Source organism: Zea mays, chromosome 4 (genome assembly GCF_902167145.1).
Source record: "Zea mays cultivar B73 chromosome 4, Zm-B73-REFERENCE-NAM-5.0, whole genome shotgun sequence".
Taxonomy (NCBI): Eukaryota; Viridiplantae; Streptophyta; class Magnoliopsida; order Poales; family Poaceae; genus Zea; species Zea mays.
In genome coordinates, this window is record NC_050099.1 from 1,319,647 (window position 1) to 1,462,005 (window position 142,359).

Sequence of the window (142,359 nt, forward strand, 5' to 3'; positions counted from 1 at the left end):
GCGCGCAACTACTTTGGATGAGGCAAACCCTCAGGGACTTTGGCTACAATCTGAGCAAAGTCCCACTCCTATGTGATAATGAGAGTGCTATCCGCATGGCGGAAAATCCTGTTGAACACAGCCGCACAAAGTACATTGACATCCGGCATCACTTTCTGAGAGACCACCAGTAAAAGGGAGATATCGAAGTGTTTCATGTTAGCACCGAGAACCAGCTAGCCGATATCTTTACCAAGCCTCTAGATGAAAAGACCTTTTGCAGGTTGCGGAGTGAGCTAAATGTCTTAGATTCGCGGAACTTGGATTGAATTGTAGCATACATGTGTTTATGCCTTTGATCATGTTCCTTTTGCATTTTGTTGCTCATTTATGGTGCTCAAGTTGTCCAAACACTCCCTGGACCTCACAAGTCTGTTGCAAAGTGATGCACATGTTTAGGGGGAGATGTGTTACAACTTGACCCTTTGAGACTAACCATGTGCTTGAGTTTGATGCTTTAGTCTCGAAGGAGAATTGAAAGGGAAAAGGTGGACTTGGACCATGCAAGACTTCCACTGCACTCCGATGAAAAGAGTAACTTTTACAAGTTCATCTTTTAACTCTTCTTGCCTATTTGCTCTTAATTGAAGATTTTGGTGAGGCAATGGGGTTAAAGGGCCAAGATTGATCCCGTTTTGGTGCTTGATGCCAAAGGGGGAGAAAATAAAGGCCAAAGCAATAAATGGATCAGCTACCACTTGAGAAATTTTGAAAATAGTAAAATAGAGCTTTTTGTTTTGTCAAAACTCTTGCATTGTCTCTTTTGTCAAAAGTTGGCCTCTTGTGGGGAGAAGTGTTGATTATGGGAAATAGGGGGAGTTTTTGAAATCCTTGATCAATCTCTTTTGGAATGACTCTCGTTATGCTTCAACATGTGTGTTTGACTTAGAGATAGAGATTTGAGTTTGATTTGCAAAAACAAACCAAGTGGTGGCAAAGGATGATCCATATATGCCAAAATTGAATCAAAATAACTTTGAGTTTTATTTGAAGTGATATTGCACTTGTTCTAGTTGCTTTATGTTGTGTTGGCATAAATCACCAAAAAGGGGGAGATTGAAAGGGAAATGTGCCCTTGGGCCATTTCTAAGTATTTTGGTGATTGAGTGCCAACACAAGTGCTTAAATGTGAATTTATGCTCATGGATGGACAAAGTGCAAATCAAGAGTAAAGGTATGTTTCTAAGCCTTAGTACATTGGTTTTGTGTACTAATATACTTGTCTAAGTGTTAGAAACAGAAAGAAGAAGAAAAGAAAAGAGATGAAAAAGGCTTGGCTGGGTACAGCCAAGACTCAGCTCGGTCTGGCACACCGGACTGTCCGGTGGTGCACCGGACAGTGTCCGGTGCGCCAGGCTGACTCGGCGCGAAGTGGCCGCTCTCGGGAATTCGCCGACGGCGTATGGCTAAAATTCACCGGACTGTCCGGTGTGCACCGGACTGTCCGGTGAGCCAACGGTCGGCCGGGCCAACGGTCGGCCGCGCGATCTGCGCGGGACACGTGGCCGAGCCAACGGCTAGAAGGGAGCACCGGACTGTCCGGTGTGCACCGGACATGTCCGGTGCGCCAACGGCTCTCTGGTGGCCAACGGTCGGCTTCGCTAGTTAAGGAAGGGAATCGGGCACCGGACAGTGTCCGGTGTGCACCGGACTGTCCGGTACACCCGACGACAGAAGGCAAGATTGGCCTTCCAGATTTGCTCTCAACGGCTCCTAGCTGCCTTGGGGCTATAAAAGGGACCCCTAGGCGCATGGAGGAGTACACCAAGCAACCTTAGAGCATTCTTGATCATCCACACTCAGTCTTTGCGCATTCATTTGTCATTCTCAGTGATTCGAGCTCCGTTCTAGTGAGAACTTTGAGATAGTCTTTTGAGCTCGATTCTTGGCCGTGTGTGTGCGCATTTTGCTGTGGATTTGTGTGTGTTGCTTCTCTCCCTTACTCCGTGCTTCTTTGTGAACTTCAAGTGTAAGGGCGAGAGATTCCAAGTTGTGGAGATTCCTCACGAACGCGATAAGAAAAGAAAAGCATAACACTGTGGTATTCAAGTTGATCATTGGATCACTTGAGAGGAGTTGAGTGCAACTCTCGTCCGTTGGGACGCCACAACGTGGAGTAGGCAAGTTTTGTACTTGGCCGAACCACGGAATAAATCATTGTGTCTTCTCTGTGTTGAATTCCTTGTGGTTATCGTATTGTGCAAGATCTTCTCTCTAGCCACTTGGCATTAACTGTGCTAACGCTTAATCAAAGTTTTGTGGCTTAAGTTTTTAAGTTCTACAGGATCACCTATTCACCCCCCCCCCCTCTAGGTGCTCTCACTTTTGATGACGAGCGCCATTTCCTCGTTGTCGAGCTTTGAGGCATCGATTGGTTGTCTACTCGGTGTAGACTCCTCCTTCTTCTCCTCCATCGCTTTGAATGCGACCGGTTGTGCTTCGGACGTGGAGGGATCATCTAGCTCGTTGATTTTCTTTGAACCCTTGATCATATACTCAAAGCTCACAAAATTCCCGATTACTTCCTCGGGAGTAATTAGTGTATATCTAGGATTACCATGAATTAATTGAACTTGAGTAGGGTTAAGGAAAATAAGCGATCTAAGAATAACCTTAACCATCTCGTGGTCATCCCATTTTTTGCTCCCGAGGTTGCGCACTTGGTTCACCAAGGTTTTGAGCCGGTTGTACATATCTTGTGGCTCTTCCCCTTTGCGAAGCCGGAAGCGACCGAGCTCCCCCTCGATCGTCTCCCGCTTGGTGATCTTGGTTAGCTCATCTTCCTCGTGCGCGGTCTTGAGCACGTCCCAAACTTCCTTGGCGCTCTTTAATCCTTGCACCTTGTTATACTCCTCTCGACTTAGAGAGGCGAGGAGTATAGTTGTGGCTTGGGAGTTGAAGTGCTCGATTTGGGCCACCTCGTCCTCATCATAATCCTCATCTCCTACGGATGGTACATGTGCTCCAAACTCAACAACATTCCATATACTTTTGTGGAGTGAGGTTAGGTGAAATTTCATCAAATCACTCCACCTAGCATAATCTTTACCGTCAAAGGTTGGCGGTTTGCCTAATGGAACGGAAAGTAATGGAGTATGTTTAGGAATGCGAGGGTAGCGTAGGGGGATCTTACTAAACTTCTTGCGCTCATGGCGCTTAGAAGTTACGGAGGGCGCGTCGGAGCCGGAGGTGGAAGGTGATGACGTATCGGTCTCGTAGTAGACCACCTTCCTCGTCTTCTTTTTCTTGTCGCCACTCCGATGCGACTTGTGGGAGGAGACTTTCTTCTCCTTCCCTTTCCCTTTGTTGCGGGACTCTCCCGATGAAGCCTTCCCATGGCTTGTAGTGGGCTTGTCGCCGGTCTCCATCTCCTTCTTGGCGTGTTCTCCCGACATCACTTCGAGCGGTTAGGCTCTAATGAAGCACCGGGCTCTGATACCAATTGAAAGTCGCCTAGAGGGGGGTGAATAGGGCGAAACTGAAATTTACAAAGTTAATCACAACTACAAGCCGGGTTAGCGTTAGAAATGTAATCGAGTCCGAGAGAGGGCGTAAAAACAAATCGCAAGCGAATAAGGAAGTGAGACACAAGGATTTGTTTTACCGAGGTTCGGTTCTCGCAAACCTACTCCCCGTTGAGGATGCCACAAAGGCCGGGTCTTTTTCAACCCCTTCCCTCTCTCAAACGGTCCCTCGGACCGAGTGAGCTTTCTCTTCTCAAATCAACCGGGAACAAAACTTCCCCGCAAGGACCACCACACAATTGTTGTCTCTTGCCTCGGTTACAATTGAGTTTTGATCACAAGAAAAGAATGAGAAAGAAAGCAATCCAAGCGCAAGAGCTCAAAAGAACACAACAAATCACTCTCACTTAACACTAATGCTTTTGTGGATTTGGAAGAGGATTTGATCACTTGGGTGTGTCTTGTATTGAATGCCTAGCTCTTGTAAGTGGTTGGAAGTTGGAAAACTTGGATGACTTGAATGTGGGGTGGTTGGGGGTATTTATAACCCCAACCACCAAACTAGCCGTTTGGTGGAGGCTGCTGTCGCATGGCGCACCGGACAGTCCGGTGCGCCACCGGACACTATCCGGTGCGCCAGCCACGTCACCAGGTCGTTGGGTTCCGACCGTTGGAGCTCTGACGTGTGGGCCCGCCTGGCTGTCTGGTGGTGCACCGGACAAGTCCTGTAGACTGTCCGGTGTGCCACCCGCGCGTGCTCTGCTCCTCTGCGCGTGCTGGCGCGCATTTAATGCGTTGCAGTCGACCGTTGGCGCGAAGTAGCCGTTGCTCCGCTGGCTCACCGGACAGTCCGGTGTGCACCGGACATGTCCGGTGAATTATAGCGGAGCGGGAATCCGAAGCTGGCGAGTTCATAGTCGCTTTCCTCTGAAGCACCGGACATTGTCCGGTGAATTATAGCGAAGCTCTTCTGAAGATTCCCGAAGGTGTGAAGTTGGGCGTCGAGTTCCCTGGTGCACCGGACACTGTCCGGTGGTGCGCCGGACACTGTCCGGACAGTCCGGTGCGCCAGACCAGGGCTGCCTTCGGTTATCTCTTGCTCTCTTTTTTGTTGAACCCATTTCTTGGTCTTTTTATTGGCTAAGTGTGAACCTTTAGCACCTGTATAACTTATACACTAGAGCAAACTAGTTAGTCCAATTATTTGTGTTGGGCAATTCAACCACCAAAATCAATTAGGAAATAGGTGTAATCCTAATTCCCTTTCAGTGTTCTACATTATATAATGCTACAAAATTTTACAATTGCCTTTTCTTGGGTTCCTGACGAGGTGGCATGTATCTTCGTCTCTTCTATCGTGAGTTCTTGGCAATAAACTGACAGCAGGACTGTCTTCATTTCTTTTTTGCGATTTTGCTATTCCATCATCTTAGAAAAATGGATCGAGTAGAAGGGATTTTTCAACTTGTAATTCAACGAAAATTCTCTAATCATTGACACCGATATATTGGGGCAAATTTTCAAACTAAAACACAGCGAAAATTTCTTGGCCAAGACTGCATACATCCCTACTACATAAGCTCCTCGTAATCTAGATGCATTAAATACCAACAAATTTACCATTCCTAGACATAAACCACCAGATAAGTGTGGCACTACACTGCTGAAGATCAGAACAAATTAATAAAACATGTCCCCATCCACGGTTTAGCATATGAATATTGAATATAACTATTGGTATGACAATGCATATTAGGCTAGGGAATTATCACCTAATGCGACCAAACTAACGTAGTGATGCCAATATCACTCCATTGAACATTCCCATCAACTCGCATGCTCGTGGTCGATTTACAAGGAAACAAGAGGTTGAACGAGGATGCACGCTCACTTGCGCGAGCACCTGGTGCGCATCAGCATCGAGCGTTGCGACCGTGGTGACACCCTTAAGCACGCCATCAGTGCCAACTTTTTTCTGGGTAGGCGCCAGCTGCTTGTAGTGCCTGCACCACGACGCGAAGAACTCAACCAGCACCATGCCGCTCGAGTTCAGCACTTGCATGAAATGTGATACACGCCACACCGCTCGGAGAACCTAAATGGAGGCACCAATCTGGTGGCTGAGGGACAGTAGGAGTCACCTCGATTTGAAGTTGTTAGGGTTGGGCTGGAGGATAGGGAGGCGTCGTTCGACTCTGATCCCACACGACAGGCCGGCAGGGTGAGGCGGACCACGGCGGCGCGAGAATGGTTGGCCTACCTAGGGTTTGGCCATTTGAGAATATGGGCGGAATGGAGTGTCCTGGTGCGGAAATGGAGGTTGTGTGGGACGATGGGTTGATTACAAACAAGTCGAAGGACTTTTTTCGCAAAAAAATGGCGCGGGACGACCGTTGAAACTGGTGCTTTAATATAGTATAGAATTAGTGTCATGTCATGTGTACAACAGTACCTAGTTCCCTGCGATGTTATAACGCAGGATGATCGTTGAAACTGGTACTTAGTTCCATGTGAGATATTTGTAAACAGTAGTACTTAGGGGATGTTCAGCCGTAAAACTGCTGCATGTATTGTGCCGTGCGGTACACAATTTGGTTTTGGGATCAACTTCATCGGTATTGTGATGTGAGCTGCATTGGGCACAGGAAGGATGCATGCAATTCAACCGCAAGGCCGGCCCGAGTGATGTGATATACACACCATACATCTGTATCTGTACTAACTATTAAGGGGGCAGTGTAGACTGCCCCCGCCTCCCACCCGCCGCTCCGCCTCCCCCGCCGTGGAACCCGCCTCCACCCGCACCCCGCCTGCGGAGCCACTCCTCAATCTCCCGCGAATCGCTCGCCGCTCCTCCAGCCAAATCCTTGCACGCGCCCCTCGCCCTACCTTGAGTCCCAACTGCTCCATCTGCGCAGGCAATCCACATGTCGCGCATGGCGGTCGCACCTCCACCTCCACGCCGGAGCACGCGCCCACCGGCACGCCCCTCACCCAACTTTCATCCCCAACCATCCCATCTGTCGATTCCACCCCATCCGTGCAGGCCAGCCACGTGCCGTACAACCACCCCGCCAAGCGCAAGCCCCCCCCGCCCCGCCGCCTAGAAGAAGGAGGACAAGCCCCGCCGCCGCCTGGAAGGAGGAGGACAAGCCCCGCCGCCGCCACCCTCGCATTGCCAGCCCCCGCCCTGGCGACTTGTCCGGCCAATGTGGGTGTTTAGCTCATGTCGTTGCCGCTCATCCACATGCAGGAGGAGGGAGCCGCCATTGCCGCATATCCCTAGGAGCTTCTTGAGGGTTAGGTCAGTACGCATCTCCACTCTCCATAGAGATGCATCTCTGTGTCGTCGTCCATTAAATCAAGACCCTTTTGATGATTAATCTACCATCTGTGCTGTTTGATCATGCCACATTGACCTCCTGCTGTTGATGGGCAGCAGATACGGGAGGATGACAGTTAGAGTAGTGATGAGGTACCTTGTTAACAAGCTGGGCCTTGAGGACGATTCACAGGTATGGCATGCATTGTCTGATGTTTTTTTTTGCTCGCCATAGTTTTAAAATTTTTCCCTTCTTGATTGATTACCATCTATGCATATATGTGTGTGTTTTTGTTTGTGCAATATGGGTGCATGATGAATCCTTGCTTGTGTTTTAAACAATAACCTTTATGGGTATGGTCGGCATGATCCTGCGCGCGGGGCTCCCAGCATACCTAGCCCCTGCTAGCCCCGGTTAACTAAAAATGGTGTGCAAATGGAAAAGGAGATCTGTTTTCAGAGCAATTATATGATTGCTGCTAATGGGGTGTCAGAGCATATATTTCTCCTTATGTTAACTAAATTCTATAAAGACGCAATATAAATGCATTTTAGCATAGATTGACTAAGAACTTGGGCGAGCCGCACAAAGCACAAGCCACCTCACATTTGTTGGAGAGTCGAGAGAGCTACAGACAGATGGCGTACTGCGGGCTGTGGGAGTTGGAGAAGCAAGCGACGGTGAAGTAGCATAGGAACCTCCGTCAGATAGTGGTGAATCTAGCTTAGAATCAAAGCTTGGGCACCGTTATAAACCTCTAAATTTCACCAAGAGGATATTAGTCTGAAAACTTCAATGTCAGATAATAAAACAGATAAGGGTATATCGTACTTTTGTATCTAAGTTGCTAAATCCAGATCCTAAAGCAAGGTCAACTTTGGTTGCGCCACATCATGTAGTTAAATTTTGTCCGACCATAAACCTATGTCTTGCAACTTTTAGAATCTAAGCATGACATAATAGGAAATGTAAACACAAAATGACACATAAGAAGTATATATGTCACATGCAACAATAATATCATCAAACTGAACATCAATAGTTTGTTGTGATTAAATCCTTGTTTTGGTGCTCTTCGTTTGAGAACTAAACATTATCTTGTGTATTCTGCTGTAACCGTATACCTGAAGCTGCATTACTGGCACGTTCATATCTTTCTAGAGATAGTGGCAATTTGGAGAGACGACCTGAGTAAAGTAATTTCTTAATGTTCTCATCTTAAGTCTTCTTTCTGAAAAGTGTCGTGTCATTAGAAAAAACTGCATGCTATTATCTTATTCTTTTTGTCTGTATGCAGATTAATCCAAAAGCTGCAGAGTCTCTAGCAGATCCTTCTGAATATCCAAATCTATTTGAAGACTGACAGGTTGCTCTAACTGTAGAAAAAAGTGTTGCGTCTCAGAGGTACACAGTATCACACAAACTACTACATTTTGTTCTAGAATATTGCTTACCAGAAGTTAAAAAAATACATTGAATCTCAGAAACTTCTTATTAAATCCAAGGAGTAATGTACTAATATTTTATTGCATCTGCTCTGAGAACTGAGTCCTGACCACCTCACAGTTTTTGACCAAGTAAAAATTTTGCAATAACATGTCTATGTGCAGGGGCAATTATCTTCCTGCTGACCAGTATGATGCTAGGGTCCCCCTGGACACTGTGTTCACAGCTTCAGTTATCCTCTGTACATGAGCAGATTGAGAATCAGCATGCCAGTTTGCTTAATCTTCTCCAGGTAGTTATTCCCTTGTTACAATGTATCATACATCAATAATTTGTTGAAATTCTTTATTCCTCATAATGAATTGGATACTCCAATTTTTAATTCTATTTTCTCTCTGTTTGCTTTAGAATATCCTCTGTACATGAGCAGATGAGATGCCCTACACGGTGACATAGAAGCTAAATATAACGAATAAAAGATAAAACCTTGTTGCTTGGTAAAATTTTACACGAAGCAAACTTTTGTGCAAGCTCACTCATTCCCTATGTAAAATAGTAAAAGAACCAGGACCTACCAGCACCTACTGGAGTCCTTTTTTCTTTTCTTTTTTGGTCCAATGTGGACAGATTTGTGCAGGACGGAGGTCTCATCCTGTTCTTGTACCAGCATATTTAATAGGAGCTTATTATTTGGTCGCAGTGAGCAGCACTGACCGTTTGGTATGAATCATGCACCCATTCAATGAGTCCTCCAAGCAGTACTCAAATCAGTATGCATTCAGGCCTGATCAGTGGCATGGTGTGGGTGGAAACCTGGACGGCATTACAACATTCACTAACATCGGTATAGATATTGGACAGGTGGGCCTTGTCTTGATCTGTACCTTTTCCATTCACGGCCATCTCCTTTGACGAAGGCAGATATTCCAGTTCATAAAAGTAGCTAGGCAAACATAAAAATTTCAGCATTCCAGCCACAAAATATCGAAGTTTACCAAATTTCTTTTGATATTTCTCCGAAAGTTCTAGGACAGCAGCATAGTAGTAAGAAAAGTTTCAGCTTCTCAATGTCCACAAATTTCCACTTATGCAAACATTGGAACTTAGATCTTGAAAGCAAATACACTCACATAAATAATTTTAATTATTTATTTCTGTGCGCATGGCCAGTTCAAATAAATAGTTTTAAATAATTATTCATCACGAAATACGAATGCACTCAGATCTTGAAAAGCATGAAGAATACACACAAGTATTAATGCTATATAATACCTTTATAAAACTTCATCTCCTGCAATAAATAAAATAAAGCTAATATTTGTAACAGGCTTAACAATATGCATGTTGTCAAATCACATATTTATTTAAGATTTGGAATTTGGATGACCATTGTAAATTAGCAGAAATGTAGTTGTGAACGTGCAACATATTTCAAATTAAAAGTGCAACTAAAGAACAGATTTCTCTCTCGCAACTTAGTGTCCAGACTCAGGCAACTAATTCTAGGTGATCCATTCTAGGTGATCCGTGAAGAATTCCCAGAATCTTTTCAAACTTAAGTCTCAAAGTGTTAATGGTTTCATCTAAAACCGTTTGCAACAGAACTTCGTCCTCAGCTAAATCAGCAGGTGCTAGATCTTTCCCCATGCCTCAGTTTTTCTTTGTGCTTTAGCAATGTTTTTCTCTCCTCCCCTGATATCTAGCTTCCCCCATCAGCTGTTTGCTTGCAATTGATGTGACTTTGCTAACACTTCAAAATCCTCATTCTTAATTCTCTTGTGAGTGTTAAAATAGAGACCACAAACCATTCTCCGCTTCCTGGTACCGCTTCGCTGCTTCCAGCTTCCTGTTGTTATCTAGACCATCATCGTAAACCTTTGGCTTTGCCAACTCTAGCTTGGCTCCTGTCGAAGGTCGAGCGTCGGGCCTTGATTTCTACAGCAAGGAGAACAAATAATGTGAGTCATGAGGTCTTAACCATGGTCAAAAACATGTGCCTGAGTTGCGTGTACTTACATCTGTCTGGCTTGCCATAGGTTTTCTTTCGACAGCAACATGCTCTCAAGTTTGTTTAGGTTTCATGTCACCAAATGGTCTCTGCTGAGCTGCCTTTACTGGTTCCCCGGTCCAGATTCATAACTTGAGGGATTATTAGACTGCTTGTTGAGCGCACCGTGAGGTTTGGCTTGCAAACTTGAACTTTGGAGGGTTTGTGGGTTCGCTTGCCTCATTGGTGGCTCTTGCCTTGCCAGTTCTAGCCTCCTGGGTTGAACTTTTTCGACAACTCCAGGATAAGAGCGAGGTGGATCTTGCCTTGCAACCGTTGAATGGCTTGCAAGTCTCCCACCATTGTTACCCCTCTTGTTTACAAGGCTCGGGTCATTACTATGTCTCAAATCTGGCACCGTATGCGCAACGTTAATAATTATCATAATGTTAAAGCCAAGCAATAAGCATGGAAAATTAAGAACTGCTAAATTTGTTGTACTCACTTCCATCTTCATCCATTTCGTCAAAGAACTTCAGGTTGGGGAGATGGGAGGAAAAACAACAGATACAGAGTCAGATTGTTGTTAAACACCAACCCCAATCAGATGGCATGAATTAACTATATCAGTACCTCAGAGAGTTGAATAGAAGTGGTTGAATTCTGCCGTAATCAAGCACCATTTCAGGTCGACGCACAAAGAGCACGAGCTCGCCTGAAGTTCCGCGAGCGGAGAGCACGTAGGTGATAGATGATGATCCATATACACACAATCTACTGAGTGACATTATGCCGGCTGATCTTGAGTTGTCACCTACTGACAAGCATATCTTTATTGAGGAGGTATTTGACACTAGGTTACGCACTCCTCTCTCTATTTCAGTTCAAGCTTTGAACTTACCCAAAATATTTTCAATGCAGTTGCTTCTGAATGCATTGAATAAGCAAGTTAGGCATGGTCTGAGTGGTTTTATAATAAGGTAGCTATTCAATATTTAGCTTCAAAGAACCTTCCTTCAGAATAATGATTCTGTACTGACATTTTTATTTCTTAGGTAATGTCAAATTTACTGTATTATTATGGCATGTGTAATGTCGTGAAGGATATTTTGTTGCAATGCTACTTTAGAAAGGTAAATAAATATGGCTTAGGTTATGGCATGCGATGTGATATTTGTGTAGCTGCTTAAAACTTGTGTTTGAACTTTATGATCCTTAGGGAGTACGTGGAGGCTCAGCTGAACCTGAATCAGATATTGTGCAGGCTTGCAGAAGCGTATGCGCTAAGACATCTCATCCCTTATCAGTTATGGTGTATTTGTTTATGATCTTTAACCCTCCTTTTATTCAATGAAGTTTCTAGATCAACAGCAGTGCATTAATGTGTGGCGATTTATCTAAACTATCAACGAGTATGTCCTTTTTATCTCTAAAGCTTATATGTTCAACTCCTACGGTCATACGGTGCCTGAGTCAGTGGATGAGTGAAACCAGATAATATTATTTTGCGATGCTTTATACAGGAGAAAAGACTTGACAGAGAACCTGAAGCAGCTACAGTGCAGGACACTAATTTTTGTTGGTGAGAATTCCCAGTTCCATGCTGAAGTTGTGCACATGACTGCAAAGCTTGATAGGCGATATAGCGCTCTTGTGGAGGTACCAATTTGTACGCAAATTTTATTTTACGTTGATTTTAGGGTTTTTTACATACCAAGTTTGGTGTCTCTACAGGTACAAGCTTGTGGCTCGGTTGTGACAGAAAAGCAACCACACGCAATGCTGATACCAATGGAGTACTTTCTCATGGGATATGGACTGTATAGGCCAAGACAGATAAACTATAGCCCTCGTAGCCCTCTGAATCCGTTTTGTATATCACCAGAGCTCCTCTCTCCTGAGAGCATGGGGGTTAAGCTAAAGCCAATCAAGACACGAGCCAACCTTAAAGCATAGGAACAGGTGATGAGAATGCGTAGGAACTGATGCGCATCCCTTGATTTTTTTGTGCTGAAGTGACATAGCTATTGTTTCCGTGATGTACATAAGACAAGAGGTTAGTCGGGTCAGGGTTGGGTGGGTGGTCGATTCCATTGATTTGTAGCCTTTAAAACAGTTGTACATTGTCACAGATTTATTTGTTGAAGGGAGAAGAAATAATAAGGGGAGATGAGATGTTGCCAAAAGTTAGTTCCTCTACATTTCCATTTTTTATCTTGTAAGTTAGACTGGCGAATCCTTGCGGCTTTCTAAATAAGTTACGATGGCAGTCAATTGTTGCAGAAGCTTCTCTCGTGTTAGCATGGATAATATATCTTGTGAATCATTTCTATTCTCATTTGATATATCTATACTTTCCATTCCTACTTTTGCTAATAATCTTCTATCTGTTTGCTGGTAAATTTGTTTTTCCAATTCAAAATATCTCGTGACTCATTTATATTGAGCATGTGTTTACAAATAATGTTGTCATCGGCTCATGTGGTCTTTTAAGCCCTGCCTCTACATGGACTTCGGCCTCGCTTCCGCTGTCACCACGCTCTGGACCTGCACCGATGTCACGCACCTCATGCACGTGCTCCTGCAGTTCCGCCTCGCCTGGTGCGACAAGCTAATCTGTTATGCCCGCGCCGTCGCCGCGCACTACGTCTGCTCCGTCAAGGGCCTCTGCTTTGACCTCTTCATCATTAGGGGTGGAAACAGAGCTTTCAATGCATGCTGGAGGTGCACGATGTGATCAATATTATCCATGCTTGATAAATGATGACAATGGTGATGGCCATGATATATGGTCAACATTGTATTGATCTTTTTCCGAGTTTTAGGCTATCATGTTGTTTGCTGGAATGGATATATTTCATTGTTCACTTGGTTCTTGTGATAGAGTTAATTACCTTATTTCGGTGCTTTCTTAGTACCTTTTTCTGATATTTGAGTTGTAAATAACACTTCCCCAATTGTGATGTCATTATAACTCAATGACATTATTAAAATCATATATAGAAATCAATATGTTACTAATTGTTGCAATGTAATGGTGAAATAGCTAGATTAAAATAACAAAATTTATATATGGGTAGGATCACAATGAATTACGAAACATTTTCTCATAACAATATAACACACATTTGTACATAAGTTGTTGTATTATTATACGTTCCCGTTGCAACGCACGGGCACTCATCTAGTAAATAAATAAATAAAAAGGAAGCACGCATATATGGTGAAGACTGGAGAGATGAGATGAAGAGAGGAGGATGGCTTGTGTGGATGGATCGGCTGGTCCTAGCTAGCTAGTCGTGCTTCCAGCGCACGAGCATGGAGACGCAGCGGCGCATGATGTAGAGGCGAGCCCTCTGCTCCCTCGCCGCGCTCGCCAGCCGGCTCCCCATGGACACCGACCGCCGCAGCCGTCGTCGTGGCGCCGCAGCGTCTTCTTCTTCCTCCTCAGCCTCAGCCTCAGCCTGCAGCTGAACCCTGTTCTCCCTCTCCTTCCGTCGGCTTCCCAATCCCTCCTCTCCCGTGTTGGGCTTCTCCTTCTTCTTTCTTGTTAGCAGCTTCATGTCGCCGTCCCAACTGGTGCTGGTGCTGGTGGAACTGCAGCGGCTGCTCCCTCTGCGGTGCATCTTGCCAATCAATTGTTCTTCTTCTTCTTCCTCGATCCTCGCTCCGACGATCCTCTTCGTTCTTCACGGCACGTACGCGATCGATCGCACACACACAAAGTAGAAATGAGTTCAGCAACCACCATGTACATCGTCTCTATTTATATGTGTCTCGATCCATGCATCTGTAGTTAGTTAGGAGCTGATTGAGAGAACATGCATGATAGCTAGGTAGGCTGCAGCAGGCCACCTGCCTAGCCTAAAATATCATGTACCGTCCGCTAATGCATGTGTAGCTAGGTGCCCCTCTCTAAGTCTCAGATCGATCGATTGTCGGAATAATTATTTAGTTAACACGACCTTGTCTGCCGGTGTCCACATGACTGCAATGCAAACTGATGCATGCATATATGCTCCGTTGCTTTTGCTTTGCTTTGCTTTGGACCTTTAATTTGTTTCCTTTCAGTACATTTCTACTACTTACTATACTGCTCTACTAAGATATGATAATGCGTGAGTACCATTCGTATAATTTTTTTAAGTGAATCGGTTTAGTGTAGTCGCTGATTATTCTGTCTTTTAATTTAGTGATCTAACAATTGTTTTGGTCTGATATGATCCTAATACCCATTCGTATAAGTTTTTAGAACTAACCCTAGTTTAGCCTTCCTACACCTTAAATCTTCCCTCTCTTCGGCTTTACGTCGACTAGAGATGTCTTGCGTGGTCTGCCGACGTCAAGACGACACACCTTAGGATTTTTCCTCGTGATGGGGTCTCTTCTGGGAGGCGAGATCTAGGTCTACTACGAAGAAGACGATTATCTGCGCCATCGTGTACCGTCCAAGCCCCAGGTGCGGACCGTCCGGACGTACTTTGAGAAGGAGCCGCTCCTGCGTAGAGATGACAATGGGTACCCGAAACCCGAATACCCGACGGGTTTTACCGGATATGTTGGCGGGTACGGGATGATTTCTCTACCCGCGGGTATGTTAATGGGTAAAAACCTCTACCCGTTGGGTAGACGGGTACGGGTATGAGTTGGTACTACCCATACCCGTCTACCCGTGGGTAAAATATACCCGCATCAATAGCACTATAAACATCTAATAGAGTCCAACTTAGCTAGAATAAAATCTTCTTTAGTTATCATTTGTCTAGATACCAAGTTATGTAATCATATAATTTGTTATATGTGAAATTGAAGTTGTTTTTATATGTTTATTTAATATTTTGAGTGATTGGTATATTGGAATTTAATTCTTTTCTAGCGGGTACGGGTTACTCGACGGGTAAAAATACCCGCGCGGGTACGGGTATGAGTAAGATTTTATACCTGTGAGTATATATGGGTAACCCGACGGGTAGAACTTTTTTTGATAGGTACGGGTATGGAATGGTACTACCCGACGGGTATGTACCCATTGCCATCCCTACTCCTGCGCCTAGGTCGCGGGCCGTCCGACCCTATGCCGTGGACCGTCTGCGCCTCTGCATAGAGCACCGCCAGATGGTTCATTCCAGTGTTTGGTATCCAGATCGACACCAACACTATGGTTATATATATACACACTATATTGTCCAAAGAACTTGCTGAATCATTTGACCATGTACGTGTTACAGTTCTAAGCCTCATGATATCATGCATTATATTAGCATGAGGGGTTGTTAGTTGGAAACAATGTGATGACCATGTGATCCTGTGGCCGGCAGAAAAGGTGCATGCTAACATAGATTACGTCAAAAGCGTACACATATTTTTAAAAAAAAAATCCAGCATAGGGTATCTATTTCAAAAGCATGTCATATAAGTATAATCTTAATGTGCTACCTTGATTGAATAGTTTTTTGCAGTCAAGTACTTCTATATAAATATGACAGTTCTCGGACGTACATAGAAATCAAAATGATGAGCTGTGTTAGTTGTTTGCCTCATGATGGAGAGAGAGAGAGATGAAAAATGTTGCTCAACCGTCGTCTTGTCCACTTCGAAAGTCCAAAATCCTCAATTTGCAGAACATGCAAGTAAGCACCACTGTACTCGTAGCTAATTATTAGTCTGCTTTGTACCTAGCTTTCTTTAAATAAAACGTTTCCTCATATTAAGTGAAATCTGTGCAAATTCCTTCACATAAAAAATGACTCTGTAAAATATTTCAGTAACAAGCCAATTTCAACTCATGATGCCAACTCAAGCATCTGAAAAATCGAAAAAAAAATCATGCAAACAAAGCATGGAGCCATGGACTAAGCAAGATACAAGTTTTACAGTGATTGAGAGAATAGTGTGGAAATATGAGGTATGTTCTCCATTTCAAATGCTAAGTCATTATGCCTTTTTTAGATACATAGTTTTTATACCTTGTTGATATATTCAGACACGTAACAAAAGAAATGTATGCTGTTCATTTTAAGTATTTTCCCTTTATTTTCTTAAAAAAAACGGAAAAGCCAGCCGAGCTGGGCCGCTCCAGGCCCACGGCCGAGCAGCCCAGCAAGGCCAGCCAGCCGAGCGCAGGCCGAGCGGAACGCGCATGGGCGAGCGCGCCCACGATCGAGCGGCTGAGGGCTTGCGCGTTTGGATCGGACGGACGCGTACGAGATGGGGTAGAGGGGCTAGCGGACGGTTCCAGCGGATTCGGAGAAGGCCAAGCGTCTGGGTGGCGGCGGCGTTCAACGGATGACGATCCGCGCGGCTCGCTCGTCCGGAATCTCGGTGAAATCCGTTTGCCTTCTCCCATCTCAGCTCCTTAAAATGGAACTCGATCCCCTGGTTCTAGGGCTTCATCCCTCAGAGACGCAAGACTCTTTCTCCTCTCTCTGTTCGCTACTGTGGTTCGGCTCGGTTCACTGGTTTGGTTCCCAGCCATCCGGTGGTGTTCCTAGCTGATAGAAATTGAAGGAGGAAGGAGGTGGTGCTGTGCTCGTGACTTCTTGTGCTCTGTTGCTATTCCAGTGCGCCTGTTTGGGTGCTCTGTCTGCTCTGATTATTGTCCACCGTGGCCTGGTGCTTGGGCTCTCTGCTGCGCGGTGTTCATCTTCTCGGGCTGGTGTCGTGGACGTCTCCCTCGGCTCCGGCAGCGGCTCTAGTATCTCCGTCCACCTCCCGCCGTGCAGGCCCGGACGTGGGCGGCGGAATTGGTTTTCTGGGACAGAACTTCGTGTTCGCTGAGCTGGTCTTCCCACGTAGACAATCTACGTGCTGTGAGTTACCCGTTGCCTCGCTTATTTTTTGAGTAATTTTGTGCAATCTGCTAGTATTATTTACTTGGGTGTGATTGCACAATTTGTGGGCGGATTTGATTGCTCGATGATGATAGCGGTGTAGTGAGACGACGTGACAGTCTGGGTTTTAGTGTGTTGTTATTTTCAGCATTGATATTATTTGTGCCTAGATACTATTGTGCAAGCTGATTATTTAAGTTCATTATTGTTCCTTAATTCTTATGCACACTGTTTTGATCTTAATATTCATGATTGATTTCTAGGCTCATAATATTTGTTCTAAAACCATGTTTTGGTAAGATAGGACTGTCACGTTAGTCGAGGATCTTTGATCACTTTTTAGCGTTGGAGGGCTGTCTATTGCAGCAACCCGCTATTTTGAGAGTAATATTTTAATATAAACAATCATGTTTATTTGTTTAATCTGCCTTCTTCATCTACTTGCCATGTTTAATTTGCAATTGGATTTGAGTAGCTATATTACATGTTTTCATGTCCTGGAATTGCTACTGTTCATTGCTGTTATAATTACATATGGCATTTATCTGAGTTATATGCTTGTTTTATTCGGAATTAGAATATTTAATTTATTTAAATATGTTGAAAGCATGTCACTTATTTCTCTAAATTTACAACAATCCAGAAAACCAATTCGTATAATGGCCTCCAGTTCTGATGTCATTAAGCCTGAAGCGTTCGACGGCGCAAGCTTTAAGCGCTGGCAGATTAAGACTCGCATGTGGCTCACTGACCTAAAATTATTTTGGGTAGTGACTTCGGCTGTTCCCCAGGCTGCATCAGATGATTCTGATGATGCAGCGAAGGCCGCCGCACTAGCGGAGAAGGCCAAGTGGGACGAAGCCAATGAGGCATGCTTGTCTCGTCTGCTGAACGTCTTGTCGAACCGCTTATTCGACGTGTACTCTGGTTTTATCTCTGCTAAGGGTCTATGGACTGAACTTGAGAACGAGTTCTCTGAAGTTGACAATGGCAATGAGTCATTCACAACGGAAAACTACCTTAACTATAAAATGGTTGAGGGAAGGTCTGTTATGGAGCAGCTACAGGAGATTCAACTCCTTGTTAGGGACTTGGTCCAATATGGTTGCGTCCTACCAGACAGTTTTCAGGTGAATGCAATACTGGCAAAGCTCCCGCCTTCTTGGCGAGACTTTGTGACTTCACGCCGCCACATGAAGAAGCAAATGACTCTCACTGAGTTGTCAGCTGCGATAAATGTGGAAGAGCGTGCAAGGTCCAGTAACAAGCCATCCCAGCAACTCCAGGCTCACGTTGTTGAGAAGGGTGGAGATAGAAAATTCCAGAAGAAGAAGAAGAACTCTCCACAGAAGAATATGAACCAACCTAAGTCCAAAAAGATGAAGAAGAAAAAGGAGGACTTTATCTGCTACGTTTGTGGTGTCTCCGGGCATACAGCTCGGAGGTGCAAACTTAGGAAGGGAAAAGGTCCTCCACCTCAGCGCAAAGAAGGGAACGTGGTGGTTAACTCCACCCCAGGGTATGCACCTCAGGCCTTTATGGCAAGTCCATCAGATGACTGGTGGATGGATTCCGGTGCTACTGTTCATATTTGTGCTGATCGATCCATGTTCTCTTCATTCCAGGGATACAACAGCGCACCAGTCTTGATGGGAAATGGTGTTCCGGCAGCAGTTCGAGGTACTGGACAGGTCTACCTGAAGTTAACTTCAGGAAAGACGCTCGTGCTGAAGGACGTACTCTATGTGCCCTCGATGAGCCGGAACCTCATTTCAGTGTCGCTGTTATGTCGACAGGGTCTCAAATTAGTGTTTGAGTCTAATAAAGTGGTCCTGTCTAAGTTTGGTACTTTTGTTGGAAAGTCATATGAGTCAAGCGGTTTGTTCCGTCTTTCTGTTTTGAACAATCATTCTTCTTACCATGTTAATGTGGTCTGTAATAACGATTCCATTAATAATATATGGCATTCCCGTTTGTGTCATGTGAATTTTGAGGCCATTAAGAGATTAAGTGACATGTCTTTAATTCCTGAATATAAACATGTTAAAGGTGTAAAATGTGGTATTTGTGTGCAAGCTAAGCAGCCTAGAAAACCGTTTCATACGGTTGAAGGCAGAAGTACCACTCCTTTAGAACTAATTCACTCAGATATCTGTGAGATGAATGGTATAATCACAAAAGGCGGTAAAAGATACTTTCTTACCTTGATAGATGATGCTACCAGGTTCTGTTATATTTACTTACTCAGAACTAAAGATGAGGCACTAGAACACTTTAAGATCTATAAGACTGAAGTTGAAAACCAGCTAGACAAGAAAATTAAAAGGTTACGGTCTGATAGAGGAGGTGAATACCTTTCCAACCTTTTTGATGAGTACTGCAAAGAGTGTGGAATCATTCATGAAACCACTGCTCCATATTCACCTCAGTCAAATGGGGTAGCTGAAAGGAAGAACCGAACGGTGTGTGACTTAGCTAATGCTCTGTTGCAAAGTTCGGGGATGCCTGACATCTGGTGGGGCGAGGCAGTACTCACGGTGTGCTATGTCCTGAACAGGGTGCCGCCTCGCAACCGTGAGGCCACGCCCTATGAAGGATTTAAAGGAAGGAAGCCAGATCTTTCGCATCTTCGGACTTGGGGTTGCCTTGCAAAGGTGAATGTCCCGTTGCCGAAGAAGAGAAAGTTAGGCCCTAAGACCGTAGACTGTGTCTTCCTGGGTTATGCACATAACAGTGCAGCTTATAGATTTCTAGTGGTCCATTCCGAGACAAGTGAAGTTGCTATAAATGTAATAATGGAGTCTCGAGATGTGACATTCTTTGAGAGCATCTTCCCTATGCGGGATAAGGAAGTAGTAGCCCCAGATGGTCCATCTCGGACATATTCTCTGCCCTCGAGTGTCAATGACCAGACTCCAGATTTGGAGTTAAGGAGGAGTAAGAGACAACGGACTGAAAAGTCTCTGGGTGATGATTATATTATTTATCTAGTGGATGAAGAACCACGCTCCCTCATAGAGGCATATACATCTCCGGATGCAGAGTACTGGAGGGAGGCTGTCCGTAGCGAGATGGATTCAATCATCTCGAACGGAACTTGGGAGATAATTGATCTCCCAGCTGGTTGCAAGCCTGTGGGCTGCAAATGGATCTTTAGGAGGAAGAGGAGACCCGATGGTACTATTGAAAAGTACAAGGCCCGTCTTGTGGCTAAGGGTTTTACTCAAAAGAAAGAGGAGGATTATTTTGATACTTATTCTCCGGTGGCTCGATTGCCCACAATCCGTGTGCTTTTAGCGCTGGCAGTTGCTTATAAACTTCTTGTCCATCAAATGGACGTAAAGACAGCATTCCTAAATGGAGAGCTGGAAGAGGAAATTTATATGCAGCAACCAGAAGGATTTGTGGTTAAAGGACAAGAGAGCAAAGTGTGTCGCTTGATTAAATCCTTATACGGTCTTAAACAAGCTCCCAGACAATGGCATGAGAAGTTTAATAATACTCTGACCACTGTCGGGTTTTGTGTAAACGAAGCCGACAAGTGTGTGTATTATCGCTTCTCTGGGGGCAAAGGTGTCATCATGTGTTTATACGTTGATGACATATTGATATTTGGGACCGATTTGGAGGCTATCATGGAGACAAAATTATTCCTCTCCAAGAACTTTGATATGAAGGACTTGGGTGAAGCTGATGTTATACTGAACATCAAGCTGATAAAGGGTGAGGATGGGATTACTTTGTCACAATCCCATTATGTGGAAAAGGTCCTGACTCGCTTTGGACATATGGACTGTAAACCAGTCACCACGCCCTATGATCCATCCTACACGCTCAGTAAATATGAAGGCGAGCCTGTGAACCAGCTACTATATTCGCAGATCATCGGATCTCTCATGTACCTGAGCAGTGCAACTAGACCAGATATCTCATATGCAGTATGCAGACTGGCTCGTTATTCGGCCAGTCCAGGAGATAGACACTGGGTAGCCTTGTACAGAGTGCTTCGGTATTTGAAGGGAGCGATGAATCTTGGTATTAAATATACCGGATTTCCGTCAGTACTTGAAGGATTCAGTGATGCAAACTGGATCTCTGACTCGGATCAAATGAAGTCTACAAGTGGCTATGTGTTCACTTTAGCTGGTGGGGCCGTGTCATGGAGATCGTCTAAACAATCAGTGTCGACACGTTCCACCAAGGAGGCTGAATTAGTTGCACTTGATTCAGCAACATTGGAGGCTGAATGGTTGAGAGACCTATTGTCAGACCTTCCAATGCTAGCAAAGCCGATACCGGTTGTCCTAGTATACTGTGACAACACTTCTGTGTTGCTGAAAGTGAACAGTAGAAAGGACAACCAAAAATCCTCGAGGCATATCAGAAGACGACTTGATTCATGTCGGCATGCTAGAGAGACGGGTGTAATAACAGTAGATTACATCAAGTCTGAAAGGAACCTTGCTGATCCTTTCACCAAAGGGCTGGCTCAAAAGCCAATCCAAGCAGCGTGCATGGGAATGGGACTCGTACCCTGTTAGCGGTTTCAACTGCGGATAACTGTCCTGTGTGACCGGAGATCCCGAGATCCAGGCTCCAGGAAACGAAGCACTGTGAAACCAAGAGCACAAACGATAAAGAGTCTCATGAGCTGCTGTGCTCTGTCTGTATGGCAGGTTGAGCGATATGCTCTTAATGAAGTCAATGCTATAAGCAGGGAAATTGTCCTACAGAATTTCCTTAACGATTTCACCTATATGAGCTGACTGTGGGGTCGCAGTCCGGGAGAGAATGGGGTTTTCTCTCTAGTGAGCTCATGAAAAGATATCAAAGGGCATGACCGTAACGCCCTGCCCCGTAAGAGAAGCAGATAATCTGCCTAGTACTATGTGCCCTTTGTGCGAAGATTCTCACACTAGGGTTTGTGGATCAAGGCGTAGTCCTCCGCTTACTCGTGCAGGGTTGGAACACTCTGGGATAGGCTTTGGTTCAAACCTAACAAGTACCTCTGCCGAAAAGTAGTATATAAACAGTACGGGAGCTCAATGACATTGATCAGAAAATAAGAGTGAAAATGGTGGGGATTGCTGTTCATTTTAAGTATTTTCCCTTTATTTTCTTAAAAAAAACGGAAAAGCCAGCCGAGCTGGGCCGCTCCAGGCCCACGGCCGAGCAGCCCAGCAAGGCCAGCCAGCCGAGCGCAGGCCGAGCGGAACGCGCGTGGGCGAGCGCGCCCACGATCGAGCGGCTGGGGGCTTGCGCGTTTGGATCGGACGGACGCGTACGAGATGGGGTAGAGGGGCTAGCGGACGGTTCCAGCGGATTCGGAGAAGGCCAAGCGTCTGGGTGGCGGCGGCGTTCAACGGATGACGATCCGCGCGGCTCGCTCGTCCGGAATCTCGGTGAAATCCGTTTGCCTTCTCCCATCTCAGCTCCTTAAAATGGAACTCGATCCCCTGGTTCTAGGGCTTCATCCCTCAGAGACGCAAGACTCTTTCTCCTCTCTCTGTTCGCTACTGTGGTTCGGCTCGGTTCACTGGTTTGGTTCCCAGCCATCCGGTGGTGTTCCTAGCTGATAGAAATTGAAGGAGGAAGGAGGTGGTGCTGTGCTCGTGACTTCTTGTGCTCTGTTGCTATTCCAGTGCGCCTGTTTGGGTGCTCTGTCTGCTCTGATTATTGTCCACCGTGGCCTGGTGCTTGGGCTCTCTGCTGCGCGGTGTTCATCTTCTCGGGCTGGTGCCGTGGACGTCTCCCTCGGCTCCGGCAGCGGCTCTAGTATCTCCGTCCACCTCCCGCCGTGCAGGCCCGGACGTGGGCGGCGGAATTGGTTTTCTGGGACAGAACTTCGTGTTCGCTGAGCTGGTCTTCCCACGTAGACAATCTACGTGCTGTGAGTTACCCGTTGCCTCGCTTATTTTTTGAGTAATTTTGTGCAATTTGCTAGTATTATTTACTTGGGTGTGATTGCACAATTTGTGGGCGGATTTGATTGCTCGATGATGATAGCGGTGTAGTGAGACGACGTGACAGTCTGGGTTTTAGTGTGTTGTTATTTTCAGCATTGATATTATTTGTGCCTAGTTATTTCTTACTATTGTGCAAGCTGATTATTTAAGTTCATTATTGTTCCTTAATTCTTATGCACACTGTTTTGATCTTAATATTCATGCTTGATTTCTAGGCTCATAATATTTGTTCTAAAACCATGTTTTGGTAAGATAGGACTGTCACGTTAGTCGAGGATCTTTGATCACTTTTTAGCGTTGGAGGGCTGTCTATTGCAGCAACCCGCTATTTTGAGAGTAATATTTTAATATAAACAATCATGTTTATTTGTTTAATCTGCCTTCTTCATCTACTTGCCATGTTTAATTTGCAATTGGATTTGAGTAGCTATATTACATGTTTTCATGTCCTGGAATTGCTACTGTTCATTGCTGTTATAATTACATATGGCATTTATCTGAGTTATATGCTTGTTTTATTCGGAATTAGAATATTTAATTTATTTAAATATGTTGAAAGCATGTCACTTATTTCTCTAAATTTACAACAATGTATTTATAAAAGTCATACATAATTATAATTTAAAATGGAGGATTACTCAAGGAAAAGTACAAGAAAGTACCAAATTCATGTGACAACTATCTATATCTTATATTTTAATAAAAATAAAGGGTAAATTAATAATGTATGATTGAGAAGGCAAGAAAACAGTGTAGGGACGAAAGAACAATCACTTGGTCGAGAGTATGAAGCAGTTTGCAGTGGGATTTTCTTGCAAATTAGGAGCAAAGGGAGTTGGGGAATTAGGCCAAATGAGATAATAATAAATAAATAAAAATGGGAGATGACAGAAAAAGGACGAGAATTATTTGTTTTTTAAATATTAAGTGGTAAATGACGACAAATTGAAGGAATAAAAAAAAAGAAAGCATGATATAAGTGAGAGACAATATGGACCAAGGGACAAAAATGAAGAGGAGTGAAGGATCGTCTAGTCTCAATTGTTGGGCCATGCTTGCTTGAAGCCCAGAAGGGCAAAATGATCCAAAGCCTGAAAAAGTGGTATCCCACTGCATTATCCAGAACCGAAAAAAAAAACTCTGCGGAGATTGACCGACCACCACCACCGCCTGCGTTCCCGCGCCGCCACCGCCATGGCTGCCGCTGCCCCCCATGCATACTCCTCCCTCGTGCCTGTTTCGGCTGCGCGGCCTCTCTCCGGAAGCACAGGTGAGTCCGTTCGTCCCACCCTCGTCGCTCGAGTTAGAGATTTATTATTATATCAATCGGTTGTGAAACAGATAAATCTAACGCTCACTTCGCGATCTCTACTAGTTTCTTTCGGTGCTTCGTGCCACAAGTGGAGGAAGGTTCCGGCATGGCGACTCCACTGTGTTGCTGAAGACGAAGGTCAGTGTAGTGGCATCAGATCTGGAATTCTCAGAAATGGTTATCTTATCTCATGATTTCTTTAAGCACTTGGTTTTTTTAGAAGATAGTGGATTGAACATTGTTTCTTGAAATTTAGTTGTTTTTTTCCGTATACTTCTCCAAACAGGCCTGCTTGACTACATTATGTGCATATTGTGATTCTCAGCAGAGGAAGTCAAAGATTTTGGAGTCAATATGGCACTATCCATGCTAAAATTTTACAAACGTAAGTTCATTTGTAGTTTGCAGTCTGAGTTTTTTTTTCCTGCTTCATTCCTGGGATTTGAGAAATAATAATTAACATCACAATAATTGTGAACTTGCTTTTAAGAACAATCCCATTTCTATATAGATTAATCATCAGCCCTGCTTTGCGTGAACAGGAGAAATATCACCTTTACTACCTTCAAGCTGCCGATATGTACCAACTTGCAGTGAGTACTCTATGCAGGCGTACAAACGATATGGTGTTGTAAAGGGTTCCATCTTGACTGCTTGGCGCCTTTGCCGTTGTAATCCTCTTGGTATGTAGTTTTTTTTCTCTATGTGCTTAGTTATCTCTGTTGTTTGACATTTTTCATATATGTATAGATCTGTGTCACATAACATTTAATTTGTGGGACTTAGACCTCTCTGATTTATATGCAGGTGGATATGGGTATGATCCTCCAAAATGGTTTGGCGAGGAAGATGTACCTCTGCAATAGTAATGCCTAGTAATTGAAAGTACAGGCATTGTAATTCTTCAGATCCAGACTTGCAGCAGTTTTTATGTAATTTACTGAAACTAAACCCAGAAACACAAGGATAAAATTCTGCAATATCTATGCACCTCTGAAGGAGCATGTATTTTTTTTGTGTATGCCTGTATGGTTATTTTATCTAGTTCTCGTGCAATTCCTCCAAGGTGATTGTATGAGCGAAATTCATTTATTACCTACAATTAACATCCATAATTCACCATATTCGCCTGTGTATTCTAGTCCGAGGATCCAACTATTTTTTCTCCAAAGATACTGATGACCCAACTGTCTTTTGCTGCTTCTAAAATCCATAAGGGCTTGTTCGGTTAGTAATGGATTGAAGGGGATTGGTGAGGATATTTCGAGAAAAAAGGGGATTGGTGAGGATTAAATCCCTTTCTAGTCAAAATTGAGTAGAAGGGGATTTAATCCCCCTCAATTCTCTCCGATCCAGATGCAACCGAACAAGGCCTAAAGAATTTTTCAGTGAAACAGATAGATGTATGGTTGTAGCTTGTAACACTTGTTAGGACAGCTAAAGGACTAGCATCGACATATTTGTTATTGAACATGATGATCATTTCAAAATTCAAAACTACCACTTCGTTAAAAAATTCAATGCATTGTAGGAACAATTGTAGTTAAGGAGTTCAAGGGAAGACTGTATTCTTGCAGAGTTTGTACCATGTTGTAATCTTTGGCTCACGGGTATGTGCTACACCTGCCGTACATTTAAATATCTTCCTTAGGTATGCTCATCTGAACTTCAGGTCACCATGGCCCCATATCCTTGTATGTGGTGCTTATTTAATTGTTTCTTCTCGGGGTATCATATCTGTTCTTGTCCCTGTCCAATATTTTATACGGTACATGCTGTGTAGATTTGGATACGTCGTCACATCGATTCATATATCCCAGTGGACCTATCACTGGTCAAACTTTTTTGTTTTTCAGATTGATTATTTGGTGTCCATTTTGATGTTTTGTTTACCCATTCCCCATTTCCTTTTTTCAGGTTCTGGTCACTGTCAGAAACAATGCACAACTGTATGTGGTAGTTTCAAGGGAAAGCCTCCCCATCGACTATACTGCCAAGGAACTTGATTGGATTTCTGAGATTTCTATGCTGAAGATACATAAATGGTAATGGATTTTCTTCTATACAAACATGGCCCAAAACAAAGCATCTTCTATAAACTACTAAGCTACTTGGTGACCAGTCTATCAGTATAGTTGAGGATTTGTATTCTAGGAATCCTATTGGTATAACATGAGGACTGTGTAGTTTAGTTTAGTTAAAAAAGTATACTATCTATGATCTGGAAGAAAACTGATCAGAAAATTCTTTTGATGCACGATTTTAACATGATCATCATGCTAAATTTATAATCTGGTAAAGTTTATTATCATATTCAGAATCATGGATTCATATAGTAGCTTCGCCTCCATATCCCAAGACCACTGATCTCTCAGAACACAAAGAAGTTTCACCATGACTGATATATACAAGCAGCAAAATTCTTGTCGTCTCTGAATTTGCTTCCCAGTTATAAATTTGTAAAATAATGAGCTCACTGATCATTCACTCAAGCCAGATCTAACATCATCTGCCGTCCACGTGGAGAAGGCAGAGAGCACTCGCCCTTTCCATCCAGTGAGGAGCCACTCGTGATCCTCATTGATCACTATGTATTTGTGGTATTCCTCTTTTACCTTGTCTTTGGACATCTGAACAATGTTCGGATCCAATGGAAGCTGCCTCAGCCCTGCTCGTTTGCTTCTCACCTGCCACTGCTTGTAGCTGTGAGGCCGCGACACCCGGTCGACACCCTCACACGCGACGATGTTCATGACACACATTGCTAACCACTTCTCAGCCAGCAACCTATTCTGGTTTTCCTGCGGCATAATGGTGTCCATCGCGTCGAACATTGCAGCAAAGTATTTGAGGGCCTCACGGAACCTTGACACAAAGAAAGCCCCGCTGTATGATCCATTGAGGATGTCATGGATGAACACTTCTGGCCTCATATTGGCGATGTTTTTGAGCACCGTGTCTCTGGGGTTTGGCCTGTCGACAGTGACACTCTCATCCATCAAGTTTTTGAAACAGAAATGGGAGATGACGACAAGCACCTCATCGGGATCTATGTCCAGGTCCTCGGCACATACCGCCTCTAACTTTGCCGCGATTGCACGGAACTTGAATGGGACCCTAAACTGACGAGCGCAGTCGCTGAGGCGGCGCCCTGTCTCCTCAATGATGTGGCCCGGATGGAACCCGGGCAGCGGGTTGTCAATGCCGGTGATCCTTACCTCTGGGGGTCCACCCTCCCTGCTTGAGAGCATACGGAGTAGGTCCGGCAAATGGAAGCCATGGCCCAAACCGTAGTGGACAATGTGCAGCTTCTGCCTCCCTGCGATCGCATTGTAGGCGATCCTGTTTGACAAGAGGAAGCTCACCGGAAAAACGGAGCTTGCGGCCATGTACATCTGGTAGACCTTGAGGGTGCTGGTAGCGGCTCTGCACTTTGCTAGAAGCAACTTGTACATGTGGCTTCCCGTGCCCATCAGCCGCGCCTCCAGGCCCTGGGTGAAGCAGTGGGCTAGCCGCCGCGTCGCATCCCCTGTCGGTGACGAGTGATGCCTGATCCGCAGCAACAGGTTGGCTGCGCCTTGCTGGTCGTTGGTGGCCATGGCTTCTGCGCACTGGATGAGCAAGGCGTGCAGGTCCACCGTGTGGCTCAAACCAGCAGCACCACCACGCCTTCGTTCTTGTGGCTTCTCCAGCTTCATGGAGCTAATTAGCTCCCGCTGCTTTCCGGCATGGCTGGGTTCATCGCTAAGCATCAACTGGTCCAGCATCTCGCATGCCGCGGCTTCCTCCTCTGAGCCAGGTTGCCACTGCACTGCCTTCTGCTTGCTGCTTCTGCCCATGGCAACGCCCACGCCATCTTTGGCTTCTTGAAGCCTCTTCTTCCGGCCCCTGTCACGATCCAATGTATCGCTGTGGGTTTTGGAGGTTATTAAGAGTTTGGTAGCGTCCTCCATGCCTTTGTAGAACGCCATGCTGATCATGTCCATGCCGCTGCTCTCCGCCTCGTGCGTGCTGCCATTCACCAACAAGGAGGATGCATCCTGATGGACGTGCATGCTGTTGGAGGTTACCATGTCACTGTAGGAGTAGTACTCGGGAGTTGGCACCGACGACTGCAATGGGTAGGGCTGGACAGAGATGTCTGTAGCGATTGCATCAGAGGTGGCATTGGCGCAGAGGATCTGGGCAAAGGGCTGCTCGGCGCTGAGGAGCATGGGGTGGTTGCGGTACCGGTGGTACAAGTTGTCAACAACAATGTCTTCCTCCATGAGCATGTGTGAGATGTAGGAGAGATCATCCTTGGCATTGTCGGCGTGGGGTGCTGGGGGCAGGTCAAGGTAGGGGGAGGGGGAGGGGGAGGGTGGCGCCGCTGTCTGGGGCTGTGTCTCTGATGACAACAGCTCTGGGGGGATCCTCATGGTGTTTCTGGCTACTGCTGCTGATAGATGTATCCTTCCTTGCACAATATAATGCAGGCAAGGGGAAGAGGTGACGCACTCATGCTTGGCATTAGAGTCAGGTGCTCGGTGGTTCCAACATGCATGGCCTCGTATGTTTGTTGGCTTTGTGCGTCATCTGTGATTTGTGTCCCTTTCAGTACTTTGGCAGTACCACCATGCTGATCGATGATCCCGTCCAATTTTGTTGCTTGCTCCGTTTGTCCTTAATAATTATCATTGAGTGCCTAATGTGAAGGCTATGCCATCCTTTGTTATGAATGCCCATCAATGTAAAAGTCTAAGGTGAGGCTCCCCGGTTGGATAATATAAACACTGTCATGCATGGTTGTATTCTGGCATTAACATCAATACATGTGTGTGTGTTTTTTTTTTTCATTGAGTAGAGCTAACAATCGGAGCTAGGATCATCTGCCCACTGAGGGCTGATTTAGTGGCCGAGGATCACCGAGCGGAGGAAGAGGATGCGGACCATTGCTGACCCCCCCCCCCCCCCCCCCCCCCCCCCCTCAATGACAAAATCCTTTGGGAGGTCGATGCTGGTGATCCTGAGCTCCGGTGGCCCGCTGTCCCTGGTCCGCAGCAGGCGCAGCAGCTCTTAGTCCACGACCCGCAGCTTGCTCCTGCCACATCAAGAGCCGTCTCGCCATGAAAATCAGTACTATAGTTAAAAGGAGAATATGAAGAACTAATGTGGCCCTCTTTCACTCTGGGCAAACATCTTGATCACGTTAAGTACGTCCACTCTAGAAATGCAGTGCACATGGCAAACAATAATGAGAATTGGTGACAGAGATTTTAGGCCCCTTCTATTAGTTTTTTTAGGAGCTCCTCTCCATTTCTAGAAAAAGCCCATCAAGAAGCTTCCCCGTTATTAGATTTTTCTAGGAGCTGTTGGAGGCCCACCATAGAGGGCCTTTAGTCATGGGTCAGCATGTTGTGCAACCCATGTGGATAGGCCATAGAGAACACGTCCCTTCCACGTGTGTAGCAACCACCCCTGGTCCTCGTCGATGCCGAAGTCCCTATGGTACTTGTCCTTCACCTTGTCCCTCACCACCTTCACGACGTCAGCCTGCAGCTGGAGCTGCTTGAGCCCCGCCCGACGGTTCCGCGCCTGCCACTGCCGGTAAGTCTCGGGGCGCTCCACTCGGTCGGCGCCCTCACACGCGATGACGTTCATGGCGGCGCGGCCGAAGATGTCCCTCTCCAGCAGCAGCCTCTCCGGGCTGTCCCGAGGCACGGTGGCGTCCAGCAGGTCGAACTGCGCCGAGTAGTGGAACATCGCCTCCCTGAACCGCGTCGGGAAGTAGGTCGTGCCGTAGCCGCCACTGACGACGCCGTGGATGAACACGTCAGGCCGCATCCGGCGGATGTTGCAGAGCACCTGGTCCCTGGCGGTGGGACGACGACGCCCACTAGGCCCGGCGGCGGCGGCGGAGGAGCTGATCTCGACCTCGATCTCGTCCGTGAGCAGCCTGAAATGGCAGAGGCTGATCACGACGAGCACCTCGGCAGCTGGGTCGATGCCCAGGTCCTCTGGAGACACCGCCTCTCGCTTGGCCGCGATGCCCCGGAACTCGAACGGCACGCCCAGCTGGCGTGCGCAATCGCTGAGGCGGCGCCCGGTGTCCTCGATCTGCTGTGCGGGGCGAAAGCCAGGCTGCGGCAGGTCAATGCCGGTGATCCTGACCAGCTCCGGCGGTCCGCCCTCCCTGGCGGCGAGGCCGCGCAGCAGCCCGGGCCACTGGAAGCCGTAGCCGAGGCCGTAGTCGACGATGTGCAGCCGGCGGCGCCTGCCGGCGAGCGCGAAAGCGTCGTGGATGGTCTTGTTGGCGAAGGCGAACGCCACCCTCTTGCAGCAGCAGGTGGTCATGTAGAGGCGGTACGCCCTGAGGAAGTCGGCGACGGAGGTGCGGCGGAGCATGAGCGACTGGTACAAGCGGCTGCCCGTGCCGGCGAGGCGCGCCTCCAGGCCGTCGGCGAAGCAGTGCGCCAGCCTCTGCGCAGCGTCGCCCGTGGGCGAGGAGTGCCGCCGGACCTGCGCGAGCAGGTCCTTCGCGGCCGCACGGTCGTCTGTGGCCACGGCCTGCGCGCACCGGAGCAGCAGAGCGTGCAGGTCCACCGCGTCGGCGGCGGCAGCCGGGCTCCGGCGCCGCCGCCGCCGCGTGGCCTTCTTCTGGGTGCTGGCAGTGCCGTGCAGCTGCACGCCCTTCATGCAGATGTCGTCGCGCTCGTGGGTCATCAGTTCGTGGAACATCTGGCGGGCGTCGGCGTCGTCTGTCGTGTGCGCCGGCAGCATGAGCTTGGTTGCTCTGCCCGACTCCGGCTCGTCGTCCCGGGCTACAGCATGCTTGTTCTTGCGGCCCCTGGAGTTGTGGAGGAGAGTAGCGTCGCTGGTTGGCAATGGCAAGAACCTGGTGGCCTCCTGCATGCCCTTGAGGAAGGCGGAGGTGGCCATGTCTGCATCTGCGTCCCTGCCGTTGGGCGAGTGGTCAGCCTGAGCCTGCAGAGGAGCATCACCATGGGCGCCGTCAGTGGTGTCGACGGAGGAGGACGATGGCGAGGCAGCAGCAGCGATGTCAGCTAGGATGTCGGCGAAGGGCTGCTGCGCGTTGAGCAACGCTGGGTGGTCGGGGTACTGGTAGAAGAAGCTGTGGGTGTGGGCGTCCTCCTCCTCCATGAGCAAGCGCGAGATGTAGGGGAGCACCATGTCGTCGTCGTCCAGGTAGGTGGGCGGAGGCGTGGGCGGGAGGTCGAGGAAGACGGAAGGAGAGGGTGGATCGGGATGGAGGTGAAACAAGTCCAGCTCCAGCTCCAGGTTCTGCGATGGCAGCGGCGCGGCGGCCATGGTAGGAGAGGGCGAGGTATCACGCGCGGTGTGCACTTGCAGTATGGTCAGGTCAGCTCAGCTCCCAATGCACACGGTTACATTTGATCATCAGGCGGTGCGGGCAGGTGGGCTCGCCGGAGTTTCCAGGCAAGTGCTGGATCATCGGAGGCACTCGTCACGGCTGATGATCGTCAAGGCAAAAGCAACTGATGATCGTCACGATGACAAGACAACCTCGCGCTTATATATAATTTGATATTCCGGTAGTTAGGCAAATCGAAAAGCACCAGGGTGCACCGTACCTAATTCCCCACCACCCACGGGAAGATAACGAATAATATAGTATGGTTACGCGGGCATTGTCACCATGAACCGCCACACACATTGTCATATAATAACTTGGTGTATTCGTGTATAGAAAACAATGACACAAACTTTATTATATAAATAAAATGGTTTTATAAAATAAACTAAATAAAAAAAAATCTAAACGAGGACGACCATTCACAGACTGACTGGTTGATCGACGCGACGACGGCCTAAAACTCTTCATAGCGGTCCTATTGACCTTGTTCTAAGTATCAAATGCAGTAGGAATGAGTACGAGCTGCATCCGGGTATGATCTATGATGCAGCTAAGTAGTTTCCTTTTTCCAGACCCAAGGAAACTCCGAGTGATGTTACAACAGATAGGGAAGTCCTTCACGTGACCAGACTTGTTAGGACAGTCAAACAAGTAATCCATAAAATTAATTATATACTCTTTCTACGTCCCTTCATAAAAAAGAAGAAGAAAGATTACAATTCTCGGAATCAAACGTTTTTTGAACATGAGCCATAGATATTAATGGTGTTTTCTTTGAACTTTGTTAAACTAGTGTACGTATCATTTTGCAGCCCACGCAGACATGGCGTAGAGTACTCGTCCCTTCCACCCTTGCAGGAGCCACTGCTGATCCTCATCGATGAACAAGTCCCTGTGGTACTTGTCCTTCACCTTCCTTCTGATGGCCCGAACCGCATCAGGATCCAACGGGAGCTGCCTCAGCCCTGCCCGTTCGTTCCGCACCTGCCACTGCCGGTACGTCTCCGGCCGCTCCACCCTGTCCGAGCCCTCGCACGCGATGGCGTTCAAGGCGCGCTGCCCAAACAGGTGCTGCTCCACCAGCACGCGGTCGTCGTCGTCCCGCGCCGCCACCGCGTCCATCATGTCGAACAGCGCCGAGTAGTAGAAGAGCGCCTCCCGGAACCGCGTCACGAACAAGGGCGCGCCGTACGAGCTGTTCTCCACGCACAGGACGAACACGTCGGGCCGCATCTTCCGGACGTTACCGAGGACAGTGTCCCTAGGGCTCGGCCGGCTATCCCTATCCACGTCGTCCTGCTCCTGCTCCTGCATCCTACCGAGACTGAACAGGCCGTTCACGACGAGCACCTCGTCGCGCTCGATGCTCAGCTCGTCCACCGAAACCGCGTCCCACCTGGCCTCGATGCCGTGGAACCTCAAGGGGACGCCATGCCGGCGAGCGAAGCATGTGAGCCGCCGCCCGGTCGCCTGGAGCCGAGCATCCGGGCGGAACCCGGGCTCGGGGAAGTCGATGGCGGTGATCCTCACCTCGGGCGGCCCAGCCTCCAGGCTACCCCAGTAGCCCAGCAACGACGGCCACTGGAACCCGTAGTAGTGGTCGCCGTAGTCCACGATGTGCACCTTCTTCCTCCCGCCGCCGCCGACGGCCTTGCAGATGGCCAGGTTGGAGAACTTGTACGCCATCGCTGTGAAGCTGCAGGCCGCCAGGTAGAGCTGGTAGGCCCTGAGGATCTCCACGGCGGAGGCGCGCTTCGTCGCCGCCGTGAGCTGCTGGGTCCCAGTGCCCGCGAGCCGCGCCTCCAGCCCCCCGGCGAAGCAGTGCGCTAGCCTCTGCGTGGCGTCTCCCCTCGGCGAGGAGCGCGCCCTGATCTTGCCCAGCAGGTCCGCGGCGCTGGGGCGGTTGCCGGCGGCCACGGCCTGCGCGCAGTGGATCAGCAAGGTGCGCAGGTCCACGGCCTCGTTGGCGCTCCCTTTCCCTTTCCCCTTCCCTTTCCTGCTGCCGGCCGTGCTGAGGGTCATGGCCATCATCTGCTCGTGCAGCGAGTCGTATCCGCTCTGGACGAACTCCTCCACCATCTCGCTTTCCTCTGTTTCGACCGCCATCACCTTGCAGCTCCTCCTGCCTGTCTCGGCCTCCTCATCCTCACCCCAATAAGGAGCGTGCCTGTGGTTCTTGCGGCCTTTGCTTGCACTCTGTTGGAGCAACGGCGACGATTCGTCCACCCGCTTGTCGCATGTTTCCGTCGCTTGGCGCCGGTGGTCATGGTTGTTGCTGGTGGCCGGCAAGAACTTGCTGGCCTCCTCCATGCCCTTGAGGAACGCCAGGTTGAGCATGTCCATGTTTACCGTGCCAGCACCGGACCCGGCAGAGGACGCCATCGAGTCGGCGGCGGCGCTGGGGTATGCCGCCGTGTCGGCCGGGTAGGTCCTAGAAAGAAGCAGCTGGGAGAGCTGGACTGGATCGTAGGGCCAGATAGCGTTGGCGGCGAATGCAGGGGAGCCAGCTACAGAGGTCCCTCGGCTGCCGTCGGCGGCGGCGGCGCCAGCGAGGATGTCGGCGAAGGGCTGCTGGGCCTGGAGCAGCGCGGGGTGGTCCGGGTGGTACTGCTCGAAGAAGCCGTCCGTCTCCTCTTCCATGAGCATGCGCGAGATGAAGAGGAGCACGAGGTCGTCATCGTCGTCGTGCAGCTGCAGGGCGGGGCTGTCGAGGCGAGGCGTTGGGGGACCAAGGTTGAGGAAGTCCGACGGGGAGAAGGGCTCGGGCTCGGAGTCGCCGACATCCGCCGGCTCGGCGGCCATGGTCGGGTCCCCGGGACGGGAGGCGGTAAAAAAAGAAGCTGGATCTTTATGCCGGCGACTGCGTGCGCACAGCGTACCACACTAGTCCTAGTCGCTCACTGCACTGGTGACGGGAGACATGGATGGGACGCCGTGCTTAAAACAAGAGATCTTTGAATTTGATTGGTCGGAGCTGTTCCTTCAAGAAAACAGACTGGGAAACGGATCTTCTGCAGGGACTGTGGAGGAGGAGAAGGTTCCAGGAAGGAGCAGGTGGAGCAGACGACTGTGGACGATGTAGACTATAGATGTCCAATAAGCACGAAGCCCGCGAGCCCGGCACGAAGCCCGTTTTTTAGGCCCGGTCCGAGCCCGGCACGGCCCGGTTATATGCGGGCCCGGGCCGGCCCGGCACGAATAAGCGGGCCGGGCTCGGACAGGAAATTAGGCACGGTGGGCTAGCCCGGCACGGCCCGTTTAGCTCTAAGCCCGTTAAGCCCGCTTTTTTACACTAAAACGTGCTTTTCGGCCCGCTTTTTTCGTGTTAAACGGGCCGGTCCGGCCCGTTTAGGCCCGTTGCGGGCCGGGCTTGGACAAGGAATTAAGCCCGCGTGCTTAGCCGGCCCGGCCCGGTTTTTTAATCGTGCCTAGCGGGCCGGGCCCAAAACGGGCCGGGCTTCACCGGGCCCGGGCCGGACCGGGCCGGGCGGCCCGTTTGGACATCTATAATGTAGACCAAGGAAGACGAAATGCCGTTTCAATCGAAACACTGATGGATTGATTCTAATCCACGTGTGTTGAGGTGTGTTAGGGTATAAATTAGTTTAAATTACACCACAATTCACCTCAATACATATCGATTGATCTTAATACTAGTATGCACCTATTTCTTAATGAAATAGGGGGTATCCCATTGTCAAAAAAAATACTAGTATGCAAACTAGGCTTGAGTGATGACTCAAACGCACCACCAACACACGCTCGGTACTGTTTGGTGACAAAAGAATTGAGGGGATTGAAAGAGAAAAGAGGCATTTCATCGGGAGGGAGATGGGAGGGGATTTAGAGAAAATTAAATATAATATCTCCTTCAAACTCATTTAATCTCCTTCAATTCACCTGTCACCAAACAAGTACTAGACAGTAAAGCCTGTTTGGTTCGTTGCCTAATTTGCCACATTTTGTCACACTTTTGTGTCTAAGGTTAGTTCTTCAATTCAAACGACTAATCTTAGGCAAAGTGTGGCATAGTTAGCCACAAACCAAACAGGCCCTTATTTCTCTGATGCAGCAAACCTCAACGTTTTCGTCTTAACACAAGTTTGTTGTACATTTCCACAGGAAAGCTAATCTCAGATCCTATGCAGCATCTACTAGTGTAGGAGTATTACATCATTAGAAGACATCATCTAGATGAAGGGTGCTGAGCGACATACCATACCACATAGGCATATATCTATCTCCGTAGTATACTATCTAGTATGTGTATGTGTGGTGATGTTCTGAGACAGCATCGTCATCTGCAACCCATGTCGACATGGCGTAGAGTATGCGTCCCTTCCATCCTTCCAGGAGCCAATCACGATCCGTATCGATGACAAAGTCCCTGTGATACTGCTCCCTCACCTTCTCCCTCAACGCCCTCACGGTGTCCGGATCCAGCGGAAGCTGCCTGAGCCCCGCCCGCCGGTTCCGCGCCTGCCACTGCCTGTACGTCTCAGGGCGCTCCACCCTGTCCACGCCCTCGCAGGCGACGACGTTCAGGGCGCACTGCCTGAAGAATCCGCGCTCGACCATGAAGCGCTGCCGGCTGTCGCGCGGAGCCGTGGCGTCCAGCATGTCGAACATGGCGGAGTAGAAGAAGAGCGCCTCCCGGAACCGCGTCACGAAGAACGGGGCGCCGTAGGACACGTTCATGACGTGGAGGATGAACGCGTCAGGCCGTGCCTCGCGGATGGCTCCGAGGACGACGTCTCTAGCGCTCGGGCTGTCTATGTCGGCCCCCTCGTCCATCAGGTTTCCGAACCGGACGATGCTGTTGACGATGAGCACCTCGTCGGGGTCGATGCTGAGGTCGTCGGCACCGACCGCGTCCCACCTCGCCGTGATGCCGCGGAACTTGAACGGCACGCCGATCTGGCGAGCGTAGTCGCTGAGCCGCCGCCCGGTCTCGTCGATCCGCGCGGCTGGGCGGAAGCCGGGCTGGGGGAGATCGATGCCGGTGATCCTCACCTCTGGCGGCCCGCCCTCCATGTCCATGGTCGCCACACGGCCGAGCAAGCTTGGCCACTGAACCCCGTAGTCTATGCCGTAGTCCACGATGTGAACCTTTCTCCTCCCGGCGATGGCCTTCAAGATGGTCTTGTTGGAGAAACTGAACGCCGTCATCTTGAAGCAGCACGCTGCCAGGTACAGCCAGTAGGCCCTGAGGTACTCCATGGCCGGGATTCGCTCGGCCATGAGAGACCGGTAGAGCTGGCTCCCCGACCCTGCCAGCCGCGCCTCCAGTCCCTCTGCGAAACAGTGTGCCAACCTCTGCGTGGCGTCGCCCTTGGGTGACGACTGCTGCTTGATCTGTCGCAGCAGCTCGGTCGCGCTCCGCCGGTTGTCGGTGGCCACAGCCTGTGCGCAGTGGACGAGCAAGGTGCTCAGCTCCACCGCCTCGTCGGCGCTCGACCTCCTTCCCTGTTTGCCCTTCCTGCTGTTCTTCTTAGCCTCGCCGCTGCCCATACTGATCCGCAGGGCCTTCATTTCTCTGAGGCACATTTCGAGTCCGTTGAAGATCATTTGATCGACCATCTCGTCAGTTTCCTCGGGCTCGGGAACCATCAGCTTGCTCTTCCTGAACGTCTCAGCCTCCAAGTCATCCCAACCGAGCCTGTCCCTGTCCTTGCGGCCCCTGCCATTAATGCCCAACTCCTCCTCTGCCCCAGGTGGGTAGATTAGAAGGCTGCTGCTGGTGGTGGGCAAGAACTTCTTGGCCTCCTCCATACCCTTGAGGAATGCCTTGTTGAGCATCTCCGCGTCCGCGTCTCCGCTGTTGAAGAATACCGGGGCCAGCGCCGCGCGGTCACCGTCACCGGTGGGCAATCCCAAGGCTGCGGTCCTCAATTTCCCCGGATCACTCTGCTCGAACCCCGGGCTGGCGCCGACACCGTCGTCGTTGATGTCACGCAGTCCCGTATCGGGGTACGGCGGGGACAGGAGGGGCTGGACAGGGTCCTCGTCGGAGGACGGCGAGACGGTGGCGGGGGACCCCGAGGCGGCGCGAGCTGTAGCTGGCTCAGAGAGGATCTGCGCGTACGGTTCCTGGGCTCGGAGGAGCACGGGGTGGTCGGGGAACTGGTAGAAGAATTGGTCGTTGATGTCCTCCTCCATGAGGATCCGCGTGATGAAGGGGAGGACGAGGTCGTCCGACGAGGCCGGGACTTCGTCGTTGCCATCGGGGCGGGGCGTCGGGGGCAGGTCGAGGAAGATGGACGGGGAGAAGGGCTCGGGGTCACCGAAGAGACCCTCGGCCTCCGGCGCGGCGGCCATGGCTGCTGCTCGTGAGATAAAAATTCCAAGACCGGCGATGCTTTGTGGAGAGTGTGGTAGATGACAGTTGAAGCTTTTTGGTTTCTCTTCGCGATCGAGAAGAAGGAAAAGGAGTGGAACTAGTAGTCGGGGGGGGGGGGGGGGGGGGGGGGGGGGGGGGGGGGGAGTCGGAGAAGAAGAATGGTACAGTGGTGGCGGCTTACCTAGAGTCATCTGTCCTAGCAGTACATACAAAACAGACGTGTAGGCCCTTTCTTGTCTTGCACAAAAGAAAAACTTTTTTGCTTGACCAAGCTCTGCAGTATCAAATACCTGGAACAGTGACACCTGCAAAATGAGTACCAGTCTGAAAGTCTATGTATTGGCCAAACTAAAGTTATTTCTTTCTTTTAGTGGACAACAATAAACCTGAATCATATGACTATGGTCAGCTGGGAATATAATACTCTTAGGTCTATTCGTTTGACTTTAATTTGTACCGGCGTCTACTGCTTCTTCTGGTGTTCTCCAGTTCGTACGGGCTTCTACTACTTCCGGTGTTCTCTCATGTTCCACACATGGACAGGCGAAGCAAACTGTAAGTTATCCAATCCTGAAAGGAAATAAACAAGAATAGAACCATAAATGCTCATTCCGTGAGATTGAACAAAGAGGCAAAGATATTGCCTAAGGAAAACATAGTGCAAGAAATGACTAGTGTAAACAAGAAGCATCTGAATTTAAACAGTAAGTTTATCCAAAGGGAACTGTAGCTTTATGGAAGATCAGTATAATAGAATCCTAGCAGACGACTTTATTTATTGCTAATAGTGTATGATAAAGGATCATTACAAACACCACAAAAAATCATCACAACTGTCAGATGCATACATTTGAATGCATCCTCAATCAAGCAGATACAAGCCTGATTCTTCACACATTGCAGAAACATCACATAATCCTGAATCCAGTGAACACTTTTAGCTGTACTTGTCTGTCTGGATGAGAAAATGATGGAAGATATCGAGCCAAATAGAATACTTTTATTAAACAGAGCAACTTTGATAATCACGCCTAGACACAAGGGAAATGCCAACAGTCCAATGATACAGAATAAACAGAACTGCAAGAGACGGATAAAAGGTCGATTAAGTAATCAATAAAATTGCTTTTATCAGTTACAGATGATGTACACATCACAATTCTGCAACATATCCAGAAATATATCAGCATCCTATGTACCTCTAAGCATCTACTTATTTTTCTACTAGCTTACAAAGTTTCAGCACTAAAACCCTCTAGAAACAGAAGTCCAGCGGGCCACAGATGCTGGGTCGTAGTTTGGTGGTAAAATAAAGACACAGACCATCCATCAAACATCAATATCACTCATAATCCAAAACAAGACAAAGTGAAGCAGCTAAAAGGTGGAGTTATTATCCTCAGCAACCCAAGTTGACATGGCAAAGAGGACCCGCCCTTTCCATCCCTGCAACAACCATTGGCGATCCTCATCGATGAGAAAGTCTTTGTGGTAATATTTCTTGACCTTATCCCTGGCAAGCTTTACAACCTCTGGATTCAACGGTAGCTGCTTGAGCCCAGCCCGGTGGTTCCGCACCTGCCATTGCTTATAAGTCTCAGGGCGATCCAACCTGTCTGCACCCTCACAAGCAATAACATTCAGGGCAGATCGCCCAACAATATCCCGCTCGATCAGCAGCCGTTCATCATTATCCCGGGGAATGGTTGCATCCAGCATGTCAAATAGTGCTGAGTAGTAGAACAGTGCCTCCCGGAACCGTGTGAGGAAGAATGGAGCACCATATGTGCCACTATTGACAATCTGGATGAAAATATTGGGTCGCATCTTCCGAATGTTGTTGAGCACCAAATCTCGGGGGCTTGGGGTGTCAGCGTCAACACCCTCATCCATCAAGTTGCTCAAGTGGCAATCGCTGTTCACAACAAGCACCTCATCTGGATCAATGTTCAGGTCCTCGGCAGAGACCATCTCCCACTTTGCTGCTATAGCATGGAACTTGAATGGCACACCGAATTCACGGGCACAGTTGCTAAGCCGGCGGCCTGTTTCTTCAATCTGGTAGGCTGGGCGGAACCCTGGCTGTGGAAGGTCAATGCCGGTGAATCTCACCTCTGGAGGCCCACCTTCTCTACCTGCCAGGAAATGTAGCAAGCCTGGCCACTGTAAACCATACTGTACACCATATGCTACAATGTGCAACTTGCTCCTCCCTGCCACGGCATCCACGATGTTCCCATTGGAGAAGATGATATGCACCTTATTGAGGCTGATGGCCGCCAAAAATAGCTTGTATGCCTTGAGGAACTCCACAACGGATGTGCGTTTTGCCATGAGGGACTGGTACACCTGGCTCCCTGTGCCAGCAAGTCGCACCTCCAGTCCTTCTGCAAAACAATAGGCCAACCTCTGTGTGGCATCCCCTCTGAGAGAGGAGTGCTGCTTGATCTGTTTCAGCATCTCGGTTGCACTTCGGCGATCACCGGTGGCCATTGCCTGTGCGCAATGGATAAGCATGGTGTGCAGGTCAACAAACTCATTCCCATGCTGCTTCCCTCGTGCCCCCTTCCCACTCACCCTCCTCACACTCTTCTCAGACTCGCTATCCATGGCGATGCGCAGATCCTGCATGTGTTTCAAGAATCCATCATATTTGCAGGACATTAATTCGTCGAATAGCTCACTAGCACCAGTTTCTTCTTGTTCAGGCATCATCAGCTTGCTGTTTCTGCCCATCTCCGACTCCAAGTCCTCTTGGGTGTGACTGTTCTTCCGGCCCCTGCCATTGCTACTTCCTCCAAACATTGATATTACATCCACCACCACCTCCTCCTCCTTCACTTGGGTAGCAGCAAAGGCAGTGCACGGCTTGGTGTCTCTGTCTGTAGGCAAGGATTGGCCATAGGTGTCGTCAAGGTCGACAAGAAGGCTATTATTGGTGGGCAAGAACTTCTTGGCCTCTTCCATGCCTTTGAGGAAGGCCACGTTGAGCATGTCCATGTTTTCCCCATTCTGCGCACCCAAGAAGGCCGACAACAGCGCGGCATGGTCACCATCACCAGCAGGCAAGGTGGTGGCCTCTGTCTTCGTCTCCTCCGCGCCATTCAAGAACGCCGACCTCTGGATGGCCACGCTATCACCGGCGTCCTGGGCAACGAGGGAAACACGCTGCTGTTGAGCTCCAACACCGCCAACGTTCTGGGCGGTGAGGGAAGCGCTCAGCCGTTGGCCGCTACCGCCGGTAACAAAGAACGCCGGACTCGGCTGGAACGCGGCGTCTTGTCCCGGCAAGAAGACGGCGTTGACCTCTTCGGTGGTGAAATCATCGAGCCCCACCCCCATGTCCGGGTACGGAGGAGAGCGCAGCAGCTGGGAGAGTTCGATTGGGTCGTAGGGCCAGGTGGGTTCGGCAGATGCGGCGGCAAGGGAGGAGGACGAGAGGGTGGAGTTCCCGACGGTCCCTGAGCTGATGGCGGTGGCGGAGTCGGAGGAGGAGGAGGCGGTGGCGTCGGAGAGGATCTGTGCGTACGGCTGCTGGGCGCTGAGGAGCGCGGGGTGGTCGGGGAACTGGTAGAAGAACTTGTCGTCGATGTCCTCCTCCATGAGCATCCGCGAGATGAAGGGGAGGACGAGATCGTCGGAGGAGGCTGGGTCGTCGGAGGTCGGGTCGTCGCCGTTGGGGCGTGGCGTCGGGGGCAGGTCGAGGAAGATGGAGGGGGAGAAGGGCTCGGGGGCGGCGAGGTAGGTCCCCTGTGCCAGGAACTCATCCGGCGCGGCGGACATGGCTCGCCGGCGGTCAAAGTCGGAGCTTTTCGTGGGGAATCAGCCTGCTGCTTAGCTTACTAGGGCGCGATGTTTCGTGCTCGTGCGGGCTGAGGAGAGGCAAGTGAGGATGGCGGCCGCAGCTTTGACTGGGGAATTTGAAGGAGCTGCTGCTGCCTGCTGAGGAGGGGGAAGGTTCCAGTATGGCGAGTTGGCGACCAGATCTTGTCCACGGTGTCCGTGTTTGTGAATCTCAACTTGGAACTTTGACTAGTTTTAGCTGTCCTTGTCTGGATCGAGAGAAATGATGCAAAACCGCGGCCTGTGACACAAAACAAAACTGTGGGGAAAAGATAATTTGCATATCAGATTAATACCAAAAGGAATGGTATTGTAAAATGGATTACTCTGATTAACAAGTAGTACAACTTACAACGCTCACTCACACCCAGCAGTGAAGGAGATGCCAACAGCAGAAACAGAACTTCACAAGGCAGAATACTTTTCAGAGTTTACTAAGCCTTCAGAAAAGAACATGAGGTCAAACATGTAGCCAATAAAATTGCTTCTCAGCGACTGGGTTTAATTCTGTGTGCATAGTATACTATACTATTACAAGTTCTGGTGTACATAGTATATAATATTACAACTCTGCAATATATCAAGAACTATATCCACAACCTTTGTAGCTAGCTGTAAGCATCTACTTATTTCTGCCTGACAAGTTTCTGCACTAAACCCTCTAGAAACATAGTTTGAACATATATCATCTACCTTCATACCATGCATCATTAGATACTTTTCAGGGTTTAAGCCTTCAGAGGTCAAACGTGTAACCACTTGTCAGCTGCAGGGTTTTAATTCTAGTGTACATGGCACATGATTACAACTCTGCAGGAATATATCAAGAACTATATCTACAGCCTATGTAGCTCTAAGCATCTAATTGCTTCTACCTCACAGGTTTCAGCAATAAACTCTCTAGAAACATAAGTCCACTGAACCACAACATGTGGTGGATCATGGTTCAACATAACCCTTCGATCAAAATATCAATATAATCTACAGTTGGATTCAGGCACACTAAAAGATGGGCTTATTATCCTCAGCAACCCATGTCGACATGGCATAGAGCACCCGTCCCTTCCACCCAAGCAGCAACCAACGGTTATCCTCATCGATGAGAAAGTCTCTGTGATAATAGTTCTTGACCTTGTCCCTGGAAGCCTTGACAACCTCTGGATTCAGTGGCAGCTGCCTCAGCCCAGCCCTGTGGTTTCGCACTTGCCATTGCTTATAAGTTTCAGGCCGTTCCACCCTGTCTGCACCCTCACAAGCAATCACATTCAGGGCAAATGTCCCAAAGATATCCCGCTCGATCAGCAGCCGTTCATTATTGTCCCTAGGGATGGTTGCATCGATCATGTCAAACTGTGCCGAGAAGAAGAAGAGTGCCTCTCGGAACCGTGTCAAAAAGAACGGTGCACCATATGTTCCATTTACGACAGTGTGGACGAACACATTGGGCCGCATCTCGCGGATGTTGTTGAGGACCGTATCCCTAGGGCTCGGGCTGTCCACCAAAACACTCTCGTCCATCAAGTTGCCGATATAGCACTCACTGTTGACAGCAAGCACCTCATCTGGATCAATATTGAGATCCTTAGCACGGACGGCCTCCCACTTTGCTGCAATACCGCGGAACTTGAATGGCACACCCATCTCACGGGCAATGTTGCTGAGACGGCGGCCTGTTTCTTCAATCTGGTGTGCTGGGCGAAACCCGGGTTGTGGGACAGCAATCGCGGTGACCCTCACCTCTGGCGGTCCACCTTCCCTCCTTGCTAGTAGATGGAACAGACCTGGATACTGGAATCCATGCTGCACACCATACTCCACAATGTGCAACTTGCTCCTCCCTGCCACGGCATTGCAAATGGTCATGTTGGAGAAGATGAACCTCACCTTCATGAAGCAGCTGGCTGCCATGTAAAGGCTATATGCCTTGAGAAATTCCACGACCGAAGTGTGTTGTGCCATGAGCGACTGGTACGCCTGGCTCCCCGTGCCTGCAAGCCGTGCCTCCAGTCCCATGGCGAAACAATGAGCCAGCCTCTGTGTGGCATCCCCTTTGGGTGAGGAGTGGTGCTTGATCTGCTTCAGGACCTCGGCCGCGCTTCGGCGGTCGCCGGTGGCCACCGACTGTGCGCAATGGATGAGCATGGTGCGCAGGTCAACGACCTCGTTCACGAGCTGCTGCCTCCCCCGCGCCCCCTTCCTGCTGACCTTCCTGGCGCTCTTCTCAGACTCGCTGTCCATGGCGATGCGCAGGTCCTCCATGCGCTTCATGAATCCCTCATAGGTACAATTCATGATTTCATCGTAAAGCTCGTTGGCACCGGTTTCCTCCTGTTCCGGCATCATCAGCTTGCTGCTCCTGCCTGTCTCAGCCTCCAGATCATCCCCCTCAGCACGGTGGTTCTTGCGGACCCTGCCATTGGTGCTTCTGCTTCCCCCAAACATTGGCATTCCATTTCCATGCACCACCACATGCTCCTCCTCCTCCTTCACTTGGGTAGCGGCAAAGGCAGTGTAGGGCTTGATGTATCTGTCTTTAGGCAAGGATTTGCAGGAGGTTTCATCAAGGCCGATGAGTAGGCTGTTGTTGGTGGGCAAGAACTTCTTGGCCTCCTCCATGCCTTTGAGGAAGGCCATGTTAAGCATGTCCGTGTCCCCCCCGTTCTGGGCGCCGAAGAAGGCCGAGGCCAGGGCGGCGTGGTCGGCGTCGCCAACCGGAAACGTTGTGGTGGCCTCTGCCTTGGTGCTCCCGTCCTCTTCTTCCGCGCCATCCGAGAGCGCGGCGAGGGAAGATTGCTGCCGCTGGGCTTCGCCTTGGCCCTGTGGCGGCGTCAAGAGTTCGGCGAAGTCGTCGAGGCCGACCCCCATCATGTGAGTAGCAGGGTATGTCGGGGAGCGGAGCAGGTGGGAGATATCGAGTGCGTCGTCGTAGGGCCAGCCGGCGGGGGCGTCGGAAGAGGGCGAGAGGGTGGAGTTGCCGCCGGTCCCCGAGGCGCTACTGCTGCTGGTGGCGTTGGCGGAGTCGGACGAAGAGGAGGTGGCGGTGGCGGTGGCGGAGTCGGATAGGATCTGCGCGTAGGGCTGCTGGGCGGTGAGGAGCGCCGGGTGGTCGGGGAACTGGTAGAAGAACTTGTCGTCGATGTCCTCCTCCATGAGCATCTGGGCGATGTAGGGGAGGACGAGGTCGTCGGAGTTATCCGGGCGCTCCGGCGTCGGGGGCAGGTCGAGGAAGACGGAGGGCGAGAAGGGCTCCGGCGCGGCCAGGTACGGCGCCCCCAGGAAGTCCTCCGGCGTGGCGGACATGTTGGCTCGTCCCACCGGCGGCGGTGGGCGAGACAGATAGGAATCGGAGGTTTTTTGCTTGGCGTGGGAGAATCGGAGTCGGACTTGGCTTGATGTGGGATGGGCCGGCGATGATGGTGTTGGGTGGGGTGATTTTGATTTTTATGAAGGCCGAGATAGGGAAGGTTCGGGGAAGGCGGCCGGAGACGGAGACGACCAGTACAGGGAGGAGAGGAGGGTTTGGTGTGGGTGGGAGTGGGACCCATGCATCCACCTGCAGTGCTGACTAGTCTCTGCCGCTCTGGGTGGTTCATGTTTTGTAAAATGGATAAACTAACTGATAAGTACTCTAAACTATAAAACATTATTTATAATGAAGAGATGCATGAGCGAGCATTGTGATGACAAATTCACTTCTTGCAGCGCAAGGCGACGATCACTCTGACATGACATGGATCGGCCGGAAAGACTTTTGGGCGCACGAGCGTTGACTCATATTCCATCCATGGATGATTACACGGGATATCTGAGGTTCTTCCTCCCTGGTCTGGCTTTTAATCTTTGACTAGAACACCTATCAACAAAGCGTCAGCTATATTGGCGTATCAGAATATTTTTTAATTCCTATCTCCGAGATTCCAAATGTTACAATCTATAGTGTTACATTGATGATGAATTGATAATGGTTGATGAGCAAACATCACACAACTCTGTCGAAGCCTGTTGCTGATGGTTCAATGTTTCAGCAACAGCATATGGCAGAAAAGAAAAGAAAAACTCTTTTTGGATTCCTAGCAGACAAAATCGTTGTCCTTGTTGAACATGGTCAGGTCTAACTCCTGCCACTTGGTTCACAGGGTGATAAAAAAGAGGATGCAATTCTGGTAGAGGAGGCCGCATATCTGCCCCATCCACAGCCCCTGGACGACACAGGCATGCATTGTTAATTTGGTACATTAACATTCATTAATTATTTGGTACATGAACATTCATTCATTCAGAATAGAACACATACTGTACCTTGGTTTGGAAGCCGAGCGTGAATCCGAAGAGGATGGCGAGCGGCAAGCCGATGACATAGAAGGTGTTGACCCCTTTTCGGAGCGCCAAACACTCAACAAGAACCGTGGCGGTGCTCTCTGGTCAGGCGCGGACGGTCCGCGGACTGGGGCCGGACGGTCCGCGACCTGGCGCAGGGGCTAGGGTCCTCTGCCTGACGGCCGGACGGTCCACGCCCTGGGGCCGGACGGTCCGCGCGTACGCAGAGGCGTCGGAAGTCACCGGCGGCAGCCTGAATCTCGCTCCCGGGAGGGACCCCGTCGGGGAGGAGAGATCCTAGGTGATGTCTAGGCTCGGCAGGCCGACCTAGACTCTTCTAATCGGCGTAGAGTCGAAGAGAAGTGAGAAATTGGAGATCGAGAGGCTAAACCTAAACTAGACTAGAACTACTCCTAGGATAAAATGTGAAATAGAAGTGTTTGATTCGATTGATGATTATTACAAATCGACCGTAGACCTCTCTTTTTATAGAGGAGGGGGGCTGGACCCTTTACACGACTGGATTTCGAGCTAATTCCGCGAATCTAGCTAACAAACATAGCACAAAACTCGGAACCCTAATCTACTCTGCGCATGCGCGGACCGTCCGGCCCACAAGCGCGGACTGTCCGGACCGCAGACTGTCCGGCCTCAGGGCCGGACCGTCCGCGTGCTCATTTTGGTGCCAAACATATGCCCCACTGCCTTTTGATGGAGCTAGGCAAACCAAAAGCACCTTAATCCGATGTGATCACATCGGTTTTCTTAAGCATCTTGCCACATACTAGGATGGTACTGCTTGAGGAAACGCCCATTCAAAGCTTTGGGTAAATCCTTGCCTTGCAATGTTTGTAGTAAATAGGTGTTACCAGATATTACCTGTTTTACTTTATAAGGACCTTCCCAGCTTGGCGACCATTTTCCAAACTTCCGGTCTTTATTCCTTAGAGGCAGGATGGTCTTCCACACCAGGTCCCCTACTTGAAATGACTTTGCTTTGACCTTCTTGTTGTAGGCCCTGGCTACCATGATTTTGTCCTTTTCTATTGCTCTCAAAGCTATCACCCTCTTGTCGGTCACCTCATCAATATTATCCATCATTGAATTGTAATAATCAGTGATGGTTAGATCATTTTGTCTGGCGAACCTGACAGCATCCAAACTTATTTCCACAGGCAACACTGCTTCCTGCCCATAGACAAGCTCAAAAGGAGACACTTTAGTAGCATTATGTTAGATATCCTATGAGCCCATAAAGCTTCGGACAAAATCTTATGCCAATGCTTAGGATTATCCAATATCTTCTTTTTTATTAAGTTAATCAATGTCCTATTACTAGACTCGGTCTGTCCATTGGCCTGAGCATAATATGGAGATGAATTAAGCAGTTTAATTCTATATAATTCAGCAAACTCACGTACCTCCTTTGACATAAAAGAAGTCCCTTGATCTGTAGTCAAGGTCTGGGGAATGACGAATCTATGAATAATATGTTCAGTTATGAACTCAATTACCTCCTTGTGCGTCATGTTTTTCAGAGCAACGACTTCAATCCATTTGGTGAAATAATCCGTGGCAACTAACACGAATCGATGCCCCTTTGATGATGAAGGATGAATTTCCCCAATAAAGTCTAATCCCCATCCTCTGAAAGGCCAAGGCTTGATGATAGGATGTAATTCGGCTGCGGGGACCAACTGTAGGTCGCCGAATTTTTGACACACTTGGCAACCTTTGTAGTACTTGAAACAATCAGCTATCATATTAGGCCAATAAAAACTAGACCTTCGCAATAGCCACTTCATCTTTGGAGCCGATTGATGGGTACCACAAATTCCTTCATGTACTTCGGCCATGGCTAATATAGCATCATCTGGGCCCAAGCACTTAAGCAGGACGTCGTTGACTGTTCGGCGGTAGAGTTCATCACTCATCAAAACATACTTGAAAGCTGTACGCTGAATGTTCTTATCTGTCCTAACGTTGGGATTTCGTAAATAATTAGTTATGGGCGTCCTCCAATCTCCTGCATCGGCTTCATTATCAGCCGAATCGATTAGGAGAACTTCCCTGGTAACCCCGGACGGTCCGGCGTCATCACGCGGACGGTCCGCGACCTGGGGATTTGGCTCTGCACTGGTTATCAGATTTTCAGTATTGTGAAATTTCCCTCTCTTTATCCGATAACCTGATGCATTTTGTGCCAAATCGTTAGCTCTATGATTCTCAACTCTAGAGATATGCCTAATATTGAATTCGTCAAAAGAATGGATTATGCTCCAACATTTTTCAAGGTAACTATTTAGAGTACCATCAAAACATTGATATTCTTCTAACACTTGTTGGACAACCAGCTGAGAATCACCAAATACCTTCACATGTTTTACTCCCATACCATTTAAAAGTTCCAAGCCGAATAGGAGGGCCTCATATTCGGCTTGATTATTAGTGCAATAAGTTTTCAATCGGCTAGAGAAGTCGAAGGAGACATTACTTGGTGAAACAAGTACGATGCAAATTCCTTGCCCTTCATTGCAAACCGATCCATCAAAATATAAAGTCCAAGGAGTAATAGTGAGGTATGACATGTCTAGTTTATGAATATCATTAATCCGATGTTCTACAATGAAATCCGCTACGACTTGGCCTTTCATAGATTTCAATGGTTCATAGGCCAAGTCATATTCTATGAGTGCATAAGCCCACTTACCAATTCTACCACTCATAATTGGGTTATGCAACATGTATTTGATCACATCGGCTTGACCAGAAACAGTGCAATGACTAGACAGTAAATAACATCTACATTTGGTGCATGCATAAAACAAGCATAAGCATAACTTCTCAATAAAAGTGTACCTTGTTTCAGCATCCACCAACCTTCGGCTTAGATATGTCACCACATGCTCCTTCCCCTCAGTTTCTTGTGTCAGAACAGCCCCAATGGCCTTATCTTCAGCTGCAATGTATAATCGGAATGGTACTCCTGCTCGTGGTGCTTTTAATACGGGAGCCGAAGATAAGTATTTTTTGATGAGATCAAATGCTTCTTGCTGTTCTGCCCCCAAGCGAATTCGGCATCATTCTTAAGCCGAAGAATAGGGGTGAACGCATCAATCTTTCTGGCTAGGTTAGAAATAAACCTTCGTAAATAATTCACCTTGCCGAGAAACTTCTGTACCTCGACCTTACAGGTCGGAGGGCCCACATTCCGAATAGACTTGATTCGGTCAGGGTCTATCTCTATACCATGTTCATGGATGACAAATCCTAAAAACTTACCAGCCGACACTCCAAAAGCACATTTACGTGGGTTAATTTTCAAACCATACCGACGCATTTTATCAAAGGCTTTGCGCAAATCAGCTATATGAGAACTAAACTCAGCCGATTTGACTACAATATCATCAATGTAAACTTCCACAGGGTTTCCTAACAATTCATGGAAGATCAAATTCATAGCCCTCTGATAAGTAGCACCAGCATTTTTCAGACCAAATGTCATGACAACCCACCCAAATAAACCAATGAAGCCTGGACATATAAAGGCTGTTTTAGACGCATCTTCTTCGGCCATGAAAATCCGATTATATCCGGCATTACCATCAAGGAAGCTAATAATTCTATTTCCTGATGCATTATTGATTAATGTGTCGGCTATGGACATGGGATATTCGTCTTTAGGAGTTGCTCTATTTAAATTGCAAAAATCAATGCATACTCGAAGCTTACCTGACTCCTTCTCCACTGGCACAATATTGGAGATCCACTCTGCGTATCTGCAAGGTCTGATAAAATCAGCTTCTAGCAGCCGGTGGATTTCGTCCTTGATGCGTGGGAGAAGATCTGGACGAAATGTTCTAGCTCTCTACTTGAAAGGTCTAAAACCAGATTTAATAGGCAGCCGATGCTCTACGATCTCTCGGCTTAATCCAGGCATCTCAGTGTAATTCCAAGCAAAGCAATCTGAATTTTCCTTCAATAGACCGATCATCTCATCTCTAGGATTGGTCTCTAGGGTCTTGTTTACAAAAGTCGGCCTTGGAGTTTTACCATCTCCTATGTCAATCTCCTCCAAAGGATCGACCGATGTAAACCCCTGTCCTAGTTTATCAAGATCTCTGAATTCCTCTATCATGTTCCCCACAGAGGAATTAGATGATCTTTGTGTGACGGCGGACTTTCCGGTCTCGGGGACCGGATCATCCGTAATACTATCCTTTTGCTGTGATATATGTTCGGTCTTAGAGTCCGAACCTTTTTGTGAAAGACCAGACCATCCGGCCTTGGAAGCCTAACTGTCCGTGATCAAAGACTCATGAACTTTGTGTGTATTCATCATTTAAACTTTATTTAGGATTTAGCAAATTCTCCATCGGCTCTAGCATTATAGGAATGAAACCTTTCTTATCTATACTTATGAATTGATAATCAGAAAAATCTACTCCTGTGAGACATGTAGCAGTCTCATAAGTCCAGAGTACAGGGGCATCGGCCACAGCGATGCAGGCTGATACATCAGCATGTACTTGTTCTATGTCATCGCCTACCCATTGTATTAACATTTGATGTAATGTAGAAGGTATACATTGATTGGCGTGAATCCAATCTCTGCCTAGGATTAAACTATAATTTCCTTCTACATCAGCGACGAAGAATGCAGCAGCAAGGGTCTTAGTCCCGATGGTTAATTCAACGGACGTGACTCCCCTGGCTTTGATCGAACTATCAGTTCCAACACCGCTGAGGGTCATGTTGGTCTTGACAAGTTCGTCATCTTGTTTACCTAATTTTCTGTACAATGAATAAGGCATTAGATTTACAGCCGCCCCTCCATCTACCAACATCTTAGCAATCGGTATCCCATCAATGTGACCGCGCACGAAGAGCGGCTTTAAATGATTTACCGATTCCTTTGGTTTAGTAAAGGCGGCTTCTTTAGGACCAAAATCAAACTGGGCAACAACAGGTTCATCATCGCCGATAATAGTACAATCGGCGGAAAATGTAATAACATTTACATCCATACCTGGGCGTTCTGGAGAAGCCTCGTAGTCGACCAGGTCTTCTCCCAACAGGTCATCCTCTTCCATTGATGTTGGCGTGTCGTCGGAGGCTTCCTGGCGAACGGCGGACGGTCCGCGCACAAGGGCCGGACGGTCCACACCTGGTGCAGGTTGTCCGGAGGCTTCCTGGTGAAGGACGGATGGTCCGCGCGCAAGGGCCGGACGGTCCGTGCCTGATGCAGATTGTCCGGCCTTGCTGGTCGAGCTATCTGCCATACCCGCAGGGTGCTGCACAAGTGTGGTCGTTTGTTTTTCCTCAACGGCCTTTGGTCTCCATTTCTTTTGTGGTGGTGGGTACTGTGGATGTGTGTCATTGAATATTTTTTCCTCCTCCTTCTCCTGACTCTCCTTTGCTCTTAGGCGCTGTAATTTCCGCTTTTGGGACCGTGTCAATCCCGCTGGGCACCATCGAGGCATGGAGTATTTTGGATCGGCTATTTTGATGGTAGCTGTGTCCCTTTTGGTTGTGTTGGCTGATTCACCAAAAATCATCGGCCCTTTATTGTCTTCCTGTATGACAACATCTGCAGTGCCTATTTTGATGATGTCCTTTTTTGTTGTTCTCTGAGTTGCTGCAGGCATATGCCCCCCTGCCGGATTGGTCGGCCTTGGAGGCCGAGTAGTCCGGCAATCTTGTTGGGCCTGTGCCTAGTGACCGGATTCAGCATCGCTCAATCGGTCTTGTACTGGCGGCGCCAACCTGTCAAAAACAGATGTTTGGGGTGCCCCCCAGGCGGGGTACTGTGGCATCCCAAATGGATATGGTAGCATGCCCCACATTTCATTTCGGACATATGGTGGAGGTAAGTATGTGTATGGATACGACATAGACGGATAAGGGGGTGGAGGTGTCCATGTTGGTATGTTAGGTCTCAATTGTACAGTATGACCTTTCATTTCTTCCGATTGGTGGGGTGGTCCAATCGGCCTGACCTGACGTAGCTCATGAATGGGTGAGCGGGGTCGCTTTGCTGGCCGGTCACTGGGGCCGGCCTTCTTTTTCACGTATTTAGACAACAATTGATCGAAAGTCGGGCCAGGCTTGACGAGCCGACCAGCTGCTTTAAATGTATTTGTTTTCCACGTACCTATCTCTGGTCGTCGTGGTTTGAAGGTACGTGGTGAGAGCACCTAGAGGGGGGTGAATAGGTGATCCTGTAAAACTTAAAACTTAATGCCACAAAACTTGATTAGGAGTTAGCACAATAATGCCAAGTGGCTAGAGAGAAGTTCTTGCACAACACGATAACCACAAGAAGATCAACACAGAGATGGCACGGTGGTTTATCCCGTGGTTCGGCCAAGTCCAACACTTGCCTACTCCACGTTGTGGCGTCTCGACGGACGAGGGTTGCACTCAACCCCTCTCAAGCAGTCCAAAGACCCACTTGAATACCACGGTGTTTTGCTTTCACTTTACTATATCCCGCTTGCGAGGAATCTCCACAACTTGGAGCCTCTCGCCCTTACACTTTGATTATCACAAAGAAGCACAGAAGTAAGGATGGGATGAGCAACGCACACAAGACACAAAATCAGAGCAACAACACGCACACAAGTCACAACAAGAGCTCTCAACACAACTCAAAGAGTTCTCTACTCAAATGGAGCTCCAATTGCTATCACAAAGAATCGAATGCGCGGAATTGAAGTCTTGGTGCTTAGGAATGCTTAGAGAATGCTTGGTATACTCCTCCATGCGCCTAGGGCCCCCTTTTATAGCCCCAAGGCAGCTAGGAGCCGTTGAGAGCATTCCAGGAAGGCAATTCTTGCCTTCTGTCGCCTGACGCACTGGACAGTCCAGTGCACCACCGGACACTGTCCGGTGCGGATTTCTTTCCTTCTGTGGCGCAGCCGACCATTGAAGATCCAGAGCCGTTGGCGCACCGGACATTGTCCAGTGCACACCGGATAGTCCGGTGCCCCAATGTGACCGTTGGCTCGGCCACACGTCACGCGCGGAATCCTCGGCCGACCGTTGGCCCGGCTGACCGTTGGCTCACCGGACAATCTGGTGCCTCACCGGACAGTCCGGTGAATTATAGTCGTACGCCGTTAATCACTTCCCAAGAGCGACGACTTCGCTTGTGAATGGCTCACCGGACAGTCCGGTGCACCACCGGACAGTCTGGTGATTTATAGCCGTACGCCGTTGATCGCCTCCCGAGAGCAGCCAGTTGACAGTCGCCAGCCTGGCGCACCGGACACTGTCCGGTGCACCACCGAACACAGTCCGGTGCACCCAGACTGCGCAGAGTCTTGGCTGCTTAGCCAAGACTTTTCCAAATTGGTCTTTTCCTGTTTCTAGCACTTAGACACAATACATTAGTCTCCAAAACAATATACCAAATCTTAGAAACATACCTTTACTCTTGATTTGCACTTTGTCCATCAATTTGCATGGATTAACACTTAAGCACTTGTGTTGGCACTCAATCACCAAAATACTTAGAAATGGCCCAAGGGCACATTTCCCTTTCAATCTCCCCCTTTTTGGTGATTTATGCCAACACAATAAAAAGCAACTAAAGAAGTGCAACATCAATGCAAATGAGAACACAAGTTTGTTTTGATTCAAATTTGGCATATTTGGATCATTCTTTGCTACCACTTGGTTTTGTTTTTGCAAATCAACCTCAATTTCCTATCTCTAAGTCAAACACACTTGTTGAGACATAAAGAGAGTTGTTCCAAGAGAAATTGATCAAAGATTTCAAAAACTCCCCCTTTTTCCCATAATCAACTATTCTCCCCACAAGAAGCCAACTTTTGACAAAAGAGACAACAAGAGAGTTTTGACAAACCAAAAGCTCTATTCTACTATTTTCAAAATTCTCAAGTGGTAGCTGATCCATTTATTGCTTTGGCCTTATTTTCTCCCCCTTTGGCATCAAGCACCAAAACGGGATTAATCTTGGCCCTCGAACCCCATTGCCTCACCAAAATCTTCAAATAAGAGTACAAAGGCAATAAGGATATTGAGATGGACTTGGAGTAAGTTACCCTCTCATCGGAGTGCAGTGGAAGTCTTGCATGGTCCAAGTCCACCTTTCCCTTTCAATCCACCTTTGAGGCTAAATCAAGCAAGCTCAAAACACATGGTTAGTCTCAAAGGGTCAAGTTGTAGCACATCTCCCCCTAAATATGTGCATCAATCACACATGAACTTTTGAGGTCCGGGGAGTGTTTGTACAACTTGAGCACCATAAATAAACAACAAAATGCGTAAGGAACATGATCAAAGGCATAAACACATGTATGCTATAAATCAATCCAAGTTCCGCGAATCTAAGACATTTAGCTCACTACGCAGCCTGCAAAAGGTCTTCTCATCTAAAGGCTTGGTAAAGATATCGGCTAGCTGGTTCTCGGTGCTAATATAAAACACTTCGATATCTCCCTTTTGCTGGTGGTCTCTCAAAAAGTGATGCCGGATGTCAATGTGCTTTGTGCGGCTGTGCTCAACAGGATTGTCCGCTATGCGGATAGCACTCTCATTGTCACATAGGAGTGGGACTTTGCTCAGATTGTAGCCAAAGTCCCGGAGGGTTTGCCTCATCCAAAGTAGTTGCGCGCAACACTGTCCTGCGGCAACATACTCGGCCTCAGCGGTGGATAGGGCAACGGAGGTTTGTTTCTTAGAGCTCCACGACACCAGGGACCTTCCTAAGAATTGGCACGTCCCTGATGTACTCTTCCTATCGACCTTACATCCAACATAATCGGAGTCTGAATATCCAATTAAGTCAAAGGTAGACCCCTTTGGATACCAGATCTCGAAGCAAGGCGTATCGACTAAATATCTAAGAATTCGCTTCACGGCCACTAAGTGACACTCCCTTGGATCGGATTGAAATCTAGCACACATGCATACACTAAGCATAATATCCGGTCTACTAGCGCATAAATAAAGCAAAGAACCTATCATGGACCGGTATGCTTTTTGATCAACGGACTTACCTCCTTTGTTGAGGTCGACGTGTCCGTCAGTTCCCATCGGAGTCTTTGCGGGCTTGGCGTCCTTCATCCCAAACCGCTTTAGCAAGTCTTGCGTGTACTTCGTTTGGGAGATGAAGGTGCCGTCCTTGAGTTGCTTCACTTGGAACCCAAGGAAGTAGTTGAGAGCACCTAGAGGGGGGGTGAATAGGTGATCCTGTAAAAACTTAAACTTATAGCCACAAAAACTTGTTAAGTGTTAGCACAATGATTGCCAAGTGGCTAGAAAGGAGTCTCAACAAAACACAATACCACAAGAGATCAATCACAGAGATGACACAGTGGTTTATCCCGTGGTTCGGCCAAGACCAACGCTTGCCTACTCCACGTTGTGGCGTCCCAACGGACGAAGGTTGCAATCAACCCCTCTCAAGCGGTCCAAAGACCCACTTGAATACCACGGTGTTTTGCTTGCTTTTTCTCAATCCCGTTTGCGAGGAATCTCCACAACTTGGAGCCTCTCGCCCTTACACTTAAGATTCACAAAGAAATACGGAGTAAGGAGGAATGAGCAACGCACACAAGACTTCAAAAGATCAGAGCAACAACGCACACAAGTCGCAACAAGAGCTCGCAACACAACTCAAAGAGTTCTCAACTCCACAAGAGCTCTATATGCTATCACAATGAAACGAATGCGTGAGATCGATGTCTTGGTGCTTAGGAATGTTGTAGGAATGCTTGGTGTGCTCCTCCATGCGCCTAGGGGTCCCTTTTATAGCCCCAAGGCAGCTAGGAGCCGTTGAGAACAAACCAGGAAGGTTGTCCTTGCCTTCTGTCGTCGGGCGCACCGGACAGTCCGGTGCACACCGGACACTGTCCGGTGCCCGATTTCCTTCCTTAAACAGCGCAGTCGACCGTTGCAGATGCGGGAGCCGTTGGCGCACCGGACATGTCCGGTGCACACCGGACAGTCCGGTGCCCCCTTCCGACCGTTGGCTCGGCCACGTGTCCCGCGCAGATCGCGCGGCCGACCGTTGGCCCGGCCGACCGTTGGCTCACCGGACAGTCCGGTGCACACCGGACAGTCCAGTGAATTTTAGCCGTACGTCGTCGGCGAATTCCCGAGAGCGGCCACTTCGCTCGAGGCAACCTGGCGCACCGGACACTGTCCGGTGCCCCAGACCGAAACAGCCTCTTGGCTGTACACAGCCAACTCTCCTCTTTTCTTCTTCTTCCTGTTTCTGATACTTAGACAAGTATATTAGTACACAAAACCAATGTACTAAGACTTAGAAACATACCTTTGCTCTTGATTTGCAATATGTCCATCCATGGGTATAGATTCACATTTAAGCACTTGTGTTGGCACTCAATCACCAAAATACTTAGAAATGGCCCAAGGGCACATTTCCCTTTCAATCTCCCCCTTTTTGGTGATTTATGCCAACACAACATAAAACAACTAGAACAAGTGCAATATCACTCAAATAAAACTCAAATTTATTTTGATTCAATTTTGGCATATATGGATCATCCTTTGCCACCACTTGGTTTGTTTTTGCAAATCAAACTCAAATCTCTATCTCTAAGTCAAACACACATGTTGAAGCATAAAGAGAGTCATTCCAAAAGAGATTGATCAAAGATTTCAAAAACTCCCCCTATTTCCCATAATCAACACTTCTCCCCACAAGAAGCCAACTTTTGACAAGAGAGACAATAAGAGACAATAAAAGAGTTTGACAAAACAAAAACTCTATTCTACTATTTTCAAAATCTCTCAAGTGGTAGCTGATCCATTTATCGCTTTGGCCTTTATTTTCTCCCCCTTTGGCATCAAGCACCAAAACGGGATCAATCTTGGCCCTTTAACCCCATTGCCTCACCAAAATCTTCAATAAGAATACAAAGAGGCAATAAGAGTCTAAAGATGAACTTGGAATAAGTTACCCTCTCATCGGAGTGCAGTGGAAGTCTTTCATGGTCCAAGTCCACCTTTTTCCTTTCAATCCTCCTTCGAGACTAAATCATCAAACTCAAGCACATGGTTAGTCTCAAAGGGTCAAGTTATAACACATCTCCCCCTAAACATGTGCATCACTTTGCAACGGACTTGTGAGGTCCAGGGAGTGTTTGTACAACTTGAGCACCATAATAAGCAACAAAATGCAAAAAGGAACATGATCAAAAACATAAATACATGTATGCTACAATTCAATCTAGGTTCCGCGAATCTAAGACATTTAGCTCACTACGCAACCTGCAAAAGGTCTTCTCATCTAGAGGCTTAGTGAAGATATCGGCTAGCTGGTTCTCGGTGCTAACATGAAACACTTCGATATCTCCCTTTTGCTGGTGATCTCTCAAAAAGTGATGCCGGATGTCTATGTGCTTTGTGCGGCTGTGCTCAATAGGATTCTCCGCCATGCGGATAGCACTCTCATTATCACATAGGAGTGGGACTTTGCTCAGATTGTAGCCAAAGTCCCGGAGGGTTTGCCTCATCCAAAGCAGTTGCGCGCAACACTGACCTGCGGCAACGTACTCGGCCTCAGCGGTGGATAGGGCAACGGAGGTTTGTTTCTTAGAGTTCCATGACACCAGGGACCTTCCTAAGAATTGGCACGTCCCCGATGTACTCTTCCTATCGACCTTACATCCAGCATAGTCGGAGTCTGAGTATCCAACTAAGTCAAAGGTAGACCCCTTTGGATACCAGAGCCCGAAGCAAGGCGTAGCAACCAAATATCTAAGAATTCGCTTCACCGCCACTAAGTGACACTCCTTAGGATCGGATTGAAATCTAGCACACATGCATACGCTAAGCATAATATCCGGTCTACTAGCACATAAGTAAAGCAAAGAACCTATCATTGACCGGTATGCTTTTTGATCAACGGACTTACCTCCTTTGTTGAGGTCGGTGTGTCCGTCGGTCCCCATCGGAGTCTTTGCGGGCTTGGCGTCCTTTATCCCAAACCGCTTTAGCAGATCTTGCGTGTACTTTGTTTGGGAGATGAAGGTGCCGTCCTTAAGTTGCTTCACTTGGAACCCAAGGAAGTAGTTCAACTCGCCCATCATCGACATCTCGAATTTCTGCGTCATCACCCTGCTAAACTCTTCACAAGACTTTTGGTTAGTAGAACCAAATATTATGTCATCGACATAAATTTGGCACACAAACAAGTCACCATCACATGTCTTTGTAAAAAGAGTTGGATCGGCTTTCCCAACCTTGAAAGCATTAACAATTAGAAAGTCTCTAAGGCATTCATACCATGCTCTTGGGGCTTGCTTAAGTCCATAGAGCGCCTTAGAGAGCTTACACACGTGGTCGGGGTACCGTTCATCCTCGAAGCCAGGGGGTTGCTCCACGTACACCTCCTCCTTGATTGGCCCGTTGAGGAAAGCGCTCTTCACATCCATTTGGAACAACCTGAAAGAATGGTGAGCGGCATATGCTAGCAAGATACGAATTGATTCTAGCCTAGCCACAGGAGCAAAGGTCTCCTCAAAGTCCAAACCTGCGACTTGGGCATAACCTTTTGCCACAAGTCGAGCCTTGTTCCTAGTCACCACCCCGTGCTCGTCTTGTTTGTTGCGGAACACCCACTTGGTTCCCACAACATTTTGCTTGGGACGAGGCACCAGTGTCCAAACTTCATTGCGCTTGAAGTTGTTGAGTTCCTCCTGCATGGCCAATACCCAATCCGGATCTAGCAAGGCCTCCTCTACCCTGAAAGGCTCAATAGACGAGACAAAGGAGTAATGCTCACAAAAATTAACTAATCGAGATCGAGTAGTTACTCCCTTGCTAATATCACCCAGAATTTGGTCGACGGGATGATCCCTTTGAATCATCGCTCGAACTTGGGTTGGAGGTGCCGGTTGCGCTTCTTCCTCCATCACTTGATCATCTTGTGCTCCCCCTTGATCAAGCGCCTCCACTTGAGGTACCTGTTCGTCATCTTCGGTTGGGGGATGCACCATAGTTGAGGAAGAAGGTTGATCTCGTTCATCTTGTTCCTGTGGCCGCACTTCTCCAATCGCCATGGTTCATATAGCGGCCGTCGGAACATCTTCTTCATCTACATCATCACAATCAACAACTTGCTCTCTTGGAGAGCCATTAGTCTCATCAAATACAACGTCGCTAGAGACTTCAACCAAACCCGATGATTTGTTGAAGACTCTATACGCCTTTGTATTTGAGTCATAACCTAACAAAAACCCTTCTACAGCTTTGGGAGCAAACTTAGAATTTCTACCCTTCTTCACTAGAATGTAGCACTTGCTCCCAAATACACGAAAGTAAGATACATTGGGTTTGTTACCGGTTAGTAGCTCATACGAAGTCTTCTTGAGGAGGCGATGAAGGTAGACCCTGTTGATGGCGTGGCAAGCCGTGTTCACGGCTTCCGACCAGAAACACTCGGGGGTCTTGAATTCTCCAAGCATCGTCCTTGCCATATCGATTAGCGTTCTGTTCTTCCTCTCTACCACACCATTTTGCTGGGGTGTGTAGGGAGCGGAGAACTCGTGCTTGATCCCTTCCTCCTCAAGGAACTCCTCCACTTGAAGGTTCTTGAACTCGGACCCATTGTCGCTCCTTATCTTCTTCACCTTGAGCTCAAACTCATTTTGAGCTCTCCTGAGGAAGCGCTTGAGGGTCCCTTGGGTTTCAGACTTATCCTGCAAAAAGAACACCCAAGTGAAGCGGGAAAAGTCATCAACGATAACTAGACCATACTTACTTCCTCCTATGCTCAGATAGGCAACGGGTCCGAAGAGGTCCATATGTAGCAGCTCCAGGGGTCTTGATGTTGTCATCACATTTTTGGTGTGATGAGAGCCTCCCACCTATTTCCCTGCTTGACAAGCTGCACAAGGTCTATCTTTTTCGAAATGAACATTGGTTAGACCTATCACGTGTTCTCCCTTTAGAAGCTTGTGGAGGTTCTTCATCCCCACATGCGCTAAGCGGCGATGCCACAGCCAGCCCATGCAAGTCTTAGCCATTAAGCATGCATCTAGACCGGCCTCTTCTTTTGCAAAATCAACTAAGTAAAGTTTGCCGTCTAATACACCCTTAAAAGCTAGTGAACCATCACTTCTTCTAAAGACAGACACATCTACATTTGTAAATAGACAGTTATATCCCATATGACATAATTGACTAACAGATAGCAAATTATATCCAAGAGACTCTACTAAAAATACATTAGATATGGAGTGCTCATTAGAAATTGCAATTTTACCTAACCCTTTTACCTTGCCTTGATTCCCATCACCGAATATAATTGAATCTTGGGAATCCTTATTCTTGACGTAGGAGGTGAACATCTTCTTCTCCCCCGTCATATGGTTTGTGCATCCGCTGTCGATAATCCAGCTTGAACCCCCGGATGCATAAACCTGCAAGGCAAATTTAGGCTTGGGACTTAGGTACCCAACTCTTGTTGGGTCCTACAAGGTTAGTCACAATTGTCTTAGGGACCCAAATGCAAGTTTTATCACCCTTGCATTTTGCCCCTAATTTCCTAGCAATCACCTTTCTATCCTTTCTACAAATTGCAAAGGAAGCATTCAAAGCATGATATATTGTAGAAGGCTCATTAACTTTCCTGGGAATATTAACAACATTTCTCCTAGGCATGTTATGAACAACATTTCTCCTACCAACATTTCTATCATGCATATAAGAAGAGCTAGAAGCAAACATGGCATGAGAATCAAAGGCATTATATGCATTACAACTCCTATAAGCATTTCTAGGTTGTCTTCTATCATAGTACATAAAGGCATGGTTCTTTTGCACACTACTAGCCATAGGGGCCTTCCCTTTCTCCTTGGCGGAGATGGGAGCCTTATGGCTTGTCAAGTTCTTGGCTTCCCTTTTGTAGCCAAGTCCATCCTTAATTGAGGGGTGTCTACCGATCGTGTAGGCATCCCTTGCAAATTTTAGCTTGTCAAATTCATTCTTGCTAGTCTTAAGTTGAGCATTAAGACTAGCCAATTCATCATTAAGCTTGGAAATTGAAACTAGGTGTTCACTACAAGCATCAATGTCAATATCTTTACACCTAGTACAAATTACAACATGTTCTACACAAGAATTAGATTTATTTGCTACTTCTAATTTAGCATTTAAATCATTGTTGACACCTTCTAGAGTAGAAATGGTTTTATGACAAGTAGATAATTCACCAGAGAGTATTTCATTTCTTTTAATTTCTAGAGCAAGAGAATTTTGTGCACTAACAAATTTATCATGCTCCTCATATAAAAGATCTTCTTGTTTCTCTAGTAATCTATTCTTGTCATTCAAAGCATCAATCAACTCATTAATCTTATCTATTTTAGATCTATCTAAGCCCTTGAATAAGCATGAATAGTCTATGTCATCATCATCACTAGACTCATTATCACTAGAAGAAGCATAAGTGGAGTCTCGAGTACTCACCTTCTTCTCCCTTGCCATAAGGCATGTGTGACGCTCGTTGGGGAAGAGGGATGACTTGTTGAAGGCGGTGGCGGCGAGTCCTTCATTGTCGGAGTCGGAAGAGGAGCAGTCCGAGTCCCACTCCTTGCCTAGATGCGCCTCGCCCTTTGCCTTCTTATAGTTCTTCTTCTTTTCCCTCTTGTTCCCTTGATCCTGATCACTATCATTGTCGGGACAGTTAGCAATAAAATGACCAAGCTTACCGCATTTGAAGCATGATCGCTTTCCCTTGGTCTTAGTCTTGCTTGGCTGTCCCTTTCGACCTTTTAGCGCCGTCTTGAATCTTTTGATGATGAGGGCCATCTCTTCATCATTAAGACCGGCAGCCTCAATTTGTGCCACCTTGCTGGGTAGCGCCTCCTTGCTCCTTGTTGCCTTGAGAGCAATGGGTTGAGGCTCGTTGATCGGACCATTCAAGGCGTCGTCGACGTATCTCGCCTCCTTGATCATCATCCGCCCGCTTACGAATTTTCCGAGTACCTCCTCGGGCGTCATCATCGTGTACCTGGGATTCTCACGAATATTGTTTACGAGATGAGGATCAAGAACAGTAAAGGACCTTAGCATTAGGCGAACGACGTCGTGGTCCGTCCATCGAGTGCTTCCGTAGCTCCTTATTTTGTTGATAAGGGTTTTGAGCCGGTTGTAAGTTTGGGTTGGCTCCTCTCCCCTTATCATTGCGAATCGTCCAAGCTCGCCCTCCACCAACTCCATTTTAGTGAGCATGGTGATGTCGTTCCCCTCGTGAGAGATTTTGAGGGTGTCCCATATCTGCTTGGCGTTGTCCAAGCCGCTCACCTTATTATACTCTTCCCTGCACAAAGATGCTAATAGAACAGTAGTAGCTTGTGCATTTCTATGAATTTGTTCATTTATAAGCATAGGGCTATCCGAGCTATCAAATTTCATTCCATTCTCTACAATCTCCCATATGCTTGGATGGAGAGAGAATAAGTGACTACGCATTTTGTGACTCCAAAATCCGTAGTCTTCCCCATCGAAGTGTGGAGGTTTGCCGAGAGGAATGGAAAGCAAATGCGAATTCGAACTATGTGGAATACGAGAATAATCAAATGAAAAGTTCGAATTGACCGTCTTCCTGTAGTTGTTGTCGTCGTCCTTTTGGGAAGAAGTAGACTCATCGCTATCGTCGTAGTAGACGATCTCCTTGATGCGCCTTGTCTTCTTCTTCTTCCCATCTTTGCGCTTGTGGCCCGAGCCCGAGTCAGTAGGCTTGTCATCCTTCGGCTCGTTGACGAAGGACTCCTTCTCCTTGTCGTTGATCACGATTCCCTTCCCCTTAGGATCCATCTCTTCGGGCGATTAGTCCCTCTTTGAAGAGAACGGCTCTGATACCAATTGAGAGCACCTAGAGGGGGGGTGAATAGGTGATCCTGTAAAAACTTAAACTTATAGCCACAAAAACTTGTTAAGTGTTAGCACAATGATTACCAAGTGGCTAGAAAGGAGTCTCAACAAAACACAATACCACAAGAGATCAATCACAGAGATGACACAGTGGTTTATCCCGTGGTTCGGCCAAGACCAACGCTTGCCTACTCCACGTTGTGGCGTCCCAACGGACGAAGGTTGCAATCAACCCCTCTCAAGCGGTCCAAAGACCCACTTGAATACCACGGTGTTTTGCTTGCTTTTTCTCAATCCCGTTTGCGAGGAATCTCCACAACTTGGAGCCTCTCGCCCTTACACTTAAGATTCACAAAGAAATACGGAGTAAGGAGGAATGAGCAACGCACACAAGACTTCAAAAGATCAGAGCAACAACGCACACAAGTCGCAACAAGAGCTCGCAACACAACTCAAAGAGTTCTCAACTCCACAAGAGCTCTATATGCTATCACAATGAAACGAATGCGTGAGATCGATGTCTTGGTGCTTAGGAATGTTGTAGGAATGCTTGGTGTGCTCCTCCATGCGCCTAGGGGTCCCTTTTATAGCCCCAAGGCAGCTAGGAGCCGTTGAGAACAAACCAGGAAGGCTGTCCTTGCCTTCTGTCGTCGGGCACACCGGACAGTCCGGTGCACACCGGACACTGTCCGGTGCCCGATTTCCTTCCTTAAACAGCGCAGTCGACCGTTGCAGATGCGGGAGCCGTTGGCGCACCGGACAGTCCGGTGCCCCCTTCCGACCGTTGGCTCGGCCACGTGTCCCGCGTAGATCGTGCGGCCGACCGTTGGCCCGGCCGACCGTTGGCTCACCGGACAGTCCGGTGCACACCGGACAGTCCGGTGAATTTTAGCCGTACGTCGTCGGCGAATTCCCGAGAGCGGCCACTTCGCTCGAGGCAACCTGGCGCACCGGACACTGTCCGGTGCACCACCGGACAGTCCGGTGCCCCAGACCGAAACAGCCTCTTGGCTGTACACAGCCAACTCTCCTCTTTTCTTCTTCTTCCTGTTTCTGATACTTAGACAAGTATATTAGTACACAAAACCAATGTACTAAGACTTAGAAACATACCTTTGCTCTTGATTTGCAATATGTCCATCCATGGGTATAGATTCACATTTAAGCACTTGTGTTGGCACTCAATCACTAAAATACTTAGAAATGGCCCAAGGGCACATTTCCCTTTCAGTAGTTCAACTCGCCCATCATCGACATCTCAAACTTTTGAGTCATCACCCTGCTAAACTCTTCACAAGACTTTTGGTTAGTAGAACCAAATATTATGTCATCGACATAAATTTGACACACAAATAAGTCACCATCACAAGTCTTAGTGAATAAAGTTGGATCGGCTTTCCCAACCTTGAAAGCATTAGCAATTAAAAAGTCTCTAAGGCATTCATACCATGCTCTTGGGGCTTGCTTAAGTCCATAGAGCGCATTAGAGAGCTTACATACGTGGTCGGGGTACCGTTCATCCTCGAAGCCAGGGGGTTGCTCCACGTACACCTCCTCCTTGATTGGCCCGTTGAGGAAAGCGCTCTTCACATCCATTTGGAACAACCTGAAAGAATGGTGAGCGGCATATGCTAGCAAAATACGAATGGACTCTAGCCTAGCCACAGGAGCAAAAGTCTCCTCAAAGTCCAAACCTGCGACTTGGGCATAACCTTTTGCCACAAGTCGAGCCTTGTTCCTCGTCACCACCCTGTGCTCGTCCGGTTTGTTGCGGAACACCCACTTGGTTCCCACAACGTTTTGCTTGGGACGAGGCACCAGTGTCCAAACTTCATTTCTCTTGAAATTGTTGAGCTCTTCTTGCATGGCCAACACCCAGTCCGGATCTAGCAAGGCCTCTTCTACCCTGAAAGGCTCAATAGAAGAGACAAAGGAGTAATGCTCACAAAAATTAACTAATCTAGAACGAGTAGTTACTCCCTTGCTGATGTCACCCAAAATTTGGTCGACGGGATGATTCCTTTGAATCGTCGCTCGAACTTGGGTTGGAGGTGCCGGTTGAGCTTCTTCCTCCATCACATGATCATCTTGTGCTCCCCCTTGATCACACACCTCCTCTTGATGAACCTGTTCATCATCTTGAGTTGGGGGATGCACCATTGTTGAGGAAGAGGGTTGATTTTGCTCCTTTTGTTCCTGTGGTCGTACTTCTCCAATCGCCATGGTGCGTATTGCGGCCGTTGGAACGTCTTCTTCATCTACATCATCAAGATCAACAACTTGCTCTCTTGGAGAGCCATTAGTCTCATCAAATACAACGTCGCTAGAAACTTCAACCAAACCCGATGATTTGTTGAATACCCTATACGCCTTTGTATTTGAGTCATAACCTAACAAAAACCCTTCTACAGCTTTGGGAGCAAACTTAGAATTTCTACCTTTCTTTACTAGAATATAACATTTGCTCCCAAATACACGAAAGTAAGACACATTGGGTTTGTTACCGGTTAGAAGCTCATATGAAGTCTTCTTGAGGAGGCGATGAAGGTACACTCGGTTTATGGCGTGACAAGCCGTGTTCACGGCTTCCGACCAAAATCGCTCGAGCGTCTTGAATTCTCCAAGCATTGTCCTCGCCATGTCAATGAGCGTCCTGTTCTTCCTCTCTACCACACCGTTTTGCTGTGGTGTGTAGGGAGTGGAGAACTCGTGCTTGATCCCTTCCTCCTCAAGGTACTCCTCCACTTGAAGGTTCTTGAACTCGGACCCATTGTCGCTCCTTATCTTCTTCACCTTGAGCTCAAACTCATTTTGAGCTCTCCTTAGGAAGCGCTTGAGGGTCCCTTGGGTTTCAGATTTATCCTGCAAGAAGAATACCCAAGTGAAGCGGGAAAAATCATCAACTATAACAAGACCATACTTACTTCCTCCTATGCTTAGATAGGCGACGGGTCCGAAGAGGTCCATATGAAGCAACTCCAAAGGTCTTGATGTGGTCATCACATTTTTGGTATGATGAGAGCTTCCCGCCTGTTTGCCTGCTTGACAAGCTGCACAAGGTCTATCTTTTTCGGAAGTAACATTTGTTAGACCTATCACATGTTCTCCCTTTAGAAGTTTGTGAAGGTTCTTCATCCCCACATGTGCTAAGCGGCGATGCCACAACCAGCCCATGCTAGTCTTAGCAATTAAGCATGCATCTAGACCGGCCTCCTCTTTTGCAAAATCAACTAAATAGAGTTTGCCGTCTAATACACCCTTAAAAGCTAATGAATCATCACTCCTTCTAAAGACAGACACATCTACATTTGTGAATAAGCAGTTGTATCCCATATTACAAAGCTGACTCACAGACAACAAGTTATATCCAAGCGACTCAACTAAAAACACATTGGAAATGGAGTGCTCAGATGAAATAGCTATTTTTCCTAACCCTTTCACCTTGCCTTGATTCCCGTCACCGAATATGATTGAGTCTTGGGAATCTTTGTTCTTGACGTAGGAGGTGAACATCTTCTTCTCCCTCGTCATGTGGTTTGTGCATCCGCTGTCGATAATCCAGCTTGATCCCCCGGATGCATAAACCTGCAAGGCAAATTTAGGCTTGGGTCTTAGGTACCCAACTCTTGTTGGGTCCTACAAGGTTAGTGACAATATCCTTAGGGACCCAAATGCAAGTTTTATCTCCCTTGCATTTTGCCCCTAATTTCCTAGCAATCACCTTTCTATCCTTTCTACAAATTGCAAAGGAAGCATTGCAAGCATGATAAATTGTAGAAGGTTCATTGTTTACTTTCCTAGGAACATGAACAACATTTCTTCTAGGCATAACATTTTTCTTAGTCAAATTTCTATTATGCATAATAGAAGAACTTGAGGCAATCATTGCATTTGAATTGTAAGCATTGCAACTCCTATCATAATGAACATTTCTAGAAAATTTCCTATCATGGTACATGAAAGCATGGTTCTTTTGACAACTATTAGTCATTGGGGCCTTCCCTTTCTCCTTGGTGGAGATGGGAGCCTTATGACTTGTTAAGTTCTTGGCTTCTTTCTTAAAGCCAAGCCCATCCTTAATTGAGGGGTGTCTACCGATAGTGTAGGCATCCCTTGCAAATTTTAGTTTGTCAAATTCACTCTTGCTAGTCTTAAGTTGGGCATTAAGACTGGCCACTTCATCATTTAACTTTGCAATAGAAACTAGGTGTTCACTACAAGCATCAACATTAAAATCTTTACACCTATTGCAAATCACAACATGTTCTACACAAGAGTTAGATCTATTTGCTACTTCTAGTTTAGCATTTAAATCATCATTAACATTTTTAAAACTTGAAATTGTCTCATGGCAAGTCGATAGTTCACAAGAAAGCATTTCATTCCTTTTTAACTTCTAAAGCAAGAGATTTTTGTGCCTCTACAAATTTATCATGTTCTTCATACAAAAGATCCTCTTGCTTTTCTAACAATCTATTCTTATCATTCAAAGCATCAATCAATTCATTAATTTTATCAATTTTAGTTCTATCTAAGCCCTTGAACAAACTAGAGTAATCTATTTCATCATCGCTAGATTCATCATCGCTAGAAGAAGCATAAGTAGACTTTCGAGTACATACATTCTTCTCCTTCGCCATGAGGCATGTGTGACGCTCGTTGGGGAAGATGGATGATTTGTTGAAGGCTGATGCGGCGAGTCCTTCGTTGTCGGAGTCAGACGACGAGCAATCCGAGTCCCACTCCTTGCCAAGGTGTTGAAAGGGAAATGTGCCCTTGGGCCATTTCTAAGTATTTTGGTGATTGAGTGCCAACACAAGTGCTTTTGTGTTAATCTATGCAAAGTGGTGGACAAAGTGTAAATCAGGTCAAAAGGTATGTTTCTAGACTTAGTACATTGTTTTATGGACTAATGTATTATGTCTAAGTGCTGGAAACAGGAAAAATAGAATTGGAAAAGAGATGGCTTTGTTCAGCCAAAGTCTGCTCAGTCTGGGTGCACCGGACAGTGTCCGGTGGTGCACCGGACAGCGTCCGGTGCGTCAGGCTGACTCGGGCGAACTTGCTGCTCCCGGGAGTTCGAAGGCGGTGTACGGCTATAAATCACCGGACTATCCGGTGGTGCACCGGACTGTCCGGTGAGCCGTTCACAGGCGAAGTCGTCGGTCTCGGGAAGCCATCAACGACGTACGACTATAATTCACCGGACTGTCCGGTGAGGCACCGGACTGTCCGGTGAGCCAACGGTCAGCCGGGGCAATGGTCGGCCGAGGATTCCGCGCGTGACGCGTGGCCGAGCCAACGGTCACATTGGGGCACCGGACTGTCCGGTGTGCACCGGACAGTGTCCGGTGCGCCAACGGCTCTGAATCTCCAACGGTCGGCTTCGCCAAATAAGGAAACAAATCCGCACCGGACAGTGTCCGGTGGTGCACCGGACTGTCCGGTGCGCCAGTCGACAGAAGGCAAGAATTGCCTTCCTACAATGCTCTCAACGGCTCCTAGCTGCCTTGGGGCTATAAAAGGGACCCCTTGGCGCATGGAGAAGACATCCAAGCATTATTTGAGCATAGTTGATCACTCACACTTCGTTCTTGCGCACTTGTTCGACATTCTTAGTGATTTGAGCTCCGTTCTAGTGAGAAACTCGTGATAGTCTCTTGAGCTCAAGTCTGGGTCTTGTGTGTGCGTATTTGTTGTGATCTTTGTGTCTTGTGTGAGTTGCTCATCCCTCCCTTACTCCACGCTTCTTTGTGAAACATCTTTGTAAGGGCGAGAGACTCCAAGTTGTGGAGATTCCTCGCAAGCGGGATAAAGTAAAGCAAGCAAAACATCGTGGTATTCAAGTAGGTCTTTGGACCGCTTGAGAGGGGTTGATTGCAACCCTCGTCCGTTGCGACGCCACAACGTGGAGTAGGCAAGCGTTGGACTTGGCCGAACCACGGGATAAACCACTGTGTCTATCTGTGTTGATCTTCTTGTGGTTATTGTGTTTTGCTAAGACTCCTCTCTAGCCACTTGGCATTATTGTGCTAACTCCTAATCAAGTTTTTGTGGCTATAAGTTTTTAAGTTTTACAGGATCACCTATTCACCCCCCCTCTAGGTGCTCTCAATTGGTATCGGAGTCGTTCTCTTCACAAAGGGACTAATCGCCCGAAGAGATGGATCCTAAGGGCAAGGGGATTGTGATCAATGATAAGGAGAAGGAGTCCTTCATCAACGAGCCGAAGGATGACAAGCCTACCGACTCGGGCTTGGGCCACAAACGAAAAGACGGGAAGAAGAAGAAGACAAGACGCATCAAGGAGATCGTCTACTACGACGACAGCGACGAGTCTACTTCTTCCCAAAAGGACAACGACGACAACGACTACGACAAAAGAAAGACGGTTAACTCAAACTTCTCTTTCGATTACTCGCGTATTCCGCATAGCTCAAATACACATTTGCTTTCCATTCCTCTTGGCAAACCTCCACACTTTGATGGGGAGGACTACGGATTTTGGAGTCACAAAATGCGTAATCACTTGTTCTCTCTCCATCCAAGCATATGGGAGATTGTAGAGAGTGGAATGAAATTTGATAGCTCGGATAGTCCCATGTTTATAAATGAACAAATCCATAAAAATGCACAAGCTACTACTGTCCTTTTAGCATCTTTGTGCAGGGAAGAGTACAATAAGGTGAGCGGCTTGGACAATGCCAAGCAGATCTGGGACACCCTCAGGATCTCACATGAGGGGAACGACATCACCATGCTCACCAAAATGGAGTTGGTGAAAGGCGAACTCGGGAGATTCGCGATGATAAGGGGCGAGGAGCCAACCCAAACGTACAACCGGCTCAAGACCCTTGTCAACAAAATAAGGAGCTACGGAAGCACGCGATGGATGGACCACGACGTCGTTCGCCTAATGCTAAGGTCCTTTACTGTACTTGATCCACATCTGGTGAACAATATTCGTGAAAATCCTAGGTACACCAAGATGTCACCCGAAGAAGTTCTTGGGAAGTTCGTAAGCGGGCGAATGATGATCAAGGAGGCGAGATACGTGGACGACGCGTTGAATGGTCAAATCAATGAGCCTCAACCCGTTGCTCTCAAGGCAACGAGGAGCAAGGAGGTGCTACCTAGCAAGGTGGCGCAAGTTGAGGCGGCAGGGCTCAATGATGAAGAGATGGCCCTCATCATCAAGCGCTTCAAGACGGTGCTAAAGGGTCGCAAGGGGCAGCCAAGCAAGACCAAGACAAAGGGGAAGCGCTCATGCTTCAAATGTGGTAAGATTGGTCATTTTATCGCTAACTGTCCCGATAATGATAGTGACCAGGAACAAGGGAACAAGAGGGAGAAGAAGAAGGCATACAAGAAGGCTAAGGGCGAGGCACACCTTGGCAAGGAATGGGACTCGGATTGTTCGTCATCCGACTCCGACAATGAAGGACTCGCCGCCACCGCCTTCAACAAGTCATCCCTCTTCCCCAACGAGCGTCACACATGCCTCATGGCGAAGGAGAAGAAGGTATGTACTCGAGACAATACTACTTATGCTTCTTCAAGTGAGGATGAGTCTAGTGATGATGATGAAATAGATTATTCTTGTTTATTCAAGGGTCTAGATAGAACCAAGGTTAATAAGATTAACGAATTAATTGATGCCTTGAATGATAAGAATAGATTATTAGAGAAGCAAGAGGATCTTTTATATGAAGAACATGATAAGTTTGTAGAGGCTCAAAAATCCCTTGCTTTAGAAATCAAGAGGAATGAAATGCTTTCTTGTGAACTATCTACTTGCCATGAGACAATTTCTAGTTTAAAAGATGTTAACAATGATTTAAATGCTAAACTAGAAGTAGCAAATAGATCTAACTCTTGTGTAGAACATGTTGTGATTTGTGCTAGGTGTAAAGATTTTGATGTTGATGCTTGTAGTGATCACCTAGTTTCAATTTCCAAATTGAATGATGAATTGGCTAGTCTTAATGTCCAACTTAAGACTAGCAAGAGTGAAATTGATAAAATAAAATTTGCAAGGGATGCCTACACAATTGGTAGACATCCCTCAATTAAGGATGGACTTGGCTTCAAGAGGGAAGCCAAGAACTTGACATGTCATAAGGCTCCCATCTCCATCAAGGAAAAAGGGAAGGCCCCTATGGCAAATAGTATTAAAAAGAACCATGCTTTCTTATACCATGATAGGAGACATTCTAGGAATGATTTTAGAAGTTATGGTGCTTTTGATTCCCATGCCATGGTTGCTTCTAGTTCTTCTATTATGCATGATAGAAATGTTGCTAGGAAAAATGCCATGCTTAGAAAAAATGTTGTTCATGTTCCTAGGAAAGTAATGAATGAACCCTCTACAATTTGTTATGCTTGCAATGCTTCCTTTGCTATTTGTAGAAAGGGTAAGAAGATAATTGCTAAGAAGTTAGGGGCCAAATGTAAGGGAGACAAAACTTGCATTTATGTCCCTAAGACTATTGTAACTAACCTTGCAGGACCCAACATGAGTTGGGTACCTAAGACCCAAGCCTAAATTTGCCTTGCAGGTTTATGCATCCGGGGGTTCAAGCTGGATTATCGACAGCGGATGCACAAACCACATGACGGGGGAGAAGAAGATGTTCACCTCCTACGTCAAGAACAAGGATTCCCAAGATTCAATCATATTCGGTGATGGGAACCAAGGCAAGGTAAAAGGGTTAGGGAAGATTGCTATTTCATCCGAGCACTCTATTTCTAATGTGTTTTTAGTTGAGTCACTAGGATATAATCTGTTATCTGTTAGTCAACTTTGTAAAATGGGATATAATTGTTTATTCACAAATGTAGATGTGTCTGTCTTTAGAAGGTGTGATGGTTCACTAGCTTTTAAGGGTGTACTAGACGGCAAAGTTTATTTAGTTGATTTTGCAAAAGAGGAGGCCAGTCTAGATGCATGCTTAATTGCTAAGACTTGCATGGGCTGGCTGTGGCATCGCCGTTTAGCACATGTGGGGATGAAGAACCTTCACAAGCTTCTAAAGGGAGAACACGTAATAGGTCTAACTGAAAGTCGCCTAGAGGGGGGTGAATAGGCGGAACCTGAAAATTAAAACTTTATCCCCCAACTAGATCCCTTGATTAGTGGTTAGAACAAGATATACAAATATCGGAGAATAGAAACTAAGTTCTTGCTTGAAAGGAGTATTGCTAAATAATGCGGGAGAGATAAATCAATACAACTAATAAGTTATAGAATAACAAAGCAAGAACCCTTAGATGAGAAGAGCACTAGAACAAGTTCTTTCTTGCAACGTGTTGCTTCACTAAATGGAAATTTAACTTGAAGCAATACCAAATGAAATTAGCAAATAATGGTGCAAGAAAACTTAGAGCAAGGGAAAGCAAACAAATCACAAGCAATAAACACAATGGACACGGGTGATTTGTTTTACCGAGGTTCGGCCCTCGAAGGCCTAGTCCCCGTTGAGGAGTCCACTTAAGGACGGGTCTTTTTCAACCCTTTCCCTCTCTCCCCCGATCACACAAGGATCGGTGAGCTCTTCTTCTTCTCAAGGATCACTCTCGATCCCACAAGGACCACCACAATCTTTGGTGTCTCTTGCTAGCTTTTACAAGCCTCCAAAACTTTGGAGGAAGTTCAATGGGAGTCAAAACTCCACGCGCAAATGAACACAAAGATGAAGCACACACTATCTCTCGATGAATCTCACAAGGCACTAGTGCTAAACTCAAATGAGTAGCTCTCTTTTGCTTGCTCTCTCTTTTGTGGCACTTGTGTTGGTTGTAGTGGTCTAAATCTTGTGTATAGGATGGATCAATGAATATATGTGGTTGGGAGGGCTTGAGTATGTCAACTAGATGACTTGGAATGTTGCTTGGGCTCCCACACTTTGAAGTGGCCGGTTGGGGTGGTATTTATAGCCCTCAACCACCCATATAGCCGTTGGGGCGCATCTGCCAGAAATTGCACTGGCGGACGGTCCGCGGCTAGGGCCCGGACGGTCCGCGACCCTCCAACGGTCGATTCTGACATCTTCAACGGATACTTCTGACAGATCAACGGTTAGATCAACGGCTATCTGCCTCGGTGACACCACGCGGACGGTCCGCCCTTGGTCCCGGACGGTCCGCGCCAGCTATATAATTCCTTTTGCTCAACTTGTCACCTTCGGGCTGAACCAGGTCTTCACCTGCGGACTGTCCGCAAATTATAGCCGGACGGTCCGCGCGTTGTAGCTGGACGGTCCGTGGTTTATTCGGACTGTCCCTGATTTATAGTTCCTGGTCGAAGTCAAAGCGGTGACGCGGACGGTCCGCCGCAAGGGCCCGGACGGTCCGCGCGTGGTCTCGGACGGTGCTTGCTCTTCCATCGGACGATCCGCAGTAGAGACACATGTTTTTGCATTGGTTCTGTCCGAGGTTTATTTAGGTGTCGCGGACGGTTCGCCGCAAGGGCCCGGACGGTCCGTGCTTAGTCTGTTTTTCCAAAAAGCTTCTCCTGTCCGGAATAATCTACGGTATTCCGGACAGTCGATTTAGTACAGTTGTAGATGAACCTTTGGCACCTGTAGAGCATATAATCTAGAGCAAACTAGTTAGTCCAATTATTTGTGTTGGGCAATTCAACCACCAAAATCATTTAGGAAAAGGTTTGAGCCTATTTCCCTTTCAATCTCCCCCTTTTTGGTGATTGATGCCAACACAAACCAAAGCAAATAAATAAGTGCAGAATTGAACTAGTTTGCATAAGGTAAGTGCAAAGGTTACTTTGAAATTAGACCAATTTACATTTAATGTTTTAGACCATGCTTGCACCAATTGTTTTGTTTTTGCAAACTCTTTTGGAAATTCTTTTCAAAATGTTTTGCAAAATAGTCAAAGGATAAATAAATAAGATTTTGAGAAGCATTTTCAAGATTTGAAATTTTCTCCCCCTGTTTCAAATGCTTTTCCTTTGACTAAACAAAACTCCCCCTCAATGAAATCCTCCTCTTAGTGTTCAAGAGGGTTTTAAGATATCAATTTTGAAAATACTACTTTCTCCCCCTTTTGAACGTAATAAGATACCAATTTGAAATTTACCAATTGAAAATCATTAGTTTTACCAATTTGAAATTAGGAGGTGGTGGTGCGGTCATTTTGCTTTGGGCCTAATACTTTCTCCCCCTTTGGCATGAATCGCCAAAAACGGATACTCAGAGTGAAATGTAGGCCCTTTCTATAAGTTGCCTCCCCCTTTGGTAAATAATATATGAGTGAAAGATTATACCAATGTGGAGAGATAGTATGGAGTGATGGCGAAGGGTAGATAATACCAATAGAGTTGAGTGGAAGCCTTGTCTTCGCCGAAGACTCCATTTCCCTTTCAATCTACGACTTAGCATAGTAATATACTTGGAAACATATTAGTCGTAGTCATGGTAAGATATATGCATTTGTACCAAAATGAAAGAGATATGATCAAAAGATATGTCAATTAAGCATGATCATAGTTCTATATAATATAGATTTCTCCCCCTAAATATGTGCCTTGAGAGGAATACATATTTTTGGCCTTAAATGCCAAGTGCACATAATTAGGTTAATGAGAACAAGTCTATATCACAGAGAAAGTGAAGTGCATTGTGTCATAGTATATGTGTGATGCTCAAGACAGTTTATGCACTTATGAAAGCATGTTGCAAGCATTTTAAGCATTTTCCTTTAAAGATTTCAAAGAGACTTAAGGACCATCCACCTTTGGAACAAAGGTAGCTTATCCTCGTTACAAGGTTAAGCTTTAAGCTCTTTGACAATAGAACCACTTCATCTAGTTTTAGCAAAGATGCAATAATGCATGAGTGAAATTTTAAGAGGTTAAACTAGATATGAAGCAGGGATAAATGCAAAGGACATGCTTTTTCTTCCTTTTATACAAGATATGCAAAGAGTGTATATAAGAGGAAGATTTTAGGTACATATGTAAATGATAGGAATAAGTTTTACCCGTTTTGTACCTTTACTTGTAGACGCTCTCTTCATTGTGCTTTTGTCCTTAGTCTTGTTTGCTTAAGACCTATGCTCAATGACAGTGTGTGAAAATATTTTGCACAAGAGAGAATTCTTACAACTAGTGATCCTTTTCTAAGTCATGGTTAACATATATTAAGTAGATCACAAATTGTATAAAAGAATCATGAATTCTCCTTTTAGCTTAGTGCATATCAAGAGAGGTATCAATTGGAAAGAATATGAGGCACTAAGTGTCATTTGATGTTATTCTATGATCAAACAAACAATGGATGAGATCAAGAGAGTAACATATTGGAATAGGAATTAAGCTTAAAATAGGAGAATCCAATAAGCATGCTACTTTAGAAATGAAAGCAACAATCCTTGATAAAAGCGACATTATTTTAACAAGCTGGATTGATGTGTAGTAGCATACTATATGAGAAACATTATTCTCATGCAAGAGACTATATGAAATTTCTAAGACAAAGCAATAGTCTCAACATAATCAAAATATAATAATGGACTCCCCCTACAGGTATGCATCAAATAATTTAAAGAATTGATTTCGATGCATTCACTTTTAAGGACATAAAGGGAGAAGCATTATACATTTTGATCAAGGCTCATAAATTTAGCAATAAACAACTTGAGCCTGGTAATCTCATAATGAAAAAGGATTTAGAATGCTTACAACCACATCATTGATTGTTGTGAAGACCTTATTGTCCAGGTAGATGTTGTTGTCCTTGATGTTCTTTCTTTTTCATTTGAGTGTCCTCCCTTTATATTTGTCTCTTTTACCTTCCAAACTTATTGAAAATACTCAAGAGACATGTTAATAGCGCAAGGGAGTCTATGGTGAAGGATGATTACTTTAGATAATTAGCATACAAGATTCATCATCCACAAGTCACACAGACATGAAGTAAAATCCCTAGCATTAGTGCACATCATAGGAAAAGAGGAATATGCACTATTTAACCATTTGATCAATCATAGGAATTTACTTCTTCATATTGAGTTTATTAATCATTACTTTAAAAACAAGTCAATATGAGAGCATTTATAGCAAAGGTATGAAATAGATTTTAATGGACAAATGCATTAAAGAGATTGAGGTTGAATGCACGTTTAGTTGAAATGAGTCCAATAAAGAATCTATTTCTCACAAGGGTAGAATATGATTAAATAGACATGAGATGGGAACTAAATTCAACTAGGATGATGAGTTCCCATACCTTTGCTTTTACCTCTCTTCCTTTGGGTGAGGAGCAACCCATGAGGCTTGTGGCATTAAACTTGCACTTACTCTCTTGTAGTTTTTCATAAGTAAGCTCAAGAGAGATGTTAAGAACAACACAAGCACTAGTTTTCCCTTTTTGTAATCATTTTGATAAGGAATGAAAAGTGGATTATTAAAGCATGGAAACTTTATAATATGAACTAGATTATTCCAATAAGCATGCTACGTTTTAACTCATAAAACAAGCATGGTTAGATTCTTGATACTATGGGAATAAATCTAATCCATAACATGGAGAGCGATAAATGAAGAAGAATCATATCCAATTTAAGCAATAAAACATACATAAATTATTGGAATGATTTTACTTGTCATGATGGATTACGCATTTCCATAGAGAAATTTATCTCTACAAGTGAGACTACTTAAATTACTTAGATAAAAACATTAGTCTCACTTTTCTAGCTATAGAGAGAATTTTTCCTTTTATAAGTGTCCTAAGTATTTGAATTTCTTACATGACACCTTATTCTTTTAAGAACATGAAATATCTTTCTATATCTAGAGCATGGCAATAATAGGATAATTAAAGTAAAATATGCCATGGGAACTTGCAACAATTTAAAGCATGTAGATTGTCATAATATAGAATTGATAAATACACAATCTACCATATGAGAGGAATTTCTTCAAAGAATGATGACATAATTTTAAAACATGCTTAAGTGCTTTCTATTTCTCTGTGACTACACAAGACACACGACAATTTAAGATAATTGCACTTAAGAATATAAATGTTACCATCCTTTGATTTTCCTCCATGTTGTAGGCTTTGATATTCCGCACATGATGATTCTTTATTTCCTACAACATTAATATCTTCCCGAGATGATATGAGTTTTGAATACAATAAATCGAAGTAACCTTGGGTCAATCTTGAATATGTAGATCATTTGAAGATTGATAGCTTGAGTTGATAAGAATTGAGTTAACTTCCTCAAGCACCCCAAAGGTTCATACCATCTCCTTCTCCTACAAAGCTTGTCAAGCACATTTTGGTACCCATCGCTTGATGGGTCCGTTAAGGTTAGTGAACAAAGATCTAGGAACCCAAGTGTCCTTTGTGCTAGCGCTTGGTAAACTTGTTACCTTTCTAGCACAAGTTGCAATCTTGGGTTGCCTAGTTATATATGAATCTAATGACAAGTTAGGAGTGGGAATTTTACCAATGGGACAATCTTTGCATTGATGTCCTTTCTTTCGGCATGTGTAGCATAGGCGTTTTCCAAGTTTTGAAGATTTCTTCTTTCCTTGTTTGTTGCTTGCTACATGGTTAGTAAAAATTTTCTTTTCTAACCTTATGCCTCTTTGTTTCAAATGAGGACAAGATTTGATTAAGTGTCCCTTCTTTGAGCATTTAAAACAAAGTCTATCATCCTTGTTAATAATCAAGCAATTTTTAATGTAGGGACATGACCTAATCAAGTGTCCCTCTTCAAAGCATTCACTACACTTCTTATTTTTCTTAGTGTGAAGTGTGGCTTGATTATTACCTTGGATGTTACCTTGTATGGAGGCACGGTTGAGGCTTTTGGAAGAGGTATTGATTTTCTTCTTTTGTTTCCTCTTCTTGACAATCCTCAAGTCCTTGATATTTTCTTCAAGGGATTTAGTGCATGCTTCGGTTGTTCCCATCTCAAGCTTTTTCACCATGTGGTCACGGTTATCTTGAGAAGGTTGAGCAATACACTTCCCTTTAAGTTGTGTCAAGCTCATCTTAAGCCTCTCATTTTCTTCTTTGAGCTTTTGATATGAATCATCATTTGTTCCTGCAAATTCTAGCTCAAAGGGAGATTTGCTTGTTGACAAACAACAAGCATTAGCACATGGTAATATAGTATCAATTTGAATACATGTGCATGAGTGAGGTTGTTGGGATTTTAAATTTTCTATCACAACCTCATGAGCAATGTTTAATATGATATGATCATCTCTAAGATTTTCATGAGAGCATAGGATCATATCATATTTTTCTTGAAAAGCTAGATTTTCAATTTTTAGCTTTTCCACTTGGTCCTTAAGCAAGGTATTCCTATTTACTAATTGAGCGATACAATGTGAAGCGTTATCTTGCTCAATTGAAATAGTTTCATACCTTTGGACTAAATCAACATGAGAGCACTTTAGCTCCTCATGTTCTTTAGTCATCTCGTCAAAGTGTTGCATCTTTATGGAGAGAATATCTTCTAGCCTTTGACGAGCTTCGCTTTGCTCTCTCGCTCTTTCTAGAAGTTTGAGCATGACCGCCTTATCTTCTTGGCTTAGGCGAGCGTAGAGATGCACAAAGCTTCTTTCTTCCTCCTCATCATCATTTGTGCTTCCGCTATCATTTTCATTAGCCACACAACACATGTGGGAATCGAAATGGGAAGACAAACCTTTTGGAGAGGTGGATTCATCGTTTGGTCTCCATCGTTCATTTTCTCCTTCTTCCTTGCAAGGGTTAGTATCACAAAAACTAAAGGAAGTAGAGGCATCAAATGAACTATTATGTTTGGACTCATCAAACTTGATTTTAATTCTAGTCCAAATATCATGCGCATCGGGAATGGATTCGTCATAGTTTGATATGAAGGCACGATAATCTTCTTTGCTAAGAGAATTGTTTAAGATGCCAAAAGCTAGGTAGTTTAAGCGATAACATCTTTGATCCTCCTCGGAATTAATTTTTCCATTAAAACTAGAGGGAAAAATACTCTTGTCAATAATTTGTTCTAATTGAGGATGTATGGTTCTAAAGGCATTTATCACACTAGTAGACCATGAATCATAATTAGAACAATCATCAAGTAATATCTCAAGAGTTACCTCCTTTTGAGTTGCGTTCGTTTGAGGAGTCTTCTTGTTCTTTTGGGATCTTCTACGAGCCATCACTTCGAGTTGTTAGACTCAAGATGAAGTGCCTAGCTCTGATACCAATTGAAAGTCGCCTAGAGGGGGGTGAATAGGCGGAACCTGAAAATTAAAACTTTATCCCCCAACTAGATCCCTTGATTAGTGGTTAGAACAAGATATACAAATATCGGAGAATAGAAACTAAGTTCTTGCTTGAAAGGAGTATTGCTAAATAATGCGGGAGAGATAAATCAATACAACTAATAAGTTATAGAATAACAAAGCAAGAACCCTTAGATGAGAAGAGCACTAGAACAAGTTCTTTCTTGCAACGTGTTGCTTCACTAAATGGAAATTTAACTTGAAGCAATACCAAATGAAATTAGCAAATAATGGTGCAAGAAAACTTAGAGCAAGGGAAAGCAAACAAATCACAAGCAATAAACACAATGGACACGGGTGATTTGTTTTACCGAGGTTCGGCCCTCGAAGGCCTAGTCCCCGTTGAGGAGTCCACTTAAGGACGGGTCTTTTTCAACCCTTTCCCTCTCTCCCCCGATCACACAAGGATCGGTGAGCTCTTCTTCTTCTCAAGGATCACTCTCGATCCCACAAGGACCACCACAATCTTTGGTGTCTCTTGCTAGCTTTTACAAGCCTCCAAAACTTTGGAGGAAGTTCAATGGGAGTCAAAACTCCACGCGCAAATGAACACAAAGATGAAGCACACACTATCTCTCGATGAATCTCACAAGGCACTAGTGCTAAACTCAAATGAGTAGCTCTCTTTTGCTTGCTCTCTCTTTTGTGGCACTTGTGTTGGTTGTAGTGGTCTAAATCTTGTGTATAGGATGGATCAATGAATATATGTGGTTGGGAGGGCTTGAGTATGTCAACTAGATGACTTGGAATGTTGCTTGGGCTCCCACACTTTGAAGTGGCCGGTTGGGGTGGTATTTATAGCCCTCAACCACCCATATAGCCGTTGGGGCGCATCTGCCAGAAATTGCACTGGCGGACGGTCCGCGGCTAGGGCCCGGACGGTCCGCGACCCTCCAACGGTCGATTCTGACATCTTCAACGGATACTTCTGACAGATCAACGGTTAGATCAACGGCTATCTGCCTCGGTGACACCACGCGGACGGTCCGCCCTTGGTCCCGGACGGTCCGCGCCAGCTATATAATTCCTTTTGCTCAACTTGTCACCTTCGGGCTGAACCAGGTCTTCACCTGCGGACTGTCCGCAAATTATAGCCGGACGGTCCGCGCGTTGTAGCTGGACGGTCCGTGGTTTATTCGGACTGTCCCTGATTTATAGTTCCTGGTCGAAGTCAAAGCGGTGACGCGGACGGTCCGCCGCAAGGGCCCGGACGGTCCGCGCGTGGTCTCGGACGGTGCTTGCTCTTCCATCGGACGATCCGCAGTAGAGACACATGTTTTTGCATTGGTTCTGTCCGAGGTTTATTTAGGTGTCGCGGACGGTTCGCCGCAAGGGCCCGGACGGTCCGTGCTTAGTCTGTTTTTCCAAAAAGCTTCTCCTGTCCGGAATAATCTACGGTATTCCGGACAGTCGATTTAGTACAGTTGTAGATGAACCTTTGGCACCTGTAGAGCATATAATCTAGAGCAAACTAGTTAGTCCAATTATTTGTGTTGGGCAATTCAACCACCAAAATCATTTAGGAAAAGGTTTGAGCCTATTTCCCTTTCACTAACTAATGTGCATTTCGAGAAAGATAGACCTTGTGCAGCTTGTCAAGCAGGCAAACAGGTGGGAAGCTCTCATCACACCAAAAATGTGATGACCACATCAAGACCTTTGGAGATGCTTCATATGGACCTCTTCAGACCCGTCGCCTATCTAAGTATAGGAGGAAGTAAGTATGGTCTTGTTATAGTTGATGTTTTTTCCCGCTTCACTTGGGTATTCTTTTTGCAGGATAAATCTGAAACCCAAGGGACCCTCAAGCGCTTTCTAAGGAGAGCTCAAAATGAGTTTGAGCTCAAGGTGAAAAAGATAAGGAGAGACAACGGGTCCGAGTTCAAGAACCTTCAAGTGGAGGAGTATCTTGAGGAGGAAGGGATCAAGCACGAGTTCTCCGCTCCCTACACACCACAGCAAAATGGTGTGGTAGAGAGGAAGAACAGGACGCTCATCGATATGGCGAGGACGATGCTTGGAGAGTTCAAGACCCCCGAGCGCTTTTGGTCGGAAGCCGTGAACACGGCTTGCCACGCAATCAACCGGGTCTACCTTCACCGCCTCCTCAAGAAGACTTCGTATGAGCTTCTATCCGGTAACAAACCCAATGTTTCGTATTTTCGAGTTTTTGGGAGTAAATGCTACATTCTAGTGAAGAAGGGTAGGAATTCTAAATTTGCTCCCAAAGCTGTAGAAGGGTTTTTGTTAGGTTATGACTCAAATACAAAGGCGTATAGGGTCTTCAACAAATCATCGGGTTTGGTTGAAGTCTCTAGCGACGTTGTATTTGATGAGACTAATGGCTCTCTAAGAGAGCAAGTTGTTGATCTTGATGATGTAGATGAAGAAGACGTTCCAACGGCCGCGATACGCACCATGGCGATTGGAGATGTGCGGCCTCAGGAACAAAAAGAGCAAGATCAACCTTCTTCCTCAACGATGGTAAATCCCCCAACCCAAGATGACGAACAGGTACCTCAAGTGAGGTGCGTGATCAAGGGGGAGCACAAGATGTCCAAGTTGAAGAGGAAGAAGCACCTCAGGCACCTCCAACCCAAGTTCGAGCGACGATTCAAAGGAATCATCCCGTCGACCAAATTTTGGGTGATATCAGCAAGGGAGTAACTACTCGCTCTAGATTGGTGAATTTTTGTGAGCATTACTCTTTTGTCTCTTCTATTGAGCCTTTCAGGGTAGAAGAGGCCTTGCTAGATCCGGACTGGGTGTTGGCCATGTAGGAAGAGCTCAATAATTTCAAGAGGAGTGAAGTTTGGACACTGGTGCCTCGTCCCAAGCAAAACGTTGTGGGAACCAAGTGGGTGTTCCGCAACAAACAGGACGAGCACGGGGTGGTGACGAGGAACAAGGCTCGACTTGTGGCAAAAGGTTATGCCCAAGTCGCAGGTTTGGACTTTGAGGAGACTTTTGCTCCTATGGCTAGGCTAGAATCAATTCGTATTTTGCTAGCATATGCCGCTCACCATTCTTTCAGGTTGTTCCAAATGGATGTGAAGAGCGCTTTCCTCAACGGGCCGATCAAGGAGGAAGTGTACGTGGAGCAACCCCCTGGCTTCGAGGATGAACGGTACCCCGACCACGTATGTAAGCTCTCTAAGGCGCTCTATGGACTTAAGCAAGCCCCAAGAGCATGGTATGAATGCCTTAAAGACTTTTTAATTGCAAATGCTTTCAAGGTTGGGAAAGCCGATCCAACTCTTTTCACTAAGACTTGCGATGGTGATCTTTTTGTGTGCCAAATTTATGTCGATGACATAATATTTGGTTCTACTAACCAAAAGTCTTGTGAAGAGTTTAGCAGGGTGATGACGCAGAAATTCGAGATGTCGATGATGGGCGAGTTGAACTACTTCCTTGGGTTCCAAGTGAAGCAACTCAAGGATGGAACCTTCATCTCCCAAACGAAGTACACGCAAGACTTGCTAAAGCGGTTTGGGATGAAGGACGCCAAGCTCGCAAAGACGCCGATGGGAACTGACGGACACACCGACCTCAACAAAGGAGGTAAGTCCGTTGATCAAAAAGCATACCGGTCCATGATAGGGTCTTTACTTTATTTATGTGCTAGTAGACCGGATATTATGCTTAGCGTATGCATGTGTGCTAGATTTCAATCTGATCCAAGGGAGTGTCACCTTGTGGCCGTGAAGCGAATTCTTAGATATTTAGTCGCTACGCCTTGCTTCGGGATCTGATATCCAAAGGGGTCTAACTTTGACTTGATTGGATATTCAGACTCCGACTATGCTGGATGTAAGGTCGATAGGAAGAGTACATCGGGGACGTGCCAATTCTTAGGAAGGTCCCTGGTGTCATGGAATTCTAAGAAACAAACTTCAGTTGCCCTATCCACCGCTGAGGCCGAGTATGTTGCCGCAGGACAGTGTTGCGCGCAACTACTTTGGATGAGGCAAACCCTCCGGGACTTTGGCTACAATCTGAGCAAAGTCCCACTCCTATGTGACAATGAGAGTGCTATCCGCATAGCGGAAAATCCTGTTGAGCACAGCCGCACAAAGCACATTGACATCCGGCATCACTTTTTGAGAGACCACCAGCAAAAGGGAGATATCGAAGTGTTTTATGTTAGCTCCGAGAACCAGCTAGCTGATATCTTTACCAAGCCTTTAGATGAGAAGACCTTTTGCGGGCTACGTAGTGAGCTAAATGTCTTAGATTCGCGGAACTTGGATTGATTTATAGCATACATGTGTTTATGCCTTGATCATGTTCATTATGCATTTTGTTGCTTACCTGTGGTGCTCAAGTTGTACAAACACTCCCCGGACCTCACAAGTCCTTTTGCAAGTGATGCTTATATTTAGGGGGAGATGTGCTACAACTTGACCCTTTGAGACTAACCGTATGCTTGAGTTTGCTTGATTTAGTCTCAAAGGAGGTTTGAAAGGGAAAAGGTGGACTTGGACCATGAAAGACTTCCACTGCACTCCGATGAGAGGGTAACATATTCCAAGTTCATATCATATACTCTTATTGCCTTTGTATTCTTATTTGAAGATTTTGGTGAGGCAATGGGGTTAGAGGGCCAAGATTGATCCCGTTTTGGTGCTTGATGCCAAAGGGGGAGAAAATAAGGCCAAAGCAATAAATGGATCAGCTACCACTTGAGAATTTTGAAAATAATAGAATAGAGCTTTTGTTTTGTCAAAATACTCTTATTGGCTCTTTTTGTCAAAAGTTGGTCTCTTGTGGGGAGAATGGTTGATTATGGGAAATAGGGGGAGTTTTTGATACTGTGATCAATTTCTATTGGAACAACTCTCTTTATGTCTCTACAAGTGCGTTTGACTTAGAGATAGGAAATTGAGGTTGATTTGCAAAAACAAACCAAGTGGTGGCAAAGTATGATCCATATATGCCAAATTTGAATCAAAACCTTTTTGAGTTCTTATTTGCATTGATATTACACTTCTTTTAGTTGCTCTTTGTGTGTTGGCATAAATCACCAAAAAGGGGGAGATTGAAAGGGAAATGTGCCCTTGGGCCATTTCTAAGTATTTTGGTGATTGAGTGCCAACACAAGTGCTTTTGTGTTAATCTATGCAAAGTGGTGGACAAAGTGTAAATCAGGTCAAAAGGTATGTTTCTAGACTTAGTACATTGTTTTGTGGACTAATGTATTATGTCTAAGTGCTGGAAACAGGAAAAATCGAATTGGAAAAGAGATGGCTTTGTTCAGCCAAAGTCTGCTCAGTCTGGGTGCACCGGACTGTCCGGTGGTGCACCGGACAGCGTCCGGTGCGTCAGGCTGACTCGGGCGAACTTGCTGCTCTCGGGAGTTCGAAGGCGGTGTACGGCTATAAATCACCGGACTGTCCGGTGGTGCACCGGACTGTCCGGTGAGCCGTTCACAGGCGAAGTCGTCGGTCTCGGGAAGCCATCAACGGCGTACGGCTATAATTCACCGGACTGTCCGGTGAGGCACCGGACTGTCCGGTGAGCCAACGGTCAGCCGGGGCAACGGTCGGCCGAGGATTCAACGATCGGCTGCACCACAGAAGGAAAGAAATCCGCACCGGACAGTGTCCGGCCACGCGTCACACGCGGAATCCTCGGCCGACCGTTGGCCCGGCTGACCGTTGGCTCACTGGACAGTCCGGTGCCTCACCGGACAGTCCGGTGAATTATAGCCGTACGCCGTTAATCACTTCCCGAGAGCGACGACTTCGCCTGTGAATGGCTCATTGGACAGTCCGGTGCACCACCGGTCAGTCCGGTGATTTATAGTCGTACACCGTTGATTGCCTCCTGAGAGCAGCCAGTTGACAGTCGCCAGCCTGGTGCACCGAACACTGTCCGGTGCACCACCGGACAGTTCGGTGCACCCAGACTGCGCAGAGTCTTGGCTGCTTAGCCAAGACTTTTCCAAATTGGTCTTTTCATGTTTCTAGCACTTAGACACAATACATTAGTCTCCAAAACAATGTACCAAGTCTTAGAAACATACCTTTACTCTTGATTTGCACTTTGTCCATCAATTTGCATAGATTAACACTTAAGCACTTGTGTTGGCACTCAATCACCAAAATACTTAGAAATGGCCCAAGGGCACATTTCCCTTTCACGTGGCCGTTGCGAGTCCTGAGCACGGCCGGACCGTCCGCTGGAGTTCTTCGGACCGTCCTGAGAAGCGTCGGACCATCCGCGTCTGGATGGCGGACTGTCCGCGATGCGCAGCACGGGCTCCCGCAACTGTCTCCCTGTCTGCGCTTGCCCCCCAGTGCCAGAGGCTGTGATGGTCACCTTCAGAGTCTCCCCTCCATCGGGAGTCTTCTCGGCCACCACTTTCCTGCAAGAAACTTTACAATCCCCATCGGCCTTTCTAGCATCGCCGATGATTGTTTCTTTGCCTTTATCGGCTGTGTTTGGCCGAACCAAGACTTTCTTGCCTTCGAAGTCGATCATGTTCATCGGAAAGGGCTTTGTATCCACTTGCATTTCCTGAAATTTCAATCGTCCTTCGTTAATGGCCGATTGAATTTGTCGCTGAAACACATTACAATCATTAGTGGCATGAGAAAATGAGTTATGCCACTTGCAGTACACACGACGTTTTAGCTCGTCGGCGAATGGAACAGTGTGATCTATTTTAATATTGCCATTTTTGAGTAATTCGTCAAATATTTTATCACACTTACCAACATTAAACGTAAACTTAACCTCCTCTTGTCGTTTCTTTTGAACCGGCTGTAAGGAGGAACAAGCCGAAGATTTGGCCTGCTTTGGCCAAACCATTTCAGCAGCATATGTAAGGAAAATGGACCCCGGGCCATTTGGCTAATTGAGTTTTGGTGTTCGATGAACAACACAATCCGTGAACTAATAAGTTTTCTAGTGTTTGTGTTTGTAGTTCATAGGATGCGAAGAGAATTGGACCAAGGCAATGAGGATGCAACACCTCAAAAGAAGACATAAAAAGATACATAGGAGTCCAATACTCAAGAACAAAGAAGCCCGAAGAAATCAGCGAAGAAATCCAAGATGAGGGCTGTCAGCCAGCGCCTGGTGGCGCACCGGACATTGGTGTCCGGTGTGCACCAGACTGTCCGGTGTGGCACCGGATAGTCTGCGCAGAGAGGCCGCAGACAGGCGCTCTCTGGCTGTAGCACCGGACTGTCCGGTGTGCACCGGACTGTCCGGTGTGCCAACGGGCAGACGGCAACGGTCGGATCCAACGGTCGACTGCTACAGGCGCCAACAGTCGGCTGACGTGGCGTGCACCAGACATCTACTGTGCAGTGTCCGGTGGTGCACCGGACTGTCCGGTGCACCCGACGACAGAAAGATGCTGCTTTCTGTCCAACGGCTAGTTTGGGGTGTGGAGGCTATAAATACCACCCCAACCGGCCATTCTCAAGTGTGAGAGCCCAAGCAACATACCAAGGCATATAGTGCACATTTCCAAGAGCTCAAACACCCAAGTGCTTAATAGAATCACTCGGTGATTAGCGTAGGTGCTTTGCGAAGTGCTTAGGTTAGTTAGACCGCTTTAGCGCTTGCTCTAGGTGAACCCTAGTTAGTTGAGTGAGTTTTGTAAAACCACACAACCCCTCGGCTCTTGCGTGAGTCGTTGTACTTGTACCGAGTGGGACGAGAGTCTTGCAAGACCGTGACAACCGCGTTTGTGTCACGGCCGCCACCGTGTACCGGAGGGAACGAGGCCCGCGGCATTTCGGCCGGAAGCTCAATAGTGGAGACGGCGGGGAGCGTCCGAGAGGAGCCGGAAGCGGAGCACCACTTGCGCGTGGAGAAGGCCCGCGGCTCTCTACGGAGTTACTCGACCGTGGTGCTTGGCCCTCGCGTGGGCTTCCCTTTGCGTAGGGGCACCAACGAGGATTAGTCGGGACCTTGCGTGGTTCCGGATACCTCGGTAAAAATACCGGCGTCATCCACGAGAGTTTGCTTCTCTACTTAGCTCTTTACATTCCGCATTTATATTAAGCATTTAAGTTTCAATCTTGTAGTCATACTTATTTAGTGTAGATTGAAACTTAGCCTTTGCGGTAGAGATAGCAACACTTAGACAAAACCTAGTTTGCACATTCTAGTTTTGATTATTTGCATAGGTTTTGCTCTAGGGATTTAATTGTGGCCTAGTTTAGTAAAAGTTTTAGAAGTCCTAATTCACCCCCCTCTTAGGCGTCACCCGTTTCCTACAAGTGGTATCAGAACCCGGTTTGGCTCATTTGAAACGCTTTAGCTTCACCGCTAAAAGAGTCGACGCTTTTTAGAGGAAGGGATGGATACCCATAGGCCACCACACTTCGACGGCACTAACTTCCCATATTATAGTGCTAGAATGGCTTGTTACCTAGAGGTCGTTGATCTAGGTGTTTGGAGAGTCACTCGTGACGGGATGAAACCCCTTAAGAATCCCGACAAACCCACCACGAGTGAGGAAAAAGAAATCCATTTAAATGCTAGAGCCAAAAATTGCTTGTATGAATCTCTTAGCATGGATATTTTCAATCAAGTATTTACCCTGAAAACTGCTAATGAGATTTGGCTAAAATTGCATGAGCTCCATGACGACACATCCAATGTCCGTGAGCAAAAACATTGCCTAGTCTTAAATGAGTATAATTCTTTTGCTATGAAAGATGATGAGCTTGTTAGAGACATGTATTCTCGTTTGAATCTAATTATCAATGAGCTCAATTCGATTGGCATTAATAAGCTAGGTGATGTGGACATTGTGAGGAAGATTATCTCCCTGCTACCACAACAAAGATATGGGAGCATCATCACCATCCTTCACAACTTGGAAGACTTGAGCAACATGACCCCGACCATCGTGATTGGGAAAATCGCGGCTTTTGAGATGTCGCGAAAAATGAGTCGGGGAGAGGAGCCAACTTCCTCAAGGCCATATGCTTTTGCATGTGATGCAAAGAAGGGCAAAAAGAAGGCTCCCACTCCAAGTTCCTCAAGTGAAGAAGAGGAAGAAGAAGAAAGTGATGATGATGAAGATAATCAACCATGCACATCATCCTCCGAGGACGAAGAAACAATCTGACGCGTCGGAAAGGTAATGAGGATGATCCGCAAGATTAATCTAATGGGTGTGCCCCTGCAGGTCGAGGATCTTCTCTTTAACATTGACAGGAAAAAGCAAAGGAAGAGAGGATGCTTCGCATGTGGGGAGAAGGGCCACTTCAGGGACAACTGTCCAAATATGGCCAAACCCAAAAAGGAGAGGAGCAAAGGCAAGGCGCTAACAAGTGTTAGAACTTGGGATGATTCTTTAAGTGAAGATGAACCTCCAAGGACACGTAGCCACCGGTCCTCGTCACGATCATCACGGTCATCACACAAATGTCTTATGACAAGAGGTAACAAAAGCATTCCATCCTCTAGTGATGAAAGTAGTAGTGATGATGAAGGTGAGGGAAAGCCCTCTCTAGATGAGCTTGCGGAAGCCGTAGAATTTTTCCAGGATGTTTGCACTAAGCAAAAAGCTCAACTTAAAACTTTGAAAAATAAGTTGGTTAGCTCTCAAAATGATTACAAAGGTTTGCTAGAAAAATTTGAAACTTTTGCAAACTTAAATAGTGAGCTATCAACTAAAATTGAGCTATTAGAATCTAGTGCTCCATCCACTGCTACCGATGACAGCCTTATTAAAAAAAATGAAAAACTTAAGGCTAAGTTAGCTAGCTCCCAAGAAGCTATTGAAAATTTGCTAGAGAAAATGGAAATTCTTAGCATACACAATAATGAGCTAACTACTAAGCTAGAAAACATTGGTAGCACCCCAGCAACATCTTTAGTTGAAATACCTGAAATAATTAAGAAAGATGCTTCTACTTCCTGCTTTGATTTAATTGATGATTCTAACCACTGCAACCAAGTCGTTGTTGAGAATATTGTTATAGAGACATGTTCGGATGAGGTTGCAAAGGAAAATGAACAATTAAAGCAAGAAGTGGCTCGCCTTGGAAAGGCTTTGTATGACAAGAAAGGCAAAGCCAAACAAATCCGACCTCCACAGGATAACACCACTGCGGGAGTGAACAAGCCTGTAGAGGGAGAAACTGTGATTTGTAGGCTATGCCACATGGAAGGCCACAAGTCTTTCCAATGCAAGGTGATGACCAGGGATAAACAAAGGCAAAAGCTCAAGCAAAAGCCATCAAGCAAAATCTCCAACACCTACATCAAAAGGGTGAACAAAAAGGATGCTACACCATATTTGATCAAGAAGAAAAAGAATGGAAAGGTGATAGCAATCAAGGCCAACAAGCAAGCCAACAAAGGAAAAGGGGCCAAACGCATATGGGTGCCAAAGGAGATAATTTCAACCATGAAAAGCACCAAGAAGGTTTGGATCCCGAAAGAGAAGTGAGTGGACCAAAGGTCTTCGGGAAATTAGGAGACTTGGCAAATTCGGGATGTATATCATGGGATACATCATATTGGATCAAGTTTATTGCCAAGTGAGTTAGTAAAAATTTTGGACCCAAATTTCCCACCCATGACTAAGGTAACTAGTTTTATTGTATTCTTCGTTTTTAGATATGTGTATCTATTTACCTTTTATCTAGTTTACCTTTCTTGCCTAGTATTACATTTGTTATGTACTTTTGTTTAAAATCATGCATACTAGGTAAATCATATGGTAGGATTGCTTTTTTTAATTCATATACTTAAGCAAACCTACATGGCTTAAAATGTTTAGTTAAAGCACGGCACATAGCTTTTATATCACTCCATAGTAAATGATGCATAAATTGAAAATTTTGATTTCTACAAGTTGTATCATTTAACTTATATGTGCCAAAGTTATGATTATAGATAATTTGCCCCTCTTGATATCAAATCAAAGTGCATGTCTCCTACAAGTATTCAAAACTTGTATGCACACCTTTAGGGGGAGGTTACTCTATAATCTAACACCGTGAGACTAACATCTTTTCAAGTCTATTTCATGTGATAGTCTCATTGTAAGGAAAATGAAGTCCCCGGAGAAAGACAACAATCTTCCACTGCAAAATCTCCAAAAACTCTCATGTCTCTCAAGCTCGCCATTGATCTTCATTTGGTATCTTTTGAGACTACACTCAGTATCATTTACATGTCTTCTCCAACATTTGATTAGACTATATTTCATATCATATGCTTCCATGTTGCTAAAAATGCATAAGTAGTTAACTCATATTCTGTTACCTATGCATAAGGGAAGCTAGTCTTTTCAAATCATGTCTTGCACCTCTAATTTTCACATGCTTTTTCCTAAGTAGACGATCTCTGTCAGGGGGAGTATTTCTTCATCTCTAAAAAGGGGGAGAAACTTCTTTCTAAAGAGAACACTTATTTAGGGGGAGTAATCCTTTCAACTGATATCATTCATATAGTTTATTTTAATATCCTTCCAGTGATGTCATTTGATTCAATTCTTGTTGAGGGCAAGCTTTTATTTACTTCCTATATGCTTTTAATGTCTTCCTTTTCGGTGGTTGATGCCAAAGGGGGAGAAGTTTAGGGACCAAAGCAATGAAAACTATATCAAACACCAAACACCACCAATTTAAAATTTTATATCTACAAATGGTTTTTCCAGTGGTTTTGGTTATTTGGTCCAAAAAAATAGGAAGTAAGTGAATTATGGAGTTAGGGGGAGGCTTAAGTCCATAATTTCACATTGTGGGGACAATCATGCATCTTAGCAAGTAGATTGCATATTTTCATTCAAATACTTGTATTATTTGCTTGCTTTGGTTGTGTTGTCATCAATCACCAAAAAGGGGGAGATTGTAAGGAAAATGGACCCCGGGCCATTTGGCTAATTGAGTTTTGGTGTTTGATGAACAACACAATCCGTGAACTAATAAGTTTTCTACTGTTTGTGTTTGTAGTTCATAGGATGCGAAGAGAATTGGACCAAGGCAATGAGGATGCAACACCTCAAAAGAAGACATAAAAAGATACATAGGAGTCCAATACTCAAGAACAAAGAAGCCCGAAGAAATCAGCGAAGAAATCCAAGATGAGGGCTGTCAGCCAGCGCCTGGTGGCGCACCGGACATTGGTGTCCGGTGTGCACCGGACTGTCCGGTGTGGCACCAGACAGTCTGCGCAGAGAGGCCGCAGACAGGCGCTCTCTGGCTGTAGCACCGGACTGTCCAGTGTGCCAACGGGCAGACGGCAACGGTCGGATCCAACGGTCGACTGCTACAGGCGCCAACGGTCGGCTGACGTGGCGTGCACCGGACATCTACTGTGCAGTGTCCGGTGGTGCACCGGACTGTCCGGTGCACCCGACGACAGAAAGCTGCTGCTTTCTGTCCAACGGCTAGTTTGGGGTGTGGAGGCTATAAATACCACCCCAACCGGCCATTCTCAAGTGTGAGAGCCCAAGCAACATACCAAGGCATATAGTGCACATTTCCAAGAGCTCAAACACCCAAGTGCTTAATAGAATCACTCGGTGATTAGCGTAGGTGCTTTGCGAAGTGCTTAGGTTAGTTAGACCGCTTTAGCGCTTGCTCTAGGTGAACCCTAGTTAGTTGAGTGAGTTTTGTAAAACCACACAACCCCTCGGCTCTTGCGTGAGTCATTGTACTTGTACCGAGTGGGGCGAGAGTCTTGCGAGACCGTGACAACCGCGTTTGTGTCACGGCCGCCACCGTGTACCGGAGGGAACGAGGCCCGCGGCGTTTCGGCCGGAAGCTCGATAGTGGAGACGGCGGGGAGCGTCCGAGAGGAGCCGGAAGCGGAGCACCACTTGCGCGTGGAGAAGGCCCGCGACTCTCTACAGAGTTACTCGATCGTGGTGCTTGGCCCTCGCGTGGGCTTCCCTTTGCGTAGGGGCACCAACGAGGATTAGTCGGGACCTTGCGTGGTTCCGGATACCTCGGTAAAAATACCGGCGTCATCCACGAGAGTTTGCTTCTCTACTTAGCTCTTTACATTCCGCATTTATATTAAGCATTTAAGTTTCAATCTTGTAGTCATACTTATTTAGTGTAGATTGAAACTTAGCCTTTGCGGTAGAGATAGCAACACTTAGCCAAAACCTAGTTTGCACATTCTAGTTTTGATTATTTGCATAGGTTTTGCTCTAGGGATTTAATTGTGGCCTAGTTTAGTAAAAGTTTTAGAAGTCCTAATTCACCCCCCTCTTAGGCGTCACTTGTTTCCTACAGCATACACTTCTGCTGATTCGTCATCTGAGCTACTTTGGTCGCATTCTACTATATGTACGTTGTGACAAATTGTTTTAGTAGTTTCTTTGCTTCGGCTTTCACAAGCCAAAGCTCTTTGGTGTAACTGTGCTAGCGTAAAAAATTGGATGCCTTCTAATCTTTCTTTTAAATAATATCGTAGACCATTAAAGGCTAATCCCGCTAGCTGTTTTTCTGCTAAATGAATTTGGAAGCATCGGTTTCTTGTATCTCGGAATCTCCGGATGTAATCATTAACCGATTCATCTTTTGCCTGTCGCAATGACACTAAATCTACCAAATCCAACTCATAGTCACCGGAGAAAAAATGATCATGAATTTTTTGTTCTAGATCCCCCCATGATGAAATGGAATTAGGAGGTAAAGTGGCATACCATGCAAACGCAGTACCTGTTAGAGATAATGAAAATAAACGTACGTGAAATGCCTCTGTATCGGCCAATTCTCCCAATTGTGCTAAAAACTGGCCTATGTGTTCGCGCGTGTTCTTTCCTTGATCTCCCGAAAATTTTGAGAATTCGGGTATCCTGGTTCCCTGTGGGTATGGGTGGTGATCAAATCGGCTGTCATAAGGTCTCCGATATGATTGCCCCCCAGGGACCATGCTTACTCCGAGCTTATCTCGGAATGCCCCGGCTATTTCTTTCCTTACTATATCAATGGCAACCGGTGCAAGACCACCGGCTCTCTGGTCAAACATAGGTGGGGTTGGTTGGATGTCAGTATGTTGTCTTTCCCCCCATTGGTTTGAGCTATGTGGTGCATTTCCGTTTGCCCTATATGGCTCATAGGTTTGATCGCTTCTTTCCGGCCTTCTAGGTGGGGCCGGAAAGCTTTCCTGGGCTCTAGATCTTGAATTAATGGGCTGGTGCATTGCATAGTGTAATGGGAAGTGTTGCTGGGACTGGTGAGGATTCAGGTAATAATCTTCCTCAAAAGACTCATGCGCGGACTGTCCGGATATGTACCCGGACCGTCCGTGGTTATATGCGGACCATCCGTCGTTGTATGCGGACCGTCCGACTGGGTAGTTTGGGTTCTGTGACGTATGTGGTGGCTCGGGTGCATGTCTAGGTAACTCATTAAAAATGGGCCCGGCCGTGGCTGGCCCGGGCGGTCCGCGCTCATGTGCGGACGGTCCGGACATGTGCAGATCGGCTGTTTTGCTGCCGATTTGCGGTTGCTCAGGGTACGTGTCCATCAGCATCCCATAAAGGGGTTGTGACTGGTCGTGACAACCTCTAGCCGATGTATTACGTGCGTTATCCCCTAATTCAACCTCGTGTGAAGGAAAACTTGCTATACTAGATTTATCAAACGCACGTACTAGTCTCCTATAATCGTTTTGCATATCCCCTATGATATTTTGCATTTATTCACGCTGTTTATCTACATAATTCTTAAGAGATTACAGCTCGTTTGTATTACTTACATTGGGGATATCTGGCGTGGGTCACAGTGAAGCCGGATCCGTCGCCCGATGTCAGACGACCTTGTTGTTCCTATCCACTTTGAAGTTGGCCAAGAACTTTGCTTTTGCCTCCTGGATCATCTGCTCCTTATGCTCCTCGAACTGAAGCTGTTCGTCAGCCGGCAAGGTTTCCCAAGTCGGCTCTATGATGTTGCTTGGAGAGACTTTAGAACTATCCCTCGAACCGGCCATTGAGGGCCGATTTGATAGGTCTAAATATGTCGTCCCCAGCGGAGTCGCCAAAAAGTATGTTGACCCCTTTTCAGAGCGCCAAACACTCAACAAGAACCATGGCGGTGCTCTCTGGTCAGGCGCGGACGGTCCGCGGCCTGGGGCCGGACGGTCCGCGACCTGGCGCAGGGGCTAGGGTCCTCTGCCTGACGGCCAGACGGTCTGTGCCCTGGGGCCGGACGGTCCGCGCATACGCAGAGGCGGCGGAAGTCACCGGCGGCAGCCTGGATCTCGCTCCTGGAAGGGACCCCGTCGGGGAGGAGAGATCCTAGGTGATGTCTAGGCTCGGCAGGCCGACCTAGACTCTTCTAATCGGCGTAGAGTCGAAGAGAAGCGAGAAATTGGAGATCGAGAGGCTAAACCTAAACTAGACTAGAACTACTCCTAGGATAAAATGTGAAATAGAAGTGTTTGATTCGATTGATGATTATTACAAATCGGCCGTAGACCTCTCTTTTTATAGAGGAGGGGGGCTGGACCCTTTACACGACTGGATTCCGAGCTAATTCCGCGAATCTAGCTAACAAACATAGCACAAAACTCGGAACCCTAATCTACTCTACGCATGCGCGGACCGTCCGGCCCACAAGCGCGGACTGTCCGGACCGCGGACTGTCCGGCCTCAGGGCCGGACCGTCCGTGTGCTCATTTTGGTGCCAAACAGAAGGCCACCAGGTTGGTCCATGCCGCCAGGTGCTGCCACCTGCAGCCCCTGGCGACGCCGCAGAGCACCCCCTACGTGGAGTCCAGCACGACGGAGCCGATGAGCAGCGACGTCATGGAGGCGAAGGCGCTGACCACGGCCTCGCTGATGGTGAAGAGGCGCACCCAGAGGTCGTGGCCGAGGCCTAGGAGCAGCAGGAACGCCACCCCCAGCATCAGGGACAGCGCCAGCGACACAGTGAGCGCCTTCCTGTCGTTGGCGATGTTCCAGGCTCCCAGCTCGTTGGACACCCTTGTGGTGATGACAACGGCGAAGCCATAGGTGATCATGTATGATATGGCTTCGGTGTTTTGGCTGCCAGCAAACACGTAGAAATTACCACTTTATGTATTGTCGAAATGAATGATGATAGTAGCTAGAGTAAGTTAAGTTAATTACCACATCGCAATGATGGAAGTGCTGAGCTGAGAGTCGGGCATCAGCCCTGTAAACAGCACAAGGATCTCGAACGACCACTACTCGAAGCTGCAAGCCAAGCCATGCCATGCCACATTTGCAAGCCAAGCCATGTCAATGGAAATGAAGGATACGTATTTGTGGGGATATTCCAACCATTGCCATCTGTTTCCATGAGCACATTCATTAACAAAGATGGATATAAGGAAAATTAGTTTCTAGCTGTTATTATGTATCAAAGGGATACTTACATTTGTCCAATCATCACCTGGATTTATATCCATAGGTTTCATATGGCTGGAAAAAGGAAATGAATCAAAATTTTCAATTTAATTTTTGCCTGAACATATAAAATACTAAAACAACCAAATAATGCTCTATAACATGCACTACAATCATATGTGTTTGGGAGATATACTTCGGCACAGTTAATATCACACAGAGATAGAATACATGAGAAATATGCTTGCACGATTAGATATCATGCATTCATACAGGAAAGATGGCACCATTAACCATGCAGAACCAAATAATGAATGCACCATCAAATAGGAACTGACCTTTTTGAGAGCACCTGATCACAAATTGGACATGTACCATCATTATTGAGTATTTTCCTAGCATCATCTGCACCTGCTAAACAAGCAATCACCAGCTACATTAAATTGTGTATTCTATAATAATTAGATAGTAACTTATTTAGAATCAGGATTTAATTCACCAGAGAGGGCAGTAGAGTGGAACCATACATAAAAGATGACCACAGGTGGTCGATACAGCTTGCCCTTCCAAATCCCGCCAGCAAGCATTGCACTTCATTTTGTTCCTACAAATTATTAGATTAACTGTAGAGCGGTTAAGCCTACAGGTAAGGAAATAAGACTTCTAATGATTTAAAGACTAATAAATTTTCAGTTCCGCACGAAGCCTCTTGCTCCAACTTCATTTCTACATGTAAAAGCCACTCAGTTAACGCAAATGATGTGGGCTATTTAACTGGATTGCGGGAAATATAAGCATGGAGTCCGCTTCTTTGTTCAAGCCAGGTATTCGAAATCAAAAACCTTGGTCATGTCTATGTCTACATCTACAACACCTTTCTCCTACTGGCCATCTTAAAGAATCTATATGGAAACCTATCAGTAACAGACCATTATTTGCACAGACATAGATAGAAAGCAGTGCTATTTACTGTAAGGCAATAATTGTTTCTTACCTCTTCAACAACAACATGTTTCCCGCCTTCTTCAAGTCATCTAGCAAATTTGTTGCTTCTACTTTACTTTTTGTCTCTATCTCTCTACAGATCCGGTCCTGCTCCCTCTGTAATGATTTGAAGACAAAAGCTTTTGCCCTTGCTAGATATATATAGTTCTAAGGACGTGATAAATTATTTAGCATAATTACTACTTGAAAGGTAGAGTGCGATCCAAGTTTAATAGAGTATTGAGTACCAAACCCTAAATCTTAAGCCCTAAACAATTTAGGGCGCTAAATTGCAACAGCTCTATGGGGCAAGGGAATTTGAGATCTCAGCCACTGAAGAATAGTTCCAAATAAGAAAGGAAAATCAACAGACAAGCGACAACAAAATATCTAGAAAACAAAGGAATGCATAGGAACTACCAAAATGGAGCAATGCTGCACCTTGCAAGGCTATAATAGTTGTGATGGCCTAGAGGAAGTAATTGCTAAAACACAATGCTCTCCTAAGTCCAAAGTCACCCAACTTCAACAGTACCGAGACATAACTCGTGAAATTTCTGGAATAAAATCTGGATTAACAAAATTATTAGAAAGTATCCATCGAGCAAAACAATAATATTGCCAACAAATTTAAGAGAACCAATGTCAGAAACTAAAGATCGTCTCAATCTATAATGAAAAGAATCCAAAGGTAAACGATTGGTGTGTTACACAAACGCAACAGAAGTTATGGAGTCATAAAATATTTAGGTTAGGAAAGAAAACACGGGGCAACAAGATACTCAACAAAAGAAGTGTAGATACATCATAATGTGTTTTCTTCTTCCCTTTTCATTGTGTGTGTTGGGTAGGGGGCTCAGCTTCGCCTTTGCTCAATCATTTAACTGGTAACCCCACCATCCCTTAACACCGGATCAACTTGTCCTAATACTATAAGCGGACCCGCCATGGTTATCACACACGGAATGGCATGACCATCCCGGGACAAAAGGTTCCCAGGAGAGGAGAGAGGGCTCTGGTTTGGTACCCATAGCAGCCTTCATTGTTCAAAGGCGCTTATATGAGCCATGGTTGTTTATCATTGTCCCCATAAGGGAACTTTTATGGCTTTGTTCTTGATGGGCACTTTGGCAAGAACTTATGAGATGCAACTAACCTGACATATTAGTCTCACAAACATTGACTCAGGTCCCAGAATCTAATCTAGTAGGACGACAAGTGAAAAATAGCATCCAAGGTATTAGAGTGTGTCGTTGAATCAAACTAACATAATACTGATGAGAGCTGTAAAAGTCTGGGATCTAGCTTCTTTTCATTTCAGAATAGACTCACGCCTTGGCTCCTTGTTACTTGTTTCAAGTTTAGCTATAAATATGCTATTCTTCCCTAAAAAGGTACTTCTACTGGCTGTACAGCCTAGGATACTTAGCTTGATGCCCAGGATACTATCAAGATTATATTGGTGGATCCCAACCAGAGGTTACCCTTGTACCTGATGAGCCACCTTTCAGAGTAAAATTAGGCACACTATCAAGTTTGACCAGCAGCTTGGTGAGTAGAGCTTACCTACAACTTTGAATATGCTATCTGAACAAAATACTATACAATTGATTATCAAAAGGAAAAAGAAGTCACAACATGTATCTCAGCACATATAAAAGTGTTGATGGTATATTCAAAAGACTAGCACTTCGTGCGCATATAAAAGTGTGTGGATGACAATTTATTATCAAAAGATTGATCAGGCGGCGCACTTCGTGCGCCCAACACTAACCATGGCTATGATGAGGCATATCAAATTAGCATTATAACAAAATCTTTTTTTATTAAGTAACAGATGGTAAAGAAAGGATCCATAATTTCACTTGTCAAATCAAAGAACAATTCTGACCTCTGAGAGCTTTGTTGACTGAAGCCTTTGTTGATTAACACTGGAACCTTTCCCATTCTTGCCAGCCTCGACATCCACCAATGAAGAACAAAAATTTCAATAGAAACTAAGGAAAAACCTGAAACGGGTGCCTCTGATTAGTGACCAGATAACAGTTACATGTTAAAGGGAGTGGAACGGCAAATAGATAGCTGGTAGTAGCACAAAACGACAAAGTGAAATAGTAGAAGTACCAAGGGAAGCAATGTGTCTGGTTTGTTCAGGCCTAGACTACATAGGCATGCTTTACATATCGCGAGTATGGTCCTCGCAAGATTGCACGCATGGCATAGCTATAACCAGTCACTACCCTAGAAGCACCAAAAGACATATCTTGCAGCCAAGCACACATCATAGCGCTGCTGATATCTTACAAGCATAAAACGATACTCCTTGCATAACAGGGAGGCAAGTTCTAAGAGTAACCTAGACGAACTGGGACAGTTCCCAAAAGCGAGCCTCAGTTCCCAAAAGTGAGCTTCCATAGCTTGTAATGAATTTGCCTATGAGCTTGTAGGAAAACAAACAAAGAAAATTCCATATGAGCTTGTAATGAATGACCGAGTTTGTCTACACAACATTTCTTGGCAAAACACATAATTGCAGAAAACTATTGGTTACCAGTTGAATGCACATGTAGACCTTTCTATCTAAACAAGCGAACTACCAATAAAACATATAATATTTCGTTGATGAAACCAAAAAGACAAACTAACTACATGATGATGAATTATTGGAGCAGAAAAATAGTAGATGCATATACAGTTTTAAAGTCCCATTGATATGTTTGTTTCAAGTACAGAAGTTGAATTTGATACTGTGTTACAATGTTACTAAACGATGGATTTCATATAAAAATTTGAGCATAGATGCTAGTAAATGAGAACAGAGATAAAATCTCACCATCTAAATTGTACTTGCATGTGTAACCCTCGCAGCAGCCTTTGTGACTCGGCATGGATTGAATCAGTTGCGCCCTCCTCTCCTACACATATGAACCCACAGCAGCACACATCAGCTAAATTTCCCAGCGATTCAACTAAGCAACAGCCTGACCCAAAACATTTGAGAGAACGACTGGTTACCTTCTCAGAGTGCTTCCTTGGGCCGACTCCTTGTGTAGCGCCTCCTCTTTCCTCTTCCCCTTCGCCTTTGTCCTGCCACCCACGTGTGAGGCCACCTGCCTGCTTGCTTCATTCATGTTGAGACACTTATTCGGCTTAGTGGAGTAGATGTATGATGTGCTGACAAGCTAAGACTTTTCCCCGTGGATGATTCCCAGGCTCTTGGAGATGCTTATCAGGTGCGTAATGACCCACTACAGAGATTTTAGTAGCCTGAAGCTTGTCAGTCATAGCATCTTGGAAGGGATTGATAATTATAACTGTCTAAAAGAGAATGGTAATGAAAATAAGTGTTGGCTGGAAATATAGGACACGACTATTGTCCTCCATGGTGGTGCAGACAAGGTCTTTTATTGATAAAATATGTTTTAAGGTGTAATAGACGTTCTTATATTTCTTCGATTCTGGTGGCATAAGGTAACTTTGTTTTATTATTCGCTGACTTGTTTCTCTCTCTAAATAGGCTACAGTTCATTGTTCACCGACCTCACTTTTAGTTGTACTGTTGTACCACTACTGGAACTCCACTCGGATCTTTCTCAGATGTTAAAACCCTGTGTGTAACCTGAATACAGCCAAATAACAAAGCTGTAAATTTGCAGATGAAATTTGTTCTGGCTACTTGCTTGCCTAGAATGTGCGCGGGGCATGGCGATGCAGCCTGCCAGCTACGGAGGAAGAGAGACCCCCCTGCCTTAGACAAACGAGCAGGAGAGTTCCGTCGACAGGCGACAATTGTTGCTTCAACATGTGGGATCTGACTGCCTAGTGGGGAGGAGGCCGTGCGGGGAGAGAAGCCTGCTCGTCGCGCCTCCTCGAGAGGGCGACGACGGAGATAACCAGATCTTGGGATTTGGGGTTGGTGGGGAGAGGGGGACGCCACGAGAGGGATGACAAGAGAGAGGAACAAGCGTACCTTTCAAGGCTCAACCGAGCTGAAGGAAGGCTTCACGTCCGGAGCCTGCCCACGTGCCGGCACACGGGGAGTAGATGTCATCAAGCGCGCATGGAGGAGAAGCGAAAGCGCCGGCGCCGGTGCGTTAGTGGAGTCGTCGTCGAGGGTGTCGCTCGGCTGCATCGGTGGCGACACGGGCGCATCCACATCTGGCAGCGTCGGTGGGTGTGGGGAGGGGTCACGGGGAAAGAACGGGCTCGATGTTAGGGTTTCGTCGCTTGACGTCGCCTACGCCAGCGGCGGTGTAGGGGATGTGGGGATCCGACATGAGAGCTGGAGGTACTGGCGGTGGCGGTGGTTGGGAGGAGGATTTCTTGAAGTGAGGCGGTGAGGCGGGGACGAGACGACGGATGGTGGGAGCGCCAGGAGCTCCGCCTCGTCGAAGGGCTTCGTATCCTCTCCTCCCGAGATCTCAGTGAGTGGTTGGTGGTGGGTCAGAGAGGTAGAGAGGAAGACACGGACGTGAGCTCACGCACGGTCCTGGTTCGCTGAACTGAACTAAGGATTTCGGGTCCGAGACGCGGGCCACGCGTCGCGTGCGCGTTAGTGGAGACGTCCGTGGAGCGCGGGGAGGGCTCGAATCACTCGCGTCTTTTAACTAGAAGTAATTGGTATATGCCGGAAGTATGAGATTTCTTTTCTTCTTCTTTTGATACGAGGATCACCCCGTTCCATGGAGAAACAGTTGTGGAAATGGTACGAATACGACGTGTAGTTCATGGAGCAGGCGACACAGGAACCATGGGTAATCAAGCAGTCAGTCTTGACCATACTCCATAGTCCATAAAAAAAAAAGAAAAAAAGGTAGAAGAAGGTGATGAGGCCATGCATGCACCTGCTAATAAGTAATATGGTCCCGTTTGTTTGGTTTTTTTAGCTTATGCTACCAAAAATTGGTGTTGATTGTCAAACGCTCCACTTTTCAGTCCATTTCTATAAAAACTGTTTTGATAAAAATCGTATAAAATCAACATGAATATAGAATCAGTCGAGTCGTCACGATAGTATAAATCCGTCACTTTCTTGATCCTAAATCTTTTGAACCACTTCATCTTTCTCCGCACAATACTCAGATTCTTCCAACAACCAGATTCTCTTCACAATCATATTCTCAAAAAATATTGTCAGAAAAAAACTGAACAAAAAAAAAAGTCCGGTCACGTAGTATAGAAATCTTTGCCACACATGCTTAATGCGTATTCCCTCCCAGATGCTCTAACGCATGCAAAGACCAATACGTGGAACTTGTGATAACTACGCGATGCAAGTGGAAGAAGAGGTCAGACGGCGAGGAGGACAAACGACACAATCACAATATTCAAAGATTATGTTCCACGCTCTAGCTGCTATTGGGGTCCACCAGCTAGCTGAACTTTAGTTGTTATCGATCTAAACAGGAGCACCTAATAAACTTTAGCTAGAGGCTAAAATATACATTATTATTCTTTTAGCTATTCTAACTTTGCCAAAGCACCAGCAAAGATAAAATTGTCCCTTAGTTTTCTCGTGTCCGTGACAAATTAAGGTAATATATGGTCTATATTAGACTTATCAAAAGTACGAACAATATGGTAAATATATACTATTTAGATAAAAAGATCTAAACAGTCACAGCTAAACTAAGATCACTGCACCACGGTTGAATTTTAGCAACCCTTATTAAGCACTAACTGTTGGTTGCTAAATGTTGGAGGTCTGATGGTTGTTCGTTAAAGACGTTTTGTAGCCACGGTTTGTTGGTCGCTAAAACTGTATAATTGTAATGACTTGACTTACGGTAGGTTGATATAGAGGCAAGTAGACATCTGATACCCTCTCAGTCTTCTATGGACCAAATCTGATACCAATTGTTAGCGTCTCCTTAAACTAGAGAGAGATATAACAGTAGAAGAGGGGAAGGGAAAAGCTAGCAGCAACGAAATTGCTTGTTCTTCCATGATCCTCTCCTCTGCCTTACAGATCGGTCCAGCCAGCCACCACACGGCCCATTCCAGCCACCACGGTGGCATGCTCCTTCGGTCCTCCCACGCACGTGGGCATCGATAGTGAGCAGAGGTGCCACAGTGGTTGTGGGCCTTGTCGCCGAAGCGGACACCGTGAAACGTTTCTATCTGCTGCCATAGTTTTGGACCGCCTGATTCTAATTAAAATTTATATCTAACGGTTGTGATAGATTCAAGAAAACGGGATCTTTTATAGTATATATTACAAATTACTTTAGTTTATATATATATATTATTTTTTATGTTTAGACATAGTTTAACTTGGTTAATTATTTTAGTAAGTTTAATTTAAGTTGTTTTTGTTGTTTTTTTGCTTCAAAAATGCAATTTTAGTGGTAGAGTTAAATTCATTATGGTAAAATGTTTAATAAAAACAACTTTTCTCGATTGCTGCGCGAAATACCATTAATACCCTTTTTGAATCCTTTTTCTTTTTATTTATACTCTATCCCTCTTTTCTCAAAAACCTTATCCACATCTCTCTACCGCCACTTATTTTTTTGAGCTCTCAAAAGTGGCAAAGCAGCTTACAAATCCTATCGGAAGGTGGAGTTGGCAGCTAACTAATAACTGTCCCCTTCCATTTATTCAATTTAATTAATTAATTTCCTTGTGTAGTGTGTGAGCTGGGGTACACGTCGTCGCAATCGCAATCACAATCACGCGTTACAGCTGCACGTAACGTTACGCAAACAAGGAAGGAATCAATGGAATCAGCGGTAAACATACTCCTCCTTGTCAGCAAAGCTCCTTCTCCTCCTCCTCCTCCTCCTCCTCCTCCTCCTCCTCCTTCCTGCCGTCGCCGACGACTGCCCCACCTGTACTCTCCCCTGCGTCCTCCTCCTCGGCTCTGCTACACGCCTTCCTTGCTTCCTCCCTCCAGGCAGGCCAGCTCCTTCCTCCTCACGCTAGCTCGGTGTCTTCCTTTTCCCTTTTCCAGCGCGCGCCGGCCGGCCGGCCGGCCAAATTCCAATCCCATCCACCATCTTGTTCTTGTCTTCTCCGACAATTAACCATCAATCCCAAAACGTCATATTCATCTTGTCGAGGCCATAAAGTCACAACAAACACGTCGTCCATGCATCCACCACCGCATCCATCCATGAAGCCCGGCGGCGAGGAGGAGGAGGATGTGCAGGTGCTGGTGGTGCGGTCCCACCACCACTCGGACCAGAGCAGCACGAGGAGCCACCACCACCAGCAGGTCGTCATCAGGGCGCGGCCCTACTACCGGCGGTGGTCGCCGTGGCTCGTCTCCGGCGCCACCGTGGCCTGCGTCGCCATCTTCCTCGTCACCATGTACGTGAACGACTGCCCGACGCACAACTCCAACTGCGCCGCCGCAGGGTTCCTCGGCCGCTTCGCCTTCCAGCCGCTCCGCGAGAACCCGCTCCTCGGACCCTCCTCCGCCACGTACGTTACGTGCTTTATTTTCTTTCCTCCCGCCAATGGCTGGCAGTGGATAAATCTCTATTAATTCATAGCAGTACGTATAATGCATGATTGATAGGTTAGTGAAGATGGGGGCTCTCGATGTGGCTAAGGTCGTCCATGGCCGGCAAGGATGGCGTCTGATCACCTGCATGTGGCTCCACGCCGGAGTTGTTCACCTGCTCATCAACATGCTGTGCCTCCTAGTCGTGGGCATACGCCTGGAGCAAGAATTTGGGTTCGGTAATAATAAGTACTCTATATATTAATTCGATCGGCATGACCCATCCCATCCCATCCATTATAATTATTGTTCTTGATCTATCCACGCAGTGAGGATCGGTCTGGTGTACCTCATCTCTGGTTTTGGCGGGAGCCTCATGTCTGCTCTCTTCATACAGTCCAGCAGCGTCTCCGTGGGGGCCTCCGGCGCTCTCTTCGGCCTCATCGGATCCATGCTCTCTGAGCTCATCACCAACTGGTCACTCTACGCAAACAAGGTGGCGGCGCTGCTAACTCTGCTTCTGGTGATCCTCTCCAACCTGGCGCTGGGCCTCCTCCCCCGGGTGGACAACTTCGCCCACATCGGCGGCCTCGTCTCCGGCTTCCTCCTCGGCTTCGTCGTCTTCGTCCGCCCGCACTTGGACTGGCTCACCCAGCAGCAGAGAAGCGGCGGCGGCGGGCAAGGGCAACAGCAAGCTCCTCCGCCGGTGGCAGCGGCGAGGAAACGCAAGCACAGGACGTACCAGTATGTGCTGTGGCTGGCCGCCGCCGCGCTGCTCGTGGCCGGGCTCACGGCGGCCACCGTGCTGCTTTTCCGCGGGTACGACGCCAACCAGCACTGCCCGTGGTGCCACTACCTCAGCTGCGTGCCCACCAGGAGGTGGAGGTGCGACGGGTCGCCGACCACGTGCACGGCCACGACGCAGGAGAACAACACGCTCAGCGTCGTCTGCGAGGGCGGCAGCAACCGCACGTACGTCGTGGCGGCGGCGTCGCAGGACAGGATCAAGGACCTCTGCAATCAGCTCTGCACCTAGCACTGCATATTCTTCGTGTACATCGATCCATTTTTACTCACCGTCAGAGTGAGGTCCTAGCTTTACAGCAAGAGAAAGAATTTGTTCGATTTACAGGCAAATATGATATTTTTGAAATGCAGCAAACAACCAAAGATTTACCATTTATTTACAGGCAAAACTAGCAGAAACTAATTATCGTAGTAACAGTCAACAACAAAGAACAGAGTGAGACGAGACCCAGACAGGATGCGATGCGATCGACCACCAGCCACTACTGTGGCCCTTGTAACAGAAACGAGACGGCCCATGCAAGCAAACGACTCGAACCGCCTACCCTCAAAAGCCCATCAACGGCCCAACTTGTGAAAACCAAACCCTAGTCCAAGGACGTGAGGACAGAAACTGACTCTTGCTTCAGCCCGGCCGCACAGACTCGATGCCGCGCGGTGCTACGGTGGCCCTCTTCGCCGGTCCATCGAGGAGGCCTGCCGTGGTGCTCTCGGCGGTCTTTGATTCCACGCAGGAAGAGCCCCGGGCGGTGCGCGCGGCGCGGATTTGGCGGCGGCCTCATGGCATGAACGGTGAGCAGAGATGAGTATCCCTCAAATCGCTTATAGGTATTTGGTTTGAAGAATAAGCTAGTCTATTATATTATCACTTCTCATTTGTTTGGTTTGTGGAATGGAATGAGTTAATTCATCACAACATCACTCCTCATAGTTATTAGTTATTACTAACATAAGAAATAAAATTATTCCACCAAATTTAAGAAATGTACTTATGATGATGGAGCGACTCTCTTAGTTCTTTGCAGCTCTTTGGTTATTGAGAATTGGTAACATCTTTTGGACGCGGGGATGACTTTGCAGTTTGCAGCGGCACTCAAGGCCCCTACTTTTTCTCGAATCCCAACTCATTTCTTCCTCCTCTTCTGGATTATCATCTGGGAGGCAAAGGGGTGACTTGTCGTAGAGCATTTTATGTCAAAGATGCCCTGCTTTACCGACGGAGACAGAAAATTAGTGAAGACAGAGATATACACCATACAACCACCTTCGATGGACGCGGGGGATGACATTGCTTGACATGGACTGCGTGGCTGAGGCAATCGGCATACAGTACTTGCAGCCTGTACTACTATACATAGACAGTTCTGTTTTCCTCCAAAGTGCTTTATCCTTAGACCATTCTCTTCTGTCATATCCACTCCCGCTCCACTCCATACTGAGCGTGCGTTCTTGATCCATACTGAGCTCTGCCGAGTGCTCGCTCCAATGGCTGAACTTGCAGCCAGCCTGGTGGTTGCCCCACTGCTGTCCATGTTGAAGGAGAAGGTGTCCAGCTCTCTCCTCAACCAGTACAACGTGATGGAGGGCATGGAGAAGCACCACAAGACCCTCATGCGCTGGCTGCCTGCCATCCAAGAAGTTATCGCTGACGCCGAGAGGCAGACGTCTCGCCGCGGCGTGGAGAAATGGCTCGAGCAGCTCAAGACGACAGCGTACGAGGCGAATGAGGTCTTTGACGACTTCGAGTACGAGGCGCTCCGCCGTCGAGCCAAGAAAAATGGGCACATCGCCAAGCTTGCCATTATGGCAAGGGTAAAACTTTTCCCTACCCACAACCGTGTTGCATTCCATATCAGGATGAGCTACAGGCTTCGCAGGATTGTTGACACCTTCAAGGACCTTGTGGAAGAAATGAACACCTTTGGATTCAACAAGCTTGAGCCCGAGGCAACAACGACATGGAAGGAGTGGCGTGAGACAGATTCTATTATCGTTGATCCTGAAAATATTGTTGCCAGGTCTAGACATGATGAGAGGAAGAAAATTGTTAACTTATTGGTCAATGGTCATGTTACCGATGGTGATCTTATGGTCGTTCCCATTGTTGGAATGGGAGGACTAGGCAAGACCACACTCGCTCAGCTCATCTACAACGACCCTCAGGTCAAGGAGCACTTCCATCTACTAAAGTGGGTATGTGTGTCAGATGATTTCAATCTCCGTAATCTTTCCAACAAGATATGTAATGTGTCAGAGACAATCCTTGAGGATGCCCTAAAGAAGCTACAGGAACATCTTAAGGGAAAGAGGTATCGTTGGAGCTTATTAGTTATTACTAACTCAACTTCCTTGCCTTCAATGATGTTTTTATATTATTATTTACTAAACATTCAGTACATCGTGTTGTAATGTGTGTACCTAATGGACTTCTTTGCTAATATTTAGTACAAGTTCATGTGTGAGGTGTAAAATTAAAGTAGGACATAATTAAAGGTGGCTTTAATTATCCCACTCCTGTTCTTGGCAATCACATGTAAGATATATTCCCTACTGTGTTCTACAAGTCTGCAATCTCGTAAAAGTACAACATGGTTCCAAAATGGAAGTTTGAATTATAGCACTATCTCTAACTGAATTTTGTGCTCCTCTCAGAACACGTCATGATCTGCCCACAAAAAAAAGACTTGCATTATATTCTGCTATAGACTATATATAGATATATAACATAAACACAAAAGCTGACAAACTCAAAACATTTCTGGTGACCCAGCAAGAACACTATTATATATGCAAATAACCACAAGCTCTCTTCAAGTTGAGTGCCACACACCTTGCAATATGTCATTTAAGTGAACCTGTTTTGTATTGTGGATTTTAATATTTCTATAAAAGTTATTAAAGTTAGAGAAATACGACTTAATACAAAGCTATTATGACTTATAAATTGGAATCCAGGGAGCAACTTGCAATGTATAGTCTATATGCTTGCTTTAGGGCCATCTGGATAGAAAGGTACTAATGAAAAAAATATTAACAGGTACCTTCTTGTATTGGATGACGTCTGGAATAGGGATATTGACAAGTGGAGAAAGCTGAAGGCATGTCTTATACAAGGTATCGGTTGCGCCGTATTAGTGACGACACGTGAAAAACAAATAGCCCAGTTGATGGGTACTGTAGTTGACAACTCATGGACAAATAATTACCATGAAGTGACAATTTTGGGCAAGGAGTACATACAAGAAATTATTGAAACAAGGGCATTCAGTTTGCCGAAGAGCAAGTCAGATTATTTAGTTAAGTTGGCTGGTTTGATTGCTGAGAGATGTGTGGGGTCTCCATTGGCAGCAAAAGCAATAGGGTCTGTACTGCGTAACAAGACCACTAATGAAGAATGGGAGGATGTGTTACAACGAAGCACCATATGCGACGATGAGACTGGAATTTTGCCTATACTCAAGCTTAGTTATAATGACTTGCCAATTGACATGAAGCAATGTTTTGCCTTTTGTGCTCTGTATCCAAAGGATTATGAGATTGGTATGGACAACCTTATCCAACTATGGATGGCCAATGGTTTTATCTCAGATAGAAAAAAGGTACCCGCTGAAACCGTAGGTAGATGGATTGTCAATGAGATGGTCTCAAGGTCATTTTTCCAGTATGAGGAGCAAAGTAGGATTGGGTACATTTCTACAAGATTTTTGAAGATTCATGACCTCATGCATGATGTTGCACTGTCTGTTTCTGAAAAGGACTGTTTCTGTATAACAGATGAATTCATCACAAATAGGGAGTTGCTTCCAAGTGCTGCCCGCCACATACTTTTTCCAACATCGATAGAGGAAGAGGTACATGGTTATTTATTTGCTTCTATGAGGAAAATGTCTCGACCTATTCAAACATTGATGTTTGATGGGCCTTGTGAAGATGTCGTTGTACAACATTTATCAAGATATAATTCTTTGCGAGTACTTTCTGTGGCACAGTCATGGGGTCATTTGCCAGTAAAACCAAGGCATCAGTACCACCTTAGGTTCCTTGATATCACAGACAGTACCATCAAAGAACTTCCAGATGACATTAGCATCCTTTATAATCTTCAAACACTTAATCTTTCTGGATGCAGCAGTCTCATTAGACTTCCTGAGCAAATGAAGCACATGAGTGCCCTTCGGCATCTGTACACAGATGGGTGCACGAGGTTGGAGTGCATGCCTCCAGAGCTTGGACAAATCACCTCGCTTCGAACAATTACATGGTTCGTAGTGGGAAGTGGCTTGAGTTGTAGTAGTCTTGCAGAGCTAAAGGATTTAAATATTGGAGGTTCGTTAATACTAAAGAAGCTCGAAAATGTGCCAGGGAGAAGAAATGCAAAAGCAGCCAGCCTTGAGAATAAGAAGGAATTGAGACAGCTGTCACTAGAATGGACAAGTGGTAAGGAGGAGGAACAACAGTGTCATGAGGTGCTAGAGAGCCTTGAAACTCATGATGGATTGCTGGCCCTAGAAATATATTACTACAAAGGCACCAGTTTTCCGTCTTGGTTGGGTATGTTGAAAAACATGGTCGAGCTTCGGTTGTCCAATTGTAGGAAAGCAGAGCAGCTTCCACCACTGTGTCAGCTAGCAGAACTGCAACTCCTTCATTTGAAAAGATTGGGAAATTTGCGGTTCTTGTGTAGCAGCTGTACATCGTCTACATTTGGAAAGCTTAAGGATCTTAAGCTAGTTGGTCTTGACGTTTTTGAAGGAATTTGTGAGGCAGTGGATGGAGGTGCAGTAGCATTTCCTCGGCTTGAGAAATTGAACATTAAGGGTTGTGGAAATCTAGTAGCTCTACCAGATGCATCGGTGCTGGGAGAAGCATATTGCAGTGGAGATTATACAGTGGCCCGCTCAGCATTTCCAGAACTGAAGAGGCTCATATTGGAAGATTTGTGTATCTTTGAGAGATGGGAGGCTGCCCCTGAAATTGAAGGACATGCACTATTTCCTGTGGTTGAGGTTGTTGTTATCAGGAAATGCCCAAAGTTAACAACTCTACCTTGGGCACCGAAGCTCAAAGAACTGGTCTTGCGTGAATCAAATGAACAAATCTCTCTTGGAGGGATCAAATGTGTGACTTCATTGTCCACTTTGTTTTTGGAGGGTGTCAAGCTGGAGGATGGTAAGGAGAGATGGGACCAGCCTCCGTCTGTGGTAAGTATGCAACTATGGAGCTGCATTTTGTTCTTCCAACCACGTGCACTAGCACTGTGGTGGGTTTGCTTTGGGCAGCTGCAAGATCTGGAAATTACCGGATGTGATGATCTTGTCTACTGGCCGGAGAAAGCATTCCAAAGTTTGATTTCTTTGCGGAGGCTACGGATTGCCGGGTGCAATAACCTAATTGGATACGCAACGGCGAATGGTCCTGACCAGGCAACTTCAGGAAGGAGCCAGCTTTTGCCCCATCTAGAGTCTCTGCTGATTGAGGGGTGTCAATGTCTAGCAGAGGTATTCAATTCCTCCCCTGTTCTCAAGAGGATGGATGTGATAGGATGTCCTAAGCTTGAGTCCCTATACGGAAAGCAACAGTTGAATGAAGAGGCCAGTAGTAGCGATGCCGTGATGGCATCCGCACCTGTTGAGGAGAAGCTGTCACCATCGGATAAGCTCCTTCCATCATCTCTAGCAATATGGGACTGTCACGGGTTGTTGTCATCTCTAGAATCTCTAAGGATATGGGACTGTCACGGGTTGTCAGAGGTTGTCAATCTTCCCTCGTCCCTCAGGAAAATAGATATTCGAAATTGCTCCAAACTACGATTCATGTCAGGGCAGCTGGATGCACTGAATAACTTACTAATTGTCGACTGCCCGGAGTTGCGATCACTAGAAACATGCATCGTAGATCTCCCATCACTGGAAAGCCTCGATCTGCGTGGTTGCGAAAGCCTGGCATCCTTGCCCTGCGCGCGGGCAGGACCACAGGAATACTCATCTCTTCGTCACCTTACAGTTGGGAAGTGCCCAAGTAGAAAATCGCTGCCTTCAGTTCTGCACACTGTTTTTAAGGCGTCGCCTAGGCGACGCCTAGGCGTCCGGGCGGTGGTCTGACGCCTAGGCGCCTTGCCCGCCTACCTCGCCTAGGCGTCGCCTAGGCGCCGCCTAGGCGTCTAGGCGGTGGTCCAACGCCTTGGAGCGCCTTACCGCTTTAAAAACCATGGTTCTGCAGCAGCGACTGGACAGTGACCGACCTCTTGTATACTACACATCTAGATTTCTGTCGTCATGATGAAGGTATGCACCAATATTTCTGTCCTGTGTGTGTATGTATGTGTGTATGTATGTATGTGTGTATGTGTGTGTGTGTGCGCGTGCGTGCGTGCGTGCGGCCGTGCGGGGGTGGGGGGTGGGTGTGCGCGTGCGTGGGTGTGTATGTGTGCGCGCGCGCGCATGCATAAATCTTGTAATTCTCTCCAGCATGCTTGTTAATTCCCTATGTTGGGCATTCAACAGAGTTTTCATATATGCATGGACTGGACTGGACTGACTGACTGGCTATCTGTTTTCCACGCCATGAGTTGCATTGTAGGATATACACGCTGTCGACAACTTTGGAAGCAAAGTTGGACTGAATTAGTTTATCTATGAAGTTTTATTGACATTTAATTGATTGGTTCTTTTAATTAATTGACAGATTGTGTAAACTTTTTTACCGAGATTTAATTGATTGGTTCTTTTAATTAGTTGACAGATTGCTTTCCACAAGTGTCGCCTTCGCCATGACAGTGACGAGAACCTCATCTGCAGGGGCTCAGGCGAATCCGAACATCATAGAAGAAAGAAGCGACACATAACAACCGGACAGGGCCACAAGGAGGTCTCTCTCTGGGATAACCACCCAAATTACAACTCAAGAAGCAAACATTATTGATCAATACGGATCACCTCGTCTGCTAGATGTTTTTATGGAAAGAAAGCAACGGCCAAGTTCTTGGAGATGGATGCCAATGCTTCCGGTTTTGCTGTCGGAGCGAATCATGAGGAAGGAAGGAAACGCATGGATTGCTGTGGCAACTCGCTCGAGTACAGGGATGATCCGAGCCTTTAATTTCCTCTTTACCCACAAAATTAGTGCTGTGCTGTAGTGTACTACTAGTGGTTGGTGCGCGCTGGGCAGTCCATGTGACTACATTTTCGAAATGGTTTCACGTAACAAAGAGAGATTAATTAGGGGCGGGTGTGTGTGTGTGTTATCTATATCATGCTATGCTAACTACCAAACAGCCTAGAATTGTACCCAAATTTAATAAAATTACTTGCTTTGCCCAAAAAAATAGTAATTCTCACTTTTACATGAGTCCAGCAATGTAAAGTTCGACCAAATCGATAAATACCTAGAATTTATGATGCAAAGTAGATATTATATTAACTGTAATATATATATATATATATATATATATATATATATATATATATATGCATACATTTATTTAGAGATATAAATATTGATACCATTTTGTATAAGTTTAACTATAACTTAAAAAGTCCAGCCCGTGTAAAACCCAGAATTATATTCTTTCTGAAACAAAGAAAGTATTAAGATTTAAAATGACAAATACATCCTTAAATTTGTGTTCATGTGCTACCTAGGTCCTACTTTTTCTACAATCCCAACTCATTTCCTCATCATCGAGTTTATCATCTGGCTGGCAGGTGAAGAGGTGGGCTGTCCTGACGGAGACATAATAAGTGGAGACAGATATAAGACCACACAACCTGTCAACCACCTTCACAATGGCCGACAGAGAATAAATGAAGACAGATAAGTACGTTAACTTTGGATGTATGACTTTGCTTGACATGGACTGCGTCGCATTAGTTGCTTAGTCAGGTTTTTGTTTCTCTCTCTCTTGTGTGGTTGACACAGTGTGCACACAGTACTTGCAGCATGTTCACTGTGCTGTGTAGCACTATACATATACAGTTCTGTTCATGAAGGAAAGAATATATAGATACTTCAATCTTTTAGATGCCTTCGTTGTGCTGCAACTGCAGTTTATTCTTTTGCCACTATAGCAGAGAGTACATTTATTCCACCAGCGATAAGATATTAAGAAACAGATGCACTGCCTTTTCTTTTCTTTGAGTAAAGCAAACCAAAGATGCCCTGCTGTGCTTTCCTCCAAAGCGATTTACATTCTCTTCTATCTTCTCCACTCCAGCCCCACTCCACCCAACGCTCCAAAGCTCTGCTGAGTCCTTGCTCCAATGGCTGAACTAGCGACCAGCCTGGTGGTCGCCCCAGTGGTTTCCCTGTTGAAGAAGAAGGTTGTCAGCCTTCTCACCGACCAGTACAAGGTGATGGAGGGCATGGAGAAGAACTATGACACCCTCAAGCTCAGGTTGGAAGCCATCGAAGCGGTCATCGTTGATGCTGAGAAGCAGGGGCCTCGCCGCGGTGTGCAGGAATGGCTCGAGCAGGTCAAGACGGCAGCGTACAAGGCACACGAGGTCTTTGATGACTTCGAGTACGAGGTGCTCCGCCGCCGGGCCAAGGAGAATGGGCACATCACCGAGCTTGGCGTTATGGACAGGGTAAAACTCTTACGCACAATCGTGTTGCATTCCGTAGTAGGATGGGCTATAGGCTTCGCAGGATTGTTGACACCTTCAAGGACCTTATGGAAGAAATGAAAACCTTTGAATTCAACAAGCTTGAGCCCAAGGCGACTGCGGCATCGTTGGAGTTGCGTGAGATGGATTTCCTCATTGATGATCATGAAGATATTGTTGCCAGGTCTAGACATGATGAGAGGAACAAAATGGTTAACATATTGGTCAATGCCAATGGTCGTGTTGTCGGTGGTGATCTTATGGTCGTTCCCATTGTTGGAATGGGAGGACTAGGCAAGACCACCCTCGCTCAGCTCATCCACAACGACCCTCAGGTCAAGGAGTACTTCCATCTACGAAAATGGGTATGTGTGTCAGATGATTTTAGTGTCCTTAATCTTGCCAACAAGATATGTAATGCCTCAGAGAGAGACCTCGAGGAAGCAGTGAAGAAGCTTCAAGAACATCTTAACGGAAAGAGGTATTGGCTGGAGCTTATTAGTTATTAGTAACTTTACTTTCTTTGCCTTGTATGATGTTTTTATTTCATTATTTACTAAACACTCATTACATCGTGTCATATTGTGTGTACCTAATGGACTTCTTTGCTGATATTTACTACAAGTTTATGTGCGAGCTCTAAAATTAAATTAGAACATAACTAAATGTGGCTTTAATTACCGCACTCATGCTTTTGGCATTCACATGTAAGATATATTTCCTACTGTGTTCTACAAGTACGGAATCACGTAAAAGTACAACATGGTTCCAAAATGGAAGCTTGAATTATGTTGACAGAGAAGTATACAGGTCAACTCCCTTCCAAACATAACATTAGCTCTAACTTAATTCTGCTGAAGTGGTCTGTAGTCTGCATAACTACTTTCATCTCCTCTCAGACCATGCCATGATCTGCCCACAGAAAAAGATCGTATTATATTCTGCTATAGACTACATATATAGCATAAACACAAAAGCTGATGCAGTCAAACATTTCTGGTAACCAGGCAACAAACACTATTATATATGCAAATGACCACTAGCTCTCTTTGAGTTGAGTGCCACACACCTTGCAATATGTCAGTTGAGTAAATCTGTTAGGTATTTTGTATATGTTAATATATATTTTCATAAAAGTCATTGAAGCTAGAGAAATATGATCGACTTAATACAAAGCTAGTGTGACTTAAATTGGATTGGAGGGAGCAATTTGTAATGTATAGGCTATATGCTTGCTTTAGGGCCATCCAGATAGAAATGTACTAATGAAAAAACATTATCAGGTACCTTCTTGTATTGGATGACGTCTGGGAAAAGGATATTAACTTTGACAAGTGGAGAAAGATCAAGGCGTTTCTTACACAAGATGTCTATGGCGCCGTATTAGTGACAACACGTGAAAAACAAGTAGCCGAGTTTATGGGTGCTGTAGTTGACAGCTCATGGACAAATCATTACCATGAAGTGGCAATCTTGGGCAAGGAATACATACAAGAAATTATAGAAACAAGAGCATTCGGATTGCAGAGGAGCAAGCCAGATGATTTAGTTGAGTTGGTTGATCGAATCGTTGAGAGATGTGTGGGGTCTCCATTGGCAGCAAAAGCAATTGGGTCTGTACTGCGTGACAAGACCACTAAGGAAGAATGGGAGGCTGTGTTACAACCAAGCACAATATGCGACGATAAGACTGGAATTATGCCTATACTCAAGCTTAGTTATAATGACCTACCAATTGACATGCAGCAATGTTTTGCCTTTTGTGCTCTGTATCCAAAGGATTATCAGATTGATATGGACAAGCTTATCCAACTATGGATGGCCAATGGTTTTATCTCAGATCAAAAAAAGGTACCTGCTGAAACCGTAGGTAAAAGGATTGTCAATGAGCTGGTCTCGAGGTCATTTTTCCAGTATGAGGAGCGAAGTTGGATGGGGTACAATTCTACAACTTTTTTGAAGATTCATGACCTCATGCATGATCTTGCACTGTCTGTTTCGGAAAAGGAATGTGTCTGTATAACAAGGGAATTGATTAAAAATAGTGAGTTGCTTCCAAGTGCTGCCCGCCACATACTTATTCAAAATTGGATAGGTAAAGAGATTCATGGTTATTTATATGGTTCTATGAGGAAAATGTCTCGGCCTATCCAAACATTTATGTTTGATGGGTCTAGTGAAGCTGCCGGTGTGCAACATTTATCAAGATATAGTTCTTTGCGAGTACTTTCTGTGCCAGGAATTGGGTTTCATTTAACAATAAAACCAAAGCATCAGTGCCACCTTAGGTTTCTTGATATCAAGGACAGTGTCATCAAAGAACTTCCAGATGACATTAGCGTCCTTTATAATCTTCAGACACTTTTCGTCATCTGTACACAGATGGGTGCACAAGGTTGGAGGGCATGCCTCCAGAGCTTGGACAAATCGCCTCACTTCGAACAATTACATGGTTTGTAGTGGGAAGTGGCTTGAGTTGTAGTAGTCTTGGAGAGCTGAAGGAATTAAATATCGGTGGTTCGTTAATGCTAAAGCAGCTTGAAAATGTTCCTGTAGGGAGGAGGAGTGCAGGAGCAGCCAACCTTAAGAATAAGAAGGAACTGAGACAACTGTCACTAGAGTGGACAAGTGGTAAGGAGGAGGGACTACAGTGTCATGAGGTGCTAGAGGGCCTTGAAGCTCATGATGGACTCCTGGCTCTAGGAATACATTACTACCAAGGCACCAGTTTTCCATCTTGGATGGGTATGTTGAAAAACATACTCGATCGACCTTCGGTTGTCCGATTGTAGTAAAGTAGACCGGCTTCCACCAATGTGTCAGCTAGCAGAACTGCAAGTCCTTCATTTGAAAAGATTGGAAAATTTGCAGTTCCTATGTAGCAGGTGTACATCCTCCACGTTTGGAAAACTGAAGGATCTTAAGCTACTTGATCTTGACGTTTTTGAAGGATTTTGTGAGGCAGTGCATGGATGTGCAGTAGCATTTCCTCAGCTTGAGTTATTGGAAATTGACAGCTGTAAAAATCTAGCAGCTCTACCAGAAGCATCGATGCTGGGAGAAGCATATTGTGGTGGAGATCATACAGTGGCGCGCTCTGCATTTCCAGAACTGAATATTCTCGTATTGCAAGGTTTGCGTAGCTTTGAGAGATGGGAGGCTGCTGCCCTTTAAACTGAAGAAAGACATGCAATATTCCCTCGGGTTAAGAATGGTCCTGAGCAGGCAACATGAGGAATGAGCCAGCCAGTTGCTTTTGCCCCATCTAGAGTCTCTAGAGATATCGGGGTGTGAAAGTCTGGTAGAGGAGGTATTCAACTCCTCCCCTGCTATGCTCTTAAGAGTATGGATGTGATAGGATGTCACGGGTTGTTGTCATCTCTAGAATCTCTAAGGATACAACACTGTCACGGGTTGTCAATCTTCCCTCGTCCCTCAGGGTAATAGATACTACGGTTCATGTCAGGGCAGCTGGATGCACTCAATACCTGTCATCACTGGAAATCCTCCGTCTGTCTCGTTGCAAAAACCTGTCGTGCTTGCCCAGTGCGCGGGCAGGAGGACGACAGGAATACTCATCTCTTCGTGAGCTTACAATTACGGTAGCAGGGAGACAGAGCCGAACATCAAAGCAGAAAGAAAAATGATCCTTATTAATTGGTTGTACAATACAATATGGTACGGTGCCTTATTGGTTCATGATCCTATGCCTTATATAATCCTAGTCTTCTTCATTCCTTAATTGGAGCCTCTTTTGTCACCCTTCTCTGAAACGCAAAACATGCAGTTATGTGATTTGGAATACCTGCTGCCGACGACAGTTGCCTCCAATTCCTGCAGCTTCTGGCACCTAGAGATGTCTAGCTTTCCACAGCTTTTCAAGGTTGGTAACTATTTGCAGTTTCTGTTTCGGGCGACCCATTGCTTTAGGTTTTGGAGACATTTTTCGGAGGGTTCAAGACCAGGAAACGGATCGACGCCGCGTCTATGCAAATTTTTTTTTCTTCTTATTTTCATTGGAGTTTTATGAACAGGATTGCGTTTTGAGGTTTATAGCCTGTCTATTGGGTGTCGTGTTTATTTTTATGCACTCTATGTTGTGAGTGCTAGTCCATGCAGTTATGTGGAGCGAGCCCAACAACGATACCAGCCTAGCAGTAAGGTCTCCAGACCAGTCCAACCACGATGCCAGCCCATATGATGGTCGTCAGCATCTCCTCCACCACCAGCCCACCAGGTTGATGGAGTATAGTATATGGTTTGGTTTGGAACAGAGTTGGTCTCGTTGTACCCCCGGAACAACGACAACGTGATGGTGGTGGCGATGCGCAACGCCGCGGAGCCGGCGTGGCGACAGCGGCATCGTTTCATGGGGACCCCGATGCCAGTGACAGAAGGAGGTGGATACAGGGTCAGGGAGAAAATGTCACTTGCTCCTCTCTATCTTTTTGAGGGATTGATTGATAGGAGCTTTCGAGGGATTAAGAAAAAATGTAGGACAAATGGTTGAGAAAAAAAAAGTATATGTTTGGTTTGTAACCATAGATTGTGGCAAAATCTTTCGCTTGCTGTGCTAGGGTCTACTGCCCAACAAGTCTGTCACATGCTTATACAATCAACACCATAGCTAAGAGAAAATAAAAGATGAGCCAACTCTAGAAACCGTTTTTTTACTAGTCCTAGTACGTAGCAGATCATTTTTTTTTTCTAGCGGACATTCTGTTGGGGGTAGGAGGAGCTAACCTTTCAAATAAAGTTTCCAGCGTTTCTTTAACCCCAAGTGACCACGAAACGGGACACAATCCAGTCCATTCTGACCCCCACGTCTACGTGATACGCACTAGGTACAACTAAACTTCCAAATTAAACCATTGTTAGAGCACTATTAGTGTCTAGTGCTTTTTTTTGCAGTTTTGTCATTGTTGTATTGTATCTAAGTGCGCGCTGGGGAGTCCGTGTGACTTACATTTTTGAAATGATATCACGTACCTGTTGGTGCCTTTTTGGGACGCCAATCACTGCATGAGAACCGGCGGTGGTGCTCTCTGCACAGGCGTGGACGGTCCGTGCGTGCGCAGGGGAGGAGAGATTCTAGACGTCGTCTAGGCTCGGCAGGCCGACCTAGACTCCTCTAATCGTTGTAGAGTCGAAGAGAAGCGAGGAATTTGGGGATTGAAAGATTAACCTAGAACTAGACTAGAACTGCTCCTAATGCATAAGGTAAAAACGAGAAATAAACTTGATTTGATCGATTGTTGGGGGTTCAATCGACCGTAGCCCTTCATCTATATAAAGGCGGAGGTCTGGATCCGCTTCAAACTGTTTTCCGAGTTAATCCCGCAGTTTTAGGTAACAAATCCCGCGAGAAACTAGGAACCCTAACTGACTTCTGCGCACGCGCGGACCGTCCGCATGACACTTTTTGGTGTCCAACATATGCCCCCTGCCTTTTAGTGAAGGTTGACGAACCAAAAGCATATGAGCTAAGCCTGATGTAAGTCATCGGCTTTTCAGTATGGAGATCATTCAATAAAGCACCAATGTATAAAGGCTGTTTTAGATATGATTGCCCCCTAGGCAGATATGATTGCCCCCTAGGCACCATGCTTACTCCGAGTTTATCTCGGAACGCCCCGACTATTTCCTCCCTCACTATATCGAATGCAGTCGGTGCGAGACCACCGACTCTCTAGTTAAATATAGGTGGCGTTGGCTGGATATTAGTATGTTGTCTTTCCTCCCATTGGTTTGAGCTATGTGGTGCATTGTCATTTACCCTATATGGCTCATAGGATTGATCGTTTCTTTCCGGCCTTCTAGGCGGGGCTGGAAAGCTTTCCTGGGCTCGGGGTTTTGTATTAATGAGCTGATGCATCGTATAGTGTGATGGGAAGTGTTGCTGGGACGTGTGAGGATTCAGGTAACAATCCTCCTCAAAAAACTCATACGCGGACTATCCGGACATGTACCTGGACCGTCCGTGATTATATGCGGACCGTCCGTCGTTGTATGCGGACGGTCCGACTGGGTAGTTTAGATTCTGTGCCATATGTTGTGGCTCGGGTGCATGTCTGGGTAACTCATTGAAAATGGTGAGAGCACCTAGAGGGGGGGGGGGTGAATAGGTGATCCTGTAAAAACTTAAACTTATAGCCACAAAAACTTGTTAAGTGTTAGCACAATGATTGCCAAGTGGCTAGAAAGGAGTCTCAACAAAACACAATACCACAAGAGATCAATCACAGAGATGACACAGTGGTTTATCCCGTGGTTCGGCCAAGACCAACGCTTGCCTACTCCACGTTGTGGCGTCCCAACGGACGAGGGTTGCAATCAACCCCTCTCAAGCGGTCCAAAGACCCACTTGAATACCACGGTGTTTTGCTTGCTTTTTCTCAATCCCGTTTGCGAGGAATCTCCACAACTTGGAGCCTCTCGCCCTTACAATTGAAGTTCACAAAGAACACAGAGCAAAGGGGGAATGAGCAACGCACACAAGACTTCAAAGATCAGAGCAAAAACACGCACACAAGTCGCAACAAGAGCTCGCAACACAACTCAAAGAGTTCGCAACTCAACAAGAGCTCTAGATGCTATCACAATGAAACGAATGCGTGAGATCGATGTCTTGGTGCTTAGGAATGTTGTAGGAATGCTTGGTGTTCTCCTCCATGCGCCTAGGGGTCCCTTTTATAGCCCCAAGGCAGCTAGGAGCCGTTGAGAACAAATCTGGAAGGCCATCCTTGCCTTCTGTCATCGGGCGCACCGGACAGTTCGGTGCACACCGGACAGTGTCCGGTGCCCGATTCCTTTCCTTAAATGGCGAAGCCGACCGTTGCAGATCTGGGAGCCGTTGGCGCACCGGACATGTCCAGTGCACACCGGACAGTCTGGTGCCCCCTTCCGACCGTTGGCTTGGCCACGTGTCGCGCGCAGAATCCGCGGCCGACCGTTGGCCCGGCCGACCGTTGGCTCACCGGACAGTCCGGTGCACACCGGACAGTCCGGTGATTTTTAGCCGTACGCCGTCAGCAAATTCCCGAGAGCAGCCTCTTCGGCCGAGGCAGCCTGGCGCACCGGACACTGTCCGGCGCACCACCGGACAGTCCGGTGCTCCAGACCGAAGCAGCCTTCTAGCCAACTTATTTCTTTTCTTTTTCTTCCTGTTTCCAATACTTAGACAAGTATATTAGTACACAAAACCAATGTACTAAGACTTAGAAACATACCTTTGCTCTAGATTTGCACTTTGTTCATCCATGGGCATTGATTCACATTTAAGCACTTGTGTTGACACTCAATCACCAAAATACTTAGAAATGGCCCAAGGGCACATTTCCCTTTCAATCTCCCCCTTTTTGGTGATTTATGCCAACACAACATAAAGGAACTAGAACAAGTGCAATATCACTTCAAATAAAAACTCAAATTTATTTTGATTCAATTTGGCATATATGGATCATCCTTTGCCACCACTTGATTTGTTTTTGCAAATCAAACTCAAATCTCTATCTCTAAGTCAACCACACATGTTGAAGCATAAATAGAGTCATTCCAAAATAGATTGATCAAAGATTTAAAAAACTCCCCCTATTTCCCATAATCAACACTTCTCCCCACAAGAGGCCAACTTTTGACAAGAGAGACAATAAAAGAGTTTTGTCAAAACAAAAAGCTCTATTCTACTATTTTCAAAATCTCTCAAGTGGCAGCTGATCCATTTATCGCTTTGGCCTTTATTTTCTCCCCCTTTGGCATCAAGCACCAAAACGGGATCAATCTTGGCCCTTTAACCCCATTGCCTCACCAAAATCTTCAATTAAGAACAAATAGGCAATGAGAATTTAAAGATGAACTTGGAATAAGTTACCCTCTCATCGGAGTGCAGTGGAAGTCTTTCATGGTCCAAGTCCACCTTTTTCCCTTTCAATCCTCCTTCGAGACTAACTTATCAAACTCGAAGACATGGTTAGTCTCAAAGGGTCAAGTTGTAACACATCTCCCCCTAAACATGTGCATCACTTTGCAATGGACTTGTGAGGTCCAGGGAGTGTTTGTACAACTTGAGCACCATAATAAGCAACAAAATGCAGAAAGGAACATGATCAAAAGCATAAATACAAGTATGCTACAATTCAATCCAAGTTCCGCGAATCTAAGACATTTAGCTCACTACGCAACCTGCAAAAGGTCTTCTCATCTAGAGGCTTGGTAAAGATATCGGCTAGCTGGTTCTCGGTGCTAACATGAAACACTTCGATATCTCCCTTTTGCTGGTGGTCTCTCAAAAAGTGATGCCGGATGTCTATGTGCTTTGTGCGGCTGTGCTCAACAGGATTCTCCGCCATACGGATAGCACTCTCATTATCACATAGGAGTGGGACTTTGCTCAGATTGTAGCCAAAGTCCCTGAGGGTTTGCCTCATCCAAAGTAGTTGCGCGCAACACTGTCCTGCGGCAACATACTCGGCCTCAGCGGTGGATAGGGCAACGGAGGTTTGTTTCTTAGAGTTCCACGACACCAGGGACCTTCCTAAGAATTGGCACGTCCCGGATGTACTCTTCCTATCAACCTTACATCCAGCATAGTCGGAGTCTGAGTATCCAACCAAGTCAAAGGTAGACCCCTTTGGATACCAGAGCCCGAAGCAAGGCGTAGCAACCAAATATCTAAGAATTCGCTTCACAGCCACTAAGTGACACTCCTTAGGATCGGATTGAAATCTAGCACACATGCATACGCTAAGCATAATATCCGGTCTACTAGCACATAAGTAAAGCAAAGAACCTATCATGGACCGGTATGCTTTTTGATCAACGGACTTACCTCCTTTGTTGAGGTCGGTGTGTCCGTCGGTCCCCATCGGAGTCTTTGCGGGCTTGGCGTCCTTCATCCCAAACCGCTTCAGCAAGTCGTGCGTGTACTTTGTTTGGGAGATGAAGGTGCCGTCCTTGAGTTGCTTCACTTGGAACCCAAGGAAGTAGTTCAACTCGCCCATCATCGACATCTCGAATTTCTGCGTCATCACCCTGCTAAACTCTTCACAAGACTTTTGGTTAGTAGAACCAAATATTATGTCATCGACATAAATTTGGCACACAAACAAATCACCCTCACATGTCTTAGTAAATAGAGCTGGATCGGCTTTCCCAACCTTGAAAGCATTAGCAAGTAGAAAGTCTCTAAGGCATTCATACCATGCTCTTGGGGCTTGCTTAAGTCCATAGAGCGCCTTAGAGAGCTTACACACGTGGTCGGGGTACCGTTCATCCTCGAAGCCAGGGGGTTGCTCCACGTACACCTCCTCCTTGATTGGCCCATTGAGGAAAGCGCTCTTCACATCCATTTGGAACAACCTGAAAGAATGGTGAGCGGCATATGCTAGCAAGATACGAATTGATTCTAGCCTAGCCACAGGAGCAAACGTCTCCTCAAAGTCCAAACCTGCGACTTGGGCATAACCTTTTGCCACAAGTCGAGCCTTGTTCCTCGTCACCACCCCGTGCTCGTCCTGTTTGTTGCGGAACACCCACTTGGTTCCCACAACATTTTGCTTGGGACGAGGCACCAGTGTCCAAACTTCATTGCGCTTGAAGTTGTTAAGTTCCTCCTGCATGGCCAATACCCAATCCGGATCTAGCAAGGCCTCCTCTACCCTGAAAGGCTCAATAGAAGAGACAAAGGAGTAATGCTCACAAAAATTAACTAATCGAGATCGAGTAGTTACTCCCTTGCTAATGTCACCCAAAATTTGGTCGACGGGATGATCCCTTTGAATCATCGCTCGAACTTGGGTTGGAGGTGCCGGTTGCGTTTCTTCCTCCATTACTTGATCATCTTGTGCTCCCCCTTGATCGCACGCCTCCTTTTGATGAACCTGTTCATCGTCTTGAGTTGGGGGATACACTGTTGTTGAGGAAGAAGGTTGATCACGTTCATCTTGTTCCTGTGGCCGCACTTCTCCAATCGCCATGGTTCGTATAGCGGCCGTCGGAACATCTTCTTCATCTACATCATCACAATCAACAACTTGCTCTCTTGGAGAGCCATTAGTCTCATCAAATACAACGTCGCTAGAGACTTCAACCAAACCCGATGATTTGTTGAAGACTCTATACGCCTTTGTATTTGAGTCATAACCTAACAAAAACCCTTCTACAGCTTTGGGAGCAAACTTAGAATTTCTACCCTTCTTTACTAGAATGTAGCACTTGCTCCCAAATACACGAAAGTAAGATACATTGGGTTTGTTACCGGTTAGCAGCTCATACGAAGTCTTCTTGAGGAGGCGATGTAGGTAGACCCTGTTGATGGCGTGGCAAGCTGTGTTCACGGCTTCCGACCAGAAACACTCGGGGGTCTTGAATTCTCCAAGCATCGTCCTTGTCATATCGATTAGCGTCCTGTTCTTCCTCTCTACCACACCATTTTGCTGTGGTGTGTAGGGAGCGGAGAACTCGTGCTTGATCCCTTCCTCCTCAAGAAACTCCTCCACTTGAAGGTTCTTGAACTCGGACCCGTTGTCGCTCCTTATCTTCTTCACCTTGAGCTCAAACTCATTTTGAGCTCTCCTGAGGAAGCGCTTGAGGGTCCCTTGGGTTTCAGACTTATCCTGCAAAAAGAACACCCAAGTGAAGCGGGAAAAGTCATCAACAATAACTAAACCATACTGTTGGGGGCCTTCGGCTTCCGAAGGTCCTCAAAAACATGATTTAACAATGTTTCTGGAGTATAATGTGTGAACAGGTATCTTCGGACTTGAATCAGAAAGGGAGAAGCTCAAAAGATACGAAGGTTGACACAGTGCCGAAGCTGTGAAGCAGGAAAGCTTCGGCATGTTGGCAGAAAGGGGAACCGACTTAAAGATGAAAAGGCCATTTAGACCTCGATAGAATGCTATAGAATTATCACCAAATGTAAAGGGCATGTATGTAATTTTGTATGGGTTGTACCCCGTGCCTATAAATAGGTGAACAGTACCCCCGTACTGTTCACGCGGACTTGGCATTTGCTTTTGCGTCACACTTGTATTTTCATTTCCCTCCAAGCCGAAGGTACATTTATAATTCAATATTGTTTCTATTCCTTTATGATGAGTTAATAAAGTTAAATAAATAATGTTATACGATTATTCACGCTATCTTTTATGTTTCATACGCTTCGTCTTTTACTAATGTATATTATAATGATGAAGGTTAATCCTTCATGACCTTCGTCCGGGAATCGTTATATCCTAAGGGAAATAATGCTTCGAAGGACGAAGGATCTTAATGTTTAACATTTTCTGTGTTGCCTTGTTCTTAACTCGAAGCATTTAAGAACAAGTCCCCAACACATACTTACTTCCTCCTATGCTCAGATAGGCGACAGGTCCGAAGAGGTCCATATGTAGCAGCTCCAGGGGTCTTGATGTTGTCATCACATTTTTGGTGTGATGAGAGCCTCCCACCTGTTTCCCTGCTTGACAAGCTGCACAAGGTCTATCTTTTTCGAATTGTACGTTAGTCAAACCTATCACGTGTTCTCCCTTTAGAAGCTTGTGAAGGTTCTTCATCCCCACATGTGCTAAGCGGCGATGCCACAGCCAGCCCATGCTAGTCTTAGCTATTAAGCATGCACCTAGACCGGCCTCTTCTTTTGCAAAATCAACTAAATAAAGTTTGCCATCTAATACACCCTTAAAAGCTAGTGAACCATCACTTCTTCTAAAGACAGACACATCTACATTTGTAAATAGACAGTTATATCCCATATGACATAATTGACTAACAGATAGCAAATTATATCCAAGACTCTCCACTAAAAACACATTAGAGATAGAATGCTCATTGGAGATTGCAATTTTACCTAGCCCTTTTACCTTGCCTTGATTCCCATCACCGAATATAATTGAATCTTGGGAATCCTTATTCTTGACATAGGAGGTGAACATCTTCTTCTCCCCCGTCATATGGTTTGTGCATCCGCTGTCGATAATCCAGCTTGAACCCCCGGATGCATAAACCTGCAAGGCAAATTTAGGCTTGGGACTTAGGTACCCAACTCTTGTTGGGTCCTACAAGGTTAGTGCAAATATCCTTAGGGACCCAAATGCAAGTTTTGTCTCCCTTGCATTTTGCCCCTAACTTCCTAGCAACTATCTTCCTATCCTTTCTACAAATAGCAAAGGAAGCATTTAGGGCATGATAAATTGTAGAAGGTCCATGAACTTTCCTATGAGCATTAACAACATTTCTCCTAGGCATATTGTGAATAACATTTCTTCTACCAACATTTTTATCATGCACATATGAAGAACTAGAAGCAATCATAGCATGAGAAAATTCATCGTAGGCATTATAACTCCTATAAGCATTTCTAGTTTGTCTCTTATCATGATACAAAAAGGCATGATTCTTTTTAGCACTAGTAGCCATAGGGGCCTTCCCTTTCTCCTTGGCGGAGATGGGAGCCTTATGGCTTGTCAAGTTCTTGGCTTCCCTTTTGTAGCCAAGTCCATCCTTAATTGAGGGATGTCTACCAATCGTATAGGCATCCCTTGCAAATTTTAATTTATCAAATTCGCTTTTGCTAGTCTTAAGTTGGGCATTAAGACTAGCCACTTCATCATTCAAGTTAGAAATTGAGACTAGATGTTCACTACAAGCATCAATGTCAAGATCTTTACACCTAGTGCACGTTTCAACAATTTCTACACAAGATGTTGATTTACTAGCTACTTCTAGTTTAGCATTTAAGTCATCATTAACACTCTTTAAAGTAGCAATGTTTTCATGACAAGAAGATAATTCACTAGAAAGCACTTCATTTCTTTTAACTTCTAAAGCATAGGATTTTTGTGCCTCTACAAACTTATCATGTTCATCATACAACAAATCCTCTTGCTTTTCTAAAAGCCTATCCTTTTCATTCAAGGCATCAATCAATTCATTGATTTTATCAATTTTATTTCTATCCAATCCTTTGAACAAACTAGAGTAATCTATTTCATCATCACTAGACTCATCTTCACTAGAAGAATCATAAGTGGCATCATTACGAGTGATTACCTTCTTCTCTCTTGCCATGAGGCAAGTGTGACGCTCGTTGGGGAAGAGGGATGACTTGTTGAATGCAGTGGCGGCGAGTCCCTCATTGTCGGAGTCAGACGAGGAGCAGTCCGAATCCCACTCCTTGCCAAGATGAGCCTCGCCCTTTGCCTTCTTATAATTCTTCTTCTTCTCCCTCTTGTTCCCTTGGTCCTGATCACTATCATTGTCGGGACAGTTAGCAATAAAATGACCAAGCTTACCGCATTTGAAGCACGAACGCTTCCCCTTGGCTTTGGTATTGCTTGGCTGTCCCTTGCGACCTTTAAGCGCCGTCTTGAATCTTTTGATGATGAGGGCCATCTCTTCATCATTAAGTCCGGCCGCCTCAATTTGTGCCACCCTGCTAGGTAGCGCCTCCTTACTTCTTGTTGCCTTGAGAGCAAGGGGTTGAGGCTCGTTGATCGGTCCATTCAAGGCGTCGTCCACGTATCTTGCCTCCTTGATCATCATCCTCCCACTTACGAATTTTCCGAGTACCTCCTCGGGCGTCATCTTCGTGTACCTGGGATTCTCACGAATATTGTTCACGAGATGAGGATCAAGAACGGTAAATGACCTTAGCATTAGGCGGACGACGTCGTGATCCGTCCATCGCGTGCTTCCGTAGCTCCTTATTTTGTTGATAAGGATCTTGAGCCGGTTGTATGTTTGCGTCGGCTCCTCGCCCCTTATCATCGCGAATCGTCCGAGCTCGCCCTCCACCAACTCCATCTTGGTGAGTAAGGTGACATCATTCCCCTCATGAGAGATCTTGAGGGTGTCCCAAATCTGTTTGGCATTGTCCAAGCCGCTCACCTTGTGATACTCGTCCCTGCACAAAGAGGCTAGCAACACAGTAGTAGCTTGTGCATTTTTATGGATCTGTTCATTAATAAACGAAGGACTATCCGAGCTATCAAATTTCATTCCACTTTCCACAATCTCCCAAATGCTTGGATGGAGAGAAAATAGGTGTGTACGCATTTTGTGACTCCAAAATCCGTAGTCCTCTCCATCAAAGTGAGGAGGCTTGCCAAGTGGAATGGGGAGTAAATGAGCATTTGAGCTGTGCGGAATGCGCGAATAATCAAAAGAAAAGTTTGAGTTAACCGTCTTTTGTTTGTCGTAGTTGTCGTCCTTGTGGGAAGAAGTAGACTCGTCGCTGTCGTAGTAGACGATCTCCTTGATACGTCTTGTCTTCTTCTTCCCATCTTTACGTCTGTGGCCCGAGCCAGAGTCGTTGGATTTGTCATCTTTTGGCTCGTTGACGAAGGACTCCTTTTCCTTGTCGTTGATCACGATTCCCTTCCCCTTAGGATCCATCTCTTTGGGCGGTTAGTCCCTTTCTTGAAGAGAACGGCTCTGATACCAATTGAGAGCACCTAGAGGGGGGGGGGTGAATAGGTGATCCTGTAAAAACTTAAACTTATAGCCACAAAAACTTGTTAAGTGTTAGCACAATGATTGCCAAGTGGCTAGAAAGGAGTCTCAACAAAACACAATACCACAAGAGATCAATCACAGAGATGACACAGTGGTTTATCCCGTGGTTCGGCCAAGACCAACGCTTGCCTACTCCACGTTGTGGCGTCCCAACGGACGAGGGTTGCAATCAACCCCTCTCAAGCGGTCCAAAGACCCACTTGAATACCACGGTGTTTTGCTTGCTTTTTCTCAATCCCGTTTGCGAGGAATCTCCACAACTTGGAGCCTCTCGCCCTTACAATTGAAGTTCACAAAGAACACAGAGCAAAGGGGGAATGAGCAACGCACACAAGACTTCAAAGATCAGAGCAACAACACGCACACAAGTCGCAACAAGAGCTCGCAACACAACTCAAAGAGTTCGCAACTCAACAAGAGCTCTAGATGCTATCACAATGAAACGAATGCGTGAGATCGATGTCTTGGTGCTTAGGAATGTTGTAGGAATGCTTGGTGTTCTCCTCCATGCGCCTAGGGGTCTCTTTTATAGCCCCAAGGCAGCTAGGAGCCGTTGAGAACAAATCTGGAAGGCCATCCTTGCCTTCTGTCATCGGGCGCACCGGACAGTCCGGTGCACACCGGACAGTGTCCGGTGCCCGATTCCTTTCCTTAAATGGCGAAGCCGACCGTTGCAGATCTGGGAGCCGTTGGCGCACCGGACAGTCCGGTGCCCCCTTCCGACCGTTGGCTTGGCCACGTGTCGCGCGCAGAATCCGCGGCCGACCGTTGGCCCGGCCGACCGTTGGCTCACCGGACAGTCCGGTGCACACCGGACAGTCCGGTGATTTTTAGCCGTACGCCGTCAGCAAATTCCCGAGAGCAGCCTCTTCGGCCGAGGCAGCCTGGCGCACCGGACACTGTCCGGTGCACCACCGGACAGTCCGGTGCTCCAGACCGAAGCAGCCTTCTAGCCAACTTATTTCTTTTCTTTTTCTTCCTGTTTCCAATACTTAGACAAGTATATTAGTACACAAAACCAATGTACTAAGACTTAGAAACATACCTTTGCTCTAGATTTGCACTTTGTTCATCCATGGGCATTGATTCACATTTAAGCACTTGTGTTGACACTCAATCACCAAAATACTTAGAAATGGCCCAAGGGCACATTTCCCTTTCAAATGGGCCCGGCCGTTGCTGGCCCGGACGGTCCGCGCTCACGTGCGGACGGTCCGGGCATGTGCAGATCGGCTGATTTACTGTCGATTTGCGGTTGCTCAGGGTATATGTCCATCGGCATCCCATAAAGGGGTTGTGACTGGTCGTGACAACCTATAGCCGATGTATTACGCGTGTTACCCCCTAATTCAACCTCGTGCGAAGGAAAATTTGCAATAATAGATTTATCAAATGCACGTACTAGTCTCCTATAATCGTTTTGCATACCCCTATGATATTTTGCATTTGTTCTCGTTGTTCATCTACATAATTCTTAAGAGATTGCAGCTCATTTGTATTACTTACATTGGAGATATCTGGTGTGGGTCGGAGCGAGGCCGGATCCGTCTCCCATTGTCGGACGACTTTATTGTTCTGTCCACCTTGAAGTTGGCCAGGAACTTCGCTTTCGCCTCTTGAATCAGTTGCTCCTTATGCTCCTCGAACTGGAGCTGTTCGTTAGCCGGCAAGGTTTCCCAAGTCGGCTCTATAATGTTGCTGGGGGAGACTTTAGAACTATCCCTTGAACCGGTCATTGAGGGCCGATTTGATGGGTCTAGACGTGTTACCCCAGCGGAGTCGCCAAAAAGTGTGTTGGTACCTTTTTGGGGCGCCAAACACTCAACAAGAACCGGTGGCGGTTGTTGGGGCAAAGGCGAAGACACTACCCTTCGCTCCAGGCCTTCGCCACCTCGCTGCACCAACGGAAGCTAGATGACCGGCGCAACCCACCCTTCGTCCTCCTCACTGCAAGACGAAGGCACACGACGAAGTCCCCCCATCCCACGTCCTCACCCAACCTGGAGGCCCAAGTGGGATGCAGCCCATTGTAACAGGCCCCGCACGGAGAAGCGTGTTACGGGCCGGATTTGTAATGGCTTTTCTGTAATGACTATCTGTAACCCCCCATTATAGGAATATTCTGGGATAATCCAGGTGACTGAGGCATAAGTGTCCTTACATCGGGACCTTGGGCGCTCGGGCACCTATAAATACCCCCGTACAATGCCCTTGAGAGACTAGATTAACAGAGCAATTGCCATCTCGAGTTAAACCTTGTTTGCATCCTTTTCACTCCCCCGTTGGATCAACTTGCTCAGGAGCGCAAGTTCCAACATTGGCGCCCACCGTTCGTGCTACGAGCAAACCACCCGCGATGGCACCCAAAAGAGCTAGTTCGAAGGCAACCCCATCCGTCGATGAAGCAGCGAAGGCAGCACTGCTAGCTGAGAAAAAGGGCAAGGCCCTCATCGACAACACCCACCAAGGAGCTGGCGAAGACGAAGCACACAGTAAGAGACAGCGCAACGATCAACACACTCCCAAAGGCACCCTCCGCACCTGCAGCTCCAGAGGGCAGCCACAAGTACCACCCCCAGGCTTCGCTACACTAGAGGGTGAGGACGCAATAGAGGACGACGAGGTCCTTGGCGTCTCCGTAGAAGAATAGCTACAGCTACGGGCCCTGCGCCTCAAGAACCGCAACCTACAGAAGCAGAAAGAAATCCTTGAGGCCAAGCGCCAACGTGTCTCTGCGCAGGCCAAAGTGCGCCAAATGATACGAGATGAGGAGCAGAGGGCTCAAGAACTTGAGCAAGAGATTGCGCTCATGCAGCGCGAAGGCCAACATGATCTGCAGCACAGCCCGCCCCTCCAGCAGCGCGCGCCAGTCAGAGACCTATTCATTCCTCAGCACGGACCCTTCATCCCGCACGCTGCAGCCTTCCAAGGCATCAACTACCTTGATGAGCGGAGCCCCCTGGCGCCACAACTGCAAGTGTCACCATGGCCCGCCAACTTCAGGGCAGGGACCTACCCCAAGTACAACGGCAACACTGACCCATCACAGTACATCATGAGCTATCAAGTAGCCGTCGTATCATCCGGAGGGGACGACGCCACGATGGCCAAGTCTTTCATCATCGCCCTCGAGGGTCCGACATTGACCTGGTACACCAGGTTGCCCCCATTGTCCATCGACTCCTTGAGAAGTCTCCGGGACAAGTTTCTACTCAACTTCCAAGGGTACCGCCCAAATATCGATGCCTTGGCTGAACTATCACTCTGCAAACAGCTGGAGAAAGAAACCCTAGGGAGTATTACCGCAAGTTCCTAACTCTCGAGTCACAACTACCTTCGGTCGACGACCAAATTGCCATACACTACGCCATCAGTGGCCTTCGGGCTGGCGTCCTGTACAGTCACTGCATCAGGGACCCACCCAAAAACCTCCAAGAACTCTATCAGTTGTTCGAAAAATACGCCAGATCCAAAGAGCTCCACCAGCGCAAGGTCGAGTCTCAAAGAAAGCCCAAGGACCCTCTGCAGTCCAGCCGAACATGGACAAGACCTTCGCAGTCAGACTCCGGTCGGGACAACCGCAGTCAGCAGCAGGTGCATAACATCGTCAATCAGCACCCCGCCGGCGAGGCCCCTCGCCGTCAAGATTATCCCCCCAGGGCCGCGACAATGGCACGCGTGGTCGGGGATGGGCGCATCAGCCGTGCAGATATTATTGCCTGTTTCACGGCGAAGACTGCGCGCAAGCAACCAAGGATTGCCTGGAAACTAAGGCCACCAGGGACAGGATGTCTCGGGCACAACCCGCCGACAACCCAAGAGTTGTCGCGCACACATATCAACACCACCACCCACAACCATACAACCACGGCCCCGCCCAGCATCTACCCAACCACGCATACCAACACCACCAGGAGGTACAAGTCCTACCCCCCGCCCCCGCCTCCGCATTAACCAAACATCCACCACCAAAACCACCCCAAGCACCAAAACAGGAAGACTTCGCTGATCAGCCGTATCGCGGAGTCATTCACATGATAACCGGAGGGTCCAGCGTCGACTTCGACACGAAGCGACAAAAGAGGGACCACTACCGAAGCATCAACCATGTCGCCATCACCGGTCCAGTCGTGCAAACGAAGTGGTCGCATGTGCCGCTAACCTTCGACGTCAGAGATGTCGATCTGCGCAGCGCACCCCACTACGACGCCATGGTAATCAACTGCAGCGTGGTAGGCTGGGACCTGCACAAAGTCCTAGTCGACAACGGCAGCCAGGCGGATATCATCTTCCTCCACGCCTTCGACCGCATGGGCATCAGCCACAGCTTGCTTAATCCTTCGGACAATCCCCTATATGGCTTTGGCGGCAAGGGCACCTTCCCTGTGGGCAAGATAGAACTACCCCTGTCCTTCGGCGTAGCATCCAATGCACGAAGCGAGCAGGTCACCTTCGACATCGTTGACATACCCCTACAACGCCATAATGGGTCGGGGCTCTATCAACAAATTTGAAGCGGTCATCCACGGATTATATCTCTGCATGAAAATTCTGGGTCCGCAGGGCGTAATAATGGTGTACGGGAACCAGCAGACTGTGCGTAACATTGAAAGAGATTTCGTTCCTGGTCAACGGAACGTACACTGCCTTACGACGCAGCGCGAAGTCCCCGAGGCCACCCGCCCATCCACCAACGAAAATGAAAAGGCACAACTACAAAGCAACGACGGAACGAAGACAGTTCCCCTTGACCCAGCAACGCCCAAGCAGACAGTCATCATAAGCGAAGACCTGACTTCGCAAGAGGAGGAGAAACTCATCTCCTGTCTCTCCAGAAATAAAGACGTCTTCGCCTGGTCTGCCCTTGACCTGGTCGGAGTCAGTCGCTCTGTCATCGAGCACAGTCTGGGCATCGACCCTTCGGTGCGCCCAAAGAAGCAGCGGCTACGCAAAATGTCCGATGAAAAAACAGAAGCCACCAAAGCCGAAGTACAATGCCTGCTGGAGGCCAATTTCATCGAGCCAGTCGCCTACCCTACGTGGCTATCCAACGTAGTCATGGTGCAAAAGAAGAACAGCAAGTGGTGGATGTGCATCGATTTCACCAGCCTCAACAAGCCCTACCCCAAGGATAATTTCCCGCTGCCACGGATCGACAAGATAGTCGATAGTGCGGCCAGATGCGAAGTCATGTCACTCCTCGACTGCTTCTCTGGCTACCACCAAATATATATGAAGGAGGAAGACAAGGCCAGTACTAGTTTTATCACACCCTTCGACGCGTACTGCTTCATCAGGATGCCGAAGGGACTCAAGAATGTTGGATCAACCTTCTCTCACCTCACCAAGACGGTGCTCGAGAGCCAAGCAGGTCGGAACATATTCACATATGTGGACGACATCGTCGTCGCCAGCAAAAATAAGGAGGATCACCTGGCCGACCTCGCAGAAACATTTGCAAACATGAGGGACGCACGACTTCGCCTCAACCCCGAGAAATGCGTCTTCGGGGTCCGCCAGGGGAAGATACTGGGCTACCTGGTGTCGCACCGCGGGATCGAGGCCAACCTGACCAAGATCCAGGCAATAATCAACATGACACCCCCGCAGTCAACCAGAGACGTCCAACGTCTAACAGGCAGATTGGCCGCTCTGAACAGATTCATCTCCAAGTCCATCGAGCGGAGTCTACCTTTCCTTAAGACACTGTGTGGTGCGAAGGACTTCACGTGGGGACCAGAGCAGGCGGCAGCCTTCGCATCACTCAAACAGCACATGTCCGACTTAGCCATTCTCACCAGTCCAGACCCTTCGTTGCCGCTTCTGCTCTACATCGCCGCATCGCCATATGCAGTCAGTGCAGCCCTAGTCCAAGAACAAAACAGGGAGGGCACGGCCCGACAGTGTCCAGTCTATTACGTCTCCGAGGTCCTCATGGCCTCCAAGTGTAACATGACCGAGCTGGAAAAAATCTCCTACGCAGACGTCATGGCATCACGAAAGCTGCGCCATTACTTCGAAGCATTCAAGGTGTGGGTCACCTCGGACAGGGGACTGGGAGAGCTGTTCCGCAACCCAGAGGCATCTGTTTGGATTGCCAAATGGGCAGCCGAGCTCTCTGGCTACCATATCGTCTTCGAACCCTGGACATCAATCAAGTCACAGGTCTTGGCAGACTTCATCGTTGACTGGACAGGGCCAGTAGCGCAACAGGACGGGCCCGCAGATAAAGTGTGGACCATCCACTGCGACGGCGCATGGTGCCATGCAGGGGCAGGCGCAGCTGCAGTCATCACATCACTTACAGGGGTCAAACACAAATATGCAACACGCCTCAGCTTTGCTTTGGAGTCCGACAGATGCACCAACAACGTAGCAGAGTATGAAGCTGTCATCCTGGGTCTTCGCAAGCTAAGAGCGCTTGGGGTCACCACCTGCATAATCAAGACAAACTCTAAAGTGGTTGTCGGTCAGGTCGAGAAAGAATATTCAGCAAAAGACCCCGCACTCATGCAGTATTTCACGGCTATTTGCAGTCTTGAGAAACAATTTAAGGGCTTTACCTTGCAGCACCGAGCAAGGAACGAGGAGGCCGACGCATTGGCCAAAGCAGCTGCCAGAGGCAAAGCCTTGCCCTCTGACGTGTTCTACCACGTCATCGGCACGCCAGCCGTCCGCAATCTAGCAGGCCTACAAATAACCAACGACGCCGAGGGCCATCGCATAGTCAACCTCATCATGACCGAAGATTGGCGAGCCCCAATAACCCTATTCCTACAAGGATATTATCATCCAAGCGACGTCAATGAGGCCAAGCGCCTCAAGCACCGAAGCCGGGACTTCACAATCATTGAGGGTCAGTTATACAAGAAGGGGGTCAGCCAACCCATGCTTAAATGCATCACCGAAACCAAAGGCATCCAGATCCTGCGCGAAGTCCACATCGGAACTTATGGCTCTCACTCGGGGCCTAGGGCCCTCGCTGCCAAGGTGATCCGTCAAGGGTTCTATTGGCCCGCTATAATCTGCGTCGCAAATCGAGTCACGAGGTCGTGCGAAGCCTGCCAGAAGTGTAACACCCCTGGTGTTACTTAGGGTGTTCACCCATGACTACACCATTAAACCTATCATCACATGTGGTTTAGTTTGAGCAAAGTACCCCAAACTTAGAGCTCAAGACCCTAAGTAAGTGTAACCCATCTTAGAAGTCATACCTTGGTTTGTCATGAACATATTAGGGGGAGAAATTGCCCAAACCCTAATGCAAACCCCTTTGGACCATGGGAACCCTAGAAGTAAGTATGATCAAAAGGCTATGAAAACCCCATGATCATGTCTTGGGCCAATTATAAAAGTTGTAGTACACTTAATACCCTACAAATAATAGTAAGAAAGTGACCCCAAAAAGATTTCAAAAAAACCCCAAAAGGTTCACAAAAGGGTTGAGCACAAAAGAAAAATCAGAATTTGTCTAAGTCCAAAACCAACCTTTGGCCAAAGATCAAACATGTTCACCCTCATTCAAACTTCAAAACCATTTGACCCAATTGACAAAGTGGCGCCAAAATACCCCTAGAACACCCTGGAAAAGTTTGAACCCAACCCTAAGTTGTTTGGCACGACTTGGCACAAGATTTGTCTCGGTTTGGACAGCCCTGACATAGCCAACTTCCCACCCCCATATCTCTCAAACCAGACCATATCTACCCTCGGTACTCACATGAACTAGATAGCTCTAGGTGCAGGGAAGAGATCTCTCACAGGTCCTAGGGCAAGATTCGTACGTTTTGGCCGCTCAGCAGAGGGAAGAACAAGGGCAGAAGCAAAGAGCCACGTGTTCGACGCGCTCTGAGCTCGCCAGAGCACGCCCGACACGCGTCCCCGTGTGCCCCGCGTCGCGCCAAAGCCGAGCCGGCGCCGCTGCCCACGCCCGCGCCTATAAAACCCCCCAGAGCCTTCGACCGTACTCCTCCACACGCGCTCGACCTCATCGGAGCACCAGATCACCGGCATTGCCCCGCGCACGGCGTACCCACGGCCACCCGATCCCCCGCCACTGTAGACCAGCCAGCATAGCCTCTCCCGACCCCGCCCAACCCTCAGAATAGACTGTGCGTGCCTTGGTGAAGCTCCCCGAGCAAGGAATCAGACTTTGCCTCGCCGGAGAAGCCAGTCCACGGTCGTCGGACTTCACCCGATCGCCGGTGAGCGTAGACCGGGTAAGCCTCTACACCATTTTTTGATTCCCTGTGCACATAGCCTCTACATCATCCCGTGGAGCTCATCATGTCGTTTAATTGAACTAGATCGCCGTGGTTAGGCCAGAGCACTTGCCGCCGACGAGTTCACCCGCCTGCGCACGTGGTCCGGTCGATTCCGGCCACCACCGCCGTCGAGCCGTACATCGCTGTGACCGCCAGAACCTCCCGAAGCCAACCCCGCCCCTCGCCGGACCTCTCCCATCGTCGGTAAGCCGTGCCATCCTTTTCCTTTCCACGGTTACTGTTTACTTAAGGGGAGGGACCACGGGGAAGAAGAAGAAAAGGGCAGGGGGTTTTGTACGCTGTCAGTGACTCAAGAGAATAGTAGCGCAGGGGTATAACTGAAAGAGTTAGTTTAGAAAGAATCCGAGGTCTTCGATGCAAAGTGGATTTTCAGGAAACCTTATTAATAATCTGATTTTTAATCCAAACAGAACTTGAAAAATTCATAACTTCTGTTTTGTTCACCCAAATCGAGTCAAACCAATTTTGCCTGACTCTAAATAATGTAAACTACTTAGGAAAAATATAAAACCCTTAAGTGTTGCAGAAAACTTTAAAGTTTTGATTTAAATGATTAATTGATCAAAAGCTAAAAGAAATAAGGAAAAATAGCTACACTATTTGACTGGGGTTAAGAAAATTTAGAGACATACTTAGTCACTTCTTAACCTGTTTAAAAATAATCAACCCCTCTGTACACCAAGTTAAGGTAGAGTTTACCATTTAAATCATTTTTAGCCTAAAGTTAGAGAAAATATGAAAGGTAATTTAAAATAAGAACCAGGGAGTACCCACATTTTTGTTAGATCCCCTAATCAGTATAGTTCACTAGAAAAATTTATTATACCCTTGTTTAGTGCAAAAGAAAGGAGATATCTTTTAATTTAGAAAGCCCAAGGACATCACACCAGCTGGGTGCCAAGATCTCTCCGGCTGCCACAACGGCATGTACCTAGGGCGCTAGCTCACCTCCGCTAGACACGTAGCACCCTGCTACACCCCCCATTGTACACCTGGATCCTCTCCTTACGCCTATAAAAGGGAGGACCAGGGCCCTCTTAGAGAGGGTTGGCCGCGCGGGGACGAGGACGAGAACAGGCGCTCGCTCGGAGCCGCTCGCTCCCTCTCCCGCGTGGACGCTTGTAACCCCCTACTGCAAGCGCACCCGACCTGGGCGCGGGACGAACACGAAGGCCGCGGGACTCCCACCTCTCTCACGTCGGTCTCCAGCCGCCTCACTCTCCCCCCTTCACGCTCGCCCTCGCGCTCGACCCATCTGGGCTGGGGCACGCAGCGACATTCACTCGTCGGCCCAAGGACCCCCCGGTCTCGGAACGCCGACAGTTGGCGCGCCAGGTAGGGGCCTGCTGCGTGTTGACGAACAGCTTCCCGTCAAGCTCCAGATGGGCAGTCTCCGGCAACCTCTCCAACCCGGGACGGTGCTCCGTTTCGGGAGTCTTGAGTTCATGTCCCTCGACGGCAGCTACGACATGATACTCCTTCCACCGCCGTGCGACAACAACAGTGGCGGCCGACAACCCGCCTGCCGGCGGCGGAATCGGCGACGTCTTCCCCGCATGGTGGAAGAGCAACCTTCGAGCTCACCCCGTCCTCTCCCCCGCCGGCGGAGGAGGAGGCGGGGCAACCAAGGCCAAGCAGGAGACAGCGCCTCGTCGGCTGTCGAGCGAGTCGACGGCCCTGGCACCCCAACGGGGGGCGCACCGGGCATCGACCTCGCGTTTGAGACGAAGGCGAGCGCCGTCTCCCCACGACACGCCAATCCCGAGCAAGCGGACGACGCCAGCACGCTCGCAAAAAGCTTGCTGGACGTCACCCTCGTACCTGAGACGACGGCGCAGTCAGTCCCCGACGCGACCCTATCGCCGCCCGTCGACCAAAAGGTACCGATCGATTCCCATCCCGCGTCTTTCGGTTTCAGCCTCAACCCGTCTAGCGACTTCGCTTTGGCGGGCGCTCTCGTAGAGGCAAATCCAGACCCTCTGGGGTTTCGTGTGCGGTCTCCTTGGGACCGGCTGACGGACGTCTCGACCTACGGGCCCTCTGGGTCCGAGGAAGATGACGAACCCAGCATCTGTTGGGATTTCTCTGGACTGGGCAACCCCAGTGCCATGCGGGACTTCATGACCGCATGTGACTACTGCCTTTCCGACTGTTCCGACGGTAGCCGTAGCCTCGGCGACGAGGACCGCGGCCCAAGTCGCGAATGCTTCCACGTCGATCTAGGGGGTCCCCCCGAAGGCAACCATCTCGGCATGCCGGAGGACAGTGACCTCCCTAGGCCGGTGCCTCGCGTTGACATCCCACGGGAGCTAGCTGTGGTCCCCGTTCAGGCGGGGGGTCATGACCCACAGCTCGAGCAAATCCGCGGGGTGCAGGCCTGGCTCGACGAGGGAGCAGGAGCGCCTGAGCCGATCCGTCGGGACGTCGGGCAAGCATGGGCGGGCCAACCTCCGCCCGGAGAAATACGTCATCTACCCCAGGGCTTCCAGCACCGCATCGCCGACGACGTCAGGCTCAGGCCACCACCCGCATCCAGTGGGGTCGGCCAGAACCTCGCGGCAGCAGCAATGCTTCTTCGCGCGATGCCAGAGCCATCAACCACCGAGGGGCGGCGAATCCAGGGAGAGCTCAAGAATCTCCTGGAAGGCGCCGTGGTCCGATGGGCCGAGAGCTCTACCTCCCGAAGGCAGGGGTACCCCTCGGAACCTCACGCTGTGACTTCCCGATTCATGCGGGAAGCCTCGGTCTACACCGGGCACACGCGCAACACAGCGCCTGCGGCCCCGGGTCGCCTCGGCAACGAGCACCATCACCGCGACCGACGGGCCCACCTCGACGAGAGGGTGCGCCGAGGCTACCACCCCAAGCGTGGGGGACGCTACGACAGCGGGGAGGATCGGAGTCCCTCGCCCGAACCACCCGGTCCGTAAGCCTTCAGCCGAGCCATCCGACGGGCGCCGTTCCCGACCCGGTTCCGACCCCCGGCTACTATCACAAAGTACTCGGGGGAGACGAGACCGGAACTGTGGCTCGCAGACTACCGTCTGGCCTGCCAACTGGGTGGAACGGACGATGACGACCTCATCATCCGCAACCTCCCCCTGTTCCTCTCCGACTTCGCTCACGCCTGGTTGGAGCACCTGCCTCTGGGGCAGATCTCCAACTGGGACGACCTAGTCCAAGCTTTCACCGGCAATTTCCAGGGCACGTATGTGCGCCCCGGGAATTCCTGGGACCTCCGAAGCTGCCGACAGCAGCCGGGAGAGTCTCTCCGAGACTACATCCGGCGATTCTCGAAGCAGCGCACCGAGCTGCCCAACGTCACCGACTCGGATGTCATCGGCGCGTTCCTCGCTGGCACCACCTGCCGCGACCTGGTGAGCAAGCTGGGCCGCAAGACCCCCACCAGGGCGAGCGAGCTGATGGACATCGCCACCAAGTTCGCCTCCGGCCAGGAGGCGGTCGAGGCTATCTTCCGAAAGGACAAGCAGTCCCAGGGCCGCCCATCGGAAGGTACTCCCGAGGCATCAACTCAGCGCGGCGCCAAGAAGAAGGGCAAGAAGAAGTCGCAAGCAAAACGCGACGCCGCCGACGCGGACCTTGTCGCCGCCGCCGAGTACAAGAACCCTCGGAAGCCCCCCGGAGGTGCCAACCTCTTCGACAAGATGCTCAAGGAGCCGTGCCCCTATCACTAGGGACCCGTCAAGCACACCCTTGAGGAGTGCGTCATGCTTCGGCGCCACTTCCACAGGGCCGGGCCACCCGCGGAGGGTGGCAAGGCCCGCGACGACGACAAGAAGGAAGATCACCAGGCAGGAGAGTTCCCCGAGGTCCGCGACTGCTTCATGATCTATGGTGGGCAAGCGGCGAACGCCTCGGCTCGGCACCGCAAGCAAGAGCGCCGGGAGGTCTGCTCGGTCAAGGTGGCGGCGCCAGTCTATCTAGACTAGTCCGACAAGCCCATCACCTTCGACCGAGAAGATCACCCCGACCATGTGCTGAGCCCGGGGAAATACCCGCTCGTCGTCGACCCCGTCATCGGCGACGTCAGGCTCACCAAGGTCCTCATGGACGAAGGCAGCAGCCTCAACATCATCTACGCCGAGACCCTCGGGCTCCTGCGTGTTGATCTGTCCTCTGTCCGGGCAGGCGCTGCACCCTTCCATGGGATCATCCCTGGGAAGCGCGTCCAACCCCTCGGACAGCTCGACCTTCCCGTCTGCTTCGGAACACCCTCCAACTTCCGAAGGGAGACCCTGACGTTCGAGGTGGTCGGGTTCCGAGGAACCTACCACGCGGTACTGGGGAGGCCATGCTACGCGAAGTTCATGGCCGTCCCCAACTACACCTACCTGAAGCTCAAGATGCCGGGCCCCAACGGGGTCATCACCGTCGGCCCTACGTACAAACACGCGTTCGAATGCGACGTGGAGTGCGTGGAGTACGCCGAGGCCCTCGCCGAATCCGAGGCCCTCATTGCCGACCTGGAGAGCCTCTCTAAGGAGGTGCCAGACGTGAAGCGTCACGCCGGCAACTTTGAGCCAGCGGAGACGGTTAAGTCCGTCCCCCTCGACCCCAGCGGCGACACCTCGAAGCAGATCCGGATCGGCTCCGGGTTCGATCCCAAATAGGAAGCAGTGCTCGTCGACTTTCTCCGCGTGAACGCCGACGTCTTCGCGTGGAGTCCCTCGGACATGCCCGACATACCGAGGGATGTCGCCGAGCACTCGCTGGACATCCGAGCCGGAGCCCGACCCGTCAAGCAGCCGCTGTGCCGATTCGACGAGGAGAAGCGCAGAGCCATAGGCGAGGAGATTCACAAGCTAATGGTGGCAGGGTTCATCAAAGAGGTATTCCATCCCGAATGGCTTGCCAACCCTGTGCTTGTGAGAAAGAAAGGGGGGAAATGGCGGATGTGTGTAGACTACACTGGTCTCAACAAAGTGTGTCCAAAGGTTCCCTACCCTCTGCCTCGCATCGACCAAATCGTGGATTCCACTGCTGGATGCGAAACCCTGTCTTTCCTCGATGCCTACTCAGGGTATCATCAAATCAAGATGAAAGAGTCCGACCAGCTCGCGACTTCTTTCATCACACCCTTCGGCATGTACTGCTATGTCACCATGCCGTTCGGTTTGAGGAATGCGGGCGCGACGTACCAGCGGTGCATGAACCATGTGTTCGGCGAACACATCGGCCGCACGGTCGAGGCCTACGTCGATGACATTGTAGTCAAGACGAGGAAGGCCTCCGACCTCCTTTCCGACCTTGGAACGACATTCCGATGTCTCAAGGCGAAAGGCGTCAAGCTCAATCCCGAAAAGTGTGTCTTCGGGGTGCCCCGAGGCATGCTCTTGGGGTTCATCGTCTCCGAGCAGGGCATCGAAGCCAACCCGGAGAAGATCGCAGCCATTACCAGCATGGGGCCCATCAAGGACTTGAAAGGCGTATAGAGGGTCATGGGATGCCTCACGGCTCTGAGCCGCTTCATCTCACGCCTCGGCGAAAGAGGTCTACCTCTGTACCACCTCTTAAGGAAGGCCGAGTGCTTCACTTGGACCCCTGAGGCCGAGGAAGCCCTCGAGAACCTGAAGGCGCTCCTCACAAGGGCGCCTATCTTGGTGCCCCCAGCTGCCGGAGAAGGCCTCCTGGTCTACGTCGCCGCGACCACCCAGGTGGTTAGCACCGCGATTGTGGTCGAGAGGCAAGAAGAGGGGCATGCATTGCCCGTTCAGAGGCCAGTCTACTTCGTCAGCGAGGTACTGTCCGAAACCAAGATCCGCTACCCGCAAGTTCAGAAGCTGCTGTACGCGGTGATCCTAACGCGACAGAAGCTGCGACACTACTTCGAGTCTCATCCGGTAACTTTGGTGTCATCCTTCCCCCTGGGAGAGATCATCCAGTGCCGAGAGGCCTCGGGTAGGATTGCAAAGTGGGCGGTGGAGATCATGGGCGAGACAATCTCGTTCGCTCCCCGGAAAGCC

General features: G+C 47.2%; 8 protein-coding genes, 1 long non-coding RNA gene, 1 other non-coding gene and 2 pseudogenes across 25 annotated transcripts; 5 read left to right on the forward strand and 7 right to left on the reverse strand.

Annotated features, from left to right (window-relative positions):
• Positions 1-7,929: 7,929 nt before the first annotated feature.
• Positions 7,930-8,698, forward strand: LOC109945983 (uncharacterized). Its single transcript, XR_002268935.2, has 3 exons — positions 7,930-8,022; positions 8,124-8,230; positions 8,437-8,698. It is a non-coding gene; the product is annotated as an uncharacterized protein (transcript).
• A 1,739-nt stretch (positions 8,699-10,437) lies between these two features.
• On the reverse strand, positions 10,438-10,919 carry LOC103652664 (uncharacterized). The gene is made up of 3 exons (XR_565014.3): positions 10,893-10,919; positions 10,765-10,792; positions 10,438-10,670 (listed from the first exon to the last, which is right to left on the reverse strand). It is a non-coding gene; the product is annotated as an uncharacterized lncRNA (long non-coding RNA).
• A 129-nt stretch (positions 10,920-11,048) lies between these two features.
• Positions 11,049-12,449, forward strand: LOC103652663 (protein NDL1-like; annotated as a pseudogene).
• Positions 12,450-13,306: 857 nt separating this feature from the next.
• LOC100277232 (uncharacterized) lies at positions 13,307-14,149 on the reverse strand. The gene has a single exon (XM_008679599.3). It carries the CDS (start codon positions 13,883-13,885, stop codon positions 13,553-13,555), a length of 333 nt encoding a protein of 110 aa, XP_008677821.1. The 5' UTR covers positions 13,886-14,149; the 3' UTR covers positions 13,307-13,552.
• A 9,948-nt stretch (positions 14,150-24,097) lies between these two features.
• On the forward strand, positions 24,098-26,678 carry LOC100276648 (uncharacterized). 7 transcript variants are annotated; one of them, XR_564953.4, is made up of 7 exons: positions 24,101-24,325; positions 24,431-24,505; positions 24,693-24,752; positions 24,910-25,050; positions 25,175-25,299; positions 25,899-25,977; positions 26,285-26,678. XR_564953.4 is itself a non-coding variant. In NM_001150385.2 (5 exons), exons 1-5 carry the CDS (start codon positions 24,250-24,252, stop codon positions 25,231-25,233), a joined length of 411 nt encoding a protein of 136 aa, NP_001143857.2. In that variant the 5' UTR covers positions 24,189-24,249; the 3' UTR covers positions 25,234-25,328. The 7 variants fall into 7 exon arrangements, 1 of the variants encoding a protein (NP_001143857.2); XR_564952.4 differs by having other exon boundaries at positions 25,899-26,018; positions 26,285-26,660; XR_004857553.1 differs by having other exon boundaries at positions 24,136-24,325; positions 24,696-24,752.
• A 5,613-nt stretch (positions 26,679-32,291) lies between these two features.
• LOC100383117 (uncharacterized) lies at positions 32,292-34,549 on the reverse strand. Its single transcript, NM_001175784.1, has one exon. The coding sequence runs from the start codon at positions 34,542-34,544 to the stop codon at positions 32,544-32,546; it is 2,001 nt and encodes a 666-aa protein (NP_001169255.1). The 5' UTR covers positions 34,545-34,549; the 3' UTR covers positions 32,292-32,543.
• Positions 34,550-35,858: 1,309 nt separating this feature from the next.
• On the reverse strand, positions 35,859-38,120 carry LOC100501842 (uncharacterized). The gene has a single exon (NM_001196490.1). It carries the CDS (start codon positions 38,058-38,060, stop codon positions 36,000-36,002), a length of 2,061 nt encoding a protein of 686 aa, NP_001183419.1. The 5' UTR covers positions 38,061-38,120; the 3' UTR covers positions 35,859-35,999.
• Positions 38,121-39,170: 1,050 nt separating this feature from the next.
• On the reverse strand, positions 39,171-42,390 carry LOC103652666 (uncharacterized). Its single transcript, XM_008679601.3, has one exon. It carries the CDS (start codon positions 41,863-41,865, stop codon positions 39,460-39,462), a length of 2,406 nt encoding a protein of 801 aa, XP_008677823.1. The 5' UTR covers positions 41,866-42,390; the 3' UTR covers positions 39,171-39,459.
• A 4-nt stretch (positions 42,391-42,394) lies between these two features.
• LOC103652667 (scarecrow-like protein 34) lies at positions 42,395-45,487 on the reverse strand. Its single transcript, XM_008679602.4, has one exon. The coding sequence runs from the start codon at positions 45,223-45,225 to the stop codon at positions 42,928-42,930; it is 2,298 nt and encodes a 765-aa protein (XP_008677824.1). The 5' UTR covers positions 45,226-45,487; the 3' UTR covers positions 42,395-42,927.
• Positions 45,488-46,055: 568 nt separating this feature from the next.
• On the reverse strand, positions 46,056-96,058 carry LOC103652668 (protein DETOXIFICATION 18-like; annotated as a pseudogene).
• A 7,373-nt stretch (positions 96,059-103,431) lies between these two features.
• Positions 103,432-105,349, forward strand: LOC103652669 (RHOMBOID-like protein 1). Its single transcript, XM_008679603.4, has 3 exons — positions 103,432-104,144; positions 104,242-104,405; positions 104,496-105,349. Exons 1-3 carry the CDS (start codon positions 103,810-103,812, stop codon positions 105,200-105,202), a joined length of 1,206 nt encoding a protein of 401 aa, XP_008677825.1. The 5' UTR covers positions 103,432-103,809; the 3' UTR covers positions 105,203-105,349.
• A 208-nt stretch (positions 105,350-105,557) lies between these two features.
• Positions 105,558-118,115, forward strand: LOC100278200 (putative disease resistance protein RGA4). Of its 10 annotated transcripts, none has more exons than XR_002268937.3 (4): positions 105,587-105,765; positions 106,054-107,282; positions 108,011-111,257; positions 111,708-112,239. XR_002268937.3 is itself a non-coding variant. In XM_020552397.3 (4 exons), exons 3-4 carry the CDS (start codon positions 113,600-113,602, stop codon positions 116,034-116,036), a joined length of 1,635 nt encoding a protein of 544 aa, XP_020407986.1. In that variant the 5' UTR covers positions 105,596-105,765; positions 111,771-112,789; positions 113,186-113,599; the 3' UTR covers positions 116,037-117,666. The 10 variants fall into 10 exon arrangements, 4 of the variants coding, with proteins under 4 accessions (XP_020407985.1, XP_020407986.1, XP_035823026.1 ...); XM_020552397.3 differs by lacking the exons at positions 106,054-107,282; positions 108,011-111,257 and adding exons at positions 113,186-114,057; positions 114,860-117,666 and having other exon boundaries at positions 105,596-105,765; positions 111,771-112,789; XR_004857641.1 differs by lacking the exon at positions 106,054-107,282 and having other exon boundaries at positions 105,558-105,765.
• Positions 118,116-142,359: the final 24,244 nt, after the last annotated feature.

Excerpts from the sequence above, each read along its gene's own strand:
- LOC100383117 (NM_001175784.1), bottom strand. The coding sequence starts at position 34,544 with ATGGCCGCCGAGCCGGCGGATGTCGGCGACTCCGAGCCCGAGCCCTTC.
- LOC100276648 (NM_001150385.2), top strand. The coding sequence starts at position 24,250 with ATGGCTGCCGCTGCCCCCCATGCATACTCCTCCCTCGTGCCTGTTTCG. Across the intron at positions 24,753-24,909 it reads CATGCTAAAATTTTACAAAC|GAGAAATATCACCTTTACTA; the intron begins GTAAGTTCATTT and ends TTGCGTGAACAG. Across the intron at positions 25,051-25,174 it reads TTGCCGTTGTAATCCTCTTG|GTGGATATGGGTATGATCCT; the intron begins GTATGTAGTTTT and ends ATTTATATGCAG.
- LOC100501842 (NM_001196490.1), bottom strand. The coding sequence starts at position 38,060 with ATGGCCGCCGCGCCGGAGGCCGAGGGTCTCTTCGGTGACCCCGAGCCC.
- LOC100277232 (XM_008679599.3), bottom strand. The coding sequence starts at position 13,885 with ATGCACCGCAGAGGGAGCAGCCGCTGCAGTTCCACCAGCACCAGCACC.
- LOC103652666 (XM_008679601.3), bottom strand. The coding sequence starts at position 41,865 with ATGTCCGCCGCGCCGGATGAGTTCCTGGCACAGGGGACCTACCTCGCC.
- LOC103652667 (XM_008679602.4), bottom strand. The coding sequence starts at position 45,225 with ATGTCCGCCACGCCGGAGGACTTCCTGGGGGCGCCGTACCTGGCCGCG.
- LOC103652669 (XM_008679603.4), top strand. The coding sequence starts at position 103,810 with ATGCATCCACCACCGCATCCATCCATGAAGCCCGGCGGCGAGGAGGAG. Across the intron at positions 104,145-104,241 it reads CTCGGACCCTCCTCCGCCAC|GTTAGTGAAGATGGGGGCTC; the intron begins GTACGTTACGTG and ends CATGATTGATAG. Across the intron at positions 104,406-104,495 it reads GGAGCAAGAATTTGGGTTCG|TGAGGATCGGTCTGGTGTAC; the intron begins GTAATAATAAGT and ends CTATCCACGCAG.
- LOC100278200 (XM_020552396.2), top strand. The coding sequence starts at position 106,459 with ATGGCTGAACTTGCAGCCAGCCTGGTGGTTGCCCCACTGCTGTCCATG. Across the intron at positions 107,283-108,010 it reads GAACATCTTAAGGGAAAGAG|GTACCTTCTTGTATTGGATG; the intron begins GTATCGTTGGAG and ends AAATATTAACAG.